The following is a 105041-nucleotide window of genomic DNA, read 5'->3' on the forward strand; positions in this document are numbered from 1 at the left end:
ATATGCCACGGTTTAGGACTGTTCTTATTGCACGACGCACCGCGGAGTGCCTGGACACAGCCCTTAGCCATGGAGTATTGGCAATATACCACAACCCCCAGAGGTGCCTTACTGCTATTATAAACTGGTTGCCAATGTAATTAGAGCAGTAAAAAGAAACGTTTTGTCATACTCGTGGTATATGGTCTGATAGCCAACCTGCTGTCAGCCAATCAGCATTCATGGCTCGAACCACCAAGTTTATAACTTACTTTAAAGCCAAGGTAACTTATGACCTGCCCTGCGGGTACTAAGTGGTCATCATCCAACCGTGCCTATAATAAGTAGGCCTAGTCTCCTTACAATACCTGCTCTTATACCTGTAGCTATGTTAGAGTAATTACATACTCTAACATGCCTACCTGCAACCATGTGGACCTGTGGGATAAGCAGTGGGGTCACAAACCCTCCATTGTACTAATAGTCCTCATAGTATTAGCTGGGACAGAAGCCTGCACACCCTGTGTCTCTTCAAGAACAGGGATGGTGACCAATGTCCTACACGCCATGACAGGTCAGGAACGGCTGATTCCTACTGAACCTACATTCTTAGAAAAAAAGGTGCTAAGTAGAACCCTACAGGGTTTTTGGTTTGTCCCCATAAGGGAACCCTTTTTGGTGCTGGGTAGAAACCTTTGCAGAGTGTTATATCTAGAACCCTCTATGTACGGTTCTTCAAAGACTCTCCTGTATATGGTTCTACCTAGAACCCTCTATGAATGGTTCTGCCTAAAACCCAAGAAACATTTTATCATCTTAAGGTTCTTCCTAAAACCGCCTATGAAGGGTTCTACAGAGAACCCTTTTATTTTTGGAGGGTTTCTTCCTAGAACAGTTCCACCAGCCTTAGTAGCCTTTAAAATTGTATCATTTATGACAATATATTAAATATATCATAAGGACTTTCTTTGAGGGCCTAGTTATACCCTAACACAGTGGTGTTAGGAATCTCCTGGTTTACAGGCCACATCAGGCCTACAAATCACATTATGCCGGCTGGTAAAGTGATGTGTAATTCCTATTGGAATCCAGCCTGAGATTGGATAGCCAACAAGTGGAATTGTTAATCACCTGCAACCTGCATTCAGAATGACTGCCAGGGTAAGGAAGATTGAATACTGAGACTACCTCAACCATCTAAACTGGAACAACAATCTCAGTAACAGGTGCAATACATCCAACACATTGCATTAGTTTAAAAAAAACAATTGCTTTTATTTTCTGTAGCATAAACTGTATTAACCAATCAATGTAAATGCAAAAACATAGATATTACAGTAAATAACACCTGAAACAAAAATTCTGTTTATAAAAATGCATTGTATTTCCTGGCTGGGGTCATGAGGAATATAAAATAAATAATAATAAATAATAAAATAATAAAACAACACAGTCTTGATGGTCTGTAGCAGGTAGCAGGTATGAGGCATCTTGAGGACAGTCAGACAGTAAGGGTGGGTGTGTTATGGGAGGGGCTGTGCATGTACACACACCAGTGACTCAGTAACTCCTCTATCTCTGATCCCATTCATTGTTTGCGTTACAAATGGCATTTTATTGAATAGGTTGTCATTTGGAGCACAACCATACTGCAACTCCTTTCCAGACATTCTATAATAACCGTAGCAGGGGATATTCACAGGCCCTGTCTAATGCGCTGTAAAGGGGTTGTAACTGAACAGTATGGTGAGCTAGAGTCTAGAAGGGCGTGACATAATGTTCTGCGGCAGGGGGTGGCTGGGGGTTTGTCTGGTAGTCCTGGGTGTGTGTCTGACTCTGCTCCTGTTGTTGTTCTTTCACGATCTCCCGGACCTCTTCCTCCAGCTTGGGTGGGATGATGAGCTGGTCGTCAGGGTCCGGCTGGGCCGGGGTGTTGAAGTATCCCCCCTGCTTCCTGATGGGGGCATCAGCAGCCTTCTCTGTCACGCCTTGGCCCCGTCCCTGACATGCCGCTGAGCAGTTGCCCCGCCCCTTAGGCCCCAGAGTCCCACCCAGAGTCCTACTGGCCGAGCCAGAGCCCGCCTCTAACCACGCCTCTCCACCAATCACACACAGCCGTGCTCCAGTCTCTCAAGTGTATTTGGGTGGGACAGTGTCTGTCTCTACAGCCCTCAGCTCCTCTCCTCCTACTCCTACAGGGTTATGGCTAGGGTCAGGGTTAGGAGATGGCTGAGGGGGGTATGACGATGGGGTAGGGGCTGACTGGTAGGGGGGTGGAGGTAAGTGGTCAGGCTGATGTGCGACAGATGCGGGTGGAGGTGTGTGCGGGTGTGTGTGTGCGGATGTGTGTGCGGGTCAGCGTTGGTGTGTGTGTGTGGGTAAGGGTTGGAGTGTTTGCGTGGCATGGGTATAGAGCAGGTTCGTGCTCTTAGACAGTGTGCATCAGCCTCCACCTCCACCCTGCTCCCATTAGAGAACACCCCAGCTATAGGCTCCTCGTCCTCACTGTCCAGCCCCATTCTCAGACAAAGCCCCAGAGTACTGCCTCTGAAACGCTGACCCTCCACCCTCCATAAGTCCCTGGCACCCGTGCCAGCACCCCCCGCACGCCCTCCGGAGCTACGCCCTTGTCTGTCTGATTGGCTGACTCATCCAACGATGCAGTCGACCCCACCTTGCTGCTGACTTCACTGCTGACCTCACTTCCTGTCACCATCGGCATCGAGGACGCAAGTGGCGGTAATGGTAGCGTCCCGTCCGCTGAACTGTAGCCGGGGGTGGTGGTGTGTGTTGTGTGCATGTTCCCAGGCTGAGCCCGGGGCTGAGTGGGGGTGGAGGGGGCTCACAGCAGCAGTCTTCAGTGATACTCAGCTTCACTACCACGGCAACAGATTGTCAGAAAAGCTGTAGCCCTGCGCCAGAGTACACAGCTAGTTGGCTGCTGCTAGGGAGTCTGGGACGTTATGCACCGCCTTCAAAGTACTTTTATGACTCAAAGAAGAGTATTCAACTATAAGGGGCTTTTTTGAGCTCTCGTGGTAATTGTGGTAATTGGCTTATATGGATAGGGCTAAAGTGAAACATTTTGTTACAGAAGAAATATGAAAAGCATACGCTTAACCATGGTCGCAATTGAAAGGGAGCAGTTTAGACATTGTGGAAAAATTGTTCACCTGACTGTTCACCTGAATCCAAACATTATGCCGTTGATTTTATGTGCATTTCACATTTATTGTACTTTTTCATCATTTGTTGATAACAAAATCTGAAAATACTCTGGATACATTCAGGAACATGATAGGAAATGTCCTGGAAATTATGGGATAGGTGGCATGAGACCAGAAAATTACAAGGGTTTGAGTAAGAGAACCAATACTGGTGTCTATGTTGTGGTGTAATAATAGTATATGTGCTGTTGTATTTAATTAAATGTTTGCTTTAATTTGTTTGGACCCCCTTGACAGCAGCTAATGGGGATCCTTAATAAATACAAATACACATCTCCAAAGTGAGCACAGTTCCAAAGTAATTGCAATGTACTTTTATGACTCAAAGAAGAGTATTCAACTATAAGGGGCTTTTTTGAGCTCTCCTATCTGTGTCGTTGAGTAACTACAGAAAGCACACATTGTACGTTGTTTTGTTTGGAACAAAACCCTGCATCCCCGCCATAACGCAATTGCTGTTGTTGTTAACGCAATGCGTGTGCCGCAGCAAATTTTCTTCACAACAGACAAACATAGGCTCATTCTGTTCAATACAACCCAGGGTATGACGTCGTGTCAACTGTACATCAAACATGGTGATCCTAAACTTTGACACTGTAATGGAATTGTGAAGTGCACATTTGGACTGGTGTTCGGCTTGCTTGTATGACATCAAAGCGGTATTTATTATAATCCTCAACGTCTCATCTTTCAAAATACATAGGGCCCTCTTAATAGGAAATAGGGTGCCATTTGGGAAGCAACAAGGTCTATCTATGACTGACAGGAACTACTAATAGAGCACTCTTTAACCTGCTACACATTTCCACATTTACAGATCCTACCCACCAAGCTGTCCTTAACCACAGATCTGGGGTTAAGTTTTGCTGGCATTTCTAATCATAGGAGGTGATAAAACTGACTTCTGATCTGCTGTTTGGGGCGACTGCTACCCATGCATGGCTATACACACAGCAAATATGCAGATGTAAAAATGTCAGTTTTGAGGTTAAAAGGGTGTACTATATCTGTGTTGATTCGATTGGGGTTAAAGGTCCTGGACAGTCATTCTGAAAAGTACTTTCTCTCTCATAGCTAACTACCAGGAAGTTTGAAAAGACAGGGGAAGTGGGCAGGGAGCTTATATTTATGAGCTCACCTTGACTGACCGCTCTTTGAAATCCCTGTGTCAAGCAACTTGGATGCAGTGAACAATGTTGCAGGGAAATCAACTCAAGCAAATTTGGTGAAACACAAAGCAACTTGAAAATGCATCAATTATATATATATATTTTTTTATATACATCTCCCATTTGGCATGTTTCTTGTGCTGCAGTTCAAAGCAGCACTGATTGATGTGTTGACATGACAACTGCATCAGAATTTTGAAAGACCCTTCCCCCTCCCTTTGTTCCATGCTGGCTGAAGACCTAGCTAGCCAGTAACTAACTAACACCAGGCAAAGATGAAAGATGAGACATATAAGTATACAGTGCATTCGGAAAGTATTCAGACCCCTTGACTTTTTCCACATTTTCTTATGTTACAGCCTTTTTCTAAAATGGATAAAATAAGTTTAAAAAATCTATCTACACAATACTCCATAATGACACAGTGAAAACAGGTTTTTAGCCAGTTTTGCAAATGTATTAAAAATAAACAACAAAAATACCTTAATTACATAACTTTACAGACCCTTTGCTATGAGTATTAAAATTGAGCACAGGTGCATCCTCATTCCATTGATCATCCTTGAGATGTTTCTACAACTTGAGTTGAGTCCACATGTGGTAAAGTCAATTGATTGGACATAATTTGAAAAGGCACACACCTGTCTATATCAGGTCCCACAGTTGACAGTGCATGTCAGAGAAAAAAAACAAGCCATGAGGTCGAAGGAATTGTCAGTAGAGCTCAGAGACAGGATTTTGTCGAGGCACAGATCTGGGGAAGGGTAACAAAAAATGTCTGCAGTATTGAAGGTCCAAAAGAACACAATGGCCTCCATCATTCTTAAATGGAAGAAGTTTGGAACCACCAAGACTCTTCCTAGAGCTGGCCACAGCACCAACCTGAGCAATCGGGGGAGAAGGGCCTTGGTCAGGGAGGTGAACAAGAACCCAATGGTCACTCGATCTCCAAAGTTCCTTTATGGAGGTGGGAGAACCTTCCAGAAGGACAACCATCTCTGCATCACTCCACCAATCAGGCTTTTATGTTAGAGTGGCCAGACGGAAGCCTCTCCTCAGGAAAAGGCACATGACAGCCTGCTTGGAGTATGCCAAAAGGCACCTAAAGACTCTCAGACCATGAGAAAGAAGATTCTCTGATCTGATCAAACAAAGATTGAACCTGGCATCATCCCTACAGTGAAGCAACGTGGTGGCCGCATCATGCTGATGGGATGTTTTTCAGCGGCAGGGACAGGGAGACTAGTTAGGATCGAGGGAAAGATGAACAGAACAAAGCACAGAGAGATCCTTCATGAAAACTTGTTCCAGAGAGCTCAGGACCTTCACTGGGGTGAAGGTTCACTTTCCAACATGATAGAGCATGAGAGGATTTACAGAGAAGAGTGGGAGAAACTCCCCAAATACAGGTGTGCCAAGCTTGTAACGTCATACCCAAGAAGACCTAAGGCTGCTATCGCTGTCAAAGGTGCTTCAACAAAGTACTAAGTAAAGGGTCTGAATACTTATGTAAATATGATATTTTATTTATCTTTTATTTATTATTTATTAATTTGCAAAAACTATATATGTTTTTGCTTTGTCGTCATGGGGTATCGTGTAGATCTATGAGGGGGAAAAACTATTTAATAATCAATTTTAGAACAAAACTAACATAACAAAATGTGAAAAAAGGCAAGGGGTCTGAATAATTCCCGAATGCAGTGTGTGTGTGTGTGTGTGTGTGTGTGTGTGTGTGTGTGTGTGTGTGTGTGTGTGTGTGTGTGTGTGTGTGTGTGTGTGTGTGTGTGTGTGTGTGTGTGTGTATATATATATTACGTAATATACATTTGAAGTCGGAAGTTTACATACACCTTAGCCAAATACATTTAAACTCAGTTTTTCATAATTCCTGACGTTTAATCCTAGTAAAAATTCCCTGTCTTCGGTCAGTTAGGATCACCACTTTATTTTAAGAATGTAAAATGTCAGAATAATAGTAGAGAGAATAATTTATTTAAGCTTTTATTTATTTCATCACATTCCCAGTGGGTCAGAAGTTTACATACACTCAATTAGTATTTGTTAGCATTGCCTTTAAATTGTTAAACTTGGGTCAAACTTTTTCGGGTAGCCTTCCACAAGCTTCCCACAATAAGTTGGGTGAATTTTGCTCCATTCCTCCTGATAGAGCAGGTTTAAATGAGTCAGGTTTGTAGGCCTCCTTGATCACACAAACTTTTTCAGTTCTACACACACATTTTCTATGGGATTGAGGTCAGGGCTTTGTGATGGCCACTCCAATACCTTGACTTTGTTGTCCTTAAGCCATTTTTCCACAACTTTGGAAAAACGCTTTGGGTCGTTGTTCCATTTGGAAGACCCATTTGCGACCAAGCAGATCATTGGGATGCTAGCGTCCCACCTCGACAACATCCGGTGAAATTGCAAAGCTCTAAATTCAGATTACAGAAATCGTCATATTAAACATTCATTAAATTACAAGTGTCATACATCATTTAAAAGCTTAACTTCTTGTTAATCCAGCCGCGTTGTCAGATTTCAAAAAGGCTTCACGGCGAAAGCACACCATGCGATTATCTGAGGACAGCTCCCCGCACACAAAAGCATTACATACATTTTCCAACCAAGCAGATGCGTCACGAAAGTCAGAAATAGCGAAAAAATAAATCACTTACCTTTGAAGATCTTTATCTGGTTGCAATCACAAGGGTCCCAGCTACATAACAAATGGTCCTTTTGTTCGATAAAGTCCTTCTTTATATATCAAAAAAGTAAGTTTCAATGGCGCGCTTGACTTAGTAATCCACCGGTTTCCCTCGTTCAAAATGCATACAAAATGAATCCTGTAAGATACCAATAAACTTCTTCTAAACAAGTCAAACAACGTTCCTAATCAATCCTCAGGTATCCTATTATGTAAATAAACGATCAAATTTAAGACGGAGAATACCGGAGAACATTACCGCAGATAAATAACAAAGTACGCGCACTCACCGGAACACGCTAGAGAGCTCAGGAACGTGCTACGAACACTACAGCCAAAATGGGAGCCACTTAGAAAAACCACAAATTCTAGCTAATTTTTCAAAAAACAAGCCTGAAACTCTTTCTAAAGACTGTTGTCATCTAGTGGAAGCCCTAGGAACTGCAATCTGGGAGGACTTCCTTTTATATTCCCATACAGCCATTGTAATCAGAGGTGAGCTGAAAAAAAAGAAATTCTGGATGGATTGTCCTCGGGTTTTCACCTGCCATATCAGTTCTGTTATATTCACAGACATTGTTTTAACAGTTTTGTAAACTTTAGAATGTTTTCTATCCAATACTACCAATTATATGCAAATATCCTAGCTTCTGGGCCTGAGTAATAGGCAGGTTACTTTGGGCACCTCATTCATCCAAATACTGCCCCCTCGCCCGAAGAAGTTAACTTCCTGACTGATGTCTTGAGATGTTGCTTCAATATAGCCACATAATTTTCCTACCTCATGATGCCATCTATTTTGTGAAGTGCACCAGTCCCTTCTGCAGCAAAGCACTCCCACAAAATGATGCTGCCACCCCCGTGCTTCAAGGTTTGGATGGTGTTCTTCGGCTTGCAAACCTCCCCCTTTTCCTCCAAACATAACAATGGTCATTATGGCCAAACAGTTCTATTTTTGTTTCCTCAGACCAGAGGACATTTCTCCAAAAAGTACGATCTTTGTCCCCATAGATTTTTTATGGCGGTTTTAGAGCAGTACTTCATATCTGAGCGGCCTTTCAGGTTATGTCAATATAGGACTAGTTCTACTTTGGAAATAGAAACTGTTGTACATGCTTCCTCCAGCATCTTCACAAGGTCCTTTGCTGTTGTTCTGGGATTGATTTACACTTTTTGGCTCATTTCCCCTTGATGTCAAGAAAAGAGGCACTGAGTTTGAAGGTAGGTATATAATAAAGAAAAGCAGTGCGACACAAACAACAACACAGAGTTACACATGGAATAAACAAACATACAGTCAATAACACAATAGAAGAAAAAAAGTATATATACAGTGTGTGCAAATGAGGTAAGATAAGGTAGGTAAGGCAATAAATAGGCCATAGTGGCGAAATAATTACAATTTAGCAATTAAACACTGGAGTGATAGATGTGCAGAAGATGAATGTGCAAGTAGAGATACTGGGGTGCAAAGGAGCAAAGAAGCAACAGTATGGGGATGAGGTAGTTGGATGGGCTATTTACAGATGGGCTATGTACAGGTGCAGTGATCTGTGAGCTGCTCTGACAGCTGGGGCTTAAAGTTAGTGAGGGAGATAAGGGTCTCCAGCTTCAGTGATTTTTGCAATTTGTTCCATTCATTGGCAGCAGAGAACTGGAAGGAAAGGCGGCCTAAGTAGGATTTGGCTTTGGGGGAGACCAGTGAAATGTACTTGCTGGAGCACGTGCTACAGGTGGGTGATGCTATGGTGACCAGTGAGCTGAGATAAGGCGGGGCTTTACCTAGGAAAGACATATAGATGACCTGGAGCCAGTGGGTTTGGCGACGAATATAAAGCGAGGGCCAGCCAACGAGAGCGTACAGGTCGCAGTGGTGGGTAGTATATGGGTCTTTGGTGACAAAACGGATGGCACTGTGATAGACTGCATCCAATTTGCTGAGTAGAGTGTTGGAGGCTATTTTGTAAATGACATCTCCGAAGTCAAGGATCGGTAGGATTGTCAGTTTTACAAGGGTATGTTTGGCAGCATGAGTGAAGGATGCTTTGTTGCGAAATAGAAAGCCGATTCTAGATTTAATTTTGGATTGGAGATGCTTAATGTGAGTCTGGAAGGAGAGTTTACAGTCTAACCAGACACCTACGTAGGTATTTGTAGTTGTCCACATATTCTAAGTCAGAACCGTCCAGAGTAGTGATGCTGGGCGGGCGGGCAGTGATCGGTTGAAGAGCATAAATTTAGTTTTACTAGCATTTAAGAGCAGTTGGAGGCCACGGAAGGAGAGTTGTATGCCATTGAAACTCATCTGGAGGTTAGTTAAAACTTCTCTGGGATATGTGGGACGGTAGCGTCCCACCTGGCCAACATCCAGTAAAAATGCAGAGCGCCAAATTCAAATAAATTACTATAAAAATTTAACTTTCATGAAATCACATATTCAATATACCAAATTAAAGCTCCACTTGTTGTGAATCCAGTAAACGTGTCAGATTTCAAAAATGCTTTACAGCGAAAGCAAACAATGCTATTATCTGAGGATAGCAACCAAGCAAACAAACACAGACCATCATATTTCAACCCTCCCGGCGCGACACAAAGCGCAAAAATTAAGATATAATTCATGCCTTACCTTTGACGAGCTTCTTCTGTTGGCACTCCAATATGTCCCATAAACATCACAAATGGTCCTTTTGTTCGATTAATTCTGTCGATATATATACAAATTGTCCATTTATTTGGCACGTTTGATCCAGACAAACACCGGTTCCAACTTGCACAACGTGACTACATAATATCTCAAAAGTTACCTGTAAGCTTTATCCAAACATTTCAAACTACTTTTGTTGTACAACTTTAGGTATTGTTTTACGTAAATAATTGATCAAATTGAAGACAGGACGATCTGTGTTCAATACCGGAGGAAAACAATGTGTAGCATGCTTTCTGGTCACGCGCCTTTAACAAACAGTACACTTCACTGGAGCCTCATTATGAACATGGCTACTTCTTAATTTCTCAAAGGAAAAACCTCAACCAATTTCTAAAGACTGTTGACATTCAGTGGAAGCGATAGGAACTGCAGGAAGGTCCCTTAGCAATCTGGATTCCCAATGAAAACCCATTGAAAAGAGAGTGACCTCAAAACAAAACAAAATCTGAATGGGTTGTCCTCGGGGTTTTGCCTGCCAAATAAGTTCTGTTATAGTCACAGACATGATTGAAACCGTTTTTGAACTTCAGAGTGTTTTCTATCCAATACTAATAATAATATGCATATATTAGCATCTGTGACTGAGTAGGAGGCAGTTTTCTCTGGGCACGCTTTTCATCCAAACGTGAAAATGCTGCCCCCTATCCACAAGACGTTTTAACACAGTGTCCAAAGAAGGGCCAGAAGGATACAGAATGGTGTCATCTGCGTAGAGATGGATCAGAGAATCACCAGCAGCAAGATCAACATCATTAATGTATATAGAGAAAAGAGTCGGCCCGAGAATTGAAACCTGTGGCAACCCCATAGAGACTGCCAGAGGTCCGGACAACGATTTGACACACTGAACTTGTCAGAGAAGTAGTTGGTGAACCAGGCGAGGCAATCATTTGAGAAACCAAGGCTGTTGAGTTCGCCGATAAGAATGTGGTGATTGACAGAGTCGAAAGCCTTGACCAGGTCGATTAATACAGCTGCACAGTATTGTCTCTTATCGATGGCGGTTATGATATCGTTTAGGACCTTGAGCGTGGCTGAGGTGCACCCATGACCAGCTCGGCAACCAGATTGCATAGCGGAGAAGCTACGGTGGGATTCGAAATGGTTGGTTATCTGTTTATTAACTTGGCTTTTGAAGACCTTAGAAGGGCAGGGTAGGATAGATATAGGTCTGTGGCAGTTTGGGTCTAGAGTGTCTCCCCTTTTGAAGAAGGGGATGACCGCGGAGGCTTTCCAATCTTTGGGGTTCTCAGACGATACGAAAGCTAGTATGAACAGGCTAGTAATAGGTGTTGCTACAATTTCGACAGATCATTTTAGAAAGAGAGGGTCCAGATTGTCTAGCCCTGCTGACTTGTAGGGGTCCAGATTTTGCAGCTCTTTCAAAACATCAGCTATCTGGCTTTGGGTGAAGGAGAAATGGGGAGGCTTGGGCAAGTTGCTGTTGGTGGTGCAGGGCTGTTGACCAAGGTAGGGGTGGCCAGGTGGAAAGCATGGCCAGCCTTTGAAAAATGCTTATTGAAATTCTCAATTATTGTGGATTTATTTGTGGTGAAAGTGTTTCCTAGCCTCAGTGCAGTCAGCAGCTGGGAGGAGGTGCTCTTATTCTCTGTGGACTTTACAGTGTTCCAGAACTTTTTGGAGTTTAGCTAGCCTTTGCTTTCCTAACTGCCTGTGTATATTGGTTCCTAACTTCCCTGAAAAGTTGTATATCGCGGGGGCTATTCGATGCTAATGCCGTACGCCACAGGATGTTTTTGTGCTGGTCAAGGGCAGTCAGGTCTGGAGTGAACCACGGGCTATTTCTATACCTATGACTGTATTTGTTAGTGACAAGAGACATGGTTGTTGCATTCATCCATTTTCGGTCCTATGGACTTCATCAAGTGAGATCCTAAGGGAATTTGTTATCATTATAATACATTTTTAACACAATACAATGCGTATTTCATAAGGGATTATTTTGAGTGCCTAGTTTTACCCTAATATAGGGGCCTGAAACTCATCACATAACTTTGAACCAAAACCACACCCATTATTGATCATATTTACCAACATGCTTTATTGCAGGTTGATTTTTATAATTGCTTGTTTCAATATCTATGTTTGTGCTTGTACTGGGTTGGGCCAAATGGTAGGGGTTTCTATGCAAAGCTCACCAATGTTCTATATCTCCCTGCATCTATGCTGAATGTCCAGTATTAATAGTCTTCTCTGCTATTAGAATCTTGTGTAAGTTTCAATTTAAAAAAAAAAGAAAATCAAGCAGTCAGCACTCATTATCTGCTGTATTTTTTTTCTTCTTCAAATGCCATATTATTAGCAGAATGGACAAAGCCTTGGAGATGGTTTGGTTGAAGACGCTAAAAGGAATTTGAAGAAGAAAAAATACAACAAATGATGAGTAGCTACCTGAAACTACTATATTTGAAGAATTGAAACTTACACATGATTTTAGAGTAGAGTAATAATACTGGACACCCAGTGTAACAGTTTAACTTTAGTCCGTCCCCTCGCCCCGACCTGGGCGCGAACCAGGGACCCTCTGCACACATAAACAACAGTTACCCACGAAGCATCGTTTCCAGAGCAAGGGGAACCACTGCAGAGCAAGGGGAACCACTACTTTAAGGTCTCAAAGCGAGTGACGTAACCGATTGAAACGCTATTACCGTGCACCACCGCTAACTAGCTAGCCATTTCACATCCGTTACACCAGCACGGATGCAGGAAGAAATAGAACATTGGCTAGCTTTGCATAGAAGCCCCTACCACTGGGCCCCAAGGATGCCTCCTTGTTTTGGGTGAAGGAGTGTCATAGTTTTTACATCTAATACAACTCACCACAGTAATTCATCATTTCAAGCATCCTAGTCTTAACCATGGTCCTAACCAACCAAATCAATCCCTAACTTTCGAGACCTGTTTAAGGTTTGCAGAATGGACGAAACCTTGGAGATTGTTTAGTTTGGTTCAAGATAGATAGATTTGGTTGGTTAGGACCATGGTTAAGACTAGGATGCTTGAAATGATTAATTGCTATGGTGATATGTATTAGTTGCAAAAACTATGACACTCCTTTACCCAAAACAAGGAGGCATCCCTACAGTGTAAAAAAATAAGAAAAAACTATCCAATGTCATTGTGTGAAATATGTTTTTATTTTGTTTGTATTGTTAAAGTAATATTATTTGATAGACTAATGTTTTTATGTTTTAGGCAATATATAGATCATCTTTGGTTTAGGTCCCTAAATGACGAAATTACCAAAACCTATCCATGTCCTTTCGTGGCCCCTCGTGATTCCATTCAGTGAATTCTTTCAGAGTTGCTTACTACTCCAGGTTTTCTTTTCCTCTATGGCTAGGCGTTGTTATGGGCAACTATAATTCCAAAATGTTGTCACCGCCCATAGGATTCACAATTGGACAGTGTTACTTGTCAGCAAGAGAAATATAATATTTCGATTCGTCAACATCAACGTCAATCAATAGGAGTGCTATGTCATTGGCTATTTTTCATGTATATGTACCGCCTCCTAGGTTAAGACCACGCCGCAACTTTTTTTCTCTTCAAGGGTTTGGGGAGGTAGAGGTAAACGAATACGTCTTGCGGAACAGATAGTAGTTGTTTTGTTCTGGTTATTTTCTGTGTTTATCTTTCTCACTACCCATCCACCGCAAGAGACCCTGGCCTGTGGACATTTGTAATTACAAAAGTATTGGTTCAACAAGTTGCCCACTAGCGTCCTGGCTTGATGAGGATGGGAGAAGAACCTGCGACAAGGCAAGTGTGCATATTAGATGTCTAGTTGTGTGGTACAATGTTTGGTAAGTTAATGCTAAACAAACTGCTAACCAGAACGAGCTCATCCATTCAGTCCCAGTTCACTTGTTTCTAGTTTCAATGTAGTTCAAACACGGTATGCTAGCTAAACAAATACCGTGACAATAACTGGTAGTAGGTGTGGCTAGGGTATAACGGGAAAAGTGGTGGTTTTTATTCCGTTTAAATAAACGGCCTTTGGGCATTCCTATTATAGAGAGCCGGAGATGTCTGACGCTGGCTCGGACGAGGAGCTGGAGCTGGAGCTTCCCGCACCGATGATGGAGCAGGGGAGTCACGACGGGAGTATCAGAAAGGTGAGCGGTACGCAGTTGTAGCTAGAAAAACACGATACTGTACCAACACACGTTTATATTGAAGTACATTTTCCATTGGGACGTGTATCTGTTATGAACAGGACAATACTATTTTGGCCTAATTGTCAGTTTCATAATGCATACTGCTTAGGTGTTCCACATTATCAATACCATATGAAATGCACCGTTCAGTTATTTAGAGTTGACACGCATTGCATACACCAAGTTTAATTACTGAACTGATTACATATTCATTTGAGGGCTATCTTGGTCCTGCATTGAGTTGCCATTATGTTGATAAACCTTTGTTGACTTGGTGGGGATGTGTGTGGGGGGGGTGGGGTCTGCTGTTGGGTCATGGGGGGTAGATTGTAGCAGGATGCTGTCCAGGGGGAGATATCGTACTGATGGGATGTTGCTGGGAGAGCCAGGTTACACCTTTCCACCACCTGCTGTCCCCTGGCCGGGGGTACACTTATAAAATATGTTATTTAGCACATCCCTGTGTCTTGTTAGGGATGGCACATGTTGTGAACTTTTAACACAATCACTGTGTTGGCACAACATGATTTGTGTAATTTTTCCCCAACATGTTTTGTGTCAGGTCATGCAATTAATGTGTTTTAGAGCTGAAAACCATACAACACACCCTAGATGTATTTTATTATTGACCAATCACATTGCTGCTCTGAAGTCATCATGCATCTAGGAGAGCTCGGTCTGAGCTAAGGCTGGAGCTAGAGGGTTGTAGTATGGCTATGGCTGAGCTGGAGCAGGATCCCGGAGGCAGGGGGTTGAAGCATGGCTAGGCTAGCACCTTAATCCCTACAAGCACTCTGAGGATTACTGAGCGCACACTCACAGAACAAACACCTCACTAAGAGAGAGGGATGAAGGGAGGGGGGGAGTGAAGTAGAGAGGAGAGTGAAATAATGTGAGGGGGAAAAGGGAGATCGAGGGAGAAGGTTGGCTTGGCTTTGAGAGAAAAGGGGAGGAATAAGGAGAGAGAGTTAATCATTTTGGGGTTAGCATACCCTATTATGGCCTTTCCTTCCATGTTGTGGTCTGTTTCTCTGTACTGTATGAGTAAGAGCCTAGTCAGATGGCTTTAAGGACAAAACACACCATGCAGATGACAAGTTAAAAGCAGCGTGTGGCTGTCCTATCGCCTCTGACCATCAGCTGTCATTTTATTTTAATTTCCTGACAATTGCAGGCCTACATGATGAAGACATGTACAGTGCATTCGGAAAGTGTTCAGACCCCTTGACTTTTCCCACATTTTGTTATGTTACAACTAGGGATGCACAATATATTGGTGAACATATCGGAATCAGCCGATATTAGCTAAAAATGCCAACATCGGTATCGGCCCGATGTGCAAAACAGTAATAGCGGCGCTGCTATTAGCTTCACGACATACTATGGAATGCCATTTTGGTCTTGGCGTGTCAAAAAAGATACACGTCAATAACACTTTGACAATAACACTATTTGACGAGTAAAATAAGCTTTTAATTTCACATGTCAAATAACAGTTCTATTATAGAATGTTGTGTGTTCTGAATATGCACATGCAAGCCAAGCGCCACCACTACTATCAGTTGCACTGTCAAAGCTGTACAAAAATATTCCGCAAACAAGCAAACACCGGCCATGAACGATGTGTTTACAATAGCGTGTTGGTAATAAAGCATTATTTGTTCGACCGCAACTTCTAGGGTAGCTAGCTAGCTTTAGCTTGGTACCTAGCTAGCACCAATACAACCAGCCTGAAAACAATGACCAGTAGAAACTGCAGTCATTGTCATTATTCTTAGCAATGATTTAGGAATCCTTGTGAGTAAGTCAGCCTATTGTGTGTATTGACATTCATATTGCATTGTACAGCTTTACCTAAGGATTGGGGATCAATGAAATGGGATATCAGTCTACTCATGCAACGCAGGTTTTGTTTTGTGTGAAAACATGGCGAAAGGCAGTGACAGCACTCAGATTTTTTTCAGAATTCTAAGAGGACCAAATCTGAAGTGTGGTCGTATTTTGGGTTTTACAAGAGTGCTGAGGGAAACTTAATCGAAGATGGTCACCCTATCTGCAGAACATGCAAAAAAAAAAGATGTATATCGCTGCAAAATGGCAGCAACACTTCAAATCTCTTGAGTGATCTTCGTGACCACCACCCACTACTTTATAATGAATGCCATGTATGCCATGTTAGCTCAATGCATGATGTGGGGTTTCGAAATGGGGGAACATTTCATGGTTTTTCTGTCTAACTTGCTAATAGCTTGTAAATAATGTCAACTGAAGCTTTCAGTGTTACCTACTCTTGTTAAAACACTACACATTGTTCTGCTGTATGCGTTGTGTGTTTCCAGACTCTATTCGCCCATTGCACACAATAATGCTGTTTAGTCACCCAACCAACATATTTTGTTCATTTTAGAACTTGTCAGTTGTCGACTTGGATGTGAAAGTGTTCCAACAGGAGAAACACTATATACTCATACAAGACTCCTGTATTTATGTCAATTATTTGGCTCATTGCAATTACTATCACTGTCTTAAGACCATTTGTATTTATGTAAATTTCATGCTAAACATACTGAACATTTCAAATTGTTCAGAGGCCTGGCTTTTTGAGGCTTAAGGTTGCCGTGCCTCACAACAAAGTGCCATCACGAACATTCTTATCCAAGACTGAAATCCAAAACCTGTACAACCAGGTTAAAGCTGATTGTTGGAAAAAGTTTGGCTCAAAGGCACATGGTTTGCTACAACTACTGACCTCTGGACCAGTGACAGCAGGGGTGGACAACCTTACATCAGCTTCACTCCATGACCTCACCCCAGACTGGCAACTGGAATGAAACTGCCTGGAAACACGGTTCTTTCCAGCTGATCAACTCTGTTCACAAGAGTTTTTTGAGAATATGCTGGCAGAGTGGGGGAGCAACAAGAAAGTAATGGTCTGCATAACCAGACAACGCAACAAACATGATCAAGGCTTTTGAAGAGTTGCCAGATCTGTGGCTTAGGTGCTTTGGCCATAATCTGAACCTGGCCATCTCAAAGGCTCTGAAAATTCAGAGAGTTGACACAGCAGTCAAGGCCTGCCATCATCTGGTCCAAGGCTTCTCACGGAGCTGGAAGAGAAGGGGAGAACTGAGAGGAAAGCAAGCTGCCCTCAACATGCCACAGAAGGCTGTAATCCATGATGTGGTGACCTGATGGGGATCTACACACAAGATGCTTTAGCGTTTCATCAGCCAACAGCAGCCAGTCTGCGACACTGGCTGGAGAAAGAGGAAAATGGCATCTGATGCCCAAGGATGCCAACAAGTGTCATGGAGCAACTGTGCCAGCTCCTTGAACCTCTAAGCAAGTTTACATATGCACTTGCCTCAGACACGAGTGACACTGTCAGCCATCAAGCCTGTGCTGGACCACATCACCCGTGATGTTCTGGTGGAAAAGGATACGAAGCCATCCCTGGCCAAGGAGGGTAATGAGAGAAGACCTTAACAGATACACAGAGAAGGCAAAGAGTCATGTCATGCTTGTTTCATTGACCCCCACTTCAAAAGGAGCTTTTTAGATGAACCTGAGGCTGCAAAAGTTGACACTGACTGCTGTGTCCAGGAAGATCCACTAAGCACCACCAACACTCCCACAGCAGTATCGGAGGGGAAAGGCCTGGCTGGGTTGCTAAGAAAGATTACCTCAACAAAGCAGCAGAGAGGTGAAGAGGGTCAGATTCTGACCACCCCTGAATACTGAGTGAAAGAAGAGATCAAGGTCTACTTGTCTCTGCCACCCATTCCAGCAGAAGAGGATCCACTGGTGTGGTGCGGGGACCATGCATCAGACCTGCCTCACCTTGCCAGGGTTGCCAGGACGCTTTTGTGCAACCAGCGTGCCATCAGAGGGAGTGTTCATTACCAGTGGTCACATTTCTAGCCCATTTTAACAATACTGTGATAATACTGATCACGTGATAATTTTGGTCACTATAATCGTGATATTACATTTTCATACCGTTTCATCTCTAACGTGCAGTCATATTCAGGTCCTGATTGGTCAACAAGCTTATTTGATACGTCAAATAGTGTTATTTGACGTTTATTTTTTTTGACACGCAAAGACCCAAACAGCGTTCCATAGAAATCCTGGTTGAGAATGAAACGACTGAACGATTTATGTTTTACTGGTAATAGGACATGCGTAAATGCCAACAATAACTTTTCGGTCAGTGTGGTGGTGTGTGTTCATATTTACAATGACGGCCTACCCTGGCCGAACCCGGACGACGCTGGGCTAATTGTGCGCCGCCCTATGGGACTCCCAGTCACGGCCAGATGTGATACAGCCTGGATTCGAACCAGGGACTGTAGTGACGCCTCTTGCACTGAGATGCAGTGCCTTAGACAGCTGTGTCAGTGTGTGTGGGTGTGTTAACTATTTAACTGTACTAGAATGCTTAAATGGCCGCTAAACCTTTAAATGTCGGTATTGTTTTTTTGGGGCAAGGAACGTATCAGCCAAAAATGTCATGACGGTGCATCACTAGTTACAACCTTATTCTAAAATGTATTAAATAGTTTTTTTACCCCTTATCAATCTACACTCGGTACAACATAATGATGAAGCAAAACCAGGTTTTTAAAACATTTTTGCAACGGTCTTAAAAATAAAAGACTGAAATACCACATTTACATAAGTACTCAGAACTTTGTTGACGTATCTTTGTTAGCGATTACAGCCTTGAGTCTTCTTGGGTATGACTCTACAAGCTGGCTCTGCCACTCACGGACATTCATAGACTTGTCCTGAAGCCACTCCTGCGTTGTCTTGGCTGTGTGCTTAGCGTCGTTGTCCTATTGGAAGGTGAATTTTCGCCCCAGTCTGTGGTCCTGAGCGTTCTGGAGCAGGTTTTCATCAAGGATCTCTCAGTACTTTTCTGTGTTCATCTTTCCCTCTATTCTGACTAGTCTCCCAGTCCCTGCTGCTGAAAAACATCCCCATAGCATGGTGCTGCCATGACCATGCTTCACCGTCGGGATGGAGCCAGGTTTCTTCCAGATGTGATGCTTTGCATTCAGGCCAAAGAGTTCAATCTTGGTTTCATCAGACCAGAGAATCTTGTTTCTCATGGTGTCCGAGTCATTTAGGTGCCTTTTGGCAAACTCCAAGCGGGCTGTCATGTGCTTTTTTACTTAAGACTGGCCACTGTGATGGAGTGAATGATGGAGGCCACTGTGTTCTTTGGGACCTTCAATGCTGCAGAAATGTTTTGGTACCTTTCCCCAGATGTGTCGGAGCTCTACGGACCATTCCTCCGACCTAATGTCTTGGTTTTTGCTCTGGCATGCACTGTCAACTGTGGAACCTTATAGACAAGTGTGTTCCTTTCCAAATCCTGTCTAATCAATTGAATTTACCATGGGTGGACTCCAAGTTGTAGAAACATCTCAAGGATGATCAATGGAAACAAGATGCACCTGTGCTTAATTTCGAGTCTCATAGCAAAGGGTCCTTATGTAAATAAGTTATTTGTTTTCATTTTTAATACATTTGCAAAAACTGTCATTATGGGGTATTGTGTGTAGATTGATGAGGAAAAATATTTGTTTAATACATTTTAGAATAAGGCTGTAACATAACAAAATGTGGGAAAAGCCAAGGGGTCTGAATACTTTTTGAATGCACTGTACATGTCTTGTACTTCAGTTATCAGACTACAGTGGAATCAGATGTCTAACTGTACCTGTAGCATTGGCATATGCAGTGGTAGAAAATGTACGCAATTGTCATACTTGAGTAAAAGTAAAGATTCCTCAATTGAAAATGACTCAAGTGAAAGTCACCCAGTAAAATGGTACTTGAGTAGAAGTCTAAAATTATTTGGTTTTAAATATACTGTACTTAAGTATCAAAAGTAAATGTAATTGCAAAAATATACTTAAGTATCGAAGGTAAAAGTATAAATCATTTCAAATTGCTTATATTAAGCAAACCAGACGCACACTTATATATTATAGATTTTTTTTACAGATAGCCAGGGGCACACTCCAACACTCAGACATTTGTGTTTAGTGAGTCTGCCAGATCAGAGGCAGTAGGGGTGACCAGGGATGTTCTCTTGATAAGTGCGTGAATTGGACCATTTTCCTTTGCTGCTAAGCATTCAAAATGTAACGTACATTCAGGGATAATGTATGGAGTGCAAAGTACATCATCTTCTTTAGGAATGTAGTAAAGTTAAAGTTGTCAAATATTAATAGTAAAGTACTTTTATACTACTGGGCAAATGTCTCTGGGTTGGAAGTAGGTAGTTTACCCAATATAAGTGAATTTTTTTACATGAGGGTATATTTTGGTAGCTGAATTGTCACATCTATGACACTAACTGTGACCATTTGCATGACAACGAATAGTCACATAAAATTCCCTAATCAGCAGCATCATTGGTCACTAGTAGGGTTCCAAAGGGTTGGAAACTTTCTGGTAAATTTCCTGCATTTTCCCGGAAATTTGGAATTTTGCTTAAATTCCTAAAAAAAAAAGTTGGCTTATAACAGTTAACCTTTTTTTTTGTGGGATACACAAGGTCTAGGTCTTGTGGCATATTTTGTTTAAACTATCCCCAATTCAATGGCATTTCAACCCTCTGCATGCAAGGTGCATTCTTTTATCACTTGTGCAGTGCACTCTTCTATCACATGTACAGCTGATTCTCAAGATCTTGCACACTAATTAGATGATATTGAGCCGACACTACTACACTGTCTGAGCCAAGGACTACATGCTTTCTGGTAAGTTTTGATTACTATACTGGGTGGGGTGAATATATTTTATGACAATTTCTTTGTTGACTAGTAAACAGTAAAGTGTGATTTTAAATCATTTCTAACTTGTTAACAGTTTCTGCTAGTTAGTTGTTGCTACCATGTAGGTTTTGGCTTGATTGAGCCTGCTGAGGAGTGTTAATTCACTGGTTTCCGTACATGTTTCATTTTAAAACGTATCTTACAAAGGAGCTGTTTAACTACTTAGCAATTTTTATTTTATTTTTTTTACTAATTTCTTTCCTAATCTTTTCAGGAAAATGCCATGGGCACTATCTGATGTGTGGAGACATTTCACTGCAGCTTATGTAGAAGGAAAAGCTGTGTACATTTGCAAATACTGTGCCAAATCAATGTGAAGAATGCAACAAAGATGCAGAATCATCTGGCCAAGTGCATAAAGTTCCCTCAACACTCACAGCAAGCAACCTCTGACAAAAGTCCCTCTACTTCTATTTGAGGTGCAGTATTCAACCAGTATTCTACAAGAGCACAGACACAAGGGACAACAGACACACTGGTCTCTACATTGCAGATGAGCTGAAGGCAGTTATCAATGACCTTGGACCAAATAAGGAATTTACACTGGTGACAGACAATGCTGCGAACATGAAAGCTGCTTGGTCTAAAGTGGAGGAGTCCTATCCTCACAATCACACCCATTGGCTGTGCTGCTCATGCACTGAATTTGCTTCTCAAGGACGACATGGCACTGAAAACAATGGATACACTCTACAAGAGAGCCAAGGAAATGGTTAGGTATGTGAAGGGTCATCAAGTTATAGCAGTGTTAAGTTCTTATTTTTCAGAGTAAATAACTCACACACTAGAGAAGCTTAACCAAATGTATTTCTTCCCAAAGGGTTGTTACAGCTGTAATTCAAACACAGACATGGCTTCCCCCGTGGTGGTATTCATACCCCACTTTGGGTGGAGTCTCCTCCTTATCTCTAAACATTGCATCATTCTTGCTAAGCAGGGAACTAAGTGATATGAGCCTTCAACGGTTTCTCCCCTTATCAATACTGTCACATGCAATTGTTTTTCCTGCACTCACCCCTCATGTCTCTTGTGTAACTAATGTTCCTACACTCTGAGTATAACAATGTTCAAAGTTTACTCCAGAATCCAACAGCAGCAATCTACCTCACCAAGCAAAGTGAGAAGAACAAGAGCACCACATTGAAGCAGCCCAGCAACACCCGTTGAGGTGGTGTTGCCATCATGTTTGACAGTCTCCTGGAAGGGAAGGAGTCTCTCCAAGAAATGGCCATATCAGTCTGCCGATATGGACAGGCCCATCAAGAGGATCCTTCTGGATGAGGTATTTTGGGAGAGAGTGGTAAGCAGCCTGAAACTCCTGAAACCTATAGCAGTAGGATTGAGGGAGACAATGCCATCCTGTCTGATGTTCAGACTCTGCTTGCAGATGTAAGAAGAAATCCGTATTGCCCTTCCCACAGATGTAAGAAGAAATCCGTACTGCCCTTCCCACTTCACTGTTGCTCCAAGCAGAGGAAACTACAGTTCTGAAATGCATCAAAGCGTGAAGACTTCTGCCTGAAGCCCATACACGCTGCAGCGTACATGTTGGACCCCAAGTATACTGGCAAGCGCATCCTGTCTGGTGCAGAGATCAACAAGGCCTTTGGTGTCATCACTACTGTGTCTCGCCACCTTGGCCTGGTTGAGGGCACAGTTCTTGGTAGCCTGGCAAAGTACACTTCCAAGCAAGGGCTTTGGATGGAGATGCAATATGGCAGTCGTGCCAACATATCTCAGCCACCTGATGGAAGGGACTTTGTGGATCTGAGGCTCTTTCCCCTGTTGCCTCCATAATCCTCCAAATCCCACCAACATCAGCCGTCTCAGAGCGTAACTGGTCCTTGTTTGGGAACACACACACCAAAGCACGCAACAGGCTGACCAATAGGGTTGAAACATTTGTGGCCAACTGGGCAAATTTGACGCTTTTTGAGCCTGACAACAAGCCATCCTCAACAAGGTTGGAAAGTGACAGTGAAGATGAGGCCTCAGTCTGATGTTCAAGAGGTGGACATTGAGGAGGTCCAGGGAGAAGACATGGAAGCCTGAGAGGAAGACAACCAAAGCTTTAGTAGTCTAGACTATCATTTTACAGATATTTGTTGAAAATGTTTTTGGGAGATGCGATGGATCATTAAATATTCCCTTTTGTTGTTTAGTGAAATCAAGTTCGTAACTAAAGTGTTTTCTTTTGTTTTTTTTCTATTGGAAGGATTTAATAAATTGCATTTGTGTACTTATAAGGTAAAAGGTTTGTTTGTCTCCATATGACATGGTAAATGTATCCAATGCAAAAAACAACCACATTTAAATGGTATTAATATTAATTTGCATATTTCCTTTTATTCCTGTTAATTCCCACGGAAAGTTTCCACCTCTGAATATTTCCCAAAATGTAATCCTAGTCACTAGTACAGTCCAGATCTAGGTCTAAACTTGATCTCATAGCAGCACCCCAGCCTCATAACAGTGATAGAGATTGCACACCTTTTTTTTAACCCTCTTCCCAGCTTCATGTGTCTTCTAAGTTGTGATCTCAGAGCCCATTTGAGCCTTACCATTAGTGCGCTCTGCATAATCATGGATCATATGGTCTACTCCTTTCCCTTAGTTCCAGATCATATGTGAAGGTGTAGGGCTTGTAACTGAATACCACGTGTAGAGGCACAGAGCCACACCTTGAGTTGATCACATGACATGGTGTGGTGACGAAGTTACAGTATTAAAAAGAGCATTGGTAACTTTTGGTGCATGTGTGTGTGTGTGTGGTAGGCAAAGGTCAGGTGTAAGAGGTCTTCAAGTCTCCTCTGTTCTGTAGACCATAACGTCTAAGGACTTACCTCACAGCAGGCTACCGACCGAGATCTGCTGGGGCTCGGTCTCCTGGCAACCATCACCACAGAGAGCCTACTACATTGACACCAGGATATTTGATCCTAACTGATGGAGGCAGGTGGTCTTAGTCACCCATACTTAATCAGGGAGGGAAGCTAACCAGGTGCTCCGGTGTAGGTCTCCCTCAGTCAGGTGTATCTGTGACAGGTTTGTGTAATGTATAATAATAGTCTGTCAACCCCTACCTGTTCGGCTAGGAATACTCTTCTTTACGCACAGTTTGTTTATTACACACTAATATACAAAGGCACGTGAACTACACGTAGGGTTTAGACACAAGCAAGAAGCGATACAGACATATGTTGTGTTCTAGCATGTTATGCATTAACCACAATCTCTCTTCCAATCCCCCTCTTTGTCTCCAGGGTTGTGATCCCTGTTCCCAGACCCAACGCAGTAAGCTGCAGCACCGTAGAGCTCGTATCAACCAGCAGATAAACAAGGAGATGAGGATGAGGGCTGGGGCTGAAAACCTCTTCAGGTGAGCTGGGGTGAGGGAAGGGACAGGTCATTGTACGAGTGGTCGAATACTGTCTCTGATCCTGTGTGTACACAGCTCTGGGGGGCATCCACTCCCTCCCCTGTGGTGGAAAAAGGAACCCCAAGCCCTACTACCTGTGGAAACATTGAGCTCTATCATATACAAACACTAGCAGATGGAAATACACAACTATTTTAGGGTGTATGGGGAACACCTCCAAAACCCACACCATCCTGTTTTTATCACTGTTCGTCCCATGGTGTGTGGGTTTTGTGTATTGCCAGTCCGCAGGTTTGATTCCTGTTATTTTCCACCTTCATTTTTCAAGTGTATTTTGTCAGAAGTGTAAATCACGCACACTCTCTTTGACCTGTGCTGAACTTGAACAGTTATAATACACCCTGTTATCATTCTCTCCTTTAAAGTATATATATTTTTTCTTCAGAAAAGTAGCTGGTGGCAGGACATCAAAGCTGAGCTAGGTTTTTAAAGTGCATCAAACCAAACCATCTCAAGAGCATTAGCATCATTTTGATCCTCTCCCTCTGCCTTTTCTTCTCCCCCCCCTAACTCTTTTTTCATCAAGTTTATCCTACACTTATTAGTGGTGTGGGAGCCACTGAAGGACATGGTGTATTGGATTGGTCTGAGGGGTGGCACAATAGGACACTGTCTCTCTTTAACATCCATATTCATCTGAAAGGAGGAGATGATGATGATGATAAGTAGGACGTACTTATAGCAGTGTGCTTTATTCTTCTGTTTTAGTGGTCTGTTTGGCTGAGTCATTATCTAATAAGATAAACACCTAGAACAACATCAAGCTAATTGAAAGAACCAATCCTCCCCTGTTTGTGTGTCAACCCTCTTTTCTTTTTTTTTCTTGCCCGACGAAATTAGGTTTTGAGAAAGATGGCAAGTAAGATTAGTCATTGAATGAGTAGAGATTTCATGCACCCTGTATCCCTTTTCACTAGCGTTTTATAGTCGAGTCATGGTTAACAGGGTTGATTCAGGCTAGGACATGAATCACATTGTCGTACTTCTGAATATGCAGCTTGGCTTGAGAGAGACAACCATTAAAAAGGGAGTACTAGGGGATGGGGGTAATAACACCCACCAGCAGCACCCAGCCCTTCCCTTCCCCCATTTTTGGGACTAGGTCACAGAGACAAATAGACCCCCAGTCAGCCACCAATCAACAGGCTTTGTGCCCGCTGCTGCATCTTTCCCTTTTCATTCCCAGGCAGAAACAGAGGGATTCCCAGGGAGGGCAGCTGTCTGCAGGAATCTCATCGCTGATTGTCATTGGAAGACGAGGGTTTAGTTCAGTGGGTTAACACATAGTATTTTGGCATCATGCAGGAAACTCCGGTTCAAAGCCAGTCGGACAAACGTGTGTGTGTTGGTAGGAGCTCGGGGGAGGAGGGGAATGAAGTGACAGGCTAATGAGGGATGATGGGAGAATAGGGTAGGGGTGTATCATGTAGGGCTATCCCCGAACCCCCCGCCCCCCCCCCCAAAAAAAAAGTTGACCGAAAGTAATCTGTTCTTTCGACCACTTTATTTTTCCATATATAATCAACTATATGCAAATATACCCATGTTTTTCCATATATAATCAACTAAATATGCATTGAGCTTGTCTGATGCTTTAAGCTCGCTGTTTGATGAAATCAGACTCAAATGACTCGAGGGAGCCAGAGATCAAGATAACCAGAAGAAAAAAAAACTTAACTTGTCCCGACCGTCCTCCTCCCGCTCCGACTGGCTTTTGCTGATTTTGTCATTGCTCGCCTGAAGTTGCCGGTAATAGGCTACACAAGGAGCCAATGTAGCTTACCATTTCTACTGATCTGCATGCCAGTTATGGGTTTCATTTGCACATTTTCATGGAACCGTTTCATTTCATTTATAATAACGTCTTCATATCTCAAAATCATTGTCATGTGGTTAATCAAAATTCTATCCAAATCTAAATGATAAACCTAAAGTAACTTCTATTGCCAACTATGTAAAAATAGCCTATAAAGCCAACAAATAAAAACATTGCTGCCTGCGGGTAGAACATATCCTGAAAAAAACAATTAAAATCCTATTGGCTATGTATGGTTTGTCTGCAACAAACTTGAAACATTGTATCAACTATTAACTTCAGTCTGACCTGAAGCTCCTTGCAACATTGTATAACATATTCTGGGCCCCAGAGTTTCTGTGCCAGTGAGTAGGCTTATTTTATGACATTTCCACTGGATCAGAGCATGACATTTTTTCCCTTTCACACTGAGTGGTTATCGAAAGGGAGAGAGCTGGAAAGATTTTCGAATGCATTGAGGAATTGTCATTCACAATTGATGTAAAAACAGGCATGCTGTTTTGAGGTGAAGAAAACATTACTTTGAGAAGCTCCACAGCTCATTAGTGGTGGTGCATTAAGTCAATCAGAAATACTGTCAGATCCCCAAATGGGCATTTATTGGCTTACTTATATGGTGTGTGTCCTTACACAACATTGACAGGAGCGCTCCAAACAAAAGACTACTAAATTAATAAAACTCGTAAATGGAATGAAATGAACCAAGTCTAGCATAAGTTGTGTGCTCTGCAAACATTTTTCTTATTTGACTATTTTCTACATTGTAGAATATTAGTGAAGACATCAAAACTATGAAATAACACATGGAATCATGTTGTAAACAAAAAATAATATTTTAGATTCTTCAAAGTAGCAACCCTTTGCCTTGATGAGCTTTGCACACTCTTGGCATTCTCTCAACCAGCTTCATGAGGTAGTCACCTGGAATACATTTCAATTAACAGGTGTGCCTTGTTAAAAGTTAATTTCAGTTGTGTTGTGACAAGGTAGGGGTGGTATACAGAAGATAGCCCTATTTGGTAAAAGACCATATAAACGTCCATATTATGGCAGGAACAGCTCAAATAAGCAAAGAGAAACGACAGTCCGTTACTTTAAGACATGTAGGTCAGTCAATACGGAAAATGTCAAGAACTTTGAACGTTTCTTCAAGTGCAGTCGCAAAAACCATCAAGCGCTATGATGAAACTGGCTCTCATGAGGACAGCCACAGGAAAGGAAGACTGCAGAGGATCAGTTCATTCGAGTTAACTGCACCTCAGATTGCAGCCCAAATAAATGCTTCAGAGTTCAATTAACCGACATCTCAACATCAACTGTTCAGAGGAGACTGCGTGAATCAGGCCTTCATGGTCGAGGTGTGGGGGTGCTTTGCTGGTGACACTTTCTGTGATTTATTTTGAATTCAAGGCACACTTAACCAGCATGGCTACCACAGCATTCTGCAGTGATACGCCATCTCATCTGGTTTGCGTTTAGTGGGACTATCATTTTTTGGGGGGGTTACTACATGATTCTATATGTGCTATTTCATGGTTTTGATGTCTTCACTATTATTCTACGATGTAAAATAAGAAAAATCCTTGAATGAGTGTCAACCTTACTGGTACTGTATGGCACACGAGATCCCGCTCTTATACAGTGCATTTGGAAATGTTTCCGGCCCCTTGACTTTTTCCACATTTTGTTAAGTCTCAGCCTTAATCTAAAATGTATTAAATAAAATAAGTCTACACACTATACCCCATAATAAAAAAGCAAAAACAGGTTTAGACATTTTGCAAATGTATTGCAAATAAAAAATACATTCTGCAGCATTGAATGTCCCCAAGAACAGTGGCCTCCATCATTCTTAAATGGATGACATTTGGAACCACCAAGACTTCCTAGAGCTGGCCGCCCGGCCAAACTGAGCAATCGGGGAAGAAGGGCCTTTGTCGGGGATGATCACAATGTTCACTCTGACAGCTCTCCATAGTTCCTCTATGGAGATGGGAGAACCTTCCAGAAGGACAACCATCTCCGGAGCACTCCACCAATCAGGACGTTATGGTGGAGTGGCTAGACGGAAGCCACTCCTCAGTAAAAGGCTCATGACAGCTGCTTGTAGTTTGCCAAAAGGCACCTAAAGGACTCTCAGACCATGAGAAACCAGATTCCATGGTCTGATGAAATCAAGATGTAACTTTTTGGCCTGAATGCCAAGCGTCACGTCTGGAGGAAATCTGGCACCATCCCTACAGTGAAGCATGGTGGTGGCAGCATCATGCTGTGGGGTTGTTTTTCAGCAGCCGGGACTGGGAGAATAGTCAGGATCAAAGGAAAGATGAACGGAGCAAAGTACAGAGAGATCCTTGATGAAAACCTGCTCAAGAGTGCTCAGGGCCTCAGACTGGGCTTAGGTTCACCTTCCAACAGGACAACAATGACCCTAAGCACACAGCCAAGACAACACAGGAGTGGCTTCGGGACAAGTGTCTGTCTGTCCTTGAGTGGCCCAGCCAGAGCCCGGACTTGAACATGATCGTACATCTCTGGAGAGACCTGTCAGAGCTCGTGAGGATCTGCAGAGAAGAATGGGAGGAACTCGCCAAATACAGGTGTGCCAAGCTTGTAGTGTCATACCCAAGAAGACTCGAGGCTGTAATTGCTGCCAAAGGTGCTTCAACAATGTACTGAGTATAGGGTCTGAATACTTAAATCTATTTCAGTTTTATTTTTTATAAATGTGCAAACATTTCAAAATCTGTTTTTGCTTTGGCATTGTGTGTAGATTGAGGGGGGGAAAAAATAAGAATCAATTTTGGAATAAGGGTGTAACATAACAAAATGTGGAGAAGGTCAAGGGGTCTGAACACTTTCCGAATTTGGGGGGGGTGTATTTTATTTATTTATTTGCTACTGCTCGACAAAAAAAAATCTTGGTCGACCAACCGCCTATCAACCAGTCGAATAATTGTGGTCAGCTCTAATCTCATTAGAGCTTCATATTATGTGCTGTCATGCTGGTTTAACAGGCCAGTGTGTCTACTATGGGAAAGGAGTTCTAGTGAGGAAGACTACGAACGACAGTAACGAGTCTAATCCTGTAGGGGATGACAGCACTCAGTTCGTTGCTGGAAATCAGCAATACAGGGGATTTTACTGGGGGTGGTGTGACCGTGACTTAACTGAAGTGATGAGCACACACAGGCCTTTATATTTTTCCTAGAGTAAAATAACCATTGTGACTCACTCAACACACACACATTATACACTGGTGGTATCAGACAGTTTAACAGCAGTACTTGGTTGTTTCTTTTCCGTCTGTTGTAGATCATGCGTGGAAGCGTGTGTGTGTGTGGGAGAGAAGCGGGATACATGGCAAGCCTTTAACGCTGACCATAATCAGATTGAAACTGGCTTGTCCTGGAGAGAGAGAGAGATGTGTATGTTTTTGGGGTGAGGACAGGAGGGTATTAGGTCTGACGTGGGATTAGCCTGTGTGGGGCAGGGGGATAGGGAGTCACTGATGCGTGCTTCAAGGTGTGTGTAAGGACGGAGGTTGTTTAAATGTTATTGATAACCTTATAATAGGGGACAAGTCACGTGTAGTAGGTGTGTTTGTGTTGTGCTTGTCCTTGAAAGACTCGCTCTTGTTGATTCCTAATCCTCTTTTGGAAAAGGGACTAGCTATCTCACCCAAGTATCACAGAATTGGGTTGAGTGGGTTCCTCTTGACTGTGTGTTTTACGTGAAGGTGTGTATTGGGGGTAGTAGTAAAACATGTGTGTGTACTGTAATTGGATTGTGTGCTGTGTTAACTGTTCCAAACTGCTTGGGGCCCCAGAAAGTGAAGTAGAAGTAGGCCCTTTTCTCAGTAAATACAAGATGTATGAGCTACTGTACTTCCATTCAGAACTATGTCGAACCGGATTGAGCTGGATAAAGATCACAAGGTGACAATGATGAGAGACTCATGGTCTGGTTAGTACATCCTCCTATTTCAGGTAGGGTGTCTCATATGAATGTATTTGTGTGTTGCAGAGCCACCACTAACAACAAAGTGAAGGAGACTGTGGCTCTAGAGCTGAGCTTTGTCAACTCCAACCTGCAGCTACTGAAGGAAGAACTAGAGGAACTCAACAGCAGTATGGAAGTCTACCAGACAGAGAGGTAACACACACTAACACACACCGAGGTGGAGTGTGTGAACGCTCAATGCGCTGATGGCCTATTTGCTTTAATTATAGCCTAATGAGTGGCCTGGTATGCTAGTAATGAGGCGCTAGTAATCCAGCCCAGCTGAAGCTCAGGGTCACAAGTGGTGCAAATCCTTTGATTTAGACTCATTACAGTTTTTGCTCAGTCACTTTGGTACAATTTTCACAACTCTTAGTACAAAACTCAAAACAGATCATCAAAAAGGTAGTCGTTTCAAAACTAAGTACAACACACAATAATACAGTCACTTTTTCACCAAACATAATCAGTGTTTCATCAAGTAATACATGTTTCGCATTGCAATACATGTTCATATAATGTAATTGCCTTTCACAATACAATGCTCACATTAGAATAATATATATTCTTAAGACATTTTACTATTACTTAATCCGACTGCTATTAATTGATGTTCAATTGAACGTTAGAATGGGGGAAAACAAGTGACTTTGAGCATGGTATGTCTTGCCTAGTTAAATAAAGGTTAAAATATATGTTTGTTGGTACTAGGCACGCCGGTTTGTTCCAGTGTCTCAGAAACGGCCGGCCTCCTAAGCTTTTCACGCACGACAGTGTCTAGTGGTTACGGAGAACGGCGCGACAAACTAAAAACATCCCGTCAGCGACAGTCCTGTGGGCAAAAACAGCTAGTTGATGAGGGGTCGAAGGAGAATGGCAAGCATCGTGCAAGCTAACAGGCGGGCCCCAAACAGGCAAATAATGACACAGTACAACAGTGGTGTGCAGAACGGCATCTCGGGAACACACAACTTGTTGGTCCTTGGCAAGGATGGGCTGTTGCAGGAGATGACTACAATGGGTTCCACTCGTATCATCTAAAGACAAGAAGAAGCGGCTCCGGTGCCCACGCGATCACCAACACTGGACAATTGAGTTGAAAAACATTCCCTGGACCGACGAATCCTGGTTCCTGTTACATCATGCTGATGCCAGAGTCAGGATTTGGCGTTAGCAGCATTAGTCCATGGCCCCATCATGCCTGGTGTCAACGGTACAGGCTGGTTGCGGTAGTGTTGGGAATGTTTTCCTGGCACAAGTTAGGTCCCTTGATACCAGAAAGTTTCAATGCCACACCTTAGAATACATGCCCTGAAGAATTCTGGCTGTTCTGGAGGCAAAGGGGGGTTTGTCCTGGAACTAAACTCAGCAAAAAAAGAAACGTCCCTTTTTCAGGACCCTGTCTTTCAAAGATAATTGTAAAAATCCAAATAACTTCACAGATCTTCATTGTAAAGGGTTTAAACACTGTTTCCCATGATAGTTAAATGAACCATAAACAATTAATGAACATGCACCTGTGGAACGGTCGTTAAGACACTAAAAGCTTAGACGGTAGGCAATTAAGGTCACAGTTATGAAAACTTAGGACACTAAAGAGGCCTTTCTACTGACTCTGGGGAAAAAAAGAAAGATGCCCATGGTCATCTGCGTGAACGTGCCTTGGGCATGCTGCAAGGAGGCATGAGGGCAATAAATTGCAATGTCTGTACTGTGAGACGCCTAAGACAGTGCTACAGTGTCCTCCTCCCAGAGTGCTAAGAACCTTGGCGTGATCCTGGACAACACCCTGTCGTTCTCAACTAACATCAAGGCGGTGACCCGTTCCTGTAGGTTCATGCTCTACAACATTCGCAGAGTACGACCCTGCCTCACGCAGGAAGCGGCGCAGGTCCTAATCCAGGCACTTGTCATCTCCCGTCTGGATTACTGCAACTCGCTGTTGGCTGGGCTCCCTGCCTGTGCCATTAAACCCCTACAACTCATCCAGAACGCCGCAGCCCGTCTGGTGTTCAACTTTCCCAAGTTCTCTCACGTCACCCCGCTCCTCCGCTCTCTCCACTGGCTTCCAGTTGAAGCTCGCATCCGCTACAAGACCATGGTGCTTGCCTACGGAGCTGTGAGGGGAACGGCACCTCCGTACCTTCAGGCTCTGATCAGGCCCTACACCCAAACAAGGGCACTGCGTTCATCCACCTCTGGCCTGCTCGCCTCCCTACCTCTGAGGAAGTACAGTTCCCGCTCAGCCCAGTCAAAACTGTTCGCTGCTCTGGCACCCCAATGGTGGAACAAACTCCCTCACGACGCCAGGTCAGCGGAGTCAATCACCACCTTCCGGAGACACCTGAAACCCCACCTCTTTAAGGAATACCTAGGATAGGATAAAGTAATCCTTCTAACCCCCCCCCCCCCCTTAAAAGAGTTAGATGCACTATTGTAAAGTGGTTGTTCCACTGGATATCATAAGGTGAATGCACCAATTTGTAAGTCGCTCTGGATAAGAGCGTCTGCTAAATGACTTAAATGTAAATGTACAGGGAGACAGGACGGACAGCTGATCATCCTCACAGTGGCAGACAATGTGTAACAACACCTGCACAGGATCGGAACATCACACCTGCGGGACAGGTACAGGATGGCAACAACTGCCTGAGTTACACCAGGAACACACAATCCCTCCATCAGTGCTCAGACTGTCCGCAATAGCCTGAGAGAGGCTGGACTGAGGGCTTGTAGGCCTGTTGTATAAGGCAGGTCCTCACCAGACATCACTGGCAGCAACGTCGCCTATGGGCACAAACCCACCGTTGCTGGACCTGACAGGACTGACAAAAAGTGTTCTTCACTGACGAGTCGCGGTTTTGTCTCACCAGGGGTGATGGTCGGATTTGCGTTTTATCATCGAAGGAATGAGCATTACACAGAAGCCTGTACTCTTGAGAGGGATCGATTTGTAGTTGGCGGGTCCGTCATGGTCTGGGGCGGTGTGTCAGAGCATCATCAGACTGAGCTTGTTGTCATTGCAGGCAATCAACGCTGTGCGTTACAGGCAGACATCCTCCTCCCTCATGTGGTACCCTTCCTGCAGGCTCATCCTGACATGACCGTCCAGCGTGACAATGCCACCAGCCACACTGCTCGTTCTGTCTGATTTCCTGCAAGACAGGAATGTCAGTGTTCTGCCATGGCCAGCGAAGAGCCCACATCTCAATCCCATTGAGCACGTCTGGGACCTGTTGGATCTGAGGGTGAGGGCCCCCCCCCTGCCTTGGTGAAAGAGTGGGGTAACATCTCACAGCAGAAACTGGCAAATCGGGTGCAGTCCATGAGGAGGAGATGCACTGCAGTACTTAATGCAGCTGGTGGCCACACCAGATACTGTTACTTTTGATTTTGACCCCCCCTTTGTTCAGGGACACATTATTCCATTTCTGTCACATGTCTGTGGAACTTGTTCAGTTTGTCTCAGTTGTTGAATCTTATGTTCATACAAATATTTACACATGTTAAGTTTGCTGAAAATAGAAACAGTTGACATCTTTTTTTTTGCTGAGTTTAGATGGGTGTTCCTAATAAACTGGGCACAATGTCAGGCTTGGAAGGTTTTCCCGTAAGTTCTCCTGAGACGATAGGAGTAAAAAAAACTAATTGTCAGCTTCCATTCAGTCAGCGCATAAAACCGCTTTGGCAAGCCAAATATATACACTCCTTTCTTCAAACGTTATCTTATCGCCTATTGAAATCTGAGCTTCCTACGTTAATAGTAACATTACTGTCCTTTTCATTTATTTGAAAAATAACCTAAAACTTTGTCTGAATTTCCTTGACTCGCTGGTAGGGAAGAGTGGGGGGAATTGTTGTAAAGTTGAGCTCTCACTATTGGTAAAGGGAGACCATGGGAAATTGTAACAGTCTTTTATATCTATATTAGACATGTTTACGCAGTGGCGAACCTATTGGACCTAGGCCTAATGGAAACGAGCGCATATTTCAAAGAGCGCTCCGTAAACCACTCCCCATACTGTAGGCCTGTCTCTTCAAAGTAAACCCAATTTAATTATATTTCTATTTGAGCAAAATAAGTAGTTTTGTTGAAAATAATTCCGGTAAAGAGCCCCACAGTCAGGCAGACATCTGAATGTTCTATCATAAAGTGAGAACAATTGGTTTCCCTGGCTGATATGTCTTCTACTTTAAATGAATAGATGACACTCACTGCTATACACCTGTCTATAATCACATCATTTACAGACTCGCCGCTTTTTTGTACGAAAAGGCGTCCCATGGTCTGTTTTGTCAACGAGCTCAATATATTCCAAATACTTGATCCCAATCATTTACATAGCGTAGTAAACAATGCCCCCTTTGGTATGATCTTTTGCGAACTGTCTGGGACTCGTTGTTGGCTCCATGTTTACTACTCCAAAGATATTTGTCTTAAGTCAGATGAAATTAACTGCAATACGCTGATCTCAAATATATTTGCATAACTAGGCTACACAGAAGCACAGCGGAGCCATTGTGTAAAATGTGAGTATTTGCTCTGTTCTCAGTGCAACACGCCTAGCTGTGCCCACTGGGGCGTAGCTTACGGCGCGCTCTTTGAAATTTTGAACTCTTATTATGGTGGCGATTTGACAAAATTACAGTCATGGTCTCATTGGACTTGCATTTTTCTGGTCTTGGACTCTCTCGTCCCGCTCTTGGTCTTGAATTGGTCTTACTTTAGGTGGTCTCGAACACAGCACTGTTATTGCCTAATGTGAAAACAGCGTAATGTACTGTAGCTTAATACATTCACAGGGCAATGCTATTGGATGAACTGGTTCTTAGAATAACTAAATTGAGAAGATGTAATTTATGTTGTCTTTTGGTGATTTTAAACCAATGTACTCAATATATTTCACAGGAAACTTATATTTTTGATCAATGGTTTTGTGATGAAAGATGTCTTGAAACAGAATGTATGCACAATTAAAAGTTTTGAATGTAAGACTGGCTGCGTTACAGTAGTGCTGAGCGACTAGTACTTTTTGAGGCCGGTTCGGTTCCATTAGTAAAAAAACAATCATGGTTTTCGGTTTTGATTAATTAAAAATAAACATTTTAAATGCATTATGAAAAATTGCCGTTCAAATTATTTTAGAGCTTTTTCATGGGAATTCCAAAGCCAAAAATAGTGAACATTCAATTGCTAAAACATTGAAAATTATTTCATTGTCTCTGTCATGTCCACATTTTGTAAACCTCAATAGAAAAATGGGAAATTACTAAGAAATAATACAATATTTCAATTGTGTAGAGTTGACTTTATTATTTTTAAAGTCATCGCATCTCTGCTGAGGCAGTAGTAGCTAGCCAGCCAGACAATGTTATCTGTGCTCACCATACTGTACAGTCTTTAGTCAGGCAGGCTGGCCTAGCTAAAAAGCATAAGTACGCTGCAGATCTGTCTGACAAAATAATTTGACTAGTTCTTCAAAGTACAATATATACAAAAGTATGTGGACACCCCTTCAAATTTGGCTATTTCAGCCACACCCGTTGCTGACAAGTGTATAAAATCGAGCACACAGCCATGCAATATCCATAGACAAACATTAGCAGTAGAATGGCCTTACTGAAGAGCTCAGTGACTTTTAAAGTGGGACCGTCATTGGATGCCACCTCCCGGGTGGCGCAGTGGTCTAGGGCACTGCATCGCAGTGCTAGCTGCGCCACCAGAGTCTCTGGGTTCGCGCCCAGGCTGAGCTGGGTTCGCGCCCAGGCTCTGTCGCAGCCGGCCGCAACCGGGAGGTCCGTGGGGCGACGCACAATTGGCATAGCGTCGTCCGGGTTAGGGAGGGTTTGGCCGGTAGGGATATCCTTGTCTCAGTATGTAAGATGTAATAAAATGTATGCACTCTACTGTAAGTCGCTCTGGATAAGAGCGTCTGCTAAATGACTAAAATGTAAATGTAAATGTTTCCAAAAAGTAAGTTTGTCAAATGTCTGCCCTGCTAGGGCTGTCCCGGTCAACTGTAAGTGCTGTTATTGTGAAGTGGAAATGTCTAGGAGCAACAACGGCTCCGCTGTAAAGTGGTAGGTCACACAAGCTCACATAACTGGGCCGCTGTGTGCGGAAGCACGTAAAGATCATCTACCCTCGGTTGCAACACTCTACCAAGTTTCAAACTGCCTCTGGAAGCAACGTCAGCACAAGAACTGTTCGTCGGAAGCTTAATGAAATGGGTTTCCATGGCCGAGCAGCCACAGACGAGCCTAAGATCAGCATGCGCAAGGCCAAGCGTCTCCTGGGGTGGTGTAAAGCTCTGCGCCATTGGACTCTGGAGCAGTAGAAACACGTTCTCTGAAGTGATGAATCACGCTTCACTATCTGGCAGTCCGCCCAACGAATCTGAGTTCTGTAGAAGTTTGGTGGAGGAGGAATAATAGTCTGGGGCTGTTTTTCATGGTTCGGGATCGGCCCCTTAATTCCAGTGAAGGGAAATCTTTATGCTACAGCATACAATGACACTCTAGACGATTCTGTGCTTCCAACTTTGTGGCAACAGTTTGGAGAAGGCCCTTTCCTGTTTCAGCATGACAATACCCCCGTGCACAAAGCGAGGTACTTACAGAAATGGATTGTTGAGATCTGTGGAAGAACTTGACTGGCCTGCACAGAGTCCTGACTTCAGCTCCCCCACCAGCTCCGTTCCAGTTACAAGTATTACCAGTTCTGAGTATTGGAATAAGAGTTTATTTTTTATTTATTTTTTATTCACCACATACTTAAATAGTACCAAAGTGATAATAAAAACGAATTACCAGGGAGGTGGTGGAACGGTTAGGAGGGGTGAGGGGTTACTGTCATAATAGGGATGGTGTGGGGGGAGGCAGATTTGGGTTTGTCTGTGGAGGTATGTGATGTGTCATTTCACACATGTTGATCTCTCTTCTCTCTCCTTCAGTGAAGCCATCAATGTTCCCATGATCCCACTGGGTCTGAAGGAGACCAAGGAAGTGGACCTCACTGTTCCTCTCAAGGTGAGGAGAAATATGCCTTTCGCTTTTGCGCGCTCTCTCTCTCGCTCTGAAGTGACTGATCTTGTCCTCTGCTCTTCTCTCAGGAATATATCTGTGAGCACTACAGGGAGGACAGCTCTCTGTTTGAGAAAGAAATCAAGGAGTTTATGGAGCTCAGACAGGTTGGAACAAAAGTCAACCGCTCTTGAAAGCACTGCCACCTAGTGGCTTTAGCTATATTACTAACAATATAAACTGGCTGGCTAGATGTTTGATAATTCTGACTGTCATATCATTTATACACTGTGTGTGTAAATGATATGATACACTGTTTTGTGAATAAACAATTGTTTTAGTTGGTAAACGTGTTCACATATTAATGTTGTTGACAACTTGTAAATGTATTGTTATATAGTCATATGTTGCATTGAGTGTGTGTGTGTTCTAAAATATGAGTGTGTGTGTGTTTTCATGTCGGTGTGCTAATATATGCCCCTGTGTGATCATCAGGCCATGCGTACCCCCAGTCGTAACGAGGCAGGTTTGGAGCTCCTGGTAGAGTATTATAACCAGCTGTACTATCTGGACCAGAGGTTCTTCCCCCCACACAGAACACTAGGAGTCCACTTCCACTGGTCAGACTCTTAGTCTCACACAAACTCTTCACTTACAGTGCCTTCAGAAAGGATACACACACACACACACACAAACCTTTCTGGGTTCCCCCTCTCCTTTATTCATACCCTTGACTTATTCCACATTTTGTTGTTATTGATAAAATATATTTTCTCACACTACCCCATAATGACAACATGAGAACATGTTTTTAGTAAAGTTAGCTAATTTATTGAAAATGAAATACAGAAATATCTCATTTCAGATAAGTATTCACACCCCTGAGTCAATACATGTTACAATCACATATTTCTGGGTGTCTCTAAGATCTTTGTACACCTGGATTGTATAAGTTGGTTGTTGATCATTGCTAGACAGCCATTTTCAAGTCTTGACATAGATTTTCAAGGCAATTTTAATTCTAAACTGTCACCGGCCACTCAGGAACATTCAATGTCGTCTTGGTAAGCAACTCCAGTGTATATTTTGGCCTTGTGTATTAGGTTATTGTCCTGCTGAAAGGTGAATTTGTCTCCCAGTATCTGTTGGGAAGCAGACTGAACCAGGATTTCCTCTAGAATTTTGCCTGTGCTTAGCTCTATTCCATTTCCTTTTTATCCTAAAATACTCCCTAGTTCTTGCCAATGACAAGCATAACCATAACATGATTCAGCCACCACCATGCTTGAAAATATGAAGTTGTACTTTGTGAAAATTTGTGTTAGATTTGCCCCAAACGTAACACTTTTTATTCAGGACATAAAGTTGTTTTCTTTGCCACATTTTGTTGTTTTACTTTAGTACATTATTGCAAACACATTTTTATTCTGTACAGGCTTCCCTCTTTTCACTCTGTAGTTTAGGTTGGTATTGTGGAGTAACTACAATGTTGATCCATCCTCTTATCATAGTCATTAAACTCTAACATGCTGACCAGACCAGACACGTCGCGTGCGCGAGCGGCGCAAAATAAATTTTGAAATCCATGTTATTCAATTATTGCACCCACACTGCTTGCGCGCGCCAACGAGCGTCTGCGAAGCCAAGGGCTAAAATAGAACTCCTTTCTATTTCTGATGCAGATTGCGCTTAAAGTCCTGCCTCTCCCATCTCCTCATTGGTTTATAGAAGGAGGTACCCACGTGCCATCTCCTCATTGGTTATACCCACGTGGGTGATTGAAGACGAACTGTTTTGCCGGTCATCGTGGTAATACTATGAAGGTTTAGATGCCGATCACCATATAAGTTCAAAGATGAAAAAGCCTGGAAGGAGGAGAGATGACTAGAAACGATTCGGTTGGATGTTTTATGTGTGGATTAATTGGCGGAGTAGAGGAGCTTGTACATTTCAGGTAAAATAACAACTCAATGTTTATATCCCAGGACAAATTAGCTAGCAACAGCAAGCTAGCTAAATAGGATAAATTGCTAGCAAGTGCAAGCTAACTAGCTAAATTGCCATACATGTTTAATGCTTTTTGACCTGTCCCCAAATTAATGTCATTGGTTCAGAGTTTGTTTTGCTATTTTAACCTGCGTGTCGTGATCGCGTTTGTTGTAGGGGGACAAAATAAATTTATGCACGATAGCGCACGCGCGCAACCGGTTTGGGTTCCGTGTAACTGTTTTAAAGTCACCATTGGCCTCATGGTGAAATCTCTGAGCGGTTTCCTTCCTCTCCGGCAACTGAGTTCGGAATGATGCACCATCCAAATTATAATGAATAACTTAATAAGCTTTTTTCTTTTTTTCGCAAAGAAGGTGCCCTTCTTTGCGAGACATTGGAACTTATGTGACTTGTTAAGCACATTTTTACTCCTGAACTTATTTAGGCTTGCCATAACAAAAGGGTTGAATACTTATTGACTCAAGACATTTCAGCCTTTATATTGTAAATAATAAAATAATAATTCTAAAAGCATAGTTCTACTTTGACATTATCGGGTATCGTGTTAAGGCCAGTGACACAAAATCTAAATGTAATCTATTTTAAATTCAGGCTGTAATACAACAAAATGTGGAAAAAGTCAAGGGGTGTGAATACTTTCCCACTCAATCTTCATTTTCTTAGTCATTCCTAACCTTGGAATTGTGTGTCTCACCAATCTTCGCTCTTGTTTTTTAAGTTTAGAATTACTCTAAACACCTCTCTCTGTCTCTGTCTCTCTCTCGTGTGTCGTCCCCCCCCCCCCCCCCCCCCCCAACTGTCTCTAGGTATGACTCTCTGACAGGTGTGCCGTCATGCCAGCGTGCGTTGGCATTTGAGAAGGGAAGTGTGCTGTTCAATGTGGGAGCTCTCTACACACAGATAGGAGCCAGACAGGACCGCTCTGCTGCAGCTGGCATAGACAGGGCTATAGACGCTTTCCAGAGAGCTGCAGGTAGGCCTAAACGCGCACACGCACGCACACACAAACTACTATTACAGGAACACAACCACAAGGGGCCCTGGTGAAGAAATACCAGTGCCTGAGATTCTACACATTAGCACACCACAGTTGGAGTTCACACACAACTGCAGATCATACATTTCATATGCAACTGTCATCTTCTCTTTTGTATGAATATTGTTTTTTTTTTTGTTGTATAAAACTAAACTATAAAAGTGTATAAAATCTGGGTGTGTCTAGGTGCATTTAACTTCCTGAAGGAGAACTTTTCCAACGCTCCCAGTCTGGATATGAGCGGCCCGTCGCTATGCATGCTGGTCCGGCTGATGATCGCCCAAGTGCAGGAGTGTGTGTTCGAAAGGGTCACACTCACCACGCAGGACACACACTTCACCTCCCAGCTACAAGTGGCTCAAGAGGCCGCACGAGTGAGGGGACCTGTGTGTGTGTGTGTGTAGATAGCCAACATGTTCTTTTCACTGGTGCTCATGACCTTGATCCAGTGCCCTTGTTAAAGACTTCTCTTCTGTTCACCTCACTCTCTTTCTCTGTCCCCCTCTCTCTGTCTGTGTGTGCCTACATGCGTGTGTGTAGGTAACAGATGTGTATAGCTTGGCGCTCCAGACCATGTCCCAAACCATGGTTAAGGACTATGTCTCACTCGCTCTCACTTGCACTCACTCACTCACTCTTAGACTTTATTCACATGGCAAGTTAAATTACTTACATTGTCAAAGGACATACTGTATAACAACAATGGTCGGACTAACAGTAATAGTAGGCCTAGTACTCGTGGTAATGATATTATCAACAACAATAGTAATGAGAACAACATTAAATAAAAGTAATTGTGGTAGGCTAGTTTTACATGACTTAAAGCCATATGGCATGGTATACTACATGACCGAAAGTATGTGGACATCTACTCGTCGAATCTCTCATTCCAAAATCACGGCCATTAATATGGAGTTGGTCCCCCCTTTGCTGCTATTACAGCCTCCACTCTTCTGGGAAGGCTTTCCACTAGATTTTGGAACACTGTTGCGAGGGCTTGCTTCCATTCAGCCACGAGCATTAGTGAGGTCTGGCACTGATGTTGGTCGATGAGACCTGGCTCGCAGTCGGCATTCCAATTCATCCCAAAGGAGTTTGATGGGGTTGAGGTCAGGGCTCTGTGCAGGTCAGTCAAGTTCTTCCACACCAATCTTGATAAACCATTTCTGTATGGACCTCGCTTTGTGCATGAGGGCTTTGTCGTGTTGAAATAGGAAAGGGCCTTCCTCGGGTCGGGGCGGCAGGGTAGCCTCGTGGTTAGAGCGTTGGGCTAGTAACCGAAAGGTTGCAAGTTCGAATCCCCGAGCTGACTGGGTACAAATCTGCCGTTCTGCCCCTGAACTAGGCAGTTAACCCACTAGGCCGTCATTGAAAATAAGAATTTGTTCTTTACTGACTTGCCTAGTTAAATAAAGGTAAAATATAAAAACTATTGCCACAAACTTGTAAGCACAGAATCGTCTAGAATATCATTGTATGCTGTAGCATTAAGATTTCCGTTCACTGGATCTAAGGGACCTAGCCCGAACCATGAAAAACAGCCCCAGACAATTATTCCTACTCAAGCTTTACACAACTCCAGTTTACTCTTGGCATTGCGTATGGTGATCTTAGGCTTGTGTGCTGCTGCTCGGCCATGGAAACCAATTTCACGAAGCTCCCGACAAACAGTTCTTGTGCTGACTTTGCTTCCAGAGGCATTTTGGAATTCGGTAGTGAGTGTTACAATCGATGCAAGACAATTTTTACACGCTATGCGCTTCAGCACTCGGCGGTCCCGTTATGTGAGCTTGTGTGGCCTACCACATCGCGGTTGAACCGTTGTTGCTCCTAGATGTTTCCACTTCACAATAACAGCACCTACAGTTGCCCTGGGCAGCTCTATCAGGGCAGAAATTTGAATAACTGACTTGTTGGAAAGGTGACATCCTATGACAGTGCCACGTTGAAAGTCACTGAGCTCTTCAGTAAGGCCAATCGACTGCCAATGTTTGTCTATAACGATTGCATGGCCGTGTGCTCGATTTTTTTTATTTTTTATACACCTGTCAGCAACGGGTGTGGCTGAAATAGCAGAATTCACTGATTTGAAGGGGTGTCCACATGCTTTTGTATGTATAGTGTATGAAAGCCAAAACAAAATTGCAAATACTATTGTTGCATTGTACTTTTCACTGGCTGGCCCTCTGGTTGTTGCAAGAGGCCACATACTGTCCTTGTCTGCCCAAACTACACATTTTGGTTTTTCATCCAATAAATATATTTTTTTATTTTATAGTTTCAAATTCGTTGCAATGAATGATAGTTTTTGTAAAGAAAGATTTATCTTAGGTCTAAGTATTTTTCACAGTGTAATAGGAAATCTAGCTCTTTCTCTACCTTTCCCCGGGAGCAGAGTTGGCACAGCCTGTCCTGTGTCTTCTTTCGCTCTGCTCTCTCTCTGTAGGTATAAGACCTATATACTGTAAAACTTAAATTAATAGCCCGGGTGTTTATTTGCTTAAATCACTGAACTCAACAGGCACTTATTACAGACAGGCTTCTATTTGAGTTAGGTGTCTATTTGATGCACAGCTTTTGCTGATTTGCATAGTTAATTGTTTAATTTCAGCATTCATCACTTCCAGCATTTTAATACATTTCACCCTTTTCTGCACTGTGTTATCATTTGCACATGGTCACATTTCTCTCTCTCATATAACTTTTCCTTGACAGAATTATATTATTCTCCTCTAACTGTGCATTTGTCAGTTCTTACTTTTGCCACTAGATGGCGATCTGCTGATTTCTAGGAGTATGAACTGCTGAAGTTGTTTACTGTTTTTGTGCTTGCCAGCCAGCAGTTCTCAGCTGTTAGCAGTCAATGGCTAGCAGTTTCTTACTGGCGATTTAAAAACGGATGATTGCCATTTATTTTTTAGCCATTTTTGAATTATTTAATGTAACAAATCAAACATTAAACCTTGTAAACAATTCATGGTGACCTCGTAAATAATTAATTTAGACCTAGAGTTTATTTGAAACAGTGTTTATTTGCTGAAATGTGTGCCGTTGACCGGTTATTAAAAGGGACATGTGGCTATTTGAGACTGTGTTTAATTGATGTTTTACAGTAACTTGGTGCTCCAAGACCATGTCTCAGCCCCTAGTGAAGGCCTATGTTCCATTCTCCTGTCTCTGTTCATCCGTCTTTTTCTCTCTCTCTCGCTATAGGTATCAGACGTGTATAGCTTGGTGCTCCAGACCATGTCTCAGCCCCTAGTGAAGGACTATGTCCCATTCTCCTGGGCCGCCATGGTTCAGGTGAAAGCAGAACACTTCAGAGCTCTCTCACACTATTATGCTGCTGTCGCTCTCTGTGACCTCACACGTAAGTATCACCGTGCAGTGGGTGGGTGGGTGGGTGTGTGTTGAGTTGAGTCTGATATTGAGGATGACAGGAATGCCGATCGTGGTGGTTCGGAAATTGTCCTGTTTGTGTGCGTGTGTTTTAGTATGAGTGTGTGTATTCCAGTAAATGTGTGTCTATCTGCCAGTGTGTGTTGTGTCCCGTAGAGTCCATTGATGAAGAAGAGTGTGATGAAGAGGGAGAGAAGGCTCTCCTCCAGCTCCATGTCAGTAATCCTGCTGGACCCCCACTCAGCCAGGTGCTCAGAGACCCTGAGGAGAGACGCAAACTGGGTGAGAACGCTCGCACTCACCACACACACAAACACATATAGTTGAAGTCGGAAGTTTACATACACCTTAGCCAAATACATTTCAACTCAGTTTTTCACAATTCCTGACAATCCTAGTAACAATTCCCTGTTTTAGGTCAGTTAGGCTCCCCACTTTATTTTAAGAATGTGAAATGTCAGAATAATAGTGATTTATTTCAGCTTTTATTTCTTTCATCACATTCCCAGTGGGTCAGAAGTTTGCATACGGTCAATTAGTATTTGCTAGCATTGCCTTTAAATTGTTTAACTTGGGTCAAACTTTTCGGGGAACCTTCCACAAGATTCCCACAATAAGTTGGGTGGATTTTGGCCCATTCCTCCTGACGGCGCTGGTATAACTGAGTCAAGTTTGTAGATCTCCTTGCTCGCACACGCTTTTTCAGTTCTGCCCACAAATTTTCTATGGTATTGAGGTCAGGGCTTTGTGATGGCCACTCCAATACCTTGACTTTGTTGTCCTTAAGCCATTTTGCCACAACTTTGTAAGTATGCTTGGGGTCATTGTCCATTTGGAAGACCCATTTGCGACCAAGCTTTAACTTCCTGACTGATATCTTGAGATGTTGCTTCAATATATCCACAGAATCTTCCTTCCTCGTGATGCCATCTATTTTGTGAAGTGCACCAGTATCTCCTGCAGCAAAGCACCCCCACAACATGATGCTGCCACCCCCGTGCTTCACGGTTGGGATGGTGGTCTTCGGCTTGCAAGCCTCCCCCTTTTTCCTCCAAACATAACGATGGTCGTTATGGCCAAACAGTTCTATTTTTGTTTCATCAGACCAGAGAACATTTCTCCAAAAAGTATGATCTTTGTTCCCATGTGCAGTTGCAAACCGTAGTCTGGCTTTTTTATGGCAGTTTTGGAGCAGTGGCTTCTTCCTTGCTGAGCGGCCTTTCAGGTTATGTCGACATAGGACTCGTTTTACTGTGGATATAGATACTTTTGTACCTGTTTCCTCCAACATCGTCACAAGGTCCTTTGCTGTTGTTCTGGGATTGATTTGCACTTTTCGCACCAAAATACATTCATCTCTAGGAGACAGAACGCATCCAATTCCCGAGCGGTATGAAGGCTGCTTGGTCCCATGGTGTTTATACTTGCATACTATTATTTGTACAGATGAACGTGGTACCTTCAGGCGTTTGGAAATTGCTCCCAAGGATGAACCAGACTTGTGGAGGTCTACAAATTTTTTTTTTCTGAGGTTTTGACTGATTTCTTTTGATTTCCCCATGATGTCAAGCAAAGAGGCACTGATTTTGATGGTAGGCCTTGAAATACATCCACAGGTACACCTCCAATTGACTCAAATTATGCCAATTAGCCTATCATATGCTTCCAAAGCCATGACATAATTTTCTGGAATTTTCCAAGCTGTTTAATGGCACAGTCAACCTAATGTAAGTAAACTTCTGACCCACTGTAATTGTGATACAGTGAAATAATCTGTCTTTCAACAATTGTTGGAAAAATGACTTGTCATGCACAAGGTAGGTGTCCTAACCAACTTGCAAAACTATAGTTTGTTGACAAGACATTTGTGGAGTGGTTGAAAAACTTAGTTTGGAGTCATTAAAACTATTTTATGTGAACTTCTGACTTCAACTGTATCTATATTTGATGCGCAACCATGGCCTTTGTGATATCCTACTAAAGCTTTTCCTGTGTGTCTGTGTCTTTGTGTGTGCCTGCGTGCGTGCTCTAGGTAAGGCCCACCTGCGTCGTGCATTGATCAGACATGAGGAAGCTATGAGAGTACACGGTCTGTGTAAGATCTTAAGGAAGATGGATATTCTACAGGAGGTGCTCTCCTTCGTGCACAAACGCTCTTTGGACAAATACTCTGAGATGGACCGAGAGGACGACTTCGACGAGACAGCAGAGGCTCCCGAGATACACTGTGAGTGTGTTTTGTAAGTGTGAGCACCAGTGATTAGACTGTGAGTGCAGTTGTGTGAGCGAGTTTTTCAGTAAAGTGATGTATGTGTAGAGATACAGATATCTGCCAAAAATAACGGAAACACTATCATAAAGTGTCTTAATAGGGCGTTGGGTAACCACGGGCCGCCAGAACAGCTTCAATGCGGGTTCGCATAGATTCTACAAGTGTCTGGAACTCTATTGGCGGGATGCATCACACAGCAAAATCAATGGTGTACATTCAACTCGAAAGTGTACACCCACTGAACTGGTGTTATAATAAGACTTTTGGAAGTGTTCAAAATTTAACTCTGTTGCGGTGTTCACCATTCAACTCTTACAGTGTTCAAATTAACTTGATTGTGGTTATTTTTTAAGTGGGAAGAGGGTAGATCAGCTTTACTATTACACCTAGATTTTAGGTTCTATCAATGTAATTGTTTCCATTTCTTTTGGGGGGTTTTCTATACTTTTTCCTCCCCTACCATCCCTACCCTAATTGGAGTAAACTAACGGACAACAATACTTCTACTGCTATTTCGCTGTCATCTACGGTACCTGTAGTTAAATAATTATACATATTTCTAACTTCCTCTTTCTTCAAGTGCTGGATTTTCACCCACAGTGGCCAATTCACCATTCATTCTGATCTTAACTCCAACACGCCACAGATTAACCCGTCTTTCCCTTTATAATGCCATTTTTCTATTTCCTTTTGCATTACATCCCTCCATTTTGCTATGATGTCTAATGAGGGTCCTGAACCTTCATATTTCTAAAATGTCTACTGATATTGCCCTAAAAATAAATAATTTACCCAAGAGTATAATGATACACTATATATATAGTGCATTCGGAAAATATTCAGACCCCTTGACTTCCCCACATTTTGTTATGTTACAGCCTTATTCTAAAATTGATGACACTGGTTTTATTTAATCAACACACAATAGCCCATAATGACAGTGAAAACAGGTTATTTGAAATATTTGCAAATTTATAAATAAAACTTATTTAAATAAGTATTCAGACCCTTTGCTATGAGACTCGAAATTGAGCTCAGGTGCATCCTGTTTCCATTGATCATCCTTAATGTTTCTACAACTTGATTGGAGTCTACCTGTGGTACATTCAATTGATTGGACATGATTTGGAAAGGCACACACCTGTCTATATAAGGTCCCACAGTTGACAGTGCATGTCAGAGCTTAAACCAGGCCAGGAGGTCTACGGAATTGTCCGTATTGCTCCGAGACTGGATTGTGTCGAAGGCACAGATCTGGGGAAGGGTACCAATAAATGTCTGCAGCATTGAAGGTCCCAAAAGAACACAGTGGCCACCATCATTCTTAAATGGAAGACGTTTAAGACTCTTCCTAGAGCTGGCCGCCCGGCCAAACTGAGCAATCTGGGTAGAAGGGCCTTGGTCAGGGAGGTGACCAAGAACCCAACGGTCAAACTTACAGAGCTCCAGAGTTCCTCTGTTGAGTTGGGAGAACCTTCCAGAAGGACAACCATCTCTGCTGCACTCCACCAATCAGGCCTTTATGGTTAAGTGGCCAGACGGAAGCCACTCCTCAGTAAAAGGCACATGACAGCCCGCTTGGAATTTGCCCAAAGGCACCTACAGGACTCTGACCAGAGAAACAAGATTCTCGTATTTAATGAAACCAAGATTGAACTCTTTGGTCTGAATGCCAAGCGTCACGTCTAGTGGAAACCTGCACCATCCCTACGGTGAAGCATTGTGATGGCAGCATGCTGATGGGATGTTTTTCAGCGGCAGGGACTGGGAGACTGCTCAGTTCCCCTTTCCCTCGATCCTGACTAAAGTACAGAGTTCCTTGATGAAAACCTGCTATAGAGCACTTAGGACCTCTGACTGGGGCTTAGGTTCACCTTCCAACAGTACAACCAGAGCCTGCCAGAGCCTGGACTTGAAACCGATCGAACATCTCTGGAGAGACCTGAAAATAGCTGTGCTGTGACGCTCCCCATCCAACCTGACAGAGCTTGAGAGGATCTGCAGAGAAAAATGGAAGAAACTCCCCATGTATGCCTAGCTTGTAGCGTGATACCCAAGAAGACTCCAGGCTGTATTCACTGCCAAAGGTGCTTCAACAGAGCACTGACTATAGGGTCTGAATACTTAATTATATGTGATATTTCCTTTTTATATATATACAGTTGAAGTCGGAAGTTTACATACACTTAGGTTGGAGTCATTAAAACTCATTTTTCAACCACTCAACAATTTTTTTGTTTTATTTCACTGTATCACAATTCCAGTGGGTCAGAAGTTTACATACACTATGTTAACTGTGCCTTTAAACAGCTTGGAAAATTCCAGAAAATTATGTCATGGCTTTGGAAGCATATGATAGGCTAATTGGCATAATTTGAGTCAATTGGAGGTGTACCTGTGGATGTATTTCAAGGCCTACCTTCAAACTCAGTGCCTCTTTGCTTGACATCATGGGAAAATCAAAAGAAATCAGCCAAAACCTCAGAAAAAGAATTGTAGACCTCCACAAGTCTGGTTCATCCTTGGGAGCAATTTCCAAACGCCTGAAGGTACCACGTTCATCTGTACAAATAATAGTATGCAAGTATAAACACCATGGGACCAAGCAGCCTTCATACCGCTCGGGAATTCGATGCGTTCTGTCTCCTAGAGATGAATGTATTTTGGTGTGAAAAGTGCAAATCAATCCCAGAACAACAGCAAAGGACCTTGTGAAGATGCTGGAGGAAATGGGTACAAAAGTATCTATATCCACAGTAAAACGAGTCCTATGAATTATAAGTGAAATAATCTGTCTGTAAACAATTGTTGGGAAAAATGTGTCATGCACAAAGTAGATGTCCTAAACGACTTGCCAAAACTATAGTTTGTGAACAAGAAATTTGTGGAGTGGTTGAAAAACGAGTATTAATGACTCCAACCTAAGTGCATGTCAACTTCCGACTTAAACTATATATACAATTTCAGTACAATTTAGGCTTTAAGAGAGAGGCTTAATGCCTTAATATTTAAACGTTTTAATTATATAATTATATATAATATTATTATATAAATATGCTCATTTAACTTGATCTGGTTTGCCAGTCCAAATAAAGTTAAAATGTGAGAAAAAAAATATTTCAAAGGTTGTCAACCCATTTCGAATGTGAGATTGTCTTACCTGATGACGTGAGAGAACCTTGCTGCTTCCAGAGGGTTCCAAAAGCATGTACCACGCCAAATGCATATCTACTGTCAGTGTAAATGGTAACAGTTTGTCCTTTAGCCAAAATGCAAGCTCTCATAAGAGCAAACAACTCAGCAGCTTGAGGTGTGAGGGCAATTTAGCACTTTCAAGTGTGGTAGATGCTGTTACAGCATAAGCCACAAGTGGCTCTCCCTTGTCAGACCGCTGAGCCATCCACAAATTATTCCAAATCAGCATTCTGTATTGGTACATCAGTTAAGTCTGACCTTGGTTTGGATACCATCTTCAACAAGGGCTGTGCAGTCATGAGGTTCTCCGTCATCAGGGGCCGGCAACAGTTTAGCTGGATTGGGCACAGTGCACCTCTTCAGGGTCACATTGTGAGCAGCACATTCAGATTCTCCCTGGAGTCAGGGGTGTGCTCTCTTTGCCTGTGAAATAAGAGCATGGACCGCATGTAGGATGTGAACAGTTAACTGGCACATAGCCACAATATCGGCACACGCTAACACAGTTTCAGTAGCAGCAGCCACCGCCTTTTAAACAACACACCAAACCTCTCGCCACACTGTCCAATTGTTTAGGATTGTAACCCACTGGTCTCTACTTTCCTCCATGTTCCTGTGTCAAAACAGAAGACCCCAAACCATTTTTCTCACACACAAACAGATTAAATGGTTTAGTGGTTAGGGAGCCCCAAGCATGGGGAAGTAAGTCATGAGTTGTTTCAGGTTTGTCAGGGCTGTCAAACCCTCAGGGGTCCACTTTATCTTATCATTCATAGCCATTTTGTGACCATAAGTGAGATCAGAGAGAGGCTGGACAACCTCAGCATAGTCAGGCAGCCACGCCCTACAATACCCTTCCATACCATTCAGTGACATCATGTGTTACTTGGTAACAGGCTGTGGGACAGAGAGAATGGCTTGCACTCTGTGCCCAGCTGGGAGTGATATCATGACCCAGATATTGAACCGTTTGGGAGATTAGTTGCAACTTCTTCTCTTTTGATACTTTGGCTGTTCTCTGACAGAGCTCTTGTGTCAGTTTCACAGGACTGGAGAGTCTCAGAGCATAGCAATAAGTCATCCACGTACTGTATTAGAGTGCTCCCCTCCGGGGGAAGGAAACCCTCAATTTTGTGCCAATGCAGTTGAAAAAATTGCGGGGGGAGTCTGTGTACCCCATGGGGACCATCGGTCCAAGTAAATCTCTTGCCAAAGAATGTAAAAGCAAACTAGAACTGAAAATCAGTTGCCACGGGGATGCTAAAAAAACGCATTAGCCAAATCAATAACTGAAAACCAATTTGCTGTTGCTGAAACTGCAGACAACAGCGTAGTAGGATTGGGAACCACATAGGTGATGCTGTGTTTGCTCATGCCCGAGGCCTGCCTTACTGGCAAGATAGGGGTGTTGCAAGGTGAGTGGACACAGGACTAACGCTCCGTGTTCTATCAGTGAGGCATGTACATGTGTAATAAAACAATTAGCATCTTTACTAAGTGGATACTGTGCTCTGGAAGGGCGCCTGGTATCTTTGGGAGTGACTACAAGGTGCTCAGCCCCCTTCATCCTGCCAAAATCATACTTATCCCTTGCCCGTAGGCAATCTCTGTTCCAAGATGGCGTAGCAGTCGGACATGTGATATTGTCTTGTCCTTCCCTGTCCCATGTAAATATTGTTTTTCCTTGTTTTTTTCCCGTATATATATTTTAATATCACTTTCCATCTACGGACTGAATATACTCTCTTGCAACCCGCCTCACGCAATGTGGTACGGATCTGCTATTTTATACTTAAGAATCCGAATCCCCCATCAAAAGCTAGCCAGCTAACTGGCTACTAGCAAACTGCGGCCCACTACTGTCTAGAACACATCGGACTGTCCTCTTAAGAGGCCCATCAGACAAATTCTTTGGCCACTACACCAATTTTTATTTTATTTGTATTTATTTTTTGCAAATTGGCCTGGTTACCAAACGGAGCCCTGCTGATCCGTCTGACGACGTAATAGCACGAGGGGGCCACAACAGACTTTCTTCCGTCGCGACATCCCTCCAAGGCCCTTTTGCTAGCCCCGGCCGCTTGCTGCCTGAAGCCACTCACTGGACTCCTATGTTCACTCAGCTACGCATGCCTGTTGCTAACGTCAATATGCCTTGTTCATTGCTGCTTTGGTTAGTAATTATTGCCTTATTTCACTGTAGAGCCTCTAGCTGCTCAATACGCCTTATTTAACACTTTAGTTCCACCTACCACACATGCGGTGACATCACCTGGCTTAAATTATATTTCTAGAGACTATCTCTTTCATCGTCACTGTGCACAGGTTTACCCTCACTGTACTCACATCCTACCATACCTTTGTCTGTACATTATGCCTTGAATCTTTTCTACCATGCCCAGATATCTGCTCCTTTTACACTATTCTGAACATACTAGGCGACCAGTTCATTTAGCCTTTAGCCGTACCCTCATTCTACTCCTCCTCTGTTCTTCTGGTGATGTGGAGGTGAATCCAGGCCCTGCAGTGCCTAGCTCCACTCCCATTCCCCAGGCGCTATCATTTGTTGACTTCTGTAACCGTAATAGCCTAGGTTTCATGCATGTTAACATTAGAAGCCCTAGCACACTTTGCCAACCCGGATGTCCTGGCCGTGTCTGAATCCTTGCTCAGGAAGACCACCTAAAACCCAGAAATTCCCATCCCTAACTATAAAATTTTCCGACAAGATAGAATTGCCAAAGGGGGCGGTGTTGCAATCTACTGCAGAGAGAGCCTGCAGAGTTCTGTCTTACTGTCCAGGTCTGTGCTCAAAAAGTTTGAGCTTCTACTTTTAAAAATCCACCTTTCCAGAAACAAGTCTCTCACCGTTGCCGCTTGCTATTGACCGCCCTCGACACCAGGGGGACACCATATGTGAACTGATTGCCCCCCATCTATCTTCAGAGCTCGTGCTGCTAGGTGACCTAAACTGGGACATCCTTAACACCCCGGTCATCCTACAATCTAAGCTTGATGCCCTCAACCTCACAGAAATTATCAATGAACCCACCAGATATAACCCCAAATCCGTAAACACGGACACCCTCATAGATGTCATCCTAACTAACTTGCCCTCTAAATACACCTCTGCTGTTTTCAACCAAGATCTCAGCGATCACTGCCTCGTTGCCTGCATCCGTAATGGGTCTGCGGTCAAACGACCACCCCTCATCACTGTCAAACTCTCCCTAAAACACTTCAGCGAGCAGGCCTTTCTAATTGACCTGGCCCGGGTATTCTGGAAGGATATTGACCTCATCCCATCAGTAGAGGATGCCTGGTCATTCTTTAAAAGTGCCTTCCTCACCATCTTAAATAAGTATGCCCCTTTCAAAAAATGTAGAACCAGGAACAGATACAGCCCTTGGTGCTCTCCAGATCTGACTGCCCTTGACCAGCACAAAAACATCCTGTGGCGTTCTGTATTAGCATCGAATAGCCCCTGTGATATGCAACTTTTCAGGGAAGTTAGGAACCAATATACACAGGCAGTTAGGAAAGCTAAGGCTAGCTTTTTCAAGCAGAAATTTGCATCCTGTAGCACACACTCAAAGTTCTGGGACACTGTAAAGTCCATGGAGAATAAGAGCACCTCCCAGCTGCCCACTGCACTGAGGCTAGGAAACACTGTCACCGCCGATAAATCCACTATAATTGAGACTTTCAATAAGCATTTTTCTACGGCTGGCCATGCTTTCCACCAGGCTACCCCTACCCCAGTCAACATCCCTGCACTCCTCACAGCAACTCGCCCAAGCCTCCCCCATTTCTTCTTCACCCAAATCTAGATAGCTGATGTTCTGAAAAGAGCTGCAAAATCTGGACCCATACAAATCAGCCGGGCTAGACAATCTGGACCATCTTTCTAAAATTATCTGCCGAAATTGTTGCAACCCCTATTACTAGCCTGTTTAACCTCTTTCGTATCGTCTGAGATTCCCAAAGATTGGAAAGCTGCCACGATCATCCCCCTCTTCAAAAGGGGAGACTCTAGACACCTCAGCCATGCTCAAGGTCCTAAACGATATCATAACCGCCATCGATAAGAGACAATACTGTGCAGCTGTATTCATTGACATTGCCAAGGCTTTTGACTCTGTCAATCACAACATTCTTATTGGCAGACTTAACAGCCTTGGTTTCTCAAATGATTCCCTCACCTGGTTCACCAACTACTTCTCAGACAGAGTTCAGTGTGTCAAATCGGAGGGCCTGTTGTCCGGACCTCTGGCAGTCTCTATGGGGGTGCCACAGGGTTCAATTCTCGGCGCGACTCTCTTCTCTGTATACGTCAATGATGTTGCTGCTGGTGATTCTCTGATCCACCTCTACGCAGATGGCACCATTCTGTATCCTTCTGGCCCTTCTTTGGACACTGTGTTAACTAACCTCCAGACGAGCTTCAATGCCATACAACTCTCCTTCCGTGGCCTCCAACTGCTCTTAAATGCAAGTAAAACTAAATGCGTGCTCTTCAACCGATCGCTGCCAGCACCTGTCTGCCCGTCCAACATCACTACCCTGGACGGTTCTGACTTAGAATATGTGGACAACTACAAATATTTAGGTGTCTGGTTAGATTGTAAACTCTCCTTCCAGACTGACAGTAAGCAGCTTCAATCCAAATTAAATCTAGAATCTGCTTTCTATTTCGCAACAAAGCATCCTTCACTCACTCATGCTGCCAAACATACCCTCGTAAAACTGACCATCCTACCGATCCTCGACTTCGGGGATGTCATTTATAAAATAGCCTCCAACACTCTACTCAACAAATTGGATGCAGTCTGTCACAGTGCCATCCGTTCTGTATGCTCTCATTGACTGGCACTCGCTTCATACTCGTCGCCAAACCCGCTGGCTCCAGGTCATCTACAAGTCTCTGCTAGGTAAAGCCCCACCTTATCTCAGCTCACTGGTCACCATAGCAGCACCTACCCGTAGCACGTGCTCCAGCAGGTATATCTCACTGGTCACCCCCAAAGTCAATTCCTCCTTTGGCCGCCTTTCCTTCCAGTACTCTGCTGCCAATGACTGGAACGAACTGCAAAAATCACTGAAGCTGGAGACTCATCTCCCTCACTAGCTTTAAGCACCAGCTATCAGAGCAGCTCACAGATCACTGCACCTGTACATAGACCATCTGTAAACAGCCCACCCAACTACCTTAACCCATACTGTATATATATATTTATTTATCTTGCTCCTTTGTACCCCAGTATCTCTACATGCATGTTCATTCAGTGTTTAATTGCTATATTATAAATTCTTCGCCACCATGGCCTATTTATTTCCTTACCTCCCTTATCTTACTTAATTTGCACAGACTATATAGACTTTTTTTTTACTACTGTATTTTTGACTGTTTATTCCATGTGTAACTCTGTGTTGTTGTTTGTGTCGAACTGCTGTGCTTTATCTTGGCCAGGTCGCAGTTGCAAATGAGAACTTGTTCTCAACTAGCCTACCTGGTTAAATAAAGTGGGGGGGAAGAAAAAAAATCAGGGACCCCTCGAGGTGCGAGTCCTCACTCAAAAGGATGATATTGGTGACAAAGGAGGGCTGATCAAGTCTATGCACACCCTTCTCAAATGCTGTGTCCCAGTTTGGGGGTTACTCTAAGCCCTGTGTGCAGGGCTTAGAGTAACCCCCAAAGCACAGAAATCACTGCTACAATACAACCCTTCACACTGGATAGATTCTGGCGCTACACTTTCTAACAGCCATTTGTTCTCATATCTCAGGTCTCTTGTCAATGGTGAGAAATTATCAACAGCCCATGCGTAATACCAGTTACACAACTCAAGACATTAACATCAATAGCTCCCCCTCTTCTTCCTCATGAATAACTGTTAAACCGAAGCCCCTACAGTTTTGACTGTTTCACTAGACATGGGAGATTTTGTCATAGCCGTACAGTTAATCACAGACATCGCAGCTCACATATCAGTAAGAAACATTATTGACTCACCATTGACGCAAGCCTCCACTGTTGGCTAAATTCGAGGAAGGGTATGGCTCTTTAAAAACAAATGTTCTGGTTGCTCTGGCGACTCTAACTCAATTACTACCTCCTTCGCCTGTTAATATTCTCCCGCGGTTGGTTGGTTGCTGCCATGGTTGTTGTTGGGCAGGGGGGTACCACAGACCTTGTCCTCCTAGTGGACCTCTTCCTCGAGAAGGGGGGGGGGGGGGCCTCTGGATCCGCCCCTCTCGTTCCCTCTTTGCTGTTGATGTCCTTCTGGGCAGCTAGCAGCAAAATGGCCTGGTTTACCACAGGTGTGCCTTGACCCGCCGCCCCTTGGTAGAATGTCAGTTGAGCCTTCCTGAGTTTGGTACTCTTCAGGTTCTCCCTCTTGACCTGTGCCTTCACCTAGGTGCACTGCTGTCTCTAGTGTTGCACCACAGTCGCCAGTGGCTTAGTGTCCCAACTGATGCGCGTTGTTTTCACCGCTCTCTCCAGGTCAGGTGTCTTCTAGTGTCTCTTCCTCTCCCATCTTGCATGCTCGAATGGCTGTCCAATCGGTTTTGGACAGATATATTGCCGTGACCCTACCCATCAAAGTTGTTAACTGATCTTGGTACCCACCATTTTCTGCCCATAGTTCATTGAGATCAAAGTCTCCTTGTACATCAGCCCACCTCAACCCTAGCTTCTTCTTGCAGATGTGAGCTATTTCAGCTGCTGAGGGCTTGTATTGTCCAGCTAAAACTCTCATCTCTGCTGCAAACTGTACTGCATCTTTGCTAGGGTCAGGCAGGTCCTCAACAATGCATTTGATTTCATCAGGCCTCCAGGTCCTTTGAATGTAGACAATGGGGGTCAAGTCCGCTGCCGCGGCGTCATCAGCTGCTGGGGGTTGGGACACGCCATCAGGGGATATTGCTGAAACGTAGCAGGTGTGCCCTTCAGATCCTTCATTCTTCGAAGATGATCCTTGAGGGGGGGGAGAAACAAGAGATGTGTCAATGCTGTCATCATCGTCATCTGATGGGGCTGCTGTCTCCTTCACTTTTGTCTGGTCCCTCCTGTCACTCCTCCATCCATGCCCGGCTCCCCATCAAGCCCATGAGTACCTTGCCCCTTTGCTGCGGCAAAAGGAGATGACCCAAGAAACAGGGGAGGAGGCGCAGTGGAGGAAGGAGAGTCTGAGTCGACTGGCAGGGTGTCGTTGGATGGTAGTTGGCCCCGGCTGCGGCCACTGGTGCTGGCAGCACTGGGTAGAGATTGGGAGGAAAAGAGTAGGGGGAATCTCATCCTCTTTTTTTGTTCTTTCTCACTGTCTCGTCTTTATCAGTTTTCCCTTCCTCCTCAGTCTGCACTACCATATTCTGTCTGGGCTGTCCCCTAAATGGATCCTGTCTTTGCATGTCTTTCTGCCTTTCTTTCCCATTTTCTATATTTAACCCAGTTTAACCCATACACTCTCTCCCTGACTTTGTCTAACATTGTTAAACTCAGTGTCCCTGTCAAAGGAAAACCACCTTTCCTATGCCGTAATTGCACCTGGTCCAGAATGTCCCTTCCCCACTTATCTGCCCTGACCTTCAGGGCCCTCGTGGGGGGATTTGGAGTACCGTGTCCCTTGCTCCCATGGTGCCTGTTCCACTCGCACACCACAGACAGACACAGAGGGGTAGACAAACAAAGAAAACCGTTTAGCACTGTTTATACTTTAGACTCTCCAAAAACACAGGAAAACCCATACCATTATCAAAATATTGTATATTCGATGGGCCTAGGGCAGGGTGTTGCCTCCACACCAGAATTTCACCTACTGCAATAATGGTGGTATAGATCCTTTTTTGTCTATCCAGATATGCAAAACTACCTACAGAATACCTGTCGCCTATCTAATTGTGTAACATGGTCCCAAAAAAAACTTCCCCACTTGCATCTAACAATTGTAACCCAGGGCATACCTGTCTATTCTAATGCCCAATTTAATCTATTCAAGTATCTCACTCAGACTCAAACAGCGACACACAGACTCCGCTAGCTCTGGTCCCTCACCTAACTGACCTCACTGGTCTGCTGGGGATCAATCCAACCAACCATATTTTTGGTTACTCTAAACTGGTTCCACCAGCAATCAATCCCAGAGGACACTTACTCTGAAATAATTCCTCTGAGATATTGCCTGGTTTACCCAATTCTGTCAGTTACCCCAGCTGTGACCCCTTAACTTCTTATGGCTGGGGGACAGTATTGAGTAGCTTGGATGAATAAGGTGCCCAGAGTAAACTGCCTGCTACTCAGGCCCAGAAGCTAAGATATACATATTATTAGTAGAGTTGGATAGAAAATTCTCTGAAGTTTCTAAAACTGTTTGAATGATGTCTGTGAGTATAACAGAACTCATATGGCAGGCAAAAACCAGAGAAAAAATCCAACCAGGAAGTGGGAAATCTGAGGTTTGTAGGTTTTCAAGTCTTTGCCTATCCAATATACAGTGTAAAATGTTGTCCGATTGCACTTCCTAAAGCTTCCACTAGATGTCAACAGTCTTTAGAACCTTGTTTTGGGCTTCTACGGTGAAGGGGGAGAGAATGAGAGCTGCTTAAATCAGGTGTCTAGCAGAGTGCCATGAGTTCAGTCAGGCGTGCGCCCGTGAGTTAGCTGCGTTCCTTTTCCTTTCTAAAGACAAAGGAATTGTCCGGTTGAAACATTGAAGATTTATGATAAAAACATCCTAAAGATTGATTCTATACATTGTTTGACATGTTTCTACGAACTGTAATACAACTTTTGACTTTGTCTGAACTAAGCGATCGCGCATTGAGCATTTGGATTACTGGGCTAAACATGTGAACAAAAAGGAGGTATGTGGACATAAATGATGGACTTTATCGAACAAAACAAACATTTATTGTGGAACTGGGATTCCTGGGAGTGCATTCTGATGAAGATCATCAAAGGTAAGTGAATATTTATAATGCATTTTCTGACTTCTGTTGACTCCACAACATGGCGGGTATCTGTATGGTTTGTTTTGGTCTCTGAGCGCTGTACTCAGATTATTGCATGATGTGCTTTTTCCGTAAAGCTTTTTTGAAATCTGGCACAGCGGTTGCATTAAGGAGAAGTTTATCTATAATTCCATGTATAATACTTGTATCTTTTATCAATGTTTATTATGAGTATTTCTGTAAATTGATGTGGCTCTCTGCAAAATCACCGGATGTTTTGGAAGCAAAACATTACTGAACATAACGCGCCAATGTAAACTAAGATTTTTGGATATAAATATGAATTTTATCGAACAAAACATACATGTATTGTGTAACATGAAGTCCTATGAGTGTCATCTAATGAAGATCATCAAAGGTTAGTGATTCATTTTATCTCTTTCTGCTTTTTGTGACTCCTCTCTTTGGCTGGAAAAATGGCTGTGTTTTTCTGTGACTAGGTGCTGACCTAACATAATCGCATGGTATGCTTTCGCGTAAAGCCTTTTTGAAATCGGACACTGGTGGGATTAACAATAAGTTTATCTTTAAAATGGTGTATAATATTGTATGTTTGAGGAATTTTAATTATGAGATTTCTGTTTGAATTTGGTGCCCTGCACTTTCACTGGCTGTTGTCATATCGATCCCGTTAACAGGATTTCAGCCGTAAGAAGTTGGGAGTCTCCGCTTCTGGGAGTACCCTCACAGGAGCATCTTAACCTATTGGTGGTTTATTCTCCTCACCTCTCTCAATACTATGTTCGGGATGTGGTATCCATCCGCGCCCGCAGCAATTTACACAACCAGAGTACAGGATTGATACCTATCATTTCAAGTAATGCTAATACAAATGTTTTGCCCCCACATGATATCACAAAAAAGTGAGATTGGAGGAACTTGACGAGAACATTTTATTATTTTTACATCCTCATTCAAAATCACTTTTGCTGAGAGAAGGATTTCTACATCGATTGTGTCTGACTATTTTTTTTGTAGGTTCTTTTTGGCCGTGTTTCTATATTGAAGATTTAGGAAAAACTTGGCGCATTCTTTGCTGTTTTCCATCAAATTTTCTACATTTTTTAAATAAATGAAACCTCATCCTTCCTGAATAAGTTCCTCAAACTCCTTTTTGTTTTGCCTTGAGTTTATTCACAGCTTCTGCATTACATTGATCTACACAATTGATGTGTAATGTTAGATTTTCTATTTCTGATTTAATTTTTTTCTCTGACTGATACTGTTTTTGTGATGAATGTTGAATTGAATGGCCTTTTTAAAGACATCCCATATGATGCGTGGTCTGCTGAACCTGTACTTTGCCCCCCAAAAAGTATGTTATTAATTCCTTTGTTTTTGTTAAAGTAGTGTCCGTCAATAAACCCTTGTTAAATTTCCAATATCCCCGCCCTCGTGGAAAGTCTGTCATAGTTACATGGAGGCCAATAAGCTGATGGTCTGATCACATTTTGGCACAATAGAAAGAATACCAGAAAATAATCAATCCGAACAGCTTGATTAAGCCTCCAAGTATATCTTATGAGATCCATGTGTTTTAAGCCTTCAAATATCCATAAATTCCAACGTGTCCATAATATTTGATCTTTTTGAGCACCAGAGGGTGATAGTTGATAGTATGATTGCCTTTCTGGTACACTGATGTACCTAAACTGTGTTGTAGTCCCCTACCATTATAATATAATAATTTGGATCTTGGAGATTAATTTGATTATAATAAATGTTTTCAAAGAAGTTTGGATCGTCATTATTCAGTCTATATTGATTTATGAGGCATAACTGTTCATCAAGTAGTATATTCAAGGCAATTCGTTTTCTTTGACCATCTACTTTAACGGACTGTACCTCCATGATCAATTTTTTTATAGGATCATAACACCTTTTGAATTTCTTAAACCATGACTGAAATAGGTTTTACCATCCCATTATTTTTCCCAGGCCACTTCCTCAGAAGATATTGAGTTTTCTGAAGACAGTAAATATGGTAATCCTTCTCCTTTAGCCATGTAAAAACCATTGTTTTTTTTAGCTAGCTATACTTAATTTACCATGATGGGTTACATTTTAAGATGGTATCACTGTCCTTACCACCATTTTGAAAAACCTATCCATACTTTAATTTTTTTGTATTTAACTAGTCAAGTCAGTTAAGAACAAATTCTTATTTACAATGACTGCTTACCCCGACCAAACCCTGACCCGGGTGACGCTGTGCCATTTGTGCGCCACCCTATGGGACTCCCAATCATGGCCGGTTGTGATACAATCTGGAATTGAACCAGGGTCTGTAGTGATGCCTCTAGCACTGAGATGCAGTGCCTTAGACTGCTGCGCCACTCAAAGTAGACCTCCAGTTGTCCTCCAAAACCCCTCCCACAAAAACAATAATGACAGATACTTTCATTATGAATCTGTCCTGTACTGTTGCACAGGTGAGTGCGACCTAATTGGTGCCTCCGTAGTGGCCATTTCCCTTATTGCAGATTGTTGGTCAGTGACTATGTCCCAATGCAATAACAATAAATATATATAAATATGTATTTAGGCCCGTTGACTTTTTCCACATTTTGTTATCTTACAGCCTTATTTTAAAATAGCTTTTTTTGACAAAGCAAAAACAGGTTTTTAGAAATGTTTGCAAATGTAATAAAAACAAAAAAAACTGAAATATCACATTTAAGTATTCAGACCCTTTACTCAGTACTTTGTTGAAGCACCTTTGGCAGTGATTACAGCCTAGAGTCTTCTTGGGTATCACGCTACAAGCTTGGCACACCTGTATTTGGGGAGTTTCTCCCATTCTTCTCTGCAGATCCTCCCAAGCTCTGTCAGGTTGGATGGGGAGTGTCGCTGCACAGCTATTTTCAGGTCTCTCCAAAGATGTTTGATTGGGTTCCAGTCTGGGCTCTGGCTGGGCTACTCAAGGACATTCGGAGACTTGTCTCAAAGCCACTCTTGCGTGGTCTTGGCTGTGTGCTTAGGGTCATTGTTGTCCTGTTGGAAGGTGAATCTTCTCCCCAGCCTGAGGTCCTGAGCGCTCTGTAGCTGGTTTTCATCAAGGATCTCTCTGTACTTTGCTCCGTTCATCTTTCCCTTGATCCTGACTAGTCTCCCAGTCCCAGTCCCTGCTGCTGGGTTCTTGGGCACCAAATGTCCAAATTGGGCCCAAAGTGTCAAGATTTTGTGTGGCCACCATCATTTTCCAGCACTACCTTATCCCTCTTGGGCATGGAGTTCACCAGAGCTTCACAGGTTGCCACTGGAGTCCTCTTCCACTCCTCCATGACGACATCACGGAGCTGGTGGATGTTAGAGAGCTTGCACTCCTCCACCTTCCGTTTGAGGATGCCCCACAGATGCTCAATAGGGTTTAGGTCTGGAGACATGCTTGGCCAGTCCATCACCTTTACCCTCAGCTTCTTTAGCAAGGCAGTGGTTGTCTTGGAGGTGTGTTTGGGGTCGTTATCATGTTGGAATACTGCCCTGCGGCCCAGTCTCCGAAGGGAGGGGATCATGCTCTGCTTCAGTATGTCACAGTACATGTTGGCATTCATGGTTCCCTCAATGAACTGTAGCTCCCCAGTGCCGGCAGCACTCATGCAGCCCCAGACCATGACACTCCCACCACCATGCTTGACTGTAGGCAAGACACACTTGTCTTTGTACTCCTCACCTGGTTGCCGCCACACACGCTTGACACCATCTGAACCAAATACGTTTATCTTGGTCTCATCAGACCACAGGACATGGTTCCAGTAATCCATGTCCTTAGTCTGCTTGTCTTCAGCAAACTGTTTGCGGGCTTTCTTGTGCATCATCTTTAGAAGAGGCTTCCTTCTGGGACGACAGCCATGCAGACCAATTTGATGCAGTGTACGGCGTATGGTCTGAGCACTGACAGGCTGACCCCCCACCCCTTCAACCTCTGCAGCAATGCTGGCAGCACTCATACGTCTATTTCCCAAAGACAACCTCTGGATATGACGCCGAACACGTGTACTCAACTTCTTTGGTCGACCATGGCGAGGCCTGTTCTGAGTGGAACCTGTCCAGTTAAACCTCTGTATGGTCTTGGCCACCGTGCTGACATTAATGGCTGTGTGTTGAGTTATTTTGAGGGGGCAGCAAATTTACACTGTTATACAAGCTGTACACTCACTACTTTACATTGTAGCAAAGTGTCATTTCTTCAGTGTTGTCACATGAAAAGATATACTCAAATATTTACAAAAATGTGAGGGGTGTACTCACTTTTGTGATATACTGTACACTTAGGCTGGAGTCATTAACTCGTTTGTCAACCACTCCACAAATTTCTTATCAACAAACTAGTTTTGGCAAGTCGGTTAGGACATCTACTTTGTGCATGACACAAGTAATTTTTCCAACAATTGTTTACAGACAGATTATTTCACTTATAGTTCACTGTATCACAATTCCAGTGGGTCAGAAGTTTAATTACACTAAGTTGACTGTGCCTTTTTAAAAAGCTTGGAAAATTCCAGAAAATGATGTCATGGCTTTAGAAGCTTCTGATGGGCTAATTGACATAATTTGAGTCAATTGGAGGTGTACCTGTGGATGTATTTCAAGGCCTACCTTCATTCGGACTTGAAAATACTGCCCCCTACCCAAGAGGTTAAATGAGAAACCACTGTAGCTCTTTGAAGAGTCTTGGTGGTTCCAAACTTCTTCGATTTAAAAATGTTAGAGGCCACTGTGTTCTTGGGGACCTTCAATGCTGCAGACTTGTTTTTGGTACCCTTCCCCAGATCTGTGCCTCGACACAATACTGTCTCGGAACTTTACGGACAATTCCTTTGACCTCATGGCTTGCTTTTTTCCCTCTGACGTGCATTGTCAACTTGTGGGACCTTTTTATATAGACAGGTGTGTGCCTTTCCAAATCATGTCCTATCAATTGATCAAGTTGTGGAAACATCCCAAGGATGATCAATGGAAACGCAAAGGGCCTGAACTTATGTAAATAAGGTATTTTTTTTTTTATATATATATATTTTCAAAAATGTCTAAACTTGTTTTCGCTTTGTCATTATAGGGTATTGTGTGTAGATTTCATGAGGAATAAAAATTAAAAAAAATCCATTTTAGAATACAGCTATAACTGTGGAATGTGTAAAATGTCAAGGGGTCTGAATAATTTCCGAATGCACTGTATAGTATTGGCCAGACTTAAATGCGCTCTAGTCAAACTTGTCCTATTTTAAATACAGAGTCCAGGCAAAGGTTTTGACACATCTACTCATTCAAGGGTTTTTCTTTATTTTTACTATTTTCTACATTGTAGAATAATAGTGAAGACATCGAAACTATGAAATAACACTTGGAATTTACATTACATTTACATTTAAGTCATTTAGCAGACGCTCTTATCCAGAGCGACTTACAAATTGGTGCATTCACCTTATGATATCCAGTGGAACAACCACTTTACAATAGTGCATCTAACTCTTTTAAGGGGGGGGGGGTTAGAAGGATTACTTTATCCTATCCTAGGTATTCCTTAAAGAGGTGGGGTTTCAGGTGTCTCCGGAAGGTGGTGATTGACTCCGCTGACCTGGCGTCGTGAGGGAGTTTGTTCCACCATTGGGGTGCCAGAGCAGCGAACAGTCCTGACTGGGCTGAGCGGGAACTGTACCTCCTCAGAGGTAGGGAGGCGAGCAGGCCAGAGGTTGATGAACGCAGTGCCCTTGTTTGGGTGTAGGGCCTGATCAGAGCCTGAAGGTACGGAGGTGCCGTTCCCCTCACAGCTCCGTAGGCAAGCACCATGGTCTTGTAGCGGATGCGAGCTTCAACTGGAAGCCAGTGGAGAGAGCGGAGGAGCGGGGTGACGTGAGAGAACTTGGGAAAGTTGAACACCAGACGGGCTGCGGCGTTCTGGATGAGTTGTAGGGGTTTAATGGCACAGGCAGGGAGCCCAGCCAACAGCGAGTTGCAGTAATCCAGACGGGAGATGACAAGTGCCTGGATTAGGACCTGCGCCGCTTCCTGCGTGAATCATGTAGTAACCAACAAAAGTGTTAAACAAATCAAAATATTTGTTATTTCAGATTCTTCAAAGTAGCCACCCTTTGCCCTGATGACACACAGTGCTTTCTCAGTGTATGAAATTAACACCGTTTTAGTGTTACAGTAAATAATTTTTTGGTGTTTTAATACTATAAGGTGTAAAGCCTAATTATCATATATTCCTGGTTGCTTTTTCTTTTTGAGTGAATTGTAGAGTTACCACCCATGACAGTATTTGTTAGTGACCAAGACATGGTTGTTTAAGTATTTCATTCTAAAGGCCTGTGGTTTTCACTGAGTGAGTACCAAGGCAAATGCTATCATTATTATCTATGACTATGCAATACTTATATCATAAGGCCTTACTTTGATTGCTTAGTTTTACCCTAACACAGTGGTGTTATGAATCTCCTGGTTTACAGGCCACATCAGGCCTGTAAATCACATTATGCAAAGGGATGTGTAATTCTTATTGGAATCCAGCCAGTTAGGATATCCAACAATTAGTTTTTATTCACCCACACCTGCATTCTGAATGACTGTTAGAAAAGTTGATAAGAAGACTATCTATACCATTTAAACTGTAACAACAATTTCAGTAACGGGTGCAATAAATGTAAGTAACTGATTTGGATCAGTTTAGATTTTTGTTATTTATCTTTGTGAAGCATAAGATTAATCAATGTACATGCAAAAACACATATACTAAAAATAATCCTAAAGTATCTACCTGCAGTAGAACATGCTGGGAAATATGAAAAGGATGGGTGTGGTTTTGATGAAACTGTTTTACTCTCCAGTGTAAAACAATAGCTGGTTATTAACACTAACTCTGGGGGTTATTTTACACCACTGAGTGTTAATATACCCCTTGCAGAGTGAATTTAACTCCTGAATCAACACTAGAAATGTTACACTGAAAATGGAAAATGCTGTCTCAGGCGTCACTCCAGAATCTCCCATAAATGTTCAATTGGGTTGAGATCTACTGACTGAGACACACACACACGCGTACACAATTTAAACCCCCTATGCTCCTTTGAGACCCCTCTTTCGAAGTCACAGATCTCTTTTTTTATTTTATTTAATTAGTTATGATTGCCAAAATAATGGGCATCTGGGCATTTTTATGTATGACCCTAAGCACCTGCTTTGAAAATACTTTGTATCCCTCATTTACTCAAATGTTTCCTTATTTTGACAGATTATCTGTTAGAAACAGTAATTTATCATTTGTCTCTCTCTTCTTCCTCAGCTCAAACCCAGCAGAAGCCTGATATAATTCCACCCAATTTCTCCACTGTCCAAGTCACTGACATCTTCCGAAGGCTGGTAAGTCTTTATTTTACATTTTTGGTGGTCCACAAGAGAGCAGAGAGAGATCATGAGCAGATGGGCTGCCACATTTTCTAGCATGTTTTTACAAAAAGATGGATTTAGATAAACTTTGATTTTTCCATAAGGACATATACAGAATTCTACACTCCACAACATAACCTTCACTCCAAATCAAAACTCCAAACCTACAACCTGATTTTGAACAAAATTACCTGGAAGGATTCCTACTACCAAAGATTCTTATTTCCAAGGTCTATACAGAAAATGCTATGGCGAAAGAAGCACAAGAAACCTAAAAACACCATCTAACCTGGAACTGAGTGAGTAATGTTTAGTCTGAAGCTGCTTTTAAAGCCAAGAAGAAAATAAATGACAGTGATATATTTGACTTTATAGGGACTGAATGCTAAGTTAAGGCTACCAAGCGTTCTAGGACAGAACAGATCAGACAATTAGCACTGAGGTGTGAAGGGTGTCAAAGCCCTTGACACCAACAATGGCAGTGGGGTTTCACAGCCTTCCCCACCCAAATGCAGAAGCTTTTGAAGCCCCCTCCATCTGTGCAGAGGCCATTACAATACAGTACCCCCTGGATTCACCTCTATTTTCAACTGATATGCAGCCATGGCACTTAAATTGTAAATTAACTCAATAAGAAACAATATTGTTGCTTTGATCACATCCTGAAGAGGATTTCAAATACAACAGCCACAGGACAACTTTGTTTGGATGTCGGTAAGGACCATTCGTTGAAACTGAAGAGATATAGCTAGCTAAAGACCTCCTTTTCCACGTGGGGAAAAAAACGGACAGACTTGCTAGCTAGATAGGCTGGAATTTTCTTCAAGGAATCTGCCTCCCAAAAAAAGCTTCTCCCAAGTGGGTGTGACACCTACTCCCGTTGACTGCTGCTTGGATTCCACCTAGCCTTCTGTTCACTGTCTGCCCTGGCCTGTCTCTCCCTGTCTGGTACAGGTACCCCCACCACACTCCCCCCTCTCTCCCGATCTTTCACTCGCCTCCAGCACACACGCACTGTTGGGGCGAGTGACTCTGAACTTACAATGGCTAGCCCCAAGTCAATATTTTTTTCTTGTGCTTTATGCTATTTGCCTCATGACTCCTGCTTGCTTTGTTGACTATGAACTTGCTTTTTTAGCCAACCTTGGGATAGACTGTTTGTTCCCACACTCAGGACTCTGACTCTATTGGTTACACAGACTTTTGGCCTCCCATCGTATTATAACCACCTCTTTGTATTCATGTTACCTGATGAAACTGCTATACAATATGATCTTGTTGCCATCTAATGCACATTCAAGTGTCATAAATCAACACTGTAGAGATCCGCCTGTCCTCTGCCGTGCCCTGATTGTATTACTGCTGATGATATCTGGACATGTGCATGTACACCCTGGCCCATCTACTGTTGCTAGCTCCAATTCTGATATGTGCTCTGGTATTTGCTTCACTGATTTCTGCTCTCGTAAAAGCCTGGGTTTTCTGCACGTTAACACTAGAAGCTTATTACCTAAAATGGATAAATTGAAAGTGTGGGTTCACAGCTCCAATCCAGATGTGTTGGTCATTACTGAGACGTGATTAAGAAAGATTGTTTTGAACGCTGATGTTAACCTTTCTGGTTATAACCTTTTTCGGCAAGACAGATCTTCCAAAGGTGGTGGAGTGGCAATCTTTTACCAAGGAACACATTCATTGCTCGGTTGTCGCCACCAAGTCTGTCCCCCAACAATTTGATATGATGGTTTTAAGCGTTAAACTTTCAAATAGCTCTTTGTTGACTGTTGCTGGGTGTTATCATCCACCATCAGCACCGGCCTGTACCCTAAATGCCCTAAGCTCTCTCCAGGCCCATTTTAGCTAAATCTGAATTTGTCCTGCTAGGTTACCTAAACTGGGACATGCTTAAACCACCTGGCCAGGTCCTAAAGCAATGGGACTCTCTAAATATTTCTCAGATTATTACCAATCCCACGAGATATGACTCCAAACACCCAGAAAAGGCTACTCTCCTTGATGTTATTCTTAGAAATAATCCTGATAGGTATCAGTCAGGTGTTTTCCGTAATGATCTTAGTGATCACAGCCTGTGTTCGTAATGGCTGCTCTGTGAAACGACCTGTCCTGATTGGTCACAGATGCTTGCTAAAAAACTTTAATGAGCAAGCCTTCCTTCATTACCTGGTCTCTGTAATTGGTATAGAATCAACTTGATCCCCTCTGTCGAATTCACTTGGACCTTCTTTTTTATATTTTCAGTGGAATTGTTAACAAACACACCCCCATAAAGAAAATGAGAATTAAAAACAGGTTCAGCCTCTGGTTGTACCATGATCTGGCAGAGTTTCTCCACGTCAAGAATTCCATTTGCCAAATCACTCGGCACACGCATACTCAGTCTGACTGGCTCTCATTCAGGCAAATGAGAACTAAGTGCACTTAGACTATCCAGAAGGCCACAATTAGTTACTTTAAGGATCAGTTCTCTCTGTGGGTCTAACCCCAAGAAGTTCTGGAAAACTGTTAAAGACCTGGAGAATAAACCCTCCTCACAGCTACCCATGTATCTTAATATTGATGTGGTTGTTACTGACAAGGAGCACATGGCTGAGCTCTTTAATCACCACTTCGTTAAAGTCAGGATTCCTAATCAACTTAGCCATGCCTTCTTGCCCATCCAACATTTCCTCATCTACCAGCCCTTCTAATGTGACTAGCCCCGATGCTCCTCCCTTTTTTCCCCTGCCCCACTACAAAGTTTCTCCCTGCAGGCAATCACTGAGTCAGAGGTGCTAAAGGAGCTCCTTAAATTTGGCTCCAAAAAAAAATTACATTGAAGTCATTTAGCAGACGCTCTTATCCAGAGCGACTTACATACATTCATACTTTTTTGTACTGGTCCCCCGTGGGAAACAAACCCACAACCCTGGCGTTGCAAGCGCCATGCTCTACCAACTGAGCCACACGGGACCATCTGGGTCAGATGGTTTAGACCCTTTCTTCTTTAAGGTTGCTTCCCCGATTTATCGCCAAGCCTGTCTCTGACCTTTTTAACCTGTCTCTCCTCTCTGGGGAGGTTCCCATTGCTTGGAAGGCAGCCATGGTGCATCCTTTATTTGAAGGGGGAGATCAAGCTGATCCTAACTGTTATAGGCCAATTTCTATTTTGCCCTGTTTATCAAAAGTGTTGGAAAACTTGTCAATATTCAACTGACTGGCATTCTTGATGTCTATAGTATTCTCTCAGGTATGCAATCTGGTTTCCACTCAGGTTATGGATGTGTCACTGATGTCACCATTGCCCTTGATTCTAATCAATGTTGTGCTGCTATTTTTATTGACTTGGCCAAAGCTTTTATACGGTAGACCATTCCATACTTGTGGGCCGGCTAAGGAGTATTGGTGTCTCTGAGGGGTCTTTGGCCTGGTTTGCTAACTACCTCTCTCAAAGAGTGCAGTGTATAAAGTCAGAACATCTGCTGTCTCAACCACTGCCTGTCACCAAGGGAGTACCCAAAGCTCGATCCTAGGCCCCACGCTCTTCTCAATTTTCATCAACAACATAGCTCAGGCAGAAGGAAGCTCTCTCATCCATTTATATACAGATATACAGTCTTATACTCAGCTGGCTCCTCCCTGGATTATGTGTTAAACCCTCTACAACAAAGCTTTCTTAGTGTCCAACAAGCTTTCTCTGCCCTTAACCTTGTTCTGAACACCTCCAAAACTAATGTCATGTGGTTTGGTAAGAAGAATGCCCCTCTCCCCACAAGTGTGATTACTACCTTTGAGGGTTTAGAGCTTGAGGTAGTCACCTCATACAAGTACTTGGGAGTATGCCTAGATGGTACACTGTCCTTCTCTCAGCACTTATCATAGCTACAGGGTAAGGTTAAATCTAGACTTGGTTTCCTCTATCGTAATCGCTTTGATTACAGATGACCATCCTACCCATGCTAGATTACTGAGATGTAATTTATAGATCGACAGGTAAGGGTGCTATCGAGCGGTTCTTTACCATTCGGCTATCAGATTTGCCACCAATGCTCCTTATAGGGCACATCACTACACTCTATACTCCTCTGTAATCTGGCCATTTCTGTATACGCTTCGCAAGACCCACTGGTTGATGCTTATTTATAAAACCCTCTAGGCCTCTCCCCACTATCTGAGATACCTACTGCAGCCCTTATCCTCCACATACAACACCGTTCTGCCAGTAACATTCTGTTAAAGGTCCCCAAACCACACCTCCCTGGGTCGCTCGTCTTTTCAGTTCACTGCAGCTAGCAACTGTAACGAGCTGCAAAAAACTCTCAAACTGGACAGTTTTATCTCAATCTCTTCATTCAAAGACTCAATCATGGACACTCTCTTTCTTACTGACAGTTGTGGCTGCTTCACATGATGTTTTGTTGTCTCTACCTTCTTGCCCTTTGTGCTGCTGTCTGTGCCCAATAATGTTTGTACCGTGTTTTGTGCTGCTACCCTGTTGTGTTGGTACCATGCAATGTTGTCTTGTGTTGCTGCCATGCTATGTTGTTGTCTTAGGTCTCTCTTTATGTAGTGTTGTGGTGTTCCTCTTGTATTCTTTTTTTGTCGTATATTTTTTATTTTTAATCCCAGCCCCCGTCCCCGCAGGAAGCCTTTTGGCAGACCATCATTGTAAATAAGAATTTGTTCTTAATTAACTGACTTGCCTAGTTAAATAAATAAAATACAAATGGTAAGACTGATTATGGTGACAATGAGGACGAGGATGATGTTCATTCCACCTAGCCGTCTTAAGATGAATGCACTAACTGTAGGTGGCTCTGGATAAGAGCGTCTGCTAAATGAGTTAAATGTAAATGAGGACGCCGATGACTGACTGATTTTGATGGTGATGTTTTTTAAATGAATGATGAGTTCTATAATGAAGATGGTCTCTCGCTGTCTCCCCTGCAGGGTCCCTTGTCAGTGTTCTGTGCACGGGCGCGCTGGGGGCCGGTGCGTTTGGTGTGTCTCCAGCGAGGGGAGGGCGGTCTGGGGCTAACTCTCAGAGGAGACTCTCCTGTTCTGGTGGCTGGAGTCGTGCCGGGGGGATGTGCTGAGGTGAGATGGTAGTACCCTGTCTCTCGTCTTAACCCTCCTTTGCATTCCTATTATTCCTATTTCCTCAAACTGAAAATGTACAGTATTTCATGCCCCACTGAAATATACTGTGTATGTGTGTGTTCTCAGGAGGCAGGTCTGAGAGAGGGGGACTACATCGTGGCGGTGGATGGAGAGAACTGTAAGTGGGCTAAACATGGAGAGGTGGTTCACAACCTGAAGAGCTGCAGTGACCGAGGAGTGGAGCTCGGCGTCATCACACTGCACACACACGACACACAGGTATGTTTCATAGCACTGCACACACACGAAACACAGGTAGTTGTGTGTGCGTTCGAGTGATTTTGTCTGTGTGTATGTATTACTGTGTCTGCATGTGTGTGAGTGCTTTGGGTCATCAGTAATGTGTGTTGTGTTTGTTCAGGTGGAGAGGAGGTCAGTGATGCTCTCCCCCAGTGGAGACAAAGAGAACGCTTGGCAACGGTCCATGGGTGGGGCTAAGGCCCAGAGCTCCGTCTCCTTACTCAACTGGAACAGGAAGAAAAACAGGGAAGGGGGAGGAGTCACCAAGAGACTGGGCAGCACCTTCAGTCTGCCGTTTGGAAACCTCAGAGACAGTGAATCCATGTACTGAGATAGACGGAGGGCAAGTTGAAATGGTGCTCGATTCCATACAGTGCACTTCCAGCCAAAAGTAGTGCACTAGGGAGTAGGGTGCCATTTCAGACTGTGCTATAGACAGACAAACCACTCAGGGAATGGCAAAGGGACATGTTCCAATACAAGGATGAGTTGTATATGGCTGGATATTCCTAGATATTGTAATGCATTATAGCAGCAACGCAAGAAACATTCCGAATAGGAGAATTGTACGAAGAGAAGAGGAGGGTGCTATGTCCAGATGCCCAGGGAAACTACAGTGGTTTTAGAAAGCAGCCAACGGCAGGTATATGTCACTGAAGGGGTTAAGAGCATCATGTAAATGACGTCTTAAAATAGACTAATAGTTGTGGCCCAGTTTTGTTGTAGCTGACTTACTATACAACTAAAGGGCTTTAGAGAGATGAAAGAAGATAAACTGGACTTACTGACAAACTACAGCCTCTGGTCTTAAGACAACTTCATCATGTTGTCTTAATGTTGAAAACATGTTGTTTTACTGTTTACTGTATCCCAGAGTCTTGCTTTTCCACTCCGGTCTTAATGAGGTTACTCCCAACCGTTAAAACAACAATCACACCTACATCCATTCAGTACGTGAGTTTAGCTCTTACTTCCTCAAGCTAGAGCATTGTGAATCTTCTTTTTTGTTGTTGTAAGATTTAATTTTATTTGATGTTTTACAAAGCACACAACGGACAACATCACACAAACATCAACTACATCACACCTGCCCAGACCCATTAGCACACACCCCCATCTCCAGTGCTTTGAGAAAAGAAAATAATCGTATCATTGGGTATCTCAACACCCCTATATTCCATGTCTTGAAATATGCATACTGACGGATTAAGAGTAACATTGTAATACTTCTGACAGCCAACTTTCTAGCTCCGCCTACAAAAAAAGACTGGATTATTGGATGCGTTTGTAAATTCACTCTGGATATCCGATTTCAGAGCACTCTGGTCTGAGTGCAGAATAACTGATGATTTTACAAACACCCATTGAATATGAACGGTGTCAGTAAACATCAGCAAAAACCGTAATTCAGTTGTTGCCGGCAGCACAGTTACGGTCACCAACGCTCTAGACAACATGAAAACACCCTAACCAGCTCTGCTAGGGTGAAATAAAATGTTCAGAATGGGGTGTTCTCTCATTTATGTCGAAGTACAGTAGCTAGCCAACTTTAGCCAGTTAGCTTGGGTGCTTGACTGCCGTTGTGAGGTCAGAACATTCGGATCAACCCTACTCCTCATCCCAAGCGTCCAGTGTCCAAGCGTCCATGCACTCTGTCCATTGTTAATGGCAAATTGAATCTGATATCCGTTCTGAATATTACAAACGCCCAGAACACACCCATTATAGTTTTACACTTGGGACATGACTCTGCTGTTGTGCTGTAGAATTTGTGAATTTTGTCTCTTGTACTGTATCATCAATTCTATAGATTGGTTTATACTGGGTTAAGCATTTTCGTTAACATTAATTTCATTAGTTATGCTCCACCTTTCCCTCCATCTTGTGCCAACATCAGTTCTTTTTAAGTCTTGGTTCCAATCCTTTCTTTTTTTCTAAGAGATTGTCAGTTTGATATGCTCCTGGCAAGGTTTTGTATATCGTCCCTATCAAATGAACATCCTTATCTGACTCAAATAAAATTCCTTCAAGGTTGCTCGGATGTCCAAAAGAAATGTAACTTTTTAAATTGCATGTATTTGAAACTATTTGGTCAGTCCAAAATTACTTAAATTCTGTCATAGAAATAAAAGTATTTCAAGTTGCCAAGTCATTTACAGTTTCTATGCATTTAGTTTCCCAATTTATCTGTGAATTCTGAAAAGCTTTCCAAGGTTTGTTCCATAAGGTTGTGTTTTTATGGAGTGATATTGGTACTTGTAGAATGCATTTAATTGTCTTCTATATTGTTGTAGTGTTCTTAACTATGAAGTGGTTAATGTTCTTAGCTTAATGCTTTGAAAATCGAGACGTGAAAAGCCTTGTGCATCTTCTTGAAGCACACAGAGTTTACAGCGGTAGCCATGTTACTGCATTCTGTCCTACCAGTGTTTTTCATGTAAACCTTTTTCTTTGTTTCTCTTTCTGTCATCTTGATTGTTGGGTACAAATGACTACCCACAAGGCACTTCAATAGTTATGTCACAGGAGGTTGATGGTACCTTAATTGGGGACGACAGGCTCGTGGTAATGGCTGGAGCGGAATTAATGGAATGGTATCAAATACATCAAACGTACAGTTTCCATGTATTTGATGCAATTCCATGAATTCCGTTCCAGACATTAGTATGAGCCGTCCTCCCCTCAGCAGCCTCCTGTGTTGTGTGTATTTTTAGTTTCTTCTGATGTTTTGTATTTTTAATTTTGTACGACATTCTTATGCACCGGGACTTCATAGGAGGAAAAACTAGCGCTCTACGTATGTCGTGACACTGAAATGGTTAACGTGGTAATATGCACATTAGGGGATTGACTAAAGACTTTTATGTCTGGTACTTAGAGTTGAATAGGAGAATGGACAGTCTACCATGTAGAAACCAGCTATCAATGTAACCATATAAGCATAGAGAAGAGCTGACACAAAATTGTTAAAGACACATTTTTTTTATGTTAACAATTTCAATATTTGTATGCAAATACTATTTTAAATTCTAATACATTTATGTATTTTTTCTCAAAATAATGATTATGAGATGTGTATTTCAGATTGTGAATTAAGTTGCCCTTGTGTTCTGTGGTCTCTTGTTTGAGTGTGTGTAATTGTGTAAAGGGATTTGTATTTCTTTTGTTATGTGAAAGACTGATAATCATGGCTGGGTGCTTGTATGATCAACCATCAATTCCTCTTTTGAGGTGTGCTTGTGCGCATGCACGTGAATGCTTTTCGTGTGTGTTATTTGTAGAGTATTTGCACAGAATGTTGTTGATGAATTAAAGGAGTGGATCAATGCGTTGTCTCTCTTTCTCACACTGATTTGTCTCAATTGACGCTAACAGGTTCTGGTGGTTCTCAGGGTTGTTATGTTCAGTTGTTACCAGCATCGAAATATTTACCAGCATAATTTGTGTTAAGTGGTTTCCAGCAGGTGTCACTATAATCCAGGTTATTGTGTCAGATGGGGCCAGATTGGTTTGTGAGAGTCATTTAAATTTGTGGATTTGGCTATTTCAGCCACACCTGTTGCTGACAGGTCTATAAAATTTAGCACACCACCATGCAATCTCCATAGACAAACATTGGCAGTCAAATGGACTTACTGAAGAGCTCAGTGACTTTCAATGTGGCACCATCATCACCACCTTTCCATCAAGTCAGCGTCAAATTTCTGCCCAGCTAGAGCTGCCCCGGTCAATTGAAGTGCTGTTTTGAAGTAGAAACATCTAGGAGCAACAACGGCTCAGCCGCGAAGTGGTAGGACACACAAGCTCACAGAACAGGACCACCAAGTGCTGAAGCACGTAAAAATCATCTGTCCTTGATTGCATCACACACTACCGAGTTCCAAATTGCCTCTGGAAGGAATGAGCACAAGTGCTGTTCGTCGGGAACTTCATGAAATGGGTTTCCATGGCTGAGCAGTCGCACACAAGCTTAAGATCACCATGCACAATGCCAAACGTTGGCTGGAGTGGTGTAAAGCTCGCCGCCATTGGACTCTGGAGCAGTGGAAACGGGTTCTCTAGAGTGATGAATCACGCTGCACCATCTGGCAGTCTGACAGACGAATCTGGGTTTGGCGGATGCCAGGAGAACGCTTCCTGCCCCAATGCATAGTGCCAACTGTAAAGTTGGTGGAGGAGGAATAAGGGTCGGGGGCTGTTTTTCATGGTTCGGGCCAGGTCCCTTAGTTCCAGGGAAGTGAAATCTTAATGCTACAGCATACAATGTTATTCTAGACGATTATGTGCTTTCAACCTTGTGGCAACAGTTTGGGGAAGGCCCTTTCCTGTTTCAGCATGACAATGCCCCCTTGCACAACGTGAGGTCCTATAACCCATCTTGCATGAATCTACACAGATGTTTATGCCTCTGTAATACCCTGTGCGTGCACATACACACACTCACTCTATTTCCCTGTCTCTCACACACACACACACATTCTCTATCAGTCCAGTTGTAAATCTAAGTGGATCTGTATTCCCCTCTGACCCTTAGGCAGAGTGCTCCTGTGTTTACTCCTCAGACAATCATTTTTCAATCAGTAATCAATGAACAAAGCAGTTGGGAATTATTGACCCAAGTCTAGGCCCAGCACCACATGATGATAACCCAGGGAGGTCTGCAGTGTTTGTTTCCGCACACATCTGTGTGTGTCTGTGTAAGCAATATGCATTTTTAGGTACAAAAAAATTACATTTAGGGTGGACAACAATCATAGAACAAGGAATCACACTTTAATTTACAATTTGGCTTCATGGTGAGTGTGTATGTGTGATGGTTATATCCTCAGAGCAGCAGATTATTTCTGTCTGTCAGTGAGTTGTGTGTGTGAGTATTTTCAATAGGTTAGGGTTACATTACGCTACCCTTAGCGAAGGACCTCCACCCTGTCTTCCTGTTCAACCCTGACAGCCAATCAGATGCTGCGTTGGTGTCGAGGTCCAGGGTTCTGCATGTTCTCACCTGACCAATTATAAATCGATCTGGATTCCATTCCATTCTTTATTAGAACTGATGCTTTTACACTTTTCAGTGTTTGAGAATTAACACCTGTGGTGTAACACGTTGTTGGGTGTTGTTTTAACATTGTAGGGTGTAAAGCCTTATTTACATAATTATTTTCCAGGTTGCCTTTCGAGTGGATTTTAGAGGTACCTGTACCACCCCTGACTGTGTTTGTTAGTGACAGAGAGATGGTTGTTGCATTAATGGATGTCATTCCTGTAGCCTTCACCAAGTGAGTGTCTAAAATAATATTTTATCATAATTAGATTACAATAAAAATGTATTGTTGACAATACCATTCTTCAACAGCCTAGTTTTATCGTAATATTGTAGTCTGAAACTACTGCAGTTTCAGACTACTGCAGTAGTCACATTGGCAAGTCATATTATGCTGGCTTGTAACGTGTTATATAATTCCTATTGGAATCTAGCCGGAGTTAAAAACTATCCAACAATTTGAACTTGGCATCACCCGCAATCTGCAGTTGAAATGACTGCCAATGTAGAGAATATCTCTAAATGACCCTACCTAAACCTTAAAATGGAACAACCAGCTCAATAATGGGGGAAATACGTTTTACAGATTGGATTGGTTTAGAAAAATGTATGTTATTTATCTTTGTGTTTTATAAGATCAATTCATCAATCAATGTGCATGCAGAAACATAGCTATTAAAACAAACTATTATAAAAAAGAAACCTGCAACAAAGCATGCTGGGAAATATGATCATGAGACCCCTCCCGTGTCTTTTTCACTCCAAGACAGTTAATGGAAATGAACTCAACACAGTTCAGTAATAGCAACACCACCTGGATAACACTTTGTTTATTCACCGCATGTTTTGTCAATTTCACTCCCACTGGTGTTAACCCCACTTGAATCAGCACTCAGATATAACACTCACGACACTATTTACCTCAAAACCGAGATTTTTACACCCGCAAATTCAGCCTCCCAATGACACATCACCAGCCACCCAATGACACTGTGGAGTCAACGCAGGGGCCTTGTACACTTCCAGCCCCAGGGGAAGTTGGAGGGTAGTGTAAGGGGCAGTGTGGTATTGGAGAAGGATAGAGATTGGGGTTGGATGAATGTGAGGATTGGAGGGGTACCACGTGAGACTCACAGTTTCAGAGAGTCCGTTTGTGACCGTACGATATCTTCACTGACCCCTTCTTCAATCCACTCACTGCTACAAAGAGATAAATATACTTATGTGCTTCCTTTCAACCTTTTCCCTCAAACTCTTCTTTCCTTCTCTCTCTACCTCACTGGCTGTCTCTCTCACCCTCCCTCTCGTCTCCTCCCTCCACATTCTCTCTCTCTTTGTTATCAAGGTCCAGACTAGTAGATGTATATTTTATGGTTGGCTCTGGAGGCTTTTACCATTAATTATACAATACCACTAAGCTCTCCATTTGGCGGACAGATGTTATTTTTTCTTTAGGAGAGAAAGGGGACTGCTACTCCATAATTTAGAGGTACTCCTGTTCACCAAGAAAAAATAAATAAACAAAGCAACAAACAAACCAATGTATGCACACTAGAGCTAGGCTACTGCACACATGTGGAGACATGTAGTGCATCAGCACATGCATAGTAGTGGACAGACTCATTTAGAGTGAGAAGTATTTTTTGTCTTGTGTCAGTAGATTTAAACTATATTATTGTACTATTTCTGGTTGTTCTCATAGGGCCTGATTCACATTTAGTAAAAGTACACCTTTCCTATGCACTTCTAAATAGTTGGTATTCAGACTTACTTAATGCAGGTGTGTAATGCGCCTTACAGGTGTGTCTAACTTGCGCACACTGAGTAAATGTAATTCAACCACTGAAAATCCTCCCACTTGCTGGCAAACAGATTTTCTCATTGAGTTTTCATTCAATAGGGTTTTCAGCACATTTATATTAAGCCATTCCTTTAAGTACGTGTGTACCTTTACTTCAAATTTTGTTGACAGACTTGCTAGAATACATTGTTTAAGAATATAGGGATCAATTAAAGAAATCCATCTAAATATATGCATATTTGTCTCCGTTTCACACCCAATTGGTAGATTTTAAAATACTCTGATCTTGTAGATTATTTAGAAACATTTTAGGCTTCAGTATTCACACCCCTTGACTTTTTCCACATTTTGTTGTGTTACAAAGTGGGATTAAAGGGATTTAGTTGTCATTTTTGGTTAGTGATCTACATAAAATACTCTAATGTCAAAGTGGAAGAATAATTGGAACATTTATTTAAAAATTATGACAAATAAAAACACTAATATATTTGTTTGATAAGTATTCATCACCCTGAGACAAAATATGTTAGAAACACATTTGGCAGCAATTACAGCTGTGAGTCTTTCTGGGTAAGTGTAACGGTTGATCCATGGTTGGTGGGTGGTTCTGTAACGGTTGTCCTCCTCCTCTTCGGACGAAGAGGACCAAAGCGCAGCGTATGTTGGACCAAAGTTGGACCAAAGCGCAGCGTATGTTGAATCCATAATAACGTTTAATAAAGGAAAAGACGAAGACACGAAAACACTTCAACAAACTACAAAATAACAAACGAAGTCAACAGACCTGAACAAACGAACTTACATAAACACGAAGAACGCATGAAACAGGTACAGACTACATAAACGAACGAACAAACCGAAACAGTCCCGTGTGGTGCAACATACACAGACACGGAAGACATCCACCCACAAACAAACAGTGTGAACAGCCTACCTTTATATGGTTCTCAATCAGAGGAAACGTCAAACACCTGTCCCTGATTGAGAACCATATAAGGCTAATTTCCAATGACCTAAACATAGAAACACAAAACATAGAATGCCCACCCCAACTCACGCCCTGACCAACTAAACACATACAAAAATAACAGAAAACAGGTAAGGAACGTGACAGTAAGACTCTAAGATCTTTGAAGACCTGGATTGTAAAATATTTGCCCAATATTCTTTAAAAAATTCTTCAACTCTTTCAAGTTGTTCATAATTTTTAGAAAGCCATTTTCAAGTCTTGCCATGGATTTTTCAAGACGATTTAATTCAAAACTGTAATTAGGCCACTCTGGAACATTCATTGTTGTCTTGGTATGCAACTCCAGTGTAGATTTGGCCTTGTGTTTTAGGTTATTGTCCTGCTTAAAGGTGAATTTGTCTCCCAGTGTCTGTCGTGAAGAAGACTGGACCAGGTTCTCCTCTAAGATTTTGCCTCTGGTGTTTTCCGTTTCTTTTTATCCTAAAAACTCCCCAGTCCTTGCCGATGGCACGCATACAGTACCCATAACATGATGCAGCAACCAGAAAACATAACACTTCTATTCCTTTTTATTTTTTGCAGTATTACTTTAATGCCTTTTTGAAAACAGGATGCATGTTTTGGATATTTTTTATTCTGTACAAGCTTCCTTCTTTTCACTCTGTCATTTAGGTTAGTATTGTGGAGCACCTGCAATGTTTTCTCATATCACAACTATTAAACTCTGTAACTGTTTTAAAATCACCATTGGCCTCATGGTGAAATCCCTGAGCAGTTTCCTTCCTTTCCGGCAACATAGTTAAGAATGAGACCTGTAACTTTGTTGTGACTGAGTGTATTGATACACCATCCAAAGCCTAATTAATAAACACCATGCTCAAAGGGATGTTCAGCATCTGCTGTTATCTAATTATTATTATTTTTACACATCTACCAATCGGTGCCCTTCTTTTTAAAGCATTGTAAAACCTCCCTGGTCTTTGTGGTTGAATCTGTGCTTGAAATGTACTACTTGATTCAATGTACTACTTGACCTCCTGGGTGGCGCAGTGGTCTAGGGCACACCACCAGAGTCTCTGGGTTCGCGCCCATGCTGGGCTGGGTTCGCGCCCAGACTCTGTCGCAGCCGGCCGCAACCGGGAGGTCCGTGGGGCGACGCACAATTGGCATAGCGTCGTCCGGGTTAGGGAGGGTTTGGCCGGTAGGGATATCCTTGTCTCAGTATGTAAAAATGTAATAAAATTTATGCACTCTACTGTAAGTTGCTCTGGATAAGAGCGTCTGCTAAATGACTAAAATGTAAAAAAAATGTTGATTGAGTGAGCTTACAGATCATTGAATGTGTGGGGTACAGAGATGGAGTAGTTACAAAAAAATCATGTTAACCACAGTGACTGTATGTACAGAAGCCATGGATTACAGGTAACATCTAAACATCTGAGCTAAAGGGTAGAGCTGCAGCTTTTTAGGAGCGGGACTCTAACCCGGACACTTATAATACATTCTGTTATGCCCTCCGACGAACCATCAAACAAGCAATATGTCAATACAGGACTAAGATTGAATCGTACTACACCGGCTATGACGCTTGTCGAATGTGGAAGGGCTTGCAAACTATTACAGACTACAAAGGGAAACACAGCTGCGAGCTACCTGTGACACGAGCCTACCAGACGAGCTAAATAACTTATATGCTCGCTTAGAGGCAAGCAACACTGAAGCATGCATGAGAGCATCAGCTGTTCCAGATGACTGTGTGATCACGCTGTCCGTAGCCGATGTGAGTAAGACCTGTAAACAGGTCAACATTCACAAGGCCATAGGGCTAGACGGATTACCGGGACATGTACTCCAAGCATGGGCTGACCGACTGGCAAGTGTCTTCACTGACATTTTCAACCTGTCCCTGACCGAGTCTTTAATACCAACATGTTTCAAGCAGACCACCGTAGTCCCTGTGCCCAAGAACACCAAGGTAACCTACCTTAATGACTACCGACCCGCAGCACTCGACCCGTAGCAATTGAAGTGCTTTGAAAGGCTGGTCATGGCTCACATTAACACCATTATCCCAGAAACTCTAGACCCACTCCAATTTACATACCGCCCAAAAGATCCACATAGGATGCAATCTCTATTGCGCTTCACACCTGGAAAAAAGGAACACATACGTGAGAATGCTATTCATTGACTACAGCTCAGTGTTCAACACCATAGTGCCCATAAAGCTCTAAGCTAAGCTAAGCTAGGCTAAGGACCCTGGGATTAAACACCTCCCTCTGCAACTGGATCCTGGAATTCCTGACGGGCCGCCCCCAGGTGGTAAGGGTAGGTAATAACACATCTGCTACGCTGATCCTCAACACAGGGGCCCCTCAGGGGTGCATGCTCAGTCCCTTCCTGTACTCCCTGTTCACCCATGACTGCATGGCCAAGCACAACTCCAACACCATCATTACATTTTCTGAAGACACAACACTGGTAGGCCTCAACGGACAACGATGAGACAGCCTATAGGGAGGAGGTCAGAGACCTTGCAGTCTGGTGCCAGGATAACAAACTTTCCCTCAACGTGATCAAGACAAAGGAGATGATTGTGGATTACAGAAAAAGGAGGACCAAGCATGCCCCCATTCTCATCAACAGGGCTGTAGTAGAGCAGGTTGAGAGCTTCAAATTCCTTGGTGTCCACATCACCAACAAACTATCATGGTCCAAACACACCAAGACAGTCGTGAAGAAGGCACGATAATACCTTATCCCCCTCAGGAGACTGAAAAGATTTGTCATGGGTCCTCAGATCCTTAAAAAGTTCTACAGCTGCACCATCGAGAGCATCCTGACTGGTTGCAACACCGGCTGGTATGGTAACTGCTCGGCCTCCGACCGCAAGGCACTTCAGAGTGTAGTGCGTACGGCCCACTGCATCACTGGGGCCAAGCTTCTTGCCATCCAGGACCTCTATACCAGGCGATGTCAGAGGAAGGCCGAAAAACTGCATTGCTGTTTAAGGGCTTGTAAGTAAGAATTTCACTGTAAGTTCTACACCTGTTGTATTCGGCGCATGTGACAAATAAAATTATATTTGATTTGATATTATTGAACACAGAATGAGTCCATGCCACTCGTTGTGTGATTTGTTAAGCACATATTTACACTTGAACTTATTTAAGCTTTTCATAACAATGGGGTTGAATACTTATTGACTCAAGACAATCCACCTTTTCATTTTTAAATATATCTTTTACATTTTCTACAAACAAAATTCCACTTTGACATTATGGGGTACAGTGTGTGGATCAGTGACACAACATTTAAATGTAATCAATTTTAAATTCAGGCTGTAACACAACAACATTTGGTAAAAGTAAAGGGGTGTGAATACTTATATATGAATCACTGTATATATGAATCATTTAAAAAAAACAGCTGTTGTGTATTGATACATTGGTTTGGTTCATCCTGGAAGTAAGGTTTCCATATTCAATTGTTCAAGCCATAATATATTGGAAGGTGAGAAAAGTTTAACAGTCGTCTATATGGTAGTCTATAAATCTACCCTAATAATCCTCACTAAACATGGAACTGATAACAACTGTCCAGTCGTCGAGAACCATGCGCCATGGCTTCAGGTGTAAACTGCTACGTAGGGTCTGCGTTCCATAACGATTCAAATCGGCTACATGTCCCAAATGATTGCACAACTTGTAATATATTAGCCTAGGATGATCCACTATTGCTAGCGATCCTCAGGAACAACCACAGGAACGTGTCAGTGAAAAGAAAGGTAAACTAATGATGTAATGGAATGACGCAAAATGTAAGGAAGTTGCACAAAAGTGACAGTTCTAAATCTATGTCGGTATAACCATAGAGGTCATATTAAATTAATACTATTAGTATTGTAATTCCTAATTATATGGGTATAACTAATGGTGGCTACAAATAGTGGCTAATATTTTACATGAAAAAACTTGGAGAATTTCGGGTATCCAAATGTCATCCCTGCAAGTTATAAGGCCAGCATTTACCTCAATGTGGGTGATACGTTGATATGCTTCAGTTTGCTGCCATTGGTGCCATAGAACTGGTTTCACATTTGTCTCTAGCGATCATAAAGTAAAATAGATAGAAAACAATAGTCACTTATATTTACAATCCCCTTATGCAAACGGCTTACTCCTTTACCTAGCTCTTATCAATAGCTCTTATCAATTTTGTAAGTTACAGTGCATGGAGAATGGTGTTATTTCTATGGGGAAAAATAAAGTAGGTTGCTTAACCTTATTCATCGTTTTCATCACGCATAATGGTGAGGGAATTAAATCGAGGTCAGAATATGGCGCATCTGTAGACACACCTTCATTTCTTTGATCTCCACCCCAAAATAATAGCATGCTGTTATTATGCTTTAAGTTAAAGGTCAGAATACATATTGAAAGAAATGAGCATGAAAGGACATTATGTTCCATGTATGCACACTTAACATAGGTCGGAAATTCCCCCATACAGATAATAACCAAAAGCCTGTGTGCAAAAGGTATCTTATATCTAGCCCGAAAATGTTAAATTTTATATTTTGAATTAAAGACTGTAAATCAGATTATTACAATATCTGAAAATTTGAAAAATAGAATAGTAGAGGAAATTTGAAATTAATATATGTTTTAATATTTATTCACAATAAGGAAAATCACAGTAAGTCAATCAAATGTGATGCATTTAGTACTGTAACAGAGAAGCAGTGTGTTAAGTGTTAGACTAGGTATCCTGATGTCTAGTCTTGGGGTCTTGGGACCACTCTCCTCGCCTCCCTCAGGCAAGATGAAACGCACCCCAGAGTTAGGCAATGACCACTCGCCCCTAACACACACACACACACACACACACACACACACACACACACACACACACACACACACACACACACACACACACACACACACACACACACACACACACAGACACACACACACACACACACACAGGGCTAATAGGAAATGGGTTGGAGGAATCCCTATGTTTTAGAGAGGAATCCTATTAAATGTGCATGAGTGTGTCTGTCTAGGAATCAAAACACCGCTCTCCTCCTCTTCCTCTCTGATAGCAAGAGGCTCAAGCATGGTGTGTGTGTGTGTGTGTGTGTGTGTGTGTGTGTGTGTGTGTGTGTGTGTGTGTGTGTGTGTGTGTGTGTGTGTGTGTGTGTGTGTGTGTGTGTGTGTGTGTGTGTGTGTGTGTGTGTGTGTGTGTGTGTGTGTGTATTGGCTTATAACTTATTTATGATGGGTGGTATTAGGTCATCCTGTGGTGGGTGTCACCCTGCTGGACACACTGATACTGTCAAACACACGTACACACACACACACACACACACACACACACACACACACACACACACACACACACACACACACACACACACACACACACACACACACACACACACACACACACACACACACACAGCAGAGACAGCAGAAGGGAGGCGAAGGAGGATGAGGATGTTGATATTGATGAGCGGAAGAGTAGAGGAAGATAGGTGAAAGGGTATTGAGACTAACTCAACTCTACGCTGCAGTTTGGATGGAAACCTCATCTCATCTCAAACCAGAGAGAGTTTAAGTTTTCCTGCCTCACCTGACACCTAACATCTGGACTGTCATCATAATTATACACCAATATATTTCATACATTTTATATGAGGAAATTTGCTCATCCAATTTCCACTCAGGGAATAAATAAAGTTAATTCAGTTAAATTCAATCACTTTAGGTGTGCTATATATAAATGATATGGTTTGCTAGTTATTAGCAGACAATCTTTGTTATTTGGTGTGTTTTTCCCTACCATTATTTATCATTTGTAATAGCTGTACTGGTCATTGGTATCTATATCCATCACATCTCAGAGAATGAGTGAATATCCACTGGCCTTTTCTCTTGTCTGACAGCCCTTTCCAATTCTATAGCTTTGTGTCCTGTCTGCAGCTGAAAGGCCATCAAAATACTAGAGATGACATCTAATAATAAATATTTCATTTTCTACAGGGATGAATCCATCATGATATATTTTCAACTATCAACAGCCAAAAGAATAACTCTGAAAGATGCAAATTAAATAGAGATGTGGCGTAGCTAAGAGATGGACCTGGAGACATGTAACCACTCTCAAATTGTTAGACAGAGCTATGGATGCAAGGACTGACTATCCAGGATATCAAAATGACAGTTATAACCATGTTTTGAGGCTATACAGTGTGCGTTAACATTTACATTGTTTACAAACAATGGAGTAAATCAAGCACATATGTTTGGTTCTGATGGGGTACGACAGTTGAACTAAGCTCAGGAGGCATTTATAACTTCTATTCTTCAAGAACCAATAGGTATTAATTTCTAAGTGCAAAAAAGATGTAGAAACTAAGGATACTAGCTTGAATCAAATAATTTTCACATTAGTTGTAGCCTACAATATTTAGGCTAAATGCACTCAGTAATTAAATGCATATTAAAATGATTTTAATAATGTAAGATAAAGTGCTAAAAGACAGAATATAATAGATGACAATATATAGTTGTAGTACAGAAGACAACATGGATCCAAAAGTGTTAAGAAACCATGCAAAATTAAAGTGAACATAAAACAAGAAATACAATTATTATAATAACAATAATATTAAATTATAATCAATATTGACATTGTTCATTTTAAGCATTAAGCATGAATCATTATAATACGGTTTGGTCATTAATCTTAGTGTTTCAAATCAACTATCACTCATTTGCATACTATTCCGTTGCTTTAAGCAAAGGATTTTCAGAGATTACTGCTTGACCAAAATACATTCAGAAAAAAAGGATGGGATGATTCAAACACATATTGTACAAATCTTGTTGGCGTTTCATTTGAAGTTGCTAATGTCGATCATTTTTGATAAATCGGTTTCATACAAATTAACATTACATATGTAAATATTGTCCAATGTAACATTTGAATATTCGTCTCATAAAAATGTGTATAAGCGAATAGCGCTCACCAATACACTAGGTCTACTACACGCAGAACAAGCACATTTCATCATCCACTTCCACCCTAACTTGTCTGTCAGTTTGTTTTGAGTTTGTTTGTTCAGCGCGATGCCTCTTAAAATGTAGTATTTTATTAGGATCCCCATTTAGCTAGTGCCTAAGCAGCATTCACTCTTTCTGGGGTCCACAACTCTTCCTGGCCTCTCTCTCTCCCTCTCTCGCTCTCTCTCTCTGGCAGGGACAGTAAAAGACCCTCGGTTCAGTAGAACTCCGATAGACACCAGGAGGCTGCAAATAACATCCTGACCGAACGGTGGCGCTGCTCGCAAACAAATCCAGCCTGCTGCCATAAAGAGAACGTATACACACCAACAACATGCAGTACCTTAGGATACCATCATAGCCTGCTATAAAAGAGAGTGGACAGTTAGTAGTTTAAGATGTGTTTATTCTAATACACAAATAATTTTTTGGTTAAGCCTATGGAGGGGGTAACATCCCAATCAGTTCCCCTAATCGATCCTTTATTGTCTTGTTTCACTTCCGCTTTGTTTCTCATCGTTGTTGGAAACCGGAAGGAATGTAACTTTTTACATATAGGTGATCTGGGTTTCTGTATCCATTGTGTTAAGCTTCAGGTAAAGAGCAATAAACACGAATGATAAACGGATAAAGACAACTGTCCATATTTATACCCAGGCCGTGTGAAAGAAGCTCAGGCATAAGGCGCTGCTCAAGACAAGCTTTCTCCCAGGCTGTCCTGTCTACAGGAATGGCCTTTCTCAAGAGAGTTATCTTGCTCCCCTTGTTTCTCGCCTTGCCTCACCTGGCCTCACCTCTCCTCTCTTCTCTTATCTTGCTCCTCTCCTCTGTGAAAGGTGTCTCCCATCCTGTGTGCTCTCCCTGGCGATGCTCCAAGGACCGATGGAGACGGAGTTTGTAGGGAGTAGAATGAGCAGGGAGAGCGGCGGGAGGGGGGAGCATCCGGGTAGCGTGTGTGTCTGCTCTGCTCTGCGGAGCTGACAGGTGTCACTTTGGCTGGCGCTAGTGCAGATGGGAAAATCTGGAATGGGCATGGACAAGCTCAGAGCTGAGGGCTCACAGTGTCGCAGGGATCACCACACCGTGTCACTGACTGACTCTCTCCTGCCTGAGAGGCCTGCATCTCTCCCTCTGTGCCCTAGTTGGAGGCATATATATATGTGTGTGCGTGTGTGTGTGTACGTGCGTGCGTGCATGCGTGCGTGCGTGCGTGCGTGCGTGCGCGTCCCTGTGTGCATGTGTGTGCATTTGAGTGTGTATCTGTGTGTGTATCTGTCCGTGTGTGTGCAAGCTCAGAGTTGTGTGTGTGTGTGCGTATGTGTGCGGGTCAGCTGTAAAGTGTGTGTAGAGCTTTGAGGAGGTGGAGGGTGCCGGGGTGGCCGGGTGACGGGGTGGTTAGTGGGTAGGGAGAGATAAGAGAGCGGATATAAGAGGGGTCAGCCGGGTCACAGTGTGGTTAGCACAGACAGCAGGGGGAGGGAAAGGGATCCAACAGCTACAGCTACTGCTACTGCTACAGCTACTGCTACAGCTACTGCTACAGCTACAGTTACTGCTACAGCTACTGCTACAGCTACTGCTACTGCTACTGCTACAGCTACAGCTACTGCTACAGCTACTGCTACAGCTACTGCTACAGCTACTGCTACTGCTACAGAGTGGGGAAACCAGACAGGGTTTCAGGGAGGGAGGGAGGGAGGGAGGGAGGGAGGGAGGGAGGGAGGGAGGGAGGGAGGGAGGGAGGGAGGGAGGGAAAATATAGTGACCAGGGGAGGGGAATACGTTTTCGATGTCCATCCATGTTTGAGGACGTCGGGAGACGACGAGGAAACCGGCCTCTAGGGGCAACAGTGAGCACTGTTACCTTCAAGTAGGTTTCGGTTTTGCTAGAGGGTACGTATCTGCCTCTGATTCAAAAGGTTGCAAGTCTGAATACAGCGATAGAAAATTGTTTTGAGATTTTTGGTTTAAGCCTACACCAAACCTTAACCCTTACCTTAACCATTCGGAGTTAATGCCTAACCTTACGATTTCGGAGTTAATGCCTAAACGTAACCTTTAACATTTTGACCTTTGCAACAACATCGGAATTTGAACTTGCGTGCGTGCGTGCGTTCGTGCGTTTGTGCGTGTTTGTGTGTGTATGTGTGCAAACAGTTGAAGTCGGAAGTTTACATACACCTTAGCCAAATACATTTAAACTCAGTTTTTCACAATGACATTTAATTGCCTGTCTTAAGTCAGTTAGGATCACCACTTTATTTTAAGAATGTGAAATGTCAGAATAATAGTTGAGAGAATGATTTATTGGCCAGTCTGAGATATGGCTTTTTCTTTGCAACTCGGAGTCCCGGAGTCGCCTCTCCGCTGTTGACGTTGAGACTGGTGTTTTGCGGGTACTATTTAATGAAGCTGCCAGTTGAGGACATGGGAGGCGTCTCTTTCCCAAACCAGACACTCTAATGTACTTGTCCTCTTGCTCAGGGCCTCCCACTCCTCTTTCTATTCTGGTTAGAGCCAGTTTACGCTGTTTTGTAAAGGGAGTATTACACAGTGTTGTGTGAGATCTTAAGTTTCTTGGTAATTTCTCGCATGGAATAGGCTTCATTTCTCAGAACAAGAATAAACTGACGAGTTTCAGAATAAAGTTCTTTGTTTCTGGCCATTTTGAGCCTATAATCGAACGCACAAATGCTGATACTCCATATACTCAACTTGTCTAAAGAAGGCCAGTTTAATTGTTTCTTTAATCAGAACAACCGTTTACAGCTGTGCTAACATAATTGCAAAAGGGTTTTCTAATGATCAATTACCCTTTTAAAATGATGAACTTGGATTAGCTAATACAACGTGCCATTGGAACACAGGAGTGATGGTTGCTGATAATAGGCCTCTGTATGCCTATGTAGATATTCCATTAAAAATCTGCCGTTTCCAGCTAAAATAGTAATTTACAACATTAACAATGTCTACACTGTATTTCTGATCAATTTGATGTTATTGTAATGGACCAAAAATGTGCTTTTCTTTCAAAAACAAAGACATTTCTAAGTGACCCCAAACTTTTAAACTGTAGTGTATGTCAGAGTTTCCTCCTCCCGGCAATAGCCCGGCAAACGCTAAACGTGTGCTGAATCAGCTCGTTATCTGGTGGAGCCGTAGACAGAATGGGTTTAAATCTCAGCATCGCCGCAAGGCCCTCCAACATCCTCTTCATCTACTGTTTGTTTTCTCCTCCCTTTTACACACACACCCATGCAAGCACACACACACACACACGCACACACACACACACACACACACACACACACACACACACACACACACACACACACACACACACACACACACACACACACACACACACACACACACACACACACACTGTTAATTGATTATTGATTTCCATTACCATTAGTATCTATCTATTTATCATGCTACTGTTTACCTGTATATATTCAACAAGCTCTTACAGCCTCACATCCGAATTAGACGTTCATCCAGGTTTCTTTAACGTAAAATTGTCGAAGTTGTTCCAAATGTCAAATTGGTTTGGTTACTTCTTTGTATCGTTCCAAGGTTAAGTTTAGCCATTAACTCTGAAGTTTAGCCATTAACTCTCCATTAACTCCCCACACTTACACTTATACACACACACACTCACTCACTACTATTATTATTAGTAGTAGTAGTAGTAATATTATCAGGATTAGTTATCCTGCCAGTCACTCTCTCCTAATCATTGCCGACAGGTAGATATCTACGTCAAATGTGCCACTATCCCTCCACTATCCCTCCACTATCCCTCCACTATCCCTGCTCATTGTACATTTACTCTGTATATAGCGTCCACTCTTATTTATTATTTGTTGTGTTATAAAAATAAAAAAAATATATACTTTTTTATATTGAATACTGCACTGTTGGGTAAGGCTTGCAAGGTAAGTATTTCACTGTACTTATGCGTGTGACAAATAAAACGTGAAACTTGAAACCCACACACTAATGCACGCACAAGCACACGCACACTTCCAGACCTTTTGCCAGCATGGGCTTATAACATTTAAGGAAACTCTCATCCCCTGTTTATTTTTGGCAAAATGAGCAGCTATAAAGTGTTCAAATAATACATCAGAAGAGAGGGGAGGATGGAGGAAAGAGGGAGGACATTCATTTGGAGATTATCCCCCAACAGAAATCTGTTAATTAATATCAACTGGTAGTTCCAGTGTTAATTCAGGCTCACGGTCCGCTAGAGTAGTGATCAGGATAATCTGTCTATTACAGTTGGATTACAACAGGTTAGAAAGATAGGACCTGAAACCGGGATTTGGGCTTTAATATAACTTTAATTTGTTACGCTCATTAGCGTCATCTAATACTAATTTAATATTAGAGCTAATATTACAGGCAGGCTTTTGACATCATTTCATGTTCAGACGCATACTCATACAGGCACGGCTCAACATAGGGTCAAAGGTCGTGCGAGTGTGTCTGCACCCAGAAGAAATGGTTGTTCAACATGCCCCCTTCCACATACCCATACTGACACATAGTCACACACGTTGTCACGCTTAGCACACCAGGTCTGTGCCACTGTGACTGCACTCCTCTCTCTCCTCACCATCCCCCCCTCCTTCCGCCTGCCCTGTCCCTTCCGTTGGCCCACAAGTCCGGTGTGAAATGCACGCAAACGTTTAAATATTTTAGACAGTGCACTCGCTCAGCCATACACACACACACACTGTCCTTGACATAGCTCAAAGAGAGCGAGAGAAAGAGCAAGAGAGAGAGAGACAGACAGAGAGAGAGAGAGAGAAAGAATGGGAGAGGGTGAGAAAGAGAGGGGGACATATGGAGATAAAAGGAGAGAGAGGGTGATAGACAGAGAGAGGAAGAGAGAGGAAGAGAGAGTGAGAGAGATCCCAAGAGAGAGAGTGAAGGAGAGACAGGGAGAGAAGGAGGGTAGAGGTAGAAAGAAAGTAGAGAGAGATGTGGGGTACCAACATCTTCATAAATAGTCCATGAGAAATGTCCCCTCCTCAACTTGTCAAAGGCACACAATGATTTATTGATTTCTTTATTTGTCACATAAAAATGGAAACTCTCTATTTCCCACTGTCACTATTTCTCTATTTCCCTCCGTCTCTCTCTCTTTCCCTCCATCTCTCACTCTCTATCCCATCCGTCTCTCTTTCCCTCTGTCTTTCTCTCCTTTCTTCCTCTCCTTCTCTGCCTCTCCTCTGAAAAAAAGTAGTGGAGGACAAATCGGCGCTTGACATGTTGAAAAGAGGGGGTTCCCTTGTGTGTGTGTGTGTGTGTGTGTGTGTGTGTGTGCGTGCGTGCGTGCGTGCGCGCGCGTGTGTGTGTGTGCGTGTGTGTGTGCACTTGAGATGCTGCATATACTGTACATTATTTTTTCTAGCATGTTGTCACTGGCATCTCTTTCTGTATTCTGAAAAACAGAAAATGATATGTATCTTACCTTACCTTATCTTAACCTTATACTAGTTGTCATAGACTGTACTGTCTGAGACATAAAAAAAACTGTTATTAAAATAACAAACATTCAGTCGGAGTCACAATCATAAATTATTATCGATTCTAATTCTAATTACACTGCAGCAGCTAAATACAACATGACTGTTATAAATGTATAAACTGTCACAGCTCTGTCCCTTAGTTCCCCATGGAGGCCTCTGAGTGTCCTGAACAGGACAATGATCTTGTTGGTTGTTGTATTCCCAGATGAGTCTCTCCCCTCGCTCTTTCTCTCTAACCTTCAATCTATTTCTGCTCCTTTCCGCTCTCTTGTGCGTCATTAGACTGTTGCTTTTCCCCCTGTCTTTCTTCCGTTCTTCCTCATTCTCTGTCTAGCTGTCTCTAATTCCCTTTCTCTCCATTCCTCTTCTAGCTGTCCCTCACTCTGTACCCCTCTCTCCCCTCCTGTGCCTCTCTGTCCCTCTCTTAGGTTGTGTTGGCAGACTGTCGATGCAAGCCGTCAGTGAGGGGGCAGGCCCAGTCAATGACCCTGGCAGTGTGTTTGTGTGTGTGTGTGTTTGTGTGTGATTGCACGTGCTTGGCTGCGTGCGTGCGTGCGTGTGTGTGGCAGGCCCAGTCGATGACCCTGACAGTGTGCAGTTATCGTTCTAATTAAGATGCCACACTTGAGTTAAACCGGAGCATTAGGATTTGATGGGGAATTGATCAGTGTCAGAGGCGGGGCGGAGAGAGAGAGAGATGGAGGGAATGAGAGGGTGACAGAATGGGTGGGGGAGGGGGAGGGAAAGGGAGGAAGACTGACATAAAGGAGAGGGGATGGAGATAGACACGAGAAAGGGGAAAAGGAAAGCAGGGCAGGGAGGTTGAAAAGCAGAGAGAAAGAGGGAACGAGACAGACAGAGAGAGAGAGGGGGGGCTTCCTGTCTCTGCGTTGATGATGTCTGAGTTAGAAGGTCAAAGGTTAAGATAATCCTTGAGTCCAGTTGATCACCTCACAGCTCCACTCGATGGATTTAATGACTGGGTTACAGAGAGCAGTTTTGTGTGTGTGTGTGTGTGTGTGTGTGTGTGTGTGTGTGTGTGTGTGTGTGTGTGTGTGTGTGTGTGTGTGTGTGTGTGTGTGTGTGTGTGTGTGTGTGTGTGTGTGTGTGTGCGTGTGCGTGCATGCTCGTATTTGTATTTGTATTTGTATTTATTATGGATCCCCATTAGCTGCTGCATTAGTAGCAGCAGCTACTCTTCCTGGGGTCCATGTGCCATGGTTTGTTTTATCAGAACAGTTGATTGTTAATTGTATACAGTGAAGACCGGTCTCGAGTAGGGCTGTTGTGGTGACCATATTACCGCCACACTGGCAGACACGAGTCACGAAGGCCCATTTAGTCACTGTAATTAGGCTTCTCCAAGCTCTGATACTGCTGATGGACATTAGTAGCCTACCAAATTTGCTAGCTACCTGTTACTCAGTACTCTATTGTCTCTCTAATCCACAGGTGTCAAACTCATTCCACGGGGGGCCGAGTGTCTGCGGGTTTTTGCTCCTCCCTTATACTTGATTGATGAATTAACATCACTAATTAGTTAGGAACTCCCCACACCTGGTTGTCTAGGGCTTTATTGAAAGGAAAAACCAAAAACCTGCAGACACTAGGCCCTCCGTGGAATGTGTTTGACACCCCTGCTCTAATCCCTCTGACATCAATGCAAATGTAATCTAAAATCGAATCAAACACTTCATGAGAGCCAATGAGCTCATGTTGCACAACATTTCTATAGGCTTTGCAATGGTGCAACAAACAGAGTGATGGCCTCTTTTAAAAAGAGGAGGATCCCATCAGTTTTCTACAGACTAGGCCTACTATACTTATTTCTCAACTTTCCTAATATTAAGCCAATTTTGCAGCAGGAGTATAGCCTACCTGGCTGGCATGAAAATGATCCACAGGAAAAGCTTCCTCCATTCACTTTTCAAGTGCAGAGATGACATGTATTTTCCCCTGCCCCTGTTTCGAGACAGGTGCATGATAATGGTCCATTCTATATCAAAACACATATATATTATTTAGTATATATAAAGACAAGATTAAATCAAAAATAGTCTGATGGGTGACAGTATTAGCCTATCACTTGTGAATTATATATTATCACAATGCCTTTTTTGTGTGACTTTTTCGAATCATAGTCACACACCTAATGTAGCGTAGCCCATAGGCCTATATGTTTTGATAAGGTTTGTATCACAACTAAAGTGGCCAAATAACTTCTTATAATGAAGCACATTAATCTGCTTTACAAGGGGTGTAGAGCCTAACTTGCATACATACTATACGCAGCACGAGATTCATGTTTGGGGAAGAGCATTTTCACCATACAAATGCACCTTTATAATAAAAGCATTGCATGCATAATCACATTTGTGGTCATAATGGTGTTTTCCCCACTAATTTAACATTTACACCTATAGCCTACTGTCATATGCACATTGCTACACTTATAATGGGTAAAACATAGCCTTATAGTTTATCAACATTTTAAGCTAAAAGTTCTGATCTGTTGCGTCAGCCTCATTACATAAAAAAGTATTTTGATGCTAGTGGTTGTATTAATTTGGGATCTATCGCATCCCACAACTGTCGCAGTCTATGTTTGGAATATTTATTTCTCGCACAGAATATGTAAACTTTTGTACAATGGGGGATAGTAGATTGACATAGGCTAGTGCTTTTGCTGTTTGTTAGGCCTACTCCTCTTGTTTGGCTGATGAAAAGTAAATGTGGACAGTTCTTCCAATAGCTTCAATATGCACCTCGGAATTGGATAAGGACGGACGCTGTTGTGTCCCAGATGTGTTTGTCTTCACTTGTAGCCTGTGAGAAAGACCCGTTTATGTGCACTCTAAAAATTAGGGGTTCAACAAGGGTTCTTCAGCGATCCTCAAAGCTCTTCGAAGAACCTTAAGGTTCTTGGCACTAAAAATGGCCCCCAAAAGGTTCTTACAAGAACCCCATAGGAGGCGAGGTTCTTGCTGGTAGTTGGTGGGGGTTCTTGCTGGTAGTTGGTGGGGGTTCTTGCTGGTAGTTGGTGGGGGTTCTTGCTGGTAGTTGGTGGGGGTTCTTGCTGGTAGTTGGTGGGGGTTCTTGCTGGTAGTTGGTGGGGGTTCTTACTGGTAGTTGGTGGGGGTTCTTGCTGGTAGTTGGTGGGGGTTCTTGCAGGAACCTAACTGCCCAACTGAAACATTTGTATTTGAAAGGACAGCAGGTGCAGTCACTTAACTGAAACATGTAAAGATCTCCTCAATTTAAGGTATGGTTTGTATGATCTAAATTCATATTGTTTTATGATGATACCATCTATCTTTTCATATTTGTGCCAATCTTTCTATTAACAAAGAGGTAAGAATATGTAGGCTATAAGAATATGTTGAAGGCTAGCTGTATTGCGTGCAGATGACTGAACTGCTCACTTATGTGTCTGTGTCTGCAGGTATACGGACGGGGATGCATACAAAGGTATGTCAATTGGTATTGGTATGTTATGCAGATCACATTTACCAACCTCCTCCCTTATCTCTTCAATGAATATCCCATAGGCCTCTACATTATGGAGAAGGTATGTGTATGGAAACCCTCATTCAAATTCACTACAAAAACCAAGGTACGAATTCTGTTGTGTGCGTGTTTTGTTAATCATCACAGACTTCACACTCTCTACACCTCTGATGAATATAACAGGAAACCTGTTCAATCACCATGCACTGCTAAATCATTGTGGCTGTGGATATGGAGAACATCAACACATTAACATCAACACGCCAGAGGATATACCCATTGGACTTGGGGCTCTGCTGGAAGTCCACCTCATATTTAGATTTTTTATTCTGCTTTGCCACTAAAATCTAATTAAACACTGAGAACTAAAATATTGTGTTATTGTTATGCGTATTATTATTATTAATAATAATCATTTTATTATTGCGTGCAGGGGAGGGGTGTAGTTCAAAAAACGTACCCCAAAAAGTTATTCAAAAGTTTCTTTGAGGATCCATTACAAGGGGTTATTTGAAGACCTTATAGGGGTTCCCCCACGGTTTCAATTTGAAGAACCACTAAAGGATACTCCAGGAACCTTTTTTAGAGTGTGATGGAGAGCCTTGTGAGTGAGAAGTGCGGAGAAGGCAGCACTTAGAGAGAAGGGCTGCAAAAGGCATGGATTTTTTTAAGGTGCATTATGGCCACACAAAGATGATAAGCTTATAGGAGTACCTATTTCTTTATTAACTGCTCAACACAGAATAGTCTATTTTATTCAGCTTTGTTCAATTCTATTCTTCATACTATAAAATAATATAACATAACGCCACAGAGTTCTAAGCAAATCTTGTCTACTAAATTAACTAGTGTAGCCCACAGCCATATGGCATAGCCAGATCAGGACCTAACATAAGGACAACTCAGAGTATGCTATTCTGTTCTTCTGAAATAGACTACATTTTCTTCATATTATGTTTCTTTAGGCCTGTCTAAAATAAAGAATGGATTTATTGTGAAGTTGTAGGCTATATTACATGGATTTATTAGACTTTTTAAAATGTAGATGTTCCAAAGGTCTGCATCAGTGGCTTGTGTGGAAGCCAGGAGATGCTAAATGTGTTTATGTTAATTAACGGTCAGTTATCGTGATACCGACAGTTATTTGCTTGACAATCACCGGCTGATGAAAGTGCGTGACTGCCACAGCCCTAGTCTCGAGTACTACAACACTGGTTAAAACGGTAACTTAAAGTGGGGCAGCGGGCTAAGGCACTGCATCGCAGTGCTTGTGGGCATCACTACAGACCCGGGTTTGATCCCAGCCGGCCGTGACCTGGAGTCCCATAGAGCGGCACACAATTGGCCCAGCATCGTCTGGCTTAGGGGGGAGGCTTTACTTGGCTCATTGCGCTCTAGCAGCACATTGGTGCACCTGGCTTCCGGGTTAAGCAGGCGGGTGTTAAGAAACGTGGTTTGCCGGGTCATGTTTCAGAGGACGCACGACTCGACTGTTGCCTGAAGCTCAGGCCCTGAAGCAAGGATATGCATATTATTGATACCATTTGAAAGGAAACACTTTGAAGTTTGTGTAAATGTGAAAATAATTTAGGAGAATATAACACATTAGATCTGGTTAGAGATAATACAAATAAAGAATATTTGAAATGCAAGAGAAATGCCATAATGTATTATTTCAGCCCAGGTGCAATTTAGATTTTGGCCACTTGATGGCATCAGTACACGTGCAAAGTTTTAGACTGATCTAATCAACCATTGTATTTCTGTTCAAAATTTGGTATCAAGACTGCAAAAATGTGCCTCATTTGTTTATTAATAACTTTTCAAGTTCAGAACTGTGCACTCTCCTCAAACAATAACATGGTATTCTTTCACTGTAATAGCTACTGTAAATTGGACAGTGCAGTTAGATTAACACAAATTTAAGCTTTCTGACAATATCAGACATGTCTATGTCCTGAGAAATGTTTGATTATGACATGTCTATGTCCTGAGAAATGTTTGTTTGGTTAATTATAACCTCATGCTAATCGCATTAGCCTACGTTAGCTCAACCGTCCCGTGGGGGACCCACCGATCCTGAAGAGTAACATGGTATTACTCGGCCTATGTTGATGGGCCTGGCAGGGCTCTGGCGTTCCTGTTTGGACTGCTCGGTTACCTGGTCAATACCACCGTACATAGAGCCGCAACACGACCTATCAACCACCCGCCATGCTATTGACCAACCACGACCTCTTAATGCACTCAAACCAAACAGGACGTTTTTAACCTCTCAAATTTGGAACTGTTGTTTCTGGATATTTTCTTTTATCCATAAGGGTTAATGTCAGGGCATTATCAATATGATATTGTCAATATGAAACAATATTCATGATTTACTTACTAGATTAAATGGTTTCGTAGCCCAGCTCGGTAGATAGAAACTGTTCAGAGTGAAAACCAAAATGAAGGCTCAAATATTGGAACATACCAAAGCTCAGACAGCCACACTATCCTAACCTACCTCGTGACTGGGTTTGACAGCTGTAAGAGAAGTGGCGGCCGTCAACATAGATTTCCCCTCTTCTTCTCTGGCGTGCTCTTGATGTTTACCATATGTCTGTCCTGATGACCCTAATCTCTGAATGGGGAGCAAAGACACATGGAGAGGCTGTCACAAACCACCTGAGGCACGATGTCATTGACGTTGTCAGAAATGTGTTTCAGTAAAACCACTCGGGACACTTCGCCATGGCGACATGATTGACACCTGACAAGTGGACGCGGAACGGTGTCTGACGGAGAAAGGACATGAGAAGTGACACTAGAGAACTGTGGAGAGACCAAATGGAACGGTAGAGAACACAGTAGCGCTTGAGGTTAGGACCACAATGTGGAGCCTGGAGGTGATGAAACCAAAAGAGGCTTAAAGATAAGCCTACTTATCAGATAAACAGATTGATTGTAAATCCCTCTGGATAGTGACTAATGTAATGTAAAACGTAATAGATTATTGATAGGGGATCAATGGAATGAAGCAAAGCTAATTCTTTCATAGTGGTGGTGTGACCCTTGTAATGTCATGTAGCTACCTACTGGATGAAAATCAAATGAAAATGCTCTCAATAACATTTCAATTGTTTAGCAAGGCATATACCAATCATTGATGGCCACTGATAATCATCATCATCAACATCATCCGTATAGGGATGTTCAAGGTTAGCACATGCCTAAACTATTCTCTGATACGTAAAATTATCAAAGGAAATGTTTGCAAAATAATGCATTTCCTTATTATTATCACGGTCCATCTGCACCTGCCTCCAAACTCCATAATCTCTCTCTCGCTCTATCTCCCTCTCTCCCTCTGTCTCCCTCTCTCTATCTCTTTTTCTCCCACCCCTCTCTCTCTCAAGGGGGTAGCAGAGCAGTGGTATCAATTAACCATCAATCTGTGCAGTGGGCCCTTTCTTCTTGATTCAGCAGTCCACACCTCCTCCATTATAGCCCATAATTTAATCTACACAACCAAATGACCCTCAGAGACAGACACAGAGGGAGAGACACCCCTTCCTCCACTCCATTTTCTTGATCTCCGTTTACTCATCTACATTAGCTGTCAGTTACTGTGTCTCTCCCTCTGCTCCGTTCTCTCTCAGGCCTTGCTAACCTCCACTTCTCCTTCCACTGACCCATGACAGTGATGTTATAGCTCCATGTACCTCTTGTATTGACTCTTTCTGTCTCCCACCTGGAAACTCTACTGACCCCCAAGTTCAGCACCTGCAGACGGTTATGGTTACAGCCGGTTGAAGCCAATTTATGCTTGGTCCGACCTCCGGAGGGTTGCTGAGGCCAAATACAGTTCCATACCGCATCACCATGCACCTCCCAAATTGTGTAACAATGTGGAGAGCTCCGTATAGCTCCACATTGACATGATGCGTTGACGGTAGGTGGGGGTAGGAGGTCCTGTATAAAGACAACCTAACTTCCTTGACAACTTCCTACACAACAGCTCTGCTCCACGAAGCGCAAGAAGTATGAATGCCCTGACCGAGTTCGGGAGACCCTATCTTACAGGACAGTTATGAGCAGCGGTCAGTGGCATGTATTCATGGATGCCAAGGGAAGCCAGGCTTCCCCCAAAAAAATAACAAGAAAAAAAGGCAAAATAATGTATCGTTCTTCTCTCTGTATTTCAGAATTTTCCTTCAATTCGCAAGAGGCTGAATGTATCTCACTGGAGAAAGCATCCGAGTGAATGAAACAGCCACCTCTTTCTCAGTATGTGTAGCTATCTTATGCTGTCTGGACATAAAGAGTATGACATTGTTGCCGCCTCTAGCATTGAATGCAAGGGAAGCCAGCGAGCATTTGGCTTTCTTGATAATAATTGAAAAAAAATAGCTAATCAGCGTTGAGCTAATCTGAGTGAGCGCAACTGTGAATGGTCCTGACGCACCCAAAAAAACTTGTCATGGGAAGCCTGTTTAGATTTGGCTTCACACCAATCACATCACATCAAAATGAGAATGTAATTTAGATAAAAAAATGTAATTGTTGCATCTCGTTGTGTTGTTGTACTCCGGTGGCTAGCTTGTTAGCTATAATCATCCCTTTCCTGAATTGGCCATGGATGGAGATAGCAATTTGGACTTGTGGTTTTACTTAATTCTCTCTTAATTCCACTCATTTGAAGGGGTGTCCACATTCTTTGTATATATAGTGTATTTATCCTACGTTAATTGGACTAAATTGTTTTTGGTATATTTTAGTTGTCACTGTATTAAACTAAGTGAGAAGCCAAGCTGCTTTGGAGTCCTACCAGAGAGTAGAAAGCAAAGACACCGACCGAGACAGATGTAGCAGGGTCTTAGTGAGATTAGGACGCCGGGCGACCCGTCCTCCATTACCGAGCATACTACTCGCCAATGTTCAATGATTAATTAACAAACTTGACAAACTGAAAGGGAGGATGTCCTTCCAGAGGGGCATCATATACTGCAACATACTCTGTTTCTCTGAGACTTTCCTTTTCTCTGACATCCAGACAGATTATATACATCCAGCAGGTTTTACAGTTTTTCGAGCGGATAGGAAGCGCGCTCTCTATGGCAAGAGCAAGGGTGCTTATGACCAACAACATATGGTGCGACAAGGGAAACGTACAAGAACTTGCAAGCTTCTGCTCCTCCGACTTGGAATACTTGGTCAAATCTTTTTAATCCTTTTTATCTTTGGAGAGAGTTCACAGGCATTGTTGCCATTGCTTGTGTACATCCCGCCCCAAGCCAACACCAAAAAGTCTCTCAAAGATCTTCATTGGACCCTGAACAAACTGGAGACTGTATTCCCGGAGGCAGCGTTCATTGTTGAGGGAGACTTCAACAAAATGTATTTGAGAACCGGGCTCCCAAATGATTACCAACACATAGATTGGAAATGGAAATTCTACTCTTGACCACTGCTACACACCTTTTCGACATTGTTATAAGGCTCTCTCCAGTCCTTCTTTCGGAAAATCCGACCATGACTCCATCTTGCTTCTCCCAACAAACAAAGACTCAAGAAGGAAGTTCCAGTGGTCAGGTCTGTACAGCATTGGTCCAACCAATCAGAATTCACGCTCCAAGACTGTTTTGATCAAGTGGACTGGAATATGTTCCGGGTCACCTCTGGGACAATGTCAATGAATACGCTGACTCAGTCAAAATGCATTGATCATGTGATAAAAATACTTTCAAAACTTAACTGAATTAAAAAACGTGGATTGATAGCAGCCTTGTAAGAAAACAAAGAGAGAGATGCTGCTTACAAACAGGGCAATCTGACCGGGGACAATAGTATAACTTTCGGAAATATGACTGACGCAGATTGATCAAGATGGCAAAACACAAGTATAGAGACAAAGTGGAGCAATTCAGTGGGTCGGACACAAGGCATATGTGACAGGGGCTCCTAACGATCACAAATTACAAAAAGAAAGCCAGCCACATCACGTTCACCAACGCACCCTACCGGACGAGCTAAACACCTTTTTCTCAAGATTCGAGCACAATGACCCTGAGCTGCTGAGGAGAGCCCCAGATGACAATGTGGGCTACACGCTCACAGTCTCCACTGAGGACGTAAGTCATTGACGTAAGTCATTCAAATGTGTTAACCCTCGCAAGGCTGCCGGCCCAGACGTCATCTCTAGCCGTGCCCTCGGAGATTGTGCAGACCAGCTGGCTGTTGTGTTCTCTGACATTTTCAATCTATCTCTAGCTCAGGCCTCTATACCCACCTGCTTCAAGATGTCCACTATCATCCCTATGCCAAGGAAAGGGAAAGTAACTTAACTGAATGACAACCAACCAGTAGCACACACTTCCGCCATCATGAAGTACTTCGAGAGGCTAGTCACAGACAATATTACCTCCTCCCTCCCCAACAAACTCGACCCTCTCCAATTTGTCTACCGCCCTGACTGATGCACGTACAACGCAATCTCCATTGCACTACACACTGCCCTTACCCACCTGGACAAAAGGAATGCATATGTGAGGATGCTGTTCATCGACTATAGCAGCTCGGCCTTCAATACCATAGTGTCCTATAAGCTCATTAGAAAGCTCACGGCCCTGGGTCTGAAATCCTCCCTATGCAACTGGGTCCTTGACTTCCGACGTGCCTCCCCCAGATGGTGAAGATATGCAACATTACCTCCCCACACTAATCCTCAACACGGGGGAAAATCTGATTCCTGGCCACGTGATTGTGTCTGAACGGTCAAATCTGATTTATTTGCCTTCAAGTGGTTTTTAGACTGTTATTTGGCATATCTTGTTGCTTGCTAGCTACGCTGTTGACAGTTTGATAAGAAGCTAACTAGCTTGTTAATTGCTAACTAGCTTGTTAGTTGTTCACAAACAAATTAGTGAATGTGCTAGAAAGCTAAACAGCTACCTAGCTAGCTAGTTGACTGTTGTGGCTAGCTAAAAAGGACTTGTTTTGAAAGTTAGATCATCTTGTCCTTTGAGGCTTTAAAAGTGTTCTTACACTATGATTGTGAACATTCAAAACAACTGGGAAGCATCCATGGCAGGCACTGTTGTCACCTTAACTTGCTACATAACTTCTACGTGATAGGAAGCATGAGCACCAACACCAATCAAGCTAAACCACTGATAACACACCTGGCATTACTATGACAACTTGTAGCCATGTCAGCAAATGACTGCTGTCTGAACACACACAAATACGATTTTGTCACTTGTAACTTGATGTTTGGATAGTCAGTATTCCAAAACAGATTTGAAAAAAACAACTGATTTGAGCAGTATTAAGGCCTGCACTGTGAAAAAAACTTTAGAGGTTTCATAATGCTAGTACCTAAACCAAAGTACATAATTTTAAGATTGTTCTATACATCCGTTGGGGTCTCTATAAGCTTCAATATGAGGTGCTAAACCTAGCATGAAGGTACATCCTTGAAGGGCTAGTATACTGTAGTCAAAATGTTTGCCTTGGGATAAGTAGAGCCAATGGCCATTGGATAAGTTGAGAGAAAGATCCTACACAGTCATGGTGGGTGAGAAAAAAGGGAGGAAATTAAGAGGAGAGATGGAGGGGGAGGCTGAAGGGCGAGAGGAAGAGAAAGAGTGTCCAGTCACCTTTTGGTGTGTGTGATGATGATGATGGCTAATCTCTCACATGACAAAAGCAGGTTGAGCATCTCTCTCGCTCTCGCTCTCGACAAAGCATGGGTCCATCATGGCTCCAACATAGCTGTGTCATGTGTCACAGCTAAACCGCATGTCACGTAAGTGTGAGACCGTTGTTGACCTTTGTCACCTGTCTCTTCATCCACTCAGGAGCCATCACTCTCCACAACTATCGAGCGTGTCTGTCTGAATCACTTACTTTGTGTGTGCGGCAAACAAACAAGCGAAATGTCAGTATATATACAAAGTGGAGTCGCAATTCAACGGCTCAGATACGAGAGATAAGTGGTGGGGTCTACAGACAATCACAGACAACAAAAGGAAAACCAGCCATGTCGCGGACACCGACATCTTGCTTCCAGACAAACTGAACACCTTCTTTGTCAGCTTTGAGGATAATACAGTGCCACCGGCATGGCCCGCTAGCAAGGGCTTTGGGCTCTCCTTCTCTGCGGCCAACGTAAGACATTTAAACATAAACCCTCGCAAGGCTGACGGCCCAGACAGCATCCCTAGTCGCGTTCTCAGGGCATGTGCAGACCTGCTGGCTGGTGTGTTTACGGAAAATTCAATCTCTCCCTATCCCAGTCTGCTGTCCCCACATGCTTTAAGTTGGCCACCATTGTTCCTGTACCCAAGAAGGCAAAGGTAACTGAACTAAATGACTATCGTCCGTAGCACTAACTTCTGTCATCATGAAGTGCTTTGAAAGACTAGTCAAGGATCATATCACCTCCACCTTACATGTCACCCTAAACCCACATCAATTTGCTTACCGCCCCAACAGGTCCACTGACTGACGATGCTATTGTCATCACACTGCACACTGCCCTATCCCATCTGGACAAGAGGAATACCTATGTAAGATTGCTGTTCATTGGCTATAGCTCAGCATTCAACACCGTGGTACCCTCCAAGCTTATCATTATGCTTGAGGCCCTGGGTCTCAACCCTACCCTGTGCAATTGGGTCCTGGACTTCCTGACATGTTGTGAAGGTAGGAAACAACATCTCCACTTCGCTGATCCTCAACACAATGGTGCGTGCTTGGCCCCTCCTGTACTCCTTGTTCACCCATGACTGCGTGGCCATGCACGCCTCCAACTCAATCATCAAGTTTGCAGACGACACAACAGTAGTAGGCTTGATTACCAACAACAATGAGACAGCCTACAGGGAGGAGGTGAGGGCACTCGGAGTGTGGTGTCAGGTAAATAACCTCTCACTCAACGTCAACAAAACAAAGGGGATGATCAGAAAACAGCAGAGGGAGCCCTACATGCTGCCTACATACAGACTTGAAATCATTGACCACTTTAATTAATGGATCACTAGTCACTTTAATAATGCCACTTTAATAATATATTGCATTACTTATCTCATATGTAAACTCAGCAAAAAAAGAAATGTCCTCTCACTGTCAACTGCGTTTATTTTTAGCAAACTTAACATGTGTAAATATTTGTATGAACATAACTAGATTCAACAGCTGAGACATAAACTGAACAAGTTCCACAGACATGTGACTATCAGAAGTAGAATAATGTGTACCTGAACAAAGGGGGGGTCAAAATCAAAAGTAACAGTCATTATCTGGTGTGGCCACCAGCTGCATTAAGTACTGCAGTGCATCTCCTCCTCATGGACTGCACCAGATTTGCCAGTTCTTGCTGTGAGATGTTACCCCACTCTTCCACCAAGGAACCTGCAAGTTCCCGGACGTTTCTAGGGGGAATGGCCCTAGCCCTCACCCTCCGATCCAACAGGTTCCAGACGTGCTCAATGGGTTTGAGATCCGGGCTCTTCGCTGGCCATGGCAGAACACTGACATTCCTGCCTTGCAGGAAATCATGCACAGAACGAGCAGTATAGCTGGTGGCATTGTCATGCTGGAGGGTCATGTCAGGATGAGCCTGCAGGAAGGGTACCACATTAGAGAGGAGGATGTCTTCCCTGTAACGCACAGCGTTGAGATTGCCTGTCATGACAAGGAGCTCAGTCCGATGATGCTGTGACACACCGCCCAGGACCATGATGGACCCTCCACCTCCAAATCGATCCCGCTCCAGAGTACAGGCCTCGGTGTAACGCTCATTCCTTCGATGACCCCTGGTGAGACGTTTCTTTTTTTGCTGAGTTTATATACTGTACTTTATACCATCTATTGCATCTTGCATATGCCGCTCTGTCATTGCTTATCCATATATTTATATGTACTGTATATATTCATTTTCCGTTCCTTTACTTAGATTTGTGTGTACTAGTTAGTTGTTGTGGAATTGTTAGATTACATGTTAGATATTGCTGCACTGTCGGAATTAGAAGCACAAACATTTCGCTACACTTGCAATAACATCTGCTAACCATATGTATGTGACCAATAAAAATGGATTTGATTTGATTTGTGTGTCCATAACTGCTACTACAGTAGAATTTGGCTGGCAGCCAGGAAGTACCGGAGTAAAAAGCATGACCAAAGAAGTGTACTGTACCTCTCAACCATATTCCATTCATGTCAAACTGGGAGACACCTACCTTTAAACAACAGTAATCCAAATGGAATGTTTGAGTGTAACACTTTGAGAACGTTGGAAGAGCTCC

General features: G+C 42.9%; 1 protein-coding gene across 1 annotated transcript; it reads left to right on the forward strand.

Annotated features, from left to right (window-relative positions):
- The first annotated feature begins 13838 nt into the window (after nucleotides 1–13838).
- On the forward strand, nucleotides 13839–74145 carry LOC129855493 (rhophilin-1-like). Its single transcript, XM_055923209.1, has 15 exons — nucleotides 13839–13934; nucleotides 24091–24206; nucleotides 30109–30237; nucleotides 37038–37113; nucleotides 37197–37274; nucleotides 37603–37727; nucleotides 39924–40090; nucleotides 40340–40527; nucleotides 43367–43523; nucleotides 43709–43834; nucleotides 45585–45779; nucleotides 65317–65393; nucleotides 70368–70514; nucleotides 70644–70796; nucleotides 70939–74145. Exons 1-15 carry the CDS (start codon nucleotides 13845–13847, stop codon nucleotides 71146–71148), a joined length of 2034 nt encoding a protein of 677 aa, XP_055779184.1. The 5' UTR covers nucleotides 13839–13844; the 3' UTR covers nucleotides 71149–74145.
- Nucleotides 74146–105041: the final 30896 nt, after the last annotated feature.

This window comes from Salvelinus fontinalis, chromosome 5 (genome assembly GCF_029448725.1).
Source record: "Salvelinus fontinalis isolate EN_2023a chromosome 5, ASM2944872v1, whole genome shotgun sequence".
Lineage (NCBI taxonomy): Eukaryota > Metazoa > Chordata > Actinopteri > Salmoniformes > Salmonidae > Salvelinus > Salvelinus fontinalis.

Excerpts from the sequence above, each read along its gene's own strand:
- LOC129855493 (XM_055923209.1), top strand. The coding sequence starts at position 13,845 with ATGTCTGACGCTGGCTCGGACGAGGAGCTGGAGCTGGAGCTTCCCGCA. Across the intron at positions 43,835-45,584 it reads TGAGGAGAGACGCAAACTGG|GTAAGGCCCACCTGCGTCGT; the intron begins GTGAGAACGCTC and ends TGCGTGCTCTAG. Across the intron at positions 70,797-70,938 it reads TGCACACACACGACACACAG|GTGGAGAGGAGGTCAGTGAT; the intron begins GTATGTTTCATA and ends GTGTTTGTTCAG.